General features: G+C 43.6%; 1 protein-coding gene across 1 annotated transcript; it reads left to right on the top strand.

Moving 5' to 3' along the window:
* The first annotated feature begins 20,392 nt into the window (after nucleotides 1-20,392).
* Nucleotides 20,393-81,563, top strand: LOC148517391 (plasma kallikrein-like). The gene is made up of 15 exons (XM_088478816.1): nucleotides 20,393-20,450; nucleotides 21,263-21,422; nucleotides 24,607-24,713; nucleotides 43,668-43,827; nucleotides 44,643-44,752; nucleotides 57,529-57,688; nucleotides 58,416-58,525; nucleotides 58,610-58,769; nucleotides 58,852-58,964; nucleotides 60,445-60,625; nucleotides 73,043-73,218; nucleotides 77,055-77,150; nucleotides 78,574-78,588; nucleotides 79,240-79,367; nucleotides 81,405-81,563. Exons 1-15 carry the CDS (start codon nucleotides 20,393-20,395, stop codon nucleotides 81,561-81,563), a joined length of 1,893 nt encoding a protein of 630 aa, XP_088334942.1.
* The last annotated feature ends 47,797 nt before the right edge of the window (nucleotides 81,564-129,360 follow it).

Here is a 129,360-nt window from a genome sequence, read left to right as displayed (position 1 = left end):
CTCTTGTCTGAAGGAACGGAGGTTATTTTCTGAGAAATTGATGCATCAAGGTTGTCATTAAATAACCCTAACTGCTCATAAAAGGAATACACTGTATTAAATGCAGTGTGGTGGGGATAAAGACTAAGGACCTCATTCAGAGTCGGTCGTAGCGGCCGAACGGTCGTACGCCACCGATGTTCGCTAAACTGTGCATGCGTAAAGTTTGCAATGCGCGTGCGCAAACTAGCTGCTAGCTGCTATGATCAGAAATTTCTCTCTCCTTGAACACAGCCAGGTCGGTAGTTTGAGTGACAGATTGAGGCGTTTGTGGGTGGTAACAGGGGAAGGTGCTTGGAGTGGAGATCCGAACGCAGGCGTGCCTAATTATGTGAACGGCGTTTTATGGGAGTGCATAATTAACAAAGTAGTGTCATGGCACACGTGACATGGGTGGTATTTACACTGACCTGATCGTAGTGCTTAAGAGAGGGTATGGTCAGCCTTAAGCTCTACGACCAGTTCCGATGGTTCCCGATGGTCTCGATTAATCCTTATATGCCCGGACATGACGTGTAATGCGTACGAGTAGGGGGCGTATTTTTTGTCTTACGGCCGCATCCTCCCCTTGGTCGGCCAGCTAACGATCCAATCTTAAGGACGCAACTTGCGAGGGCATCATTTGCATATCCGGCCCCTTTTCCCTTACGTTCGTGCGGCCGCTACGACCGACTCTGAATGAGGTCCTAAATTCCCAAGATTATATAAAGAATATACAGTATAAAGTGGTGATTAGAAGGGAGCACCCAATATTACTGCAGCTAATAAATCACTTTAGCAAACACAAAAAAGATGAACAAACAGTTATATGGAATAATTGCTGGGGCAAAATTACTAATGGGAGAAAAAAAGAACATCCTAAGGCTACATTTTCTAAGTGGCGGTTTTGGTTTTGTGGCAGTTTTGCAAACCAGCTACAGTATTTACTAAGACTGAAAACACCACAAAACCTCTGAGAAACAACAAACAGGACTAAATATTGAAGCATCATTGATGTTTTAGGCTATGCAAAGAATAGAATAGACTGGAATTAACAAGCGGTGGCTTGTAAAACCATAATAAAACTGCTGGTGAACCCGCCCAAAAAATTGACTAGGCTCAGACAGGTGTATTTGCTGAAACAGCAGATATATGAATTGATTTCGACAGGCAAGTTGAATTGATAGAACTATGGAGGATTATGGTGCCAGACATGACCGGACTTTACAGAAATACACAAACAGAAATTTAAAACACCAAAAGATAAAACACAAACATACAATCACACCACACTCACACACACAAGTCACAGGGCTGGATTCAGAGTCACACGCTATGCCAATACTCACACAAATGGCCAATGTATTTTCTTCTGCGTATGCATCAGAGTCACACTACATGTGTCCCAATTTTGCACCTACAGAGTCGGACAACAGATTTGGATGCACAGTAGCAAATGTGTAAGAGGCGTTCCTGTTCGGTGACTGGGAGGTAATAAGGGGGTGGCTAAAAAGACGCATGGACATATAGAGTATTATGGGAGTGTAGCAGACATGTAGCAGGCGTGTCACTGTAAGTGGTTGTGATTGACCTGCAAATTGCGGCATTTTGCCGCTAGGGGGAAGGGCCTAGTTACATGGTGCCCAGTTCCGTCCCCATCTGCTGCCTGCAGCTGCTACAAGATAAGAGAAAGAGAGAGAGCGTGTGTGTTTGTGTGTTGTATGTGTGAAATATGTGAGCGTAATGTATGTGTGACATGTGTGTGTATATATGTATGTATGTATGCATGTGTGTGCATAAAATATATGTGCATTTATGTATACTGTATATACACTATATATATATATACAGTCAGGTGCATAAATATGGGGACATTGACAGAAATTTCATATTTTGGCCTCTAGTCACCACCACAATGGCTTTCAAATTAAACAAACAAGATGTGCTTTAACTGCAGATTTTCCGGTTTAATTTGAGGGTAATTACATCCAAATCAGGTGAACGGTGTAGGAATTACAACGGTTTCTATATGTGGTTCCCACTTTTTAAGGGGCCAAAAGTAATGGGACAAACTAAACAATCCTAAATCTAACTTTCACTTTTTAATACTTTGTTGCAAATCCTTTGCAGGCAATTACAGCCTGAAGCCTGGAACGCATAGACATCACCAGACGCTGGGTGCCACGATTATTAATACATAGGCCCATAGTGCTTTAACTTTATATGTATATAATATAGTTTATTCCACAAAGGGGCACCACAATCTTAATTTGCTTACAAAAAAAAATTAGGCTTGGGCCGGCCCTGTATGTGTATATATATATATATATATATATATATATACTGTGTATGTATATATATATATATATATATATATATATAGTAACACAGAGTATAGAAATTAGAATTCCAGACAGGCAGGTACTTAGTAAAGTGGTGGCGTTTAATAATGGCAGCAAACATGCACCTTAGCATATGTAAGCATAGGCTTTGATACACACAGGGACATAACAGAAAGTGAGCAAATAAACATAAAAGTAAATGTCTCAGCACTCCTTGTGCTTAACAGTCAACAGTTGCAATATCTGTGGACCTTCCAGGTCCTGACACCCTAAATACTAACCACCACCCCTGGCATATCGCCTGGCAAACTTGTCCAGCATCAGGAGCAATGAGCAACAGGTGTGTGAAAGCTTTAAACCCTTCCTGTGCTGCTGACTTCCTGCTGGCTCACCTAAAAAACCCGGAATTCTATATTTCCAGTTTGAGCTGTGCAGCCCAGAAAACCCAGAATTCCAACTTGTATTGCAGCTGCAGAATGTGCCGGTCTTCTTTTCCTCTCCTTGGAGGGAGCTGATTCCACCAGAATGTGGACAATTCAGGTGAGAGATAACCCCTCTTACCACAATATATATAACCCCCCACCCCCACCTTAAAAATCCTGTGCTTGCCCCTGGATAGATGCCAAATTATGTTTACTTTAGACATCAAAACTGCCCTTTAGTAAATGCTAGCAGTTAAGACATTAAAACCACAGTCAATCTGCAGTGGTTTCTGGGGGGGGGTATTAATAACATCAAACCCTCTGCTTAGTAAATTTCACCCCTGATATCTTATTCACATCTGGATCAAATCCACCTTCATGTTTTTTTAGTGTAAAGGTGCCCACACATATACCGATGTGCTCACGATACGATTTTATGGCCAATTTCCTCATGAACTTTCACGGGAGCTCCCTTGCCGTCGTGATCACGATTTTGGAAAAAAGACACCCAATCTGTCTTACGATCTGACGATATATCGGATCGTACGCATCGTGAGATTGGCCATAACAAATCGTGAGTTGAAAAAAAAAATAAAACAGGCTCTTGACTATTGGAGGGAAATTTAAATAGCCATAACAATGGGAGGGTCTAGCTTGGGAGTATAAAAAAAGCAGGCACCCTAAACTCTGTGTACATTCTGCTCTGCTACTAGATGAGGCTAGGTGTATTCCTGCTGAATCCTGTACATTGCTACTGTGCTCTTTGTATTTGGCTTGCCTTATACAAAGTTTATTCTACCTGCAAGTGTGTGCTACCTACCTGCATTCTATCCTGTTCCTGAATTCTGTACTGATGCATCCCTATCGGTATAGAGTGTTGGTCGCTGAAGCCGGGGTCCGGGAGATTAGGAAGAGGGCCCAGCGAAGAAGGACGAGAGCATGCTGGACCAAGGAGTGGCTGCTACAAAGGGTTACCCGCTCTCACATGTCCCTGCTGATAGAGATCAAGCAGAACAACCCGGAGGACTATCGGAACTACCTGCGCATGGATGACGCCAGCTTCCAAGAATTGCTGCATCTGGTGACCCCCCACATCAAGAGACAGGACACAAGGTGGCGGAGGGCAATCCCTGCTGAAGACAGACTGGTGGCTACCCTAAGGTACCTAGCTACAGGAAGGTCACTGGAAGACCTGAAGTTTGGGACACTCATCTCACCTCAGTCCTTGGGCGTCATCATTCCGGAGACCTGCAAAGCCATCGTAAAAGTGCTACAGTACCAGTATTGCAAGGTAAGTTAAAAAAAAACACCACACATTGGTTTCTTGTGTAAAGAATTATTATTTTTTTTTTCTAAAACGAAGAAAAAAATAGCCTTCATTAAGTACAATGTGCACTGACCTGCAGGCAACTGAAAGTGTGCACTAAACTGTGTGCAAAATACTTTTTTTATTACAACTTTACAAAAGAACATTATCGCCAAATTTTATGAATCCCAATAGGTAGCCGGCTGTATGTGATAGGGTGGGTCAGACGCCTGTTTGAACAGGCATACACACATGGCACAAGTACACATTGTGGCCCCGGCTTCCAGCAATGTGTATTTGTGCCATGTGCGTAGTGACCTTGTTCAAATGGCGTCATCACCACCCTATCCCATGCAGCAAGCACCTATTGGAATTCATATAATTTGGTGACATTAAAAGCAAGACAAAAAAACAACCAAATTAAATATCACCAAATTTTATGAATCCCAATAGGTAGCCGGCTGTATGTGATAGGGTGGGTCAGACGCCAGTTTGAACAGGCCAATGCACACATGGCACAAGTACACATTGTGGCCCCGGCTTCCAGCAATGTGTACTTGTGCCATGTGCGTAGTGACCTTGTCCAAATGGCGTCATCACCACCCTATCCCATGCAGCAAGCACCTATTGGAATTCATAAAATTTGGTGATATTACAATCAAGAAAAAATTTACATCTCTGTATATTGGGGCGACTCATCTGCTGCATTCAGCAGAGCATTATACAAGGTGGTGCTGGTGCTTGGGGTGCTTGGTGGGGGAGTAATATCTAACTGGGCAGGGGGGGCAGACATACCTATTTGGGGCAGGGGAAAATAGCATTGGATCTGCAATGTGTCGAAGCTGAATAATTGGCTGAGACAAGTTCAGTTTAAAATTGAATCGCAGCGACACCATCTTGCGACTGGCCGCAAGACGCCATTTTGTGAAATGGCTGCCTAAGCGCCATTTTAGATAAACTCACATTTTAGTACATGTGGCGATAATACCATTAGCATCATATGAATGCATCTGTGACCATTATCATATGTTACGGTGATTCACTTAAAGCCTATTTCATTACTTTACGTATTATAAAGGATATATTCCAGAAATGGCTTTATAGTATTGATAAGCAAGTGGCCAGGTGACAACTGGCTTGTGTAGATAAGTTTCCTGCATAGTGTTGCTCACTATGGGTGGTCTGGCTAGAATGTCTCTTGTAGTTTGCATTTTCACACAAGAGACCGACAGAGGTATTTTCCCTTTGAACACAGGAAAGGTGGGGGGGGGCTGCTGACAGGACATGTAGAACTATCTAACCAAGCATGCCACACTGCTAAAATGTTCACTCAGTTAGAGACAAATGCATTTTCATACACACATTAAATATGTCTTTATACCAAACCCTGAATACCCACACATTTCATATTCATACATAAGGTTCAATAAGCTTTAAAGTGTATGATTCAAGAAGGTTCAGTTAGTTTAAATGCTAAGAAATAAAGATATTTGTTAACTAAGGAATTATACAAGATAAACACGTCATTCTTGGAGTTGTTCTGATGCATACTCTTTCCACAGTTTCCCGGTGCTATCGGTGAGGAGATTGCATTATGCATTCTCGAGTTATGAACCGCAGAACCTACAAGCAACCAAAATGTATATTTTAGATTCAACTGTTAGGATGCTGAAGAAGGCGTGAGGAGGAAGACCCCTAGCTGTTAGAGGCAGGGAAAGTCTGTTTAAACCAGCCTGTTAGATGCACTGTAACAGATGCTTCACCTCTGAGAACCAATGACATCAGCAACAGACATACCTTTTGTCTTGTTTATACTGGGGGGGTATAAGTATGGGTGCACGAACACTATTTGGGAGTCTTTGTGCTGAATGCTGAATGACGAGGGGTCTCTTGCTGAAGCCTATCTCTGGGTCCAGAAGCGCCTGCGTACGTATACTGTACTTGTGGTCTGTATGATTTACTTTTGCGCCTAAATTGTGTCTTGATCAATTGCGTGTAACTGTCTGAACTTTTACCTGAATATCACTTGTGCTTTGGAACCACAGGTTCTATGTCTAAGTGTTTATTTATGGTGTGACTGCGTACGCAAATTAGCGTCATCCTTAGAGGTTTATAGGAAGGATTTTAGAAGGTACAGGCAGGGGTACATAGAGGTTCTGATCCAATATTGTTAAATGGGGGCTCATAGGTTTATCACGTTATCTGATACACTGTAACACTCGGTCAGTTCTTTCTCAGCAAAAGGGTGGAGGCGCATTAGTCTTTCATTACCACAGTGTTGCTGAGAGCGTACTGCCGTTTATTGTGTAGAAGAAGCGCTAATCAGAATCCAGGGACAAGAGAGGAAAAAAAAGTTTTTGTTTCCTCTGTTGATAGAACCTTACGTTTAGAGGGGTGCCGCAGTATTGAGTATGTGGCTCAGATGCATTTTTGCGTACGCAGTTAAAAAAATCATTATACGGTTGTGTGGTAGTCGCATTAATGTGTATGTGGCTGGGCGCACAATAGCGTATACGTACTTCCGGTTGTGCTGCCACGGGTTTGAACAAAGCCATTGAGGTTTACATTTTAATTTTTTTTAGTATTTTTTATTTTCAATATCTGGGTTAACGTGTATTTTTCTGCGCAGGAAAAAGTGTGTAACAGTGAGTATGTGTTGGACAGTTAAGGGTATCGTATGATCCTTAAGGGCTAGGTGCAAGGGTTAGCCTAGCCGCTCGGTAAGCAGCTTACCGTTCAGTACACAGAGCAGGTGTAAGGTTTGTTATTTTTGTTAGGGACCGGCTCTCAGTGTGACTGCAGTGTTCAATAATAGTTGAGCATTGTAGTTGAGCCGCACTAGGTGTGATAGTGAGCTGAGAGATAATAGGTGAGCGGGCGCATCTAGAAATTTCATCCATAGGTGAGCGGGCGCATCTAGAAATTTCGTCCGTAGATGAGCGGGCGCATCTAGAAATTTCGTGCTGCTAATGGAGGCGCCGATCGGATCATCCCGTCGTATCATGCATACTAAGTAAGGTACTTATGCAATAAGGTATTGTGATTTATGGTTTAATATGACGAGGAAGAGTGTTAGACCGTTTCCCAGAATTGGTAGTTTTGACAAAAGTGTGTTAGACAATGTCCGGGATCACATCAGTATGGTGCGAAAAGAAAAGATTAAGTATTTTGAATGTTTAAAACTATGGCAGCATGAAGGGGATGCTTGGCTTAAAAATGTGCAAACGACGCAAACCAGCGTTGCGAGCGTATTGCCAGAAAATACATCTGCGGCGCTGAGTTGCAATACGGGCGAGCCGCAAATTGGCGCGCACGTGCGGCAAGGTAGCGTCGTGGAGAATATTGCCAGCAGTTCACGCGCACCTCCCCCACCCTATGTGGATGGAGATGTAAGTACAGTTACCAAAAATACCCATAAAAATGTAACAAGCAACTTGTACCCTCTCTTAAACAATTATAAAGAAAATGTTCATGATACGGATGATGAGCCTATTGTAATGTCTGCCATTTCCCATGCTGTACAAATGATAGATGCTGCATCACCACAATCACGGGTGGTGCCGCCATCTCCATCGGTAACAGCAAGGGAAGTGTTAACACACTCTGCACCCATAGAGGAAGTTGTTAATACCATACGTAGCAGCAGCGGATTAAACCCCCAGCCAGGTAACCAGATCAGAGGTAGCAACGCTGCCGGTCTGCATCCCATTCGGACAATAACTGTTCCGAATGGAAATGCGGATGCAAACGGTGTAGTGCCCACGAGGGAAGTAGTAATGCATTGTCCATGGACAAGAGCAGAACTAAATTCCATCATAAATGATTTCCCCAATCCCAAAAAGGAACTAGCCAAATGTCAAAGATCTTTGTGAAATTTGGGTAGTTCTCATGAGCCCACTAATAAAGATTGGCGTGTGGTGTTAAGGGCCTGTCTACCACGCAATACCGACGTGACAAAATTTATCACGGACTGTGTATTGGATGGTGACGTTCCCTTAACAGACCAAGTAAACCAAGGTAACATTTCCCGCATTGTAACTCAATTGGGTGTATATTTTCCAGTAGTAGTTAACTGGAACAAAATCTTCACAATCAAACAGAAAGAGAGTGAGACTGCAGAAGATTACTGTGATCGGGCTCTGCAGGCTATCACCCAGTACACTGGGATAGAAGATATTAAAGATAGCACTCACCACAGGGGAATGATAGTCACGGCAGGGCCGAAACTAGGATTTTTGTCACCAGGGGCAAGACAGTAATTTGGCGCCCCCCATGTAATTCCCCCTGCAGTAGTGCCCATATTGTAATGCCCCCATAGTAATGCCCATATGTTAATACCCCCATAGTAATGTAGTAATGCCCCTGTAGTGCCCACCATACAGTAATGCCCCTGTAGTGCCCATGCTCCCATATTAATGCCCCTGTAGTGCCCATGCTTTCATAGTAATGCCCCTGTAGTGCCCATGCTCTCATAGTAATGCCCCTGTATTGCACATGCCCCCATAGTAATATCCCTGTAGTGCCCTTACAGTAATGCCCCTGTAGTGCTCATGCCCCCACAGTAATGCCCCTGTGGTAATGCCCCTGTAGTGCCCATGCCCCAATAGTAATGCCCCGGTAGTGCTCATGCCCCATTATTAATGCCCCTTATTGCCTATGCCCCCATAGTAATGCCCCTGTGGTAATGCCCCTGCCCCCATAATAATGCCCCTGTAGTGCAGCTTATTAAAAAAAAAAAATACTTACCTTGAACCCCGCTCCTGCATCCAGCGTCGCGTCCAGTCCGCCGGCTGCTCCTTGGAACTATGGGGGAGATGTCATGACGTCTCCCCCATAGTGCCCGTGGGGAGAGCCGGAAGCTGGAGTTCGGGAGAGAACTCCAGCCTCCGGCTCCGGCTACACCGCGTCGCTGCAGAGAAGGAGCCGGGCGCCCGCTGGTAATAAATATTACCAGCGGACGTCCGGCTTGGAGCCTCTCTGCAGCGCCGGGCTGGAGGTCACTGGCACTAGGTACAGCGGCTCACCCGGTGCACGTGCACCTCCAGCCCCCCCCTAGTTGCGGCCCTGGTCACGGTACTCATGGACGGTCTGAAAGACGATTTAAAGATTCGGGTTCAGACCTCACAACCTGGCTGGAGGGGACTTACAATAGATAACCTCATAGAGTCTGCCATAGAACATGATAAAAACATCTCCAAAAAGAGAGAAGCCCAGAGCGAGAAACTAATGGCTGTCAGTATACAAGCTCTGGAAGGAATGACAGTAACATCACAGCCAACCGACACACCTGCACCCACACACACACCTGCACCTGAACAGTTACAGGTCCTCACTAATCCTAAACCACAGCAAACACATCCTTACCCCACATATCATACACAACCACAGGTCCCATACTCATATCCCCCACAATATTCTTACCCTCCCTATCCTTACCCATACCCACCACATTTCCCTCTTGCTCAAATCCCACAACAATCTTTTCATCCACCCTGTTCAAAATTATGTTTTAACTGTCACCAAGTGCGACACATAAGTAAGTACTGCAAAGTGAAAAACACCACACAGGAACACGAGTTTCCCATGGGTTCACAGGTAACCCCAGTACATACTTGTCGACAATCAGTTCCCTCCTTCCGGGATGGAGCTGATTGTCAGCTAACAGCGGGGGGCGTGCCCGGCCTTGATGTCACCTTTGGGGGCGGAGCCGGGGGGTGGAGCTGCGTGATCGCATCATCGTAGCCCCGCCCCCTCTTCACAATGCCATTATTTTTGGCATTGTGAACCAGGGGGCGGGGCCACGATGACGCGATTCAACGCGAATCACGTCACCGCCCCCCCCGCTGCGGGGTTTTTTCGTTTATTCTTGGGGGTGGTCGGGAGGGTTGCCGGCTGCCGGGAGGCTTGCCTGTCTTTCCGGGGGGCCGGGAGCGGCACCCGAAAATCAGGAGGCTCCCGGCCAAATCGGGAGGGTAGGCAAGCCTGCCCCAGTATCTTCTCCCAGGCCTTATATGACTGTTTACAATCTTTTCAACCTGCCAATGTATCTGTTCTAATGTAAAATGTGGATGATTTATTGTTGTATTTTAGGTCATGTTTAAATGATATTAAACTGTTGTGCTTTGTCTCCCACTCACAGGACACAAGGTTGCTAAGGATAAATGGCAGCCATGCCAGGCTAAGGTCATCTACTCGGAATATTATCCAACCCAGTGGCACAGGCATTATTTACAGCAGTAGCTATTAATAACAAAATTTAATTGCAGGAACCTGTATACAGATACTATATCCCTAGAATTATTAAATGATAGGGGGACTTATTTTACAGGTGACGTTTTCAAGAACATGCGTAAGATGATAGGTAACAACACTAAGATTATCCCAGACTGTCTTTTCCTCTATTTGCCCCCCTTTGAGATACTGTCCAAACAGGCAGCCTCATGTGAAAAATTGATAATGAGGTTACTGTGCAGGGTCGCACGAAGATGAATGAGAATAACCGAAATTGAGAGTGTTATTAACTAACATGTCTAATGCAACCTGTCATGATGTCAAATCTGGAAGAATTTGTTATGATCCAAAATGTTTTTTTAGCTCAGGTTGTTTGACTGATCGGTGGAAAGGTCCGTATCTGACGATACAGCATCCTCAAAGGGTGGCCGGGGAAGATACGTGGGTCCATTCCACTCACTATAGGGAGGTTAACCAACCGGTGGAGATACAAGGCAGAGACAAGGCCGATAACGTGGACCTGTCGATTGCGAGCTTGTGCCGGAAGGATTAAAAAGGTGACGGTGAGATATCTGAGCTAAAGAAATGTGTAGATCAGTGCTTCCAGCAATGGAGTGGTCTGCTGTGGTCATCCTAGTTCTTTTTCTTTCCAGAGTTTTTGTCATGATGATCTGTTTGGGGATACTCAGTGTCTGTGATGGGGGACCGATAAAGGAGATGTGAGCTGATGGCGGAGCTGATGGAGTGGAGTCAGGAGGAGAAGTGCAATGCCAATCAGGGGAGTTTCTGACCAATTTTAGCATTGTAATTGTTATGTTATTTGGGAAAAATACTTCCAAAAGTTATGACCCTTACACATGTTGAAATGCTGGGTATAAATAAAAACACACCATCACCCTATCTTCACACACAATATGAACACAGAGGCAAGAGAAATATGATACCTGGTGATATGCATAAAGCCGCTCAGTTAATCAGTGAGACAACTGGCTTCCAAGTTTTAGTCACCCTGGATCCCACCAGGATTGCTAAGGGTACATTAAGTTTTAGATATATCCAGGAACTTGTTAAATTAATAGATAATATCACCAAGATGTACGATGACACATTCAGGTACACAGGGAGAGAATTGCAAGCGTACAAGAAAGAACTAGTGCAACACCGGCTAGTGTTGAATTATTTAACTGCTGTTACTGGAGGGTATTGCGTAACGTTAGTCACCCAATTTGGAGTAAAATATTGCACATGTCACCAATGATACCAGCTACCCTAAGGAGGTGATAGACCAGAAGATGGATGAGATTCTGCAGCTAAAGTGGGAATTTCGTAAAAACCATAACGCATCAGTGGCTAAAGCAGGGGAAAAGATAGAAGGATGGGTGTCATGGCTGAACCCAGTGAAATGGTTCTCAAGTCTAGGGGAATGGGTCCAGGAAGTGATCGCCAGCATAGGCAAATTCTTGATCCTTATACTGATTGTCATCATAGTAATTGGCATATGCGTCCGTTGTGTTCCTATTGTGTTGAAGTGTGGAAAATGTAAAAACAGAGTAAAACGAAAGAATGAAACTATGAAGGTGGTGAGAAATTATATGTATACCGAGGGAGATACAGAACTGCATTACAACCCTGAGCTAGGAAGTACCATCATTTAAATGTGTAATATTTAGACATGCATAGAAGATATTGTTGAAATGTTATTTATAGAACACCTCAGACAATGTAAAGTCTCAATTCCCCTTCAAGACTGCTTTTATAAGACTGGTGCATTCCCACACCTTTCACATGATCTTCCAAGATCCGCGGTGTGCGTATAATAGTAGTTTTATGTCCCCACTCAGAGACACATTATTGATGGATTAAGAACCACCTTGTGCCATCCCATAATAACACTAAATAATATGTAAATGTAAGTCTAAATTAAATTTTAATAGCTGATTGTGATCGCATGTTGTTTGCTATCAAAGTGTGGACTGTCGAAGCTGAATAATTGGCTGAGACAAGTTCAGTTTAAAATTGAATCGCAGCGACACCATCTTGCGACTGGCCGCAAGACGCCATTTTGTGAAATGGCTGCCTAAGCGCCATTTTAGATAAACTCACATTTTAGTACATGTGGCGATAATACCATTAGCATCATATGAATGCATCTGTGACCATTATCATATGTTACGGTGATTCACTTAAAGCCTATTTCATTACTTTACGTATTATAAAGGATATATTCCAGAAATGGCTTTATAGTATTGATAAGCAAGTGGCCAGGTGACAACTGGCTTGTGTAGATAAGTTTCCTGCATAGTGTTTGCTCACTACGGGTGGTCTGGCTAGAATGTCTCTTGTATTTTGCATTTTCACACAAGAGACAGACAGAGGTATTTTCCCTTTGAACACAGGAAAGGTGGGGGGGGGGGCTGCTGACAGGACATGTAGAACTATCTAATCCAGCATGCCACACTGCTAAAATGTTCACTCAGTTAGAGACAAATGCATTTTCATACACACATTAAATATGTCTTTATACCAAACCCTGAATACCCACGCATTTCATATTCATACATAAGGTTCAATAAGCTTTAAAGTGTATGATTCAAGAAGGTTCAGTTAGTTTAAATGCTAAGAAATAAAGATATTTGTTAACTAAGGAATTATACAAGATAAACGCGTCATTCTTGGAGTTGTTCTGATGCATACTCTTTCCACGGTTTCCCGGTGCTATCGGTGAGGAGATCGCATTATGCATTCTCGAGTTATGAACCGCAGAACCTACAAGCAACCAAAATGTATATTTAGATTCAACTGTTAGGATGCTGAAGAAGGCGTGAGGAGGAAGACCCCTAGCTGTTAGAGGCAGGGAAAGTCTGTTTAAACCAGCCTGTTAGATGCACTGTAACAGATGCTTCACCTCTGAGAACCAATGACATCAGCAACAGACATACCTTTTGTCTTGTTTATACTGGGGGGGTATAAGTATGGGTGCACGGACACTATTTGGGAGTCTTTGTGCTGAATGCTGAATGACGAGGGGTCTCTTGCTGAAGCCTATCTCTGGGTCCAGAAGCGCCTGCGTACGTATACTGTACTTGTGGTCTGTAAGATTTACTTTTGCGCCTAAATTGTGTCTTGATCAATTGCGTGTAACTGTCTGAACTTTTACCTGAATATCACTTGTGCTTTGGAACCACAGGTTCTATGTCTAAGTCTTTATTTATGGTGTGACTGCGTACGCAAATTAGCGTCATCCTTAGAGGTTTATAGGAAGGATTTTAGAAGGTACAGGCAGTTGTACATGGAGGTTCTGATCCAATATTGTTAGATGTATGTCGAATTTGAGATATTTTTGCTCATACAGCGACTCAAGAGGTCGTAGTTTAACCTTAAAAAATTTCGTTGGATATCTGCATCCAGATTTCTCAATGTGCTGTTCACATGAGCTGTGAAATCATCAATTGCATCTGGGGGTTTCTGCAGCAGCGTTTTGTAAAAAATGGTCCTCTCGTTCTGTAAAATTCTCCTTTCGGCCTTTTTTTTTTCTTTTTTTGGGGTTGTTGAGAAGATGAGGGCCCAGGTGGAACTTGACTTTCCACTTGTGTGCTATTCTCCGGATCACTGTCGCCAGCGAGCAGACTGAGGTCCGGTGTTGATGTTAAATCAGGGTCTTGGGTGGGAGTCTATATAGGAAAAAAAGATATAAAAAATAATATAGTCATGTTTTAACATCTTTTTTACTAATTTTACAGTTTCCTAACAACGTGGAGGAGTGGACCAGCATCGCGAAAGATTTTGAACAACGTTGGAATTTCCCTAACTGCGGAGGAGCCATCGATGGGAAACACATCCGCATCAACCCACCTGCCAACACCGGATCATATTACTACAACTACAAAGGATTCTTCAGCATCGTTCTCATGGCAGTGGTGAATGCCAACTACGAATTTCTGTTTGTGGATGTCGGCAAGAATGGGCGTGCTTCGGATGGTGGGTCCTTCAAAAAGACGGCTTTCTACCAGAGACTCGCCAACAAAACCCTCAACCTGCCCTCACTGGACGAGACAAAGAACGGCCTAAATTACGTTTTCGTTGCAGACGAGGCTTTTGCACTACATGAACATGTGATGAAGCCATTTGCACACAGGGGCCTGACCAGAGAGAAAAGGATATACAACTACCATCTATCCCGGGCACGGCGCATTGTGGAAAATGCATTTGGAATAATGAGCAACCGCTTCCGCATTTTCCACACCACCATCAATCTACATGTGGAGAAGATAGACTGGGTCGTGATGGCGTGCTGTGTGCTGCACAACTTTCTGCAAAGAAAATCTACTTAACGAGGACCAGTCCTGGAGGACATTGAACATTTGACATCTGTGTCTGCACCAACAACTACAACAACATCCAACGCACGTGCCAAAGAAGTGAGGGAGGAGTACATGACCTATTTCAATGGACCAGGTGCTGTACCATGGCAGGAGGACTATCTGTGAACTACTGACTAAATTGGACATTTGGGATTTAACAACAAAAACATTAAGGATTTTGGTTTAAACTGTGTCACTACTTACCAAGACTTCTGCAACCTCCTCATCTCCCTCATGCTCAGACATCAAGATGATTGATTCCCTTTGAGGCTCTTGTTCACTGATGAATGACATCATTTGGTAGTACCACAGCGAAGGAGTATATATTTAATCTGTAGCCGCTCCTGATTTTTTGGAGTCATCCACCGTCTTTTTTTCTTTGATGTATACTGTCCTGAGATTTTGTATCTTTTGCCGTACAGTTTTCAGGTCTGCATCAGATATGTATATTTTTGTATACACCAACAGTTCCTCGAGTGCGGCCAACTTCTGCGACTTATTGTGGTACTTCCGAGAACTGATCTTCCACAGACAGTCTTTCGAGTGCAGGATTTCAATGAATCCTGTAATGAATTCACGTTCTGAATCCATGGACATTATCTATGAATAAGGAAAAAAAGAAAAAAAGGACATTTAAATATTTGTGTATATAGCTTTGTTAAATGTAATGTTGTTATAGTTCACATTTTTAATGTTTTAATATTTTCTTTTTTACGGGTTTTTAAAGATTTGTTATGGTATTCTAATCATGTTTTCTTTTACAGGAATGTTATGTGTTTATTGCTTGGTAATATAATGTTTTTCTTTGTTTGACAGTATGGGTTTTCCACCTTTGGGCCTGTCGTTGTGGTAGAACTACAGATCCCAGGATGCCCTAAAAACAGTTTCAAAGGTGGGTGGCAGGTCATCCTGGGATCTGTAGTTCCACAACAGCTGGAGACCGAAATGTAGAAGACCCCCAGCTTTAAATAATGTGTGTTTTTAAATGTAATGTATGGTGTTTTTTTTGTAAAAAACGTGTTTATTTATTTGAGGTATTACACACATTGGTGGGCAGTGGGAGCTTAATGCATGACCCAGCTACGGCGGGCGGTGGCTGGGTCATGCATTTATTACCTGGGGGCATACATTGGTGGGCAGTGGGGGAGCTTAATGCATGACCCAGCCACCGCCCGCCTCAATACGGTGGGCGGTGGCTGGGTCATGCATTTATTACCTTGGGGCATACATTGGTGGGCAGTGGGGGAGCTTAATGCATGACCCAGCCACCGCCCGCCTCAATACGGCGGGCGGTGGCTGGGTCATGCATTTATTACCTGGGGGCATACATTGGTGTGCAGTGGGGGAGCTTAATGCATGACCCAGCCACCACCTGCCTCAATACGGTGGGCGGTGGCTGGGTCATGCATTTATTACCTGGGGGCATACATTGGTGGGCAGTGGGGGAGCTTAATGCATGACCCAGCCACCGCCCGCCTCAATACAGCGGGCGGTGACTGGGTCATGCATTTATTACCTGGGGGCACACATTGGTGGGCAGTGGGGAGCACATATTGGTGGTCAGTGTGGTTGTATTAAACTGTACCAATACTCACCAAAACTTGTCCAAAACAAAACTTCAGTGTGCAGGCTCCCAAAGTGCGACTGTCTTGCTCCATACACGATGCTGCACAAGATGGCGATGGGGCGTGTCCAGGCTTCTGTCAGTCAAATTCCGCATTGTGTGATGAATCGTACGATTCATCGTGTGGAAAAAAACCCTCACGATCGGCGTCCATCGTGTTCATGGTTGGTTAATCTGCCCTACAGCACGGCTGATCAGAAGATGCGATATACGACTAGCGGGGACGCGCATCGGCATCGTGTACTTTTTTTACCCGATTCGTCGTCACGATTCGTCGAAATCTGCCAAATCGTGTAAAATGTCGCTATGTGTGTGGGCACCTTAAGTGTGTTTACTTGAAAGTTCTTTAATTACTACACCTAGAGGGTGTATCCTTTATACATACAGGATTGAGCTGAGAGAGGCCCCGAACCAAGATCATTACATCTAGACACAAGCTATAGGGTACAATAGGAGTCTCAGTTTCCTTTGTGTAAGCAAAAGACCAAAGTGGTTATCTGTTTCTGTGTTACAGTACATTTAATGAACAATCATATTAAATACAAGGAGTGTCTGTAAAAGGTACTTTTACCAGATGAGAAGATCTTATAATCCACAGAGCAATACATTTTCCCAATAACCACAATTTCACCTAGTGTTAGGTACAAAGGAAGATTTATTATTGTGTAAGATGGAAAAGGAAGGAAGAATGAATAAAGTATTGCATCTCAGTGTTAGTGAACTGTACATTGTTACAGATGTAATCATACTACTGTCATTGTTTTACTGTATCTACCAGTTTCGTCCCAGTAAATCAAATAATTTCAATTATAATAGTATGATGCATTACAATTAACTAAACCACTCCAGATGCTCTGCAAGAAATTATGCTTTAAAGCTGAAATGAATAATGCTATAAGGTGATTTATAAATGCATGCAAGTGATGATTCGTGTTCTATATATGGAGGATATCAGAATACTGTATTATATAATACAACATAGGAAAAGTCTTTAACATCCAGCAACTGAGGTCAGAGCACATGTATGCAGCTATGTGTAAGAGAAAAGGTTGGTAATATATGGCAAAAGATGGTACAGTAAATATATTGTGTCAGTAAGGATGTTTTATTAATCACAAATGTTTACACAATAATACCTATGTGACTGTCACTTGCGTACATTGTAAATGCAACCTGCTTCTTACTTTGGGGTCTACCTCTGCGCTAACAGTGTGGGCAACAGTTTACTGGGCTGTGGCAGAGATGGAAAAAAAAATGGAGAAGGCTGAATGTCACATGAAAGTCCTGCTTATTACTATCTCCTTTTGACTACCTTGGTCCACAGAGCAGGATATCATATTTGGATTGCAGTGCATAAACCACTCATCTTAAATAGCAATGGAAATTTGCAAATTCAGATGTGCAAAGAGGACAGGCAGTGGACTACATGGCTCTGGATGAAGGTGATATGGTCACATGGATCATTAACCATGTTCTCACCAAATGGATGAAAGCAAAATGCATTGAGTGTGGCTGCACAATGGTTTAAAGAGGATGACAGTAATGTTATCCACATGTCAGGTATTCTTTAGTTACTAGATCTGAACCCAACTGAGAATTCATGGGGTATTCTGAAACGACGCCTGTGCCAGCATTTTCTACCTCCATGAAACAGGTGTCAGATGACTGACTTTTTGCTGAAGAATAGTCTTACATCCCTGCTACATAAAGACTGCATGCCAAAACTTATACAGACTGTCTGGCCACACATGGTACCCCAATTCCCTATTAAGAGATGTTATATTAATGCACTCATAGTTTGTCTACTATATACCTTAAATAAGACCTTCACTTCAATGGCCTCTGAGACACCACACAATACTAAAATTTTTGCTATCTGCTGTGGTGCCACCGGAATAAAAAATGGGGTGGATGCCACATGGACACTGGTGAATCTCCCATGGGTGCAATACGTGCTTCAGGGAGCACATGGACCATACACACCCTGCACCCATTATAGATATTCTATTGTTTATACCTCTTCCCTCTGAGTGCTCATCGCCTCTTAACCCACCTATATTCTGATGACACCCAACTTTACATCTCCACCCGTGACCTCTCACCCTCTGTCCTATCCTACATCTTCAACTGTTTGTTGGGTATCTCATCTTGGATATTACAATGGTCCCTGAAACATAACATCTCTAAAACTGAACTCATTTTCTTTCCTCTCTCTAAAGTCCTCTCTCAGCCACCTATGTCCCTCTCCTTTAATAATGTCTCCCTTAATTCGGTCTTCCAAGACTGATGTCTGGGTTTCACCCTTGACTCCACCCTCTTTTCATGTCCTACAGTCAGACTCTCATGCAATCCTGCCTTTTTCACCTCCATAACATTTACCAGATTCAGCCATTTCTCATCCTAACCATGATCACTGTAGCCTCCTGCTCTCTTAACTACCTCTCCCTTGCCTCATTGTTCTTCAATCCATCCTTGACTCTGTTGCCCCCCTCATTTTCGTCACTCTGCAACTTCCCTTTGTCAGTCTCCACATTGGCTGCCTATACTATACCAAATCAATTTCAAACTCCCTCTCACTCACTTACAAATTCCTCAATCACTCTTCCTCAATAAGTCTCAAAACTCATCTCCACTCACACTCTCTGTCACCCACCACTCAGCCAATGACTACATCCTATTCTCCTGCCTGATTGCTTCCTCTCACTCCCTCCTTCAGCATTTCTCTTGTGCTGCTCCAAACCTCTTGGAATGCCCTCCCAGGATAAATCAGATTTTTTACTAACCTCCCAGCCTTTAAACTAGAACCTTTTCTCTGAAGCCTTCTACACCTCCTCCTAACTGTCCAGATTATACACTCCACTGCTCTGCTCCCCACGACCTCTTTGTGGTCTCCCATTTCCCTTAAGAATGTAAGCTCTTGCGAACAGGGCCCTCTCTCCTAAAGTTTTATTACGTAATTTCATATCTATGTTAATTTGTTTCTTGTCTGTATCTGTCTATACTGATCACTATATATTCATGTAATCCTGTCTGTTATTTGACTTTGTATGGTGCAACGTAATATAATAATTATACGTTTGAGTCTCCCATATCCAAAATGCTTGGGACCTGGGGTATTTTGGATATCGGATTTCTCCGTATTTTGGAATATTTACATACCATAATGAGATATTTTGGGAATGGGACCCAAATCTATATACAGAATGCATTTATGTTTCATATATAACGAGCCTGCAGGTAATTTTATACAATATTTTTTAATAATTTTGTGCATCAAAGAAAGTTTGTGTACATGCATGAAATTCATTTGTTTCATATACACCTTATACACACAACTTGAAGGTAATTTTATACAATATTTGTAATAATTTTGTGCCTTAATCAAAGTTTGTGTACATTGAACAAAGGTTTCGCTATCTCAGTCATGCTTAAAAAAAAATCTGTATTTCGGAATATTCCGTATTTCGGAATATTTGGATATGGGACACTCAACCTGTAATAATAAAATCATAGCAGGCATGGTTACTACCTATCATTTCATAGAAATGTCTTGATAAATGCTAGTTAAAAATATGGTTTGTTGCTATGGGCAACTGCTCCACTTGTCCACTTCCCCACTCTTTATAAGGATTGATACATTTCTCCCCCAGAATACCTAATATGTGATCCCCTATCAGCTACACAGTACAGTACAATAGAAATACCCACTGCATTTGAGCTGGTGGTTCTGCTACAAAACCAAACATTGCATTGCAGCATACTCAGTTAAACATTGCTCTCACACAGTGTTGTAATACAATGTAAACATGCCCCTTATTGGTAAAGTAAAAAAAAAAAGTATATGAAAACCTCACAAACTACAGAAAGAGAACTGCTAGTGTCCCGGGACAAAATTCAGCACCAATAATTCAGGTAAGTTAATCTTTATTGCTTTTAAATGAAAAAAAAATGTTTATTATATTATTTAAAAGTGTAGCTGATGACAATCTAAAGTAAACATAACAAGTAGATAATTACATTAAAAAGGATGATGTTTGTGGTTGGTTTACATTGTTGTATGAAGTCTATGAAATATATATATTTTTAGGATGAATTTATATTACACCGTGGTATGTTGCTTCTTGTTCTTTACTATGATTTGTGGAGGTAAGTAACATTTCAGTTTACTTCATATTGGCATGACTTACCTTCCCTCACATATACATACTGATCCAACAGTACATCATTTATAATAAAACTGCTAGACAAACTATGTGGCAAAATTATTAGACATTAATGAGCTAAATTACATTAAATTACATCCACATTTCTCAGCGAGGAGATTTTAGATGTATTTAAGCCTTTTTTTTTTAAAATAAATAAGTACAATTAAATAAATAAAAATTAAAGTACATCAACAAACTGTAATCATATAATTAATTTATTTGTTATTGTCTTATTGATGTTTTTTTCCCCAAATTAAATCGTGTTTTTAATCTCTAGGATGATATCTTGAATGTTTTGCTTGCTTTGTGTATTACTGTAAATGTGTTAGCACTACATAAAACTTGGTATAATAATAGTAATTATAATAACAGGAGCCATATGACATAGCAATCTACTGCGTTCTGAAAAGTGAAGAAATTGTGTGTCCTTGAATTTCTGACAAAAGGCCAAAGGTAAATCTTTGTGTAGCTGTGAGGATAAGCACTGGGGAGATTTAGTCAGAGGAGGTAATATAGATAAGTGATATTTTCCTTCTTCATAAAGGGCTGTAAAAACCTATTGCATTAAGATATAAGAAGAAACTACTTGTGTTTTCATTCTATGTAAAAATACCTTTCCAATAAGATACAAGATACATTTAACTATATATATTTAATGGTCAACATTGTTCTTAAAGCATTCTTTACCCTATATATCTCTAATATGAATAATGCATAATTAATAAATATGCTGGATGTGTTCCCTTTTGTAAGACTGTATTCCCGAAATGGAGCAAGATGTGTACTTGCAAGGAGGAGACCTTGGTTCCGTCTTTGCTCCAGATGTTGAATATTGCCAGCTAGCCTGTACCTTCAGCCCACGATGCTTGATGTTCTCTTACCTAACAGCAAGCTGGCCAAAACAAAATGAAAGGTACTGCAATATCACATGGCACAAAATCAAACCAACACACATACATGCACACACACACATGCACACACACTTACACACACACACATGCACACACACTTACACACACACACACAAATGCACGCACGCAACCAGGGGCAGCGCTATGGGAGACAATGGAGTCGCCTGCCGCCGGGCTCCAGTACTGAAGGGGCACCTCCTCCATTGCCCACAATAAATTCACCCCACTTAGGGCTGTAGTGTTCCGTTACGGCTGCCCAATACATGGCACCTCTACCTGGCAACTGAGAAGCCGCTATACACTAGTGGAGAGCTTCGTGTCAGACCATCAGCTGCTGCCTCCGTCTATCTATAGCCCGTCCCTACTCATTGGTGTTGCTGCTCCTCAGCAGCTTATTTGTCAGTGTGACATGTCTGGCAGCGCCCCCCTCACCCACAACTCTCTGTCTCACTCCTCTATACAGTGTCAGCGGCTGTGAGGAGCACCAAATAAGAACTTGCCTCCGGGCGTCTGGGATGAATTTATGCCACTGCATGCAACAAAGTACTTAGTAATGTGACAAAAAAATAAATAAATATCTATCTACAACACTTTTTCAAATGAATGAGAAGCAAAACACTGAAAATAAGTAATTGTATTTGCAGCGGCGTCGGTGGGTGGTGCGGGATGTAGTCATCCCTGCGCTATATAGTGCCGAGATTATAGGTATTGTAAAGAGGGGGCAAAACTAGGATGATGCAATTAAGTGCAAATTGCATCATCAGCCTTCTTGTGCTTGCATGTTGCGGCTGACTACGGGAGACTTACCAACTCTTCCGGGTGACCAGAAGTGCCACCTGAATTTCAGGAGCCTCCTGGCCATTCCGGGAGAGTAGACAAATATGATTTGTATTCACCCTCTTGCTGTATCCATACTAGAGTTCTTCTGAGGTAAACAGTTTTCTTCACAAGTCACATAAATATTGTAGTTACTTGGCATCCACTTGTGTGCAGGTAACACCAGTCACATATTTGCAGTCAGGGCTTATTTTACCTCTAAGCTGGTTACGTGGCCGAGTAGGGCACCACATAGAGGAGGACACCCTGGCTCAGCTGTGCCAGCAACATACAAATGAGAAAAAACTCAGAGGCCTCATGCAGACTGTTTCACTGTGACACAGCTGACGGTGTAGGCACTGCAGCATTCAGGAGTGCGCCATCACAGCCAGACCAGTCCCCCGCCACCAGTCCTCTGCTACCACTGTTCAGGGGGCTGTGATGCAGGGGGCTGTGATGTAAGGGGCTGTGATGAGGGGCTGTGATGGAGGAGAATGAGAGGGGTTGCGATGAGGGGGACGAGATGGGCTGTGTAGAGGGGAATGAGAGGGGCTGTGATGAGGGGTGCTGGGCTGTGATGAGCGGTGCTGAGCTGTGATGGGGGTGCTGTGATGGGCTGTGATGGAGGGTGCTGGGCTGTGATGAGGTGTGCTGTGAGTTGTTGTGATGAGTGTGCTGTGAGGGGCTATGATGAGGGGCTGGGAGGGGCTGTGATGGGGGTGCTGAGCTGTGATGAGGGGTGCTATGAGGTGTTGTGATGGGGGTGCTGTGATGGAGGGTGCTGGGTTGTGATGGGGGTGCTAGGCTGTGATGAGGGGTGATGGGCTGGTGCTGTGAGGGGCTGTGATGAGAGGTGCTATGAGGTGTTGTGATGGGGGTGCTGTGAGGGGCTATGATGAGAGGGGCTGTGAGGGGCTGTGATGGGGGGTGCTGAGCTGTGATGAGGGGTGCTGTGAGGTGTTGTGATGAGTGTGCTGTGAGGGGCTGTGATGAGGGGGGCTGTGAGGGGCTGTGATGGGGGGTGCTGGGCTGTGATGAGAGGTGCGATGAGGTGTTGTGATGGGGGTGCTGTGATGGGCTGTGATAGAGGGCACTGGGTTGTGATGGGGGTGCTGGGCTGTGATGAGGGGTGATGGGCTGGTGCTGTGAGTGGCTGTGATGAGGGGGGCTGTGATGGGGGTGCTGTGATGGGGGCTCTGGGCTGTGATGAGGGTTGCTATTAGGTGTTGTGATGGGGGTGCTGTGATGGGCTGTGATGGAGGGTGCTGGGTTGTGATGGGGGGTGCTGGGCTGTGATGAGCTGTGCTGTGAGGTATTGTGTTGAGTGTGCTGTGAGGGGCTGTAATGAGGGGTACTGGGCTGTGATGAGCGTGCTGTAAGGGGCTGTGATGAGGGGTGCTTGGCTGTGATGAGGGGTGCTGTGAGGTGTTGGTATGACTGTGCTGTGATGAGGGGTACTGGGCTGTGACGAGCGGGTTTTCCTGGAGATCCACGCATATGCAGTAGATTCTGGCATTAAGCCAGAATCTACTGCGCTCAGGGCCTGATTCAGAGACGGACGCTCTGAAAGAGCGCTCGATCTGAATCAGGGCTTTTTTTTTTTGGTGCGGCCTCCAGGCCGCTCGCATAGCTGTGGGTGACCACCCACAGCTATTGCGAGTGGCCAGGTTGATGGTCGCAATGGTCAAGAACATCGCGACCATCGGGGCTTGCGATGAGACCCTTGTGGTAGGGTCTCGTGGCCGCAAGCCCCAGAGAGCTTCCGGCTCTAATAGAGCTGGAAGCTCTCCCACTGACATCACTGGTGATGTCAGTGGGGCCGCTCACAAACGGCAGGCGTTTGCTTGGCAACGCCTCCATTTGTGAAGCCACCCCCCCACCACGCCTACAAAACGGTGCGAGCTGTTGATCAACATCGACAGCCACCCCTTTTGAAGTGAGCTACAGAGTGAGAGAATTTCTCTTCACTCCAGGGCTTGCGCTCACACAGTGCGGCAGCTGCGTGTGCTCTGCTCGACACGCTTGCAAGCGCTCAAGCGCTTGTGAGCGGGTCTGAATCAGTCCCTCAGTTCGCTGCCAGTGAGGAATGGGCCCAAACGGAGGCTGCACATGGGCCCCCTCCTCTCTTAAATCGCCCCTGACTCAAAGTGAGCATCCTTGCACATTCAGATGCACGGCTATACACCAGGGAAGGGCTTTGTAGCAGCAGTAGTATATAGTCGCAGATGCGACCGCGGCAAAAGATGCAGACACGGGACCTGCTGCATCCATCTCATATTCAACCATTAGTGTGCAGAAAACGTATAGTCCAGTAATATTATTTCTGGTGTTTGCATTTAAGTAATGTTGGTTCTCTCTTTAATACTACAGATTTGCCTGCTTTCTAAAGAACAGTGCTACACTGACACTACCCAAATTGCCATCTCCAGGAGCCATTTCTGGACATTCCCTAAAACACTGCACAAAGAAAATATATAGTAAGAACTTGTTTTATGATTTCCTAAATATAAACAAACACGTTTTGATTTTTGAATATTTTCAGAAATGCTGTGCAAATAAAGTTATAAAGTATTTATTAGTTGAGCTTAATAAGTAATAAGGGCCAAAATAATGAAGAGAAAAAAAAATGTTCATACAAAAATTTCAAAAACTTTTGAATAATTTACTTCCCATTACTATTGTTCATGTTTTTCTATCTTGATCCATCATCATCCAAACACGCTGAAGCATTCTGCATGTACAAGAAATGTTGAATCTGCACCTAGTGGCATATATATCATGGATGAAGGGTGTGCGGTGCACATGGACCCATCAGTCCAGGGGGCCCCCATGTTTCACACAACCTGTATCCAGGACCGGCCATTATGGCCATGCGTGAGTCGCCCCCTCCCTATATGCAAAAAGAGATCTTTTAAGAGCTGGTGGCCCATGTGCAGAGCCCCACTCCCCACTTTGAAACAGTTCCTCCCATACCTGGTCGCGATGCGCCATCTAACCTATGATATCTTAGGAAATATTGCAGATACGTGGAAGATTCTGGCAAGTACCCCTCTTTGCACCCTTTACATGGTAACACAGTTTTTCCAGGTTCAAATTTGACCTCTTTAGCTAGATGAGATGTGTGAATAAAGCTGGGCATACACGGCCAGATAAAATGCCTGTCAGACCGACAGACATTTTATCTGGCAGCCTGCCAGCTGCAGATGTCCACGGTATACACTGTTAGATTTCTCACAGTGTATTCGCCCGACATCTGCGCTCCGCCCCTGGGGGGAGGAGACATTTCCGTGTTCCTTCCATGGGAAGGAACACAGGAAATGTCTGTCTGTTGGCCGCGGCTGGGCAGGCTCGGATTATAGGGGGGGGGGGGGCGACAGGGGCGGTCGTCCCCACACCTAACGGGCCCCCACACAGCAGCAGCAGCAGCTGCACAAGAGCAGGCACCGTTATTAAGCCCCGCCCACCCCGCAGCAAAATGCTGTGATTCGTTGGTCAATCGGCTAGAGGCGGAGCCAGTATGATGCATTTCCATTACAATTGTGTAATTTGGCTCTGCCCCTTTCTGATTGACCCGCGAATCGTGGCCAAAGCCGCGAGGGGGGTGGAGCTTAACAACATGGTGCCTTCCTGCCAGGTCCCCTCCCCATCCACAACATGCAGTGCAGATGGTGTAAGGTAAGTGTATATGTGTGACTTGTGTGTGACTGTGTATGTATGTTTGTGTGTAATGTACAGTATGTGTGACTGGCATGCTGGACAATCCGGCATGGCCGAACGAGCAATATTTAACCCTCGGTCACCCGCACACACGCTACAATTATCAGGGCGATCCGCGGATATCGGGCAGATCGCCCCGATAATTGTAGCGTGTATGGCCAGCTTCAATGAGTCATACAAAGGTCTCATTACCTGCCCTAAGCTTACTAGTTCTGTGTATAACTGCACAAACTCCAATATCTAGTGCAAAATCCATCTCTAAGCAAATGGTAAAGGAGGGATAAGTGTTGTGGTAAGATCATATATCTGCCAGGAGAACCACTTTGTATTACTATTCTGTTGAGAATATGAGAAAATGTAATCATCCTACACAAATTGAATATATCAGCATGCTTTACTTAAAACTTGGTTTCACATGCTTGAATCACTTATTAAGTGTTACAATAAGATGGGAACCACTTATTTTGCCTAAGGAAATTATTTTTTTTCTACTATTTATTATTCAGTACAGTTCGCTGCTGCTTAAACGCGGTTTCCTTAGTCAGCAGCCTCTGTGTACATAAAGGCAAAGTGTTGAGGCTCTGACAGCAAGATGATATATTGCAAAATGTAATACTGTATGCTAAAATGATACATTTTATTTCACATACTGTCTTCAGTAAAACAAAAAAATTGCATTTGGTAATGATTACTTTAATAATTATAATAATAATAATAATAATAATAATTATAATAATAATAATTATTATTATTATTATTATTATTTTATTTATATAGCAATTTTCTCCTAAAGGACTCAGAGTGCTTTACATTTACAGTACAAAATACAAAATAAGCTTAAACAAGGGACATTAGTGAAATGCTTGGGTGAATAGGTGAGTATTGAGTCTATATTTGAAGGATTCTAGAGTGGAGGCCTCTCGAACTGTGTGGGGAAGTGAGTTCCAAAAGGTTGGAGCCACAAAACTGAATGCTCAACCCCTAGACGAATTCTGTGAGATTCTAGGTACTGTTAATAGTCCTTTGTCAATGGATCGCAGTAATCAAGAGGGATGGTAAGGAATCAGAAGCTGCTTCAGGTACCCTGGGCCATGGTCATGTAGGGCTTTGTAAGTTAGTAAGCCAATCTTGAAAACAATTCGCCATCTGACAGGCAGCCAGTGAAGGGAGTAGAGAATGGGTGTTATGTGGCTGGAACATGGCTGGTTGGTTAATAGCCTGGCAGCTGCGTTTTGTACCATCTGCACCTTTGTACCTGGAGCAAAGGACAGGTACAGTTGTGTATCATCTGCATAGCAGTGGTAGACCAGGCCATGACGTCTGATTATTTCACCCAATGGTAGCATGTATACTGCAAAAAGCATGGGAGATAGTATAGAACCCTGTGGGACACCGCATGGAAGTGGCACTGGTGATGAAGAGTTTACTCCAGAAGAAACTCTCTGTGACCTGCCAGTCAGAAATTATTTGAACCAGCTAAGGACTGTGCCATCCAGCCACAGAAATTTTTCATGCGCTCAATTAAAATCCCATGGTCCACAGTATCAAATGCTGCTGAGAGATCCAGAAGGATTAAGATTGAACAATCACCTCTGTCTCTTGCCATCAGAAGATCAATGATTTATTGATCAATGAAGATCAATAAAATTATTACATATTTACAGAATAAAGAACAAACTCATCGTTATTTCATTGATTAATATTGTGCATTTCTTTGATGTTGACTTTATCTCTATCTAGACTCCATTCATTTATTGACTTGTATGTTTATTGTTTACCATACGTTAATGATTATTATTGAGAGCCATTTTCAAAATAATAATGAAATCAATGATTAAAGTTACTATTGAACCAAACTATCACTGAGTTCTGCCGACCATTTAACCGTCACAAGACTAAATTTCAGTTATTATGAGTTTACAAGGCAGAATTGCATCATACATTTTCAGAATAACTTGTGGAAGCTCAGGTAATCTTGAGTCAGTTACAGTAAATACAGTTTTATAGGAAAGAGAATTAGTTGCACTTCAGTGGCAGAATGTAATACGGTGCGAGTTGTAAAAAAGTGAGAGTTTACCGCTAAACTTGCATTTTTTACAACTCGCACATGAAATAGGCTGGATTGAACATGCAAACTCGGATGTTTCTCGCATTTTCAACTCGCATGGTGCAAAGTTGCATCCAGATGTTTTTCCATGGAAACGTACAAATCGCCCAATGTAATAGAGTGCAAGTTTTTAACTCACACAGAATTACTTAAATACAATTTGCAAAATAATTGACCTGATTCAGGCTAGCGAGTTTAGCCTGAGCAGCAGTGTGTATAGCAGAAGCCTTCACAGATCAGTGAGACCCGTTAAAGGTTTCTGTGTGTAAAAATGTAATGTAAGCGTAAAAATAAAGAAAAAAAATGGTGTGGGGTTCACCCCCAACAACACAACCAGCACCAGGGTGTGAGCCGGTCCTGGTTGTGAAAATATGGGGGAAAAAAGATGTAGGGGTCTCTTGTATTTCCATCAACCAGCACCATGGTCTGTGAGCTGGTCCTGGTTGTGGAAATATAGGAGACAAAATGAGTAGGGGTCCCCCATATTATCCACTACCAGCACTGAACTCTAACTGGGGGGGTGTAATGCCACAGCCAGGGGACACGCTTCACGGGGTCCCCCAGCCAAAGCATTATACACCCCACACTAATCAGCCCAGGTTGGGGATCCCTGGGGAGGTGGGGACACCCCCCAATAAAGGGGTTCCCCCTCTGCAGGGTACCCCAGACCATGGCTGATAGCTATTCTCCGCACCCCTAGGTGGTAGGTGCGGAGTTGATTGTGTAAAAATATTTAAAATAATGTTGTCCTTTACAGGAGAACTAAAGGTCCCAGCAAGCCTCTACCGCATGCTGGTACTTGGAGATCCACAAGTGCCAGCATGCTAGACATTAATGGCCTGCTGGTACCTGTAAGTTCACCTGCAAAAGAAATATAAAAAAATTACAAGACACACATTGTATATTTTTATTACACATACATACACTACCTCAATCACTCACTCATTAACTCATCTACACTCACAATACATACTTAACTTGGCCCTAGCGCCAGTCTGTCCCCTTGTCTATTAGAATCCACAATTGGGACCTGTAAAAAAAAAAGCATACTCACCCACTCCTTGGTTCCGGTCCTCTTCATTCCCTGTAGACATCCATGGTCTTCTTAAAACAAAAAAAATTAGCTTGCGTAATCTCTAAGGATGGTACTTCCTGAATGATGCTCCAGGTGCTGCATTTTAGATAAAGTGCATTGGCTGAACATTGGACTCCGCATCTTAGCCAATAAGCAGTTCCCATCATTGATTTCAATGGTGGGAACCGCAAAGTTACTAAAGTGCATTCCCATCATTGAAGTCAATGGTGGGAACCGCTCAGCCAATAAATGTTCAGCCAATGAATTTCTATGTGAAATGCAGCGGCTGTAATGGCATTCTGGAAGTACCCAAGGGCTAAATGTAATAGGGTGCAAGTTCTTTTGCAAGATCAAACTCACACCTACTTGCACAGTTTGTAGATGTAAGTTTGTTGTGCAACTCGCAAATGTAATAGGGTCTGAGTTGGATGGTGTGAGTGTGTGAGGAATGCTAGTGAGTGTGAGTGTTTCTTGGGGAAAACTCACAACTTGTAATGCGAATTTCATTACAAGTTGCGAGTTTCACAGTAGCCAACACTGGTTTCAGCAGAGAACAATGGAAGGTGTTGAAGATCTTAAGGGATTTGGGTAGCTTGAGACGGAAAGCCACTGTATTCACTTGTTTGATGATTTGGAATGGTCCAATGTATCTGGGACCAAACTTCTGTGATGGTTGTCGAAGTTTAATGTTCCGGGCGGACAACCATACTTTGTTGCCCATTTTAGAAAGTACATGGCATGTGAAGTTTATCTGCAAAGACTTTTGAGCGGAATGAAGTCTTGTTGAGAGCAGAATGTACTTTCTTCCAGATAACTTTGAGACGAGAAGTCATGTTTACATTGAAAGTTACTGCACCAGGCATTACTGAGGAAAATTAATTGCTCTAGAATGATATCTGTAGAAGCAAACAAATAGAGACACTTTAGTGGATGAATGACATGCATTGTGTTTTTTAAAAATATTTTATTGGTGAACTGCTTCATATAAAATATATCACAGTAAGACATATGAAAATATATATAAAACATTGCAAATTGAGCATATGCAAACATAGATTTGGATGAATCAGGCAACAGTTGGAGTGGGAAATCCACACTCGCAAAATTAACAATCTAATAACCACATATAGCAATATAAAATAAAAAAATAAAAACAATCAATGGGGGCCCAAAGGGTCACATTTGAGAGAACCAATATTTTCAGAAGGAAGGATGACTTAAGGAGAGCATTTCTAGATTGTACCAGGAAGTCAAAGCAACTGCTTTACGAAGTGAATCTTTCACAGGAGTCATGAGAGTATGTATATATGGCAACCAAACATCAAAAAAGGATTCTACTTTACTTTTTTTTATTAGTCTCCAACCAATCCATATGAAATAGGTGAGAGACCCGAGGCATCAACAAATTCCGAGTCATTGTATCTGACGATATCCATTGTGAAAGAATATAATTTTTTCCTGCTGCTGCAAACTTGGCTAACAGTAAACACACCTCAGAGAAAGGTTTAGATCTTTGTGAGGCCGGATAAATATCCCACATAGCCCATTCGGGGCTGTACCCAACACATTAGTAATGTACGACTGTATAAGCAACCAAAATCTGTTAATTTCTGCACATCCCCACATGCAATGATAGATATCTGCTTCGGGAGGCTGACATTTGAAACAGTGAGAGTCTGGTAAAATTCCCATAAGGAATCTCAACTTGGGTGTTATGTAAGAGCGGTGTAGCAATTTATAATGCATCTCTGCATAAGATGCTGACACAAGACACTTATTCAGATGTAGAAAAGCTTTAAAAATATTCACTAAAGGTGTATTGGGAAAATCCATCCACAATTTAATTAGACCAGAGGTTGTCGTTTCTAGGTTAAGTGTGCGCTTAATATGTGTATAAAGGAAAGACGTTGAACATCCCAACTTCGAAGAGCAACACAGCACACCATCGAGTGCATGTTCTTTATCTTTTTCTGATAACATAGTCAAACTCTTAGTTATATAGCTACGTAATTGATAATAAACAAATAAGAGAATATTTATATCTGGAAAGGACAGTCTTAGTTGATCATAAGATAATATTTATAGCGTCTGTTGGTCTAGTAATTCATAAATCAAATGAACCTCCTGGAGGTTCCAAGAATTTAGCCCCATTGAAGTGAGGTTCCCACAAAATGTCTTATTATGATTTAATGGAAGGAAAACTGTATTATGGGCTGACACACCCATTCTTGAATGGGACAATCTCCAAGCAGTACAAGTAGAGGTTAATAACAAATTCGTAGCAACGTATGAAGGGAATGTGGCTGGTCTCATATATAAATGGCTGGCAAGCAGTATTTCAGGGCAAAAGGCTTTTTCTTAGCAAAAAGCCTTATTAGCAAATTCTTCTGAATCTCTAAGCCAGTCTACTGCAAAACAATAGTTTGACGCTAATACATAGATTCTAATGCATGGAAGACATTCTTAGATTTTTATTTGACCAAATGAATTTACTAATTGCCTTATTCAATACTTTAAGATCAGTGTCCAATATTAATAAGGACAACATTTGAATAGAATATAATATCCTCGGAAAAGAGATAATCTTGACCAACTGACATCTACCTAGATAAGATAATGTTAAGTGTCTCCAGGCTTGAAAATCTGCCAATATGCGGCGTATTAAATTTGGGAAGTTGACCGCAAACAGATCTGATGGGTTGACTGGGACCTTGATACCTAAATATGTCAATGTAGAACAAGCCCACTGGAAGGGGAAGGAACCATTCCAATGCTCCTCAGCGCCCACATGTAAGGCTATTGCCTCAGCTTTGACCCTGTTTATTAAAAATCCAGATATAATCTGAAAATGTTGTAGTGATTGGAGAAAACTAGGGAAAGCATCATGAGGATTTGTGAAATGTAACAGTAAATCCTCAACATATGCAGACACTGTCAACTCAAGGCCATCTATCTTTATTCCCTCCCAATTAGTGTTCAAATAAAAATGACTGATCAAAGGATCTAAAGCAGTGTTAAAAATAAGGGGTGACAGAGGGCAACCTTGTCGTGTACCGCAAAATAATTGGAAGGAGTCAGTATTTAATCCATTAACAGTTAGAAAAGCCATAGGGGACCTATATCACATTTGAATAAAACGGAATAGGCTCCAAAATGCTGAAGATGCAAAACCCTCAATAGATGTGATGAAGATACTCAAATAAATGCCTTATCGGCATCACAGCTGACTAAAAGGGTTGTTCCATTAGTGGTGTGATAGGATTTGGTCAAAACAGCTATCAACTGGCGCATATTGTGTACTGAGGATCTGTCTTTCACAAAGCCAGTCTGTGATGCATGAAGTAATTTGGGAAGCAGAAATTTTGTGAAATTATGGTAGAAAGGATTTTAAGATCCTGGCTTAGTAAAGAGATCAGGCGGTAAGATTGCACTAAAGTGGGATCTTTGCCCAGCTTTGGCAGCACTACTATATGGGCCTGATCTAAAGCTTAAGCGGTTCCGCTACCTTCCAAAATCGAATTATACATGGACAGCAAATGTGGAATTATATTGAGAGACAACAGCTTATAGTATTTGGCACTTAGCCTGTACAGACTTGGTGTTTTACCATTCGCTAATTGCCCTATAGTACACATAATCTCTTGTTCAGAAATCGTGGCAGTTAGGGATTCACGCTCCTCATCAGTTAAAGTCGTGGAGCCAGCCATTCTATGGAATCTCATTCCTAAAACCGGGTCGTCTGAGGGTGCTGCATATAGATCTTTATAATAATCTAAGAAGGAGTTCACTATTTCCGAAGTGCTACTTAAAGAACATTCGGAAGAGACAATCTTAACTATATGAGAAGGGGCTCGTTGACATCTAACTATATTCACCAAAAGCTTGCCCGCTTTGTTGCCCCATCAAAAGTAACAATGTTTTTGATAGTCTAAATTACATTGTGCACATTCTGTACATAGGGTGTCATAAAGTAGTTTAGTGTCTGCATACGTCCGGGCAAGTATCCGGAGTGCAAATTCTAAGCCTTTCCGCATAAGACTTTGATAATGCTACACTTAGCTCTTGAAATTTTTGATTGAAGCGCTTCTGTTTGTCAGCCACATATGCTATGATGTGTCCTCGCAAACTGTCTTTCCAGATACAATTTAAAATCAGGAGAGGTGAACAAATATGTAGGAAACCTCCAATTAAATGTAGAAACTTTGGGAGTGAAAAGGGACAAAGTGAACCAAGTAGGAGCATGATCAGAGAGTACAATATTTTCTACAAGAGAATCTTGGATCCTGGGGATCAACCCAGATGAAAACAGCCAATAATCAAAACTAGTGGAAGTGTGATGTAGGTGAGAAAAAATGTGTATTCCCGTGCCACAGGATGTTTGCATCTCTAAGGATCTATTAACTGAAGAGAGCTCACTAACAACTGCAATGCTGACGGTATGCCGCTCTGCCACCAGCCAGAGTGTCTAGTTTTATGTAATGTTGGATTTATTAGAGCGCCTTCAGCCCAGTCCTGCAATTGGGTATATATATCAGAAAACAACACATTATTGGAGCCCGTGGGAGCATAAAGTGTGGCAATAGTGCAAAGCTCCCTTTCCAGATGCAATTTAATAAAGATATATCCCCCATCCTCATCACACAATCTAAAATATTATACTGGAGAGATTTATGACAAATAACAAGCACTCCCCTCTGCTTTGAGGTAAAAGAGGCCATTGTATATGTACCTATAAAGTTATCTCTAAGAACATTAGGATCTCCTTCCCTCTAGTGGGTCTCTTGTAATACAGCAACATCCGGTTAAAACCTCTTGAGGTGTTGCAAAACTTTTCGACGTTTTATAGGTGTATTCAAGCCCTCTACATTGCATGTAACGAATTTAATATGCCCCTTCATTAACAAGGGAGAGGCTGCAGTAAGTGCAGAGTCAGCCAATTCCCAATCTATAAAACATATGTAGCAACAGAAACAAAAGAACAACCCCCCACGTCCCAGCAAGCAGGAGGGTTGCAGTTAAGTAACAAAAAGAAACTTCTATACGCGTGTGGAATCCCAACTCCAATAGCAATGTACATAACATATGGATCAACAACCAATACCATGCAGTTCTAACATTTTTAATTATTTTAAGAACCCATATCAAAGGCCGAAATGGCCTATTATAAACATTAAAATATCTGATGAGAGTTAAAGGGGGGGAAGGAGAGGGAGAGGGGTCAGAAGACAAGGCAAATATAGGGGTAAGTGTACAATGCGGGGCCCATGAGCCATTTGGTAAACAAAACAAAACATTAGAAAGAAAGGGTAATTAAAATATTTCCAGAACAGGAAAGAAAACCTAATCAGAAGCATGAATGCAGTCTAATTGTGATATAAATCATGGTACTTGCAACCATTCAGTCCACTGAATCCATTAGAGAGGGAGACGACTTCGGAAGAGAGTCCATAAAGGTTGTTACTGTGACCACAGAGTCAAAGAAATAAATACTGTTTTCCTTCATACTGTACATGTACAGTAGCTTTACAGGGTACAGAAGTGCAAAACGCAAACCAGCATCAAATAGTGATTTGCAAATCGGGGAAAGTTCTCTCCTCTTCATGGCCACCTGGTAAGAGAAATCCTGGGAGAGCAACAGCTTGTCACCTTGATAGAATAAACTTTTGGATTTGCGGTATTCTTCCAGTACACAAACTTTATACACATAGTTGAGAGACCGTAGTATAACCGGTTGGGGTCTGTGATTGTTCGCTTGTCTTAACGGTCCAATATGGTATACACGTTCAATCATCATGGACCTAGCAGTGAGTGACTTATGTGCTGTAATTGCTGCCTCAGGCTATGGATGAGTGCAGTGTCCCAGAGAAAAGCAGGCAAAGTAAAGGAATGGGGCAGAGGGAGAGGCCAGCAGTGACTAGCTGTGGCTTAGTAGGTCCAGGGAGCCAGGTAAGTAGCCCAGGGAAGCCACAGGAGGAGAAGGGAGAGATACAGGAGGAGAGGGTGCTCAGCCAGGATCCAAAATGGCGGCTATGAGCAGATGCACACAATGTGTGTGCAGACTTCCACAGTATGCAGTCAATGGGGATTCGGGGAACACTCCATCCTTACCCACCGCTATCTCTGGTGTCCCACGGTGTAGCAGCACTGAGGTGGTGAAAGGAGTCTTCCTCATGACATGCATTGTTATAAACGAACTCTGTCAGTGGTAAATGGTCCACCCAGTCGTTTTGAAGCTTAGAAATGTAACATCTCTGATTGTTCTAATGACTGATTTACTCGTTCTGTCTGTCCATTTGACTGTGGGTGGTATTCAGATGGCAAACTCAATCTAATTCCTAATGCTGAACAAAATGATATCCAAAACCCTGTAACTCTGTCAGACATGATGTCCACCGGCAAGCCATGCAACTTAAAGATATGCTTGATAACAATGAAGCAAGTTCTTTGGCAGAAAGAAGCTTGATCAGTGGGACAAAATGAGCCATCTTGCTGAAGAAGTCCTCCACCACAAAAATCAGAGCCGTACCTAGACAATTTGTGCCCTGTGCCAAGATGAGCATTGGCGCCCCCCTAAACCCTATTTTTAAAATAGGGACATATGACATACTCCCGAAAAAGGAGCGTAGCCTAATTGGGAAGGGCCATGTGTAATCTAATTTGTCCTGTATGATGATGAAGGGTACCGATTCCCTTTGTACCACTGTTATCCAGGTGTCACTGCCAAATACAGAGTGAATCCAATGGCTGTTGTGATGAAACAATAATTATGGAGTATAGCTCACCAGCTCTAGATATAGGAGAGCACTGTAAAAGTTGGTCCTGAAGCAGGAATAGCTCTATGTGTAAGGTGTCTTACTGCGATGTAAGAGGTGAAAAGTTCAAATCTTGGGTATGACAGTGTGCTGAAATGTGTGTGTTAAATAAAATAGCTTGTAACTGAAAGTGCTTTGGAAGGTGGCCAGATAAAGGGAGAGTTGGCCAGGGAGGAGATCAGGGCATCCAGGAGATGCCAGAGATAAAAAAAAAAGAGGATGGCATAAGTTGTCCAGCAGTAAGTGTTCGAGGACTTTTATTTTTGGTGCAAATTTTATACACTTGAACAAATTCTTTGACATCCTGAGTAATGGTGGGCCACCAGACTGAATGGGACAACAACTCTAATGTCCTTGAATTACCAGGATGCCCGGACACCTCATTGTCATGGAATTCTAACAAAATGGCACCCCTCAAACATTCAGGTACTTACAAACATCCTTCTGGAGTTCCTGCTGAAGCTTGTGCTTGCATAGCTTGAAACTGAGTGGAGATCTTGGGTTAAGCCAGCATGAATAGATGTTGCAGGAATAATCAGTATCTTGGACAACACTGTCTCATGTTAACGAATGAAGCTGCATGACAAGGTATCTGCTTTGACAGTTTTAGACCCTATAGGTGATGACAAAATTGAATAGAGTAAAGAATAGAGCCCAATGTGTCTGTCTGGAGCTCAATCTCTTAGCTGATTCAATGTATACAAAAAAAAGGGAGTTTGTGATCCCGCACTAGTAATATAGTATTTTTAATTAATATTATAATATATAATACTGACACAGTAAGAAAGTATTGTTTATAATGGATAATACAATATTATCCGTAATATATCACTGGAATGTTTTATTCCAATGAATCCTTATTACTAATGTGCTACCACAGACTCTATGGATATATATTTAAAATAAAGAAAGAAGAGGACCTGATTCAGACCCGCTCGAAAGCGCAAGCGGATCGATGGCCGGGCAGTGCGCACGCACGAGCACCTGAACGAGCGAGAAATCACTCGCTCTGGTGCTCGCATCCAAAAGGGGTGGCTGTCGATGTTGATCGACAGCTCGCCCCTTTTGGTAGGCGGGCCGGGGCAGTGGCTGGCCAAACTGAGGCATTCCCGAAGGAACGCCTGTCATTTGGGGGCGTCCCCACTAACATCACGAGTGATGTCAGTGGTGAGCTTCCGGCTCTAATAGAGCTGGAAGATCACTGGGGCTTGCGATGGACGAGACCCTACCACAAGGGTCTCGTCGCAAGCCTGATGGTCGCGATGGTCAGGAGGCCGAACAAAAAAAAACATGCGGCCGTCCTGATTCAGAGCGAGCACTCGCTTTTTGCGAGCGGCTCTGAATCAGGCCCAGAGTCTTTTACTACGGTGCGCCATTATGTCAGTCCACATTAATCATTCCTTAATTAAAACATGCTAATCTTTATATTCAATTAAAATGATAACATTCAGGGGTTACCACAACTGGCAAAATATTTTAAAATAAAAATCAAAGTTCAGGAGAAAATAGAAAAATGTGCATGAAAAAAATTAAATATAGTGTATTTAAAACTTATATACACCGCTGGTTGCTTATTACTATATCCTTGTATGATTGGATTGATATTATTCTCTTAATATCACTGATACAATGTATAACTTAATATGAGTTTAATAGTATATGTCCATTGTTATTTCATCTCTGATAATCATATGGATAGGGAATGTTTATATGTAGCAACAATAATGTAACAGTTTACGTTACAAATAGATTCCCAATGTAACAATTCAATAGTAGCAGTCTCAGTTTAGTTAATTTGTGAACAGTTCACATTAGTTTGTTTAGCGGCAGTCTGTTCATACTATAGTAACACCGCTAATATGTCCTGAGCTAGCTAGCTCTTTGTGATTCCCATTCGGCTCATCAGTGGTTAATCCATTGATAATAATGCAGTATCACTGATTGATAGGATTTGTATCTAAATGATCTAATAATTTCTCAACCTGCTGCAGTATTTAAACATCTTAATCACATCAAAACATCTTTGTATTCCTTAAATGCAACCAGCGGTACATGTATAGAAATGTTTTAAATACACTATATTTCATTTTTTCATGCACATTTTTCTATTTTCTCCTAAACTTTGATTTTTATTTTAAAATACTTCACCAGTTGTGGTAACCCCTAAATGTTATAATGACATAATGGTGCACCATAGTAAAAGACTTTACTTTTTTCTTTGTCTTTGAAATACTGATTCAATGTATAGCAGATTCTAGTGGTCAATGATGACTGTCATGGTTTGTTTAGCCCCCTCCAGCCAGTGTCTCCAATCTTCGAGGGCACATTTTAAAGTCAACAGCTCTCGATTGCCTACATCATAATTTATCTCTGCAGAAGAAAATTTTTGGGACAGAAATGCACACAGTTGTAATATATTATCCATAGGATCCTTTTGGGAGAGAATGGCTCCCACACTAACTTCTGAGGCATCTACCTCAACCACGAAAGGTAATTCAGGATTTGGATGGAGAAGAACCAGAGCAGTATCTGCTCCCTTTTTCATCAAAGCAGTGATTGGAGCAGCCAGTACAGAAAAGAACAGATGAACCCCCTATAGTAATTTGCAAAGCCTAGAAACCTTTTGTTGGCTTTCAGATTCATGGGCTGTACCCAGTTGATAATGGAATGAAGTTTACTCGGATCCATAGAAAAGCTCTTTGGGGTGATGACATAACCCAGGAAAGAGACTTCTTTCACTTTAAATTCGCATTTTTGTTTGCCATATAGCTGGTTTTTACAAAGTTTCAACAGACTTGCTTGACATGACTTCTATGTTGCTCTAAATTCTGAGAGTAAGTTAGAAAATCATCCAGATAAACTACCACAAATACTCCCATAAATTCACTTAGAAAAGATTAAGTCCTGAAAAACTGCAGGTGCATTAGAAAGGCCGAAGGGCATGACCAAGTACTCATAATGTCCAGATTGAGTATTAAATGCCGTGTTCCACTCATCACCTTCCTTAATGCGGATGAGATTGTAGGCACCTTGCAGATTAATTTTAGCGAAGATGGTCGCTTCTCTAAGTTGGTTGAGTAACACAGATAGTGGATAAGTGTTCTTGCCTGTGATCTTGTTTAGGCCCCTAAAATAAATGCAGGGTCTTAGACTACCATCCTATTTTTCTACAAAGAAAATCCCTGCACCTACTGGGGATTTAGAGGGTCTAATGAACCCCTTGCTCAGATTCTCCTTTATGTACTCATCCATAGCTTTGGTCTCTGGAATGGACAATGCATACAGTCTTCCTTTCGATAGACAAGTACCTGGCATCAATTCAATAGCACAATCATAATCTCTGTGAGGAGGTAAAATATCTGCTTTGTTTTTTGAGAACACATCTGCAAATTCTTGGTATTGAGGAGGCAGTCCTTCAAACATTTGTTGCTCAACTACAACTGGCCAGGACAGACATTTGTATTCCAATATGCACAGACAGATCCTGCATTACCTGAGACAAAACTTGGATCTGACTGGCTAACACCTGAGCCGGATTGTGTGAGGCAGGATCCATAATAAATCTACACCAGTGGGTAGGCCTTAGATAATTTAAAGAATCTCCCTTGTATTTGCATAAGTCACCTAGAGTCACTCTAGGGAGGGCTTCTGCCTATAGGAACCACCCATTGTTCCCACAGAATATGATGCACTCACCGGTACTTAGGATGCCACCAGGTCTTAAACTTTGGACAGCAGGGGCTTATATAAATAGCAGGAGTTCACAAGGTAAAACTGGAGTAGTAGTACAAAAGTAATATTAACCACGGAGCAGCCTGCAGCCATGGACACAAGCAAGATAGAATGCACACTAATAACAGGTAACATGAAAATCAGCAATTCTAAGTAATGATATTGCAGGGTAATTACCACAGAGCATCGTGCACTGCAGACAATAACAGAATATGATTGCATATAAACACAACTTAAAATAGTGGCAATCACAAACAACAGATATATTGCAAGATGGTATAGCACTAATCTCAGATACACAAGCAGCTGGCAGCATGGAATTGCAGCATAACATATAATGCAGAATGGAAAAGCAATATATTAACCAGTGTGTGCTTTGCAGAGTATAAGAGCAGCAAGAGATATGTGCACAATGACTTACAGGGTGGATTTTCAGCACAATGAATGTTCCAGGTATACTTGCAACAGTTACAGGTAATGCAAGGCAGAACCAGGACAGGGACCAGGAATACCAAAACAGCAGATACAGGACCAGGGACCAGATGGCATGATTTCCACAAGAAACTATCTCCGGCAAGGCAGGAATGGGCTGATTGCCCTATAACAGAAGTCAGAGCCAATCCTGTGTGAGCAAATGACACCAGCCTCTGGTAATTACCACTATGAGCAGCTGAGTGTTGCATGTTCACAGAGGCTTCCCAGATGGGAGCAGTCAGTCTGGACCAAACCTTACTGTGGCTGTCTTTGCCTTTTAACCCTCTCAGCTCTGCCTGGAACCTGCAGCATACAGTATATGAGCTGTCACGATGGCTCATAATAATACGAGGGACCTCTACTCATTTTGTACCCCATATTTCCACAACCAGGACTGGCTCACAGAGACTGGTGCTGGTTGATTAAAATACAAGAGATCTCTATGACTTTTTTCCCCCGTATTTTCACAAGCAGCACTGGCTCACACAGTCCACTTCATTTTTTTTCTTCATTTTTACACTTACATTACATTTTTACACAGAGAAGCCTTCACGGATCTCACTAATCTGTGAAGGCTTCTGCTATAGACACTGCTGCTCAAGCTAAACTCACTAGCCCACTAGAAGTAGGTCTATTATATTGCAAGTTTTGTTAAGTAATTCTGTGCGAGTTAAAAACTTGCACTCTATTACATTGGGCAACTTCTATGTTTTCCATGGGAGTATACCTGGATGCGACTTTGGGCCTGATTCAGAGCCGCTCGTAAGCCGCCGCTCGTTCGCTAAGAGTGATGTTCGCACAACTGCGCATGCGTATGGGTTGTAATACGCATGCACGAACCAGTCATTGCGGTCGGAAATTGTGTGCTCGCAAAATAGCGAATGCCTGCTAATTTAAATGACAGAATGAGGAGTTTGTGGGTGGTAACAGGGGAAGGAGCTTGAAAACGGGGAGTGGAGATCCGAACGCATAGCGAGCGCATGTTTCATTCGCTCGTTCAGACATAGAGGCATCAACAGACCGCAAAGAGCGAGCGCTCTATTTAAATATCCGGCCCCTTTTTCTGAACGAGCGAGCGCAAATAGCGTCCGGCTCTGAATCAGGCCCTTTGTACCATGCGAGTAGTGAAAATGCGAGAAACATGTGAGTTTGCATGTTCTCCCAGCCTATTACGTTCGAAACAAATGCGAGTTTAGCGCTAGACCTACACTTTTTTACAACTCGCATCCTATTACATTCTGCCCCTAGATGGTTATTTACAATAAATGATTACCAAACGATCAAAACAAATTAAAAATGATGCAAAAAAAATCAATTACAATTCTTATAAATGGACATGAAATTACTATTTGCTATTACATGCTAAGCCATTGAGTAACCCGTCAAAAGTCAAGAGTGCTGGAAGGTTCTAGACCAGTGTTTGCTAACCTTGACACTCCAGCTGTTATGGAACTACATAATCCAGCATGCACTGCTACAGTTTTGCTATTAGGGCATGCTAAAACTGTGGCAGGGCATGCTGGGATATATAGTTCCACAACAACTGGAGTGTCAAGGTTAGCCAACACTGTTCTAGACCCATCTCCTGGATCCCTGTTAATCAACTTGTGCATAGGATTGTAGAAAACTCCACCAAAGGCCTTGCTATAAAGCAGGAGCAGATGGGAAGTGTATAGCACTCTGCTAAAGCATTAGGCATGGTAGTGGCCTTGTACAGCAGTCTATGAAAAACAGCTTTGCAAGTATATAGTATATTGGAGGTGTAGAGAACTCGTTTGACCCACTGCACTGGCAGTAAGATGCCATTATTTTAAAACAAGTTGCTAGTTCCAGGGATGAGTGTATGCAGACAATTAGGAGCTGTAGCCTTGTGAACATATATACTGTACATAAGGGAAAGACCAGGACCTCAGCAGGAGTTAATGAAAATGTACGTGAAAAAGAGTAGAATGAGGAGAGATGAGTAACCAAGCACCAGCAAGACCATACAAAAGCTGCCAGAGGCCAATGTCACTTTGTGCCATGAGCACTTGCCTTCAGATTCAGTTGTTCTTGTAAGTAAGGAGTGATAGAAGGCAACTTTGATGACCTATCCAGCTATAATGCTGTGTTTAGACCCTCCACGGGGCTCCATTGGCGAACTGAGAGCTGAGCTGAGGAAAATGAACACAGGGATCCAGAATAGGATCAGAAAACTAGAAATTTTAGAGCCCTACGCGAGAGAGCACCCAACCCCCTGTATGCCATCGCCCCGCCACCCCCAAAAAACCTGGCCTGGGACAAAAATATAGCTTTACTTATAATCCTTCTCTTTGTGATGGGTTGACAAATAAACAAATGATCTGTGCGATAGAAGGGGGGCTGATTACTTTCTTTCTAAGATGAACTTTAAAATGGGGGTGCATACAAGGATAAATACTAAATGAATAATTATATAATAATTAGAAAAAATATAATTTGTGCAGTGCATAGGGGGGCCACTACTATGGGCAATCTATAGGAGGGAATACTACTGGGGGCACTGCATAGGGGGGACTACTACTGGGGGCACTGCATAGAGGGGACAACTAATGGGGGCACTACATAGGGGAACTACTACTGGGGGCACTGCATAGGGTGGACCAATTCTGGGGGCACTGTATAAGGGGCACTACTGGGGGCACTGCATAGGGGGATCACACTTCTTGTCCTGGCATTGATAACCAGGAGCATTGAAAATCAAACATCTTTGAGTCAGTTACAGGTGGATGCTGACTGCACAGGGGTTTGGTATGGGATCCTGGCGGTCGAGATGCCGTTGGTCAGAATACAGGCAGCGGCATCCCGACAGTCAGATTCCCGACACCCATAGGTAAGTATTTCTAACACTAACCTCTACCCCTTCCCCTGACTAACCTCCCCCTAGTGCCTAAACCTAACCTCCCCCTCCCCACACACTAAACCTCCTCCCCCCTTAGTGCCTAACCCTAACCCTCCCCATAGTGCCTAACCCTAACCCCTAACCATAATTCTCGCCTAATCCGCGATACCATAGGGATGCCGGCGGTTGGGATTTCGGCGCTGGTATTTAGACCGTCGGCATCCCACACACCGGGATGCTGACTACATCCCATTGGACATACCTGTGATTCTCTCTTACACAGCAGTGTTTGAATGTAGCTTCTCCCATTTGTCAAGGTAACAACAATAAGCTTTGCAGCACTGTCAGGGCTGGGTTCTATTATTGAATCCCCATAGTTCTAATAGTGGACCAGAGTTACAGTGAGCTTTAAATGACACGCAGGTATGCGCATGTTGTGCTGCTTATTTGTCAGAATTAATCTATTTTTATTCATATTTTGCTAGAGGTTTGACACTCAAGACCAAGGTGTCAGCCCTCACATCTATGTAAGATTAAGGTTTAGTGATAGATATCATGCTCCTTCTGCACTGTACAGCAGCACATGATAAACCCATTCTAGAATATATGTTAACTGTGAAATATGTAATGTAACATTTTCCCCTATTGCTATAGCCTGCAGGGACACGACTTATCCTGAACTCGACCTCATAGGCACAAACTATAATATTTCAAAAGTTACGAATGTGGAAGAATGCAGGGAGCGCTGCACCATCAATGAACACTGCCAGTTCTTCACCTATGTTACGGAGAAATTCCACAGCGCACCAGTCCGGTAAGTATGCTATGGCAAATATAGCCTGCTGTATGTATATGGGGCCTGATTCAGCATGGATCACTATTCTGCTTATACGCACGCACTGCAGTTGCTAATATCAGCGGTGCTATTTAAATGTTTGCATTCACATTGCGATAGCATCCCTAACATAAGGACGCCCACTTCCCCTTACTCACATCCGTATACTAGGGCAACATAGCGAAACCATCGGTAACATCGGACCTATATGCACACTCGCACAAGCCCTGACCTTACTCAGAAATTGCTAAAAGCCATGCACGCTATCATTGCTTTATGGCTGCTTATGGCCACGCAGTGGATAATTTATACACGCCCTGCAACGGCGTTGAAACGCCTAGGCACGCCTGTGTTCGCTCGACACCCCCGTCACCGCCCACAAATGTTGCTTCCTGTCAATCACTCTGCTCTGGGTCTGCGTAGCCTCTGCAAGCACAGTTCCCATCGCAATTACTAGTTCACGCACGCACACTGCAATGCATACGCATGCGCAGTGCTAATTAATTGACCGATTGCGTGCATATTAGCAACTGCGTTCCTTGCTGAATCAGGCCCATGGTGTCTGTCACCTAACCAGATTTAGATTCAACCTAACAATTTGCCTGGAAATAATCCCTTGCAAATTGATGAACTGAATTTTATAAGTAATGATTCAGCACAAAAATCCGTGGCCTCCATTACCGATAGGCAACATGTACAAAGTGATCTTTTTTCTTTTTCCCTTTAAACTAATAGTGAATAGTTTTCTTGAATATTGTAATTAATGATTCCATTGTTTGACATTGTTCCTCTAGAAACATGTGCTACTTCAAATACTCCGGCAAAGGGATGCCCACAAGAATAAGGCAGATGGCCAATGTCATTTCTGGCTTCTCATTAAAGTTTTGCGGAAAATATTCTCTAGGTAAGTATTACCTTTTATGTTGGCAATCCTGAATTTTTATTTTCAAAAAAGTTTTAGTTGAAGCTCTTTTCTGTAGAAAGCAATAAGTAAGATGAGTAACATAAAAAAAAAGTCATTACATATCAAGAAGAGTAAATAGCATAGTATAATCAGTTAGGGATAGGGAAAACCAATCCCTAATGTAGAGCTAAAGTTTTTCCAACTTGTATTTTAAATGGCAGTTACTATGGAGGTGACTGCATTCAGAAACAATAGTAAGCAAGTAGTATATTTATTAATGAATAGGAAGCATGTTGTGTAGATGACAAAGAAATGTTAAGCCATAGTGACATCAAATTACATTACTTTTGATACCGTGTTAAATTCTTTTTGTTCTTGGTTACTTACATACAGTATGAACCTACACCCCTGCTCTAAAATACGACAGGGTGTAATTAATATATTAAGATTAAATATTAGCTTGCGCTCACCTTGTGTAGTTAATGTGACTCAGTTGTGTGTGTGGGAATAATGGTAATGAGTTAGATTAGGTTAAAAGAATATTTTTATTAATATACAGTATTAACAATTATACATGTCGAACTATGGACAAACAGACTCACTTGAGACAATGGGAAAGGGGGGTGGGAGGAGGGGAAGGGAGGGGATAAATAAAACTGCCGGTAATCTGTGTGCCATGCCCCCACTCCACCCACAAACCTGTCCGGTCACACCCCCTATTCTGGCCAGGCTGCTCCGTCCCGGAAGGGGCAGCCAGGATATCGGCAACCCTGGGTAATATAGATCCAGTAATGAAGATGCATATAAAGTCATTTTAGAGCTATATGTCCGATTATGTCAATACTGTAAGAAATTCCTTATGGTCAGGCTTCCAACAAAGGTGCAGCAGGTTGTATGATAATATGATCAACAATATGTGTTACAGTGCTCGATGTGGTGGGGAACCAGACCCGCTATTGGGGGTTGTGGGCAGACTGTCAGCCCTGCAGTGGCTGGCAGTCTCTATCAGGGGCAGTGGGATGGGGAGGTAAGTACTTGGGCTATCGCTTACATAAGGCTGTGGTGCAATGCAGTATGTGTAGCAGTCCCTGTGGCCATGGCTAAGGAGGAGTTTGTTGGTGTACAGGGTACTCATGCGGGAAGTACAGACAGCGGGTTTGCCGCTGACACAGAGCTGACCGTTATGTCCCTGGCACCCACAGCTTGCCTCCATGTAGCACACGCTCTTAGCTTGCGGCTTGATTGTAGATGGTGAACGCCGCTAGTAGGTCCTCCTACTGTCCTCCCTGGTGTAATTAATATATACATCTAGAGATGAGCGGGACCGATTCTCAGCGAACCGGACCCACCCGTACTGAGTCCTGCTCGGGTTTTCCCTCCTGACTAGGATCCCAAAACTAAGCAAAACGGAATTCTCCCGCTGTCGGATTCTCACGGGTTTGGAATCTAGAAAGGTCATCGGCACCATTTTCACTACAGCTGTGAAGAGTGTATTGTAGAGACGTGTCACTGTGCTGTGTTCGTCCATAAAGGGGCTGCGTGTCTTGCAGGGGTGCTCTGCTGTGTCGGTCTAGGGGTGCTCTGGTTGCTGTGTCCATCCATCAAGGGGCTGCTGTGTCTTGCAGGGGTGCTCTGCTGTGTCGGTCTAGGGGTGCTCTGGGTGCTGTCTGTCCATCAAGGGGCTTCTGTGTCTTGCAGGGGTGCTCTGCTGTGTCGTCTAGGACTGCTCTAGGTGCTGTGTCCATCCATCAAGAGGTTGCTGTGTCTTGAAGGGGTGCTCTGTTGGTCTAGGGGTGCTCTGTCCATCCATAAAGGGTCTGCTGTGTCCTTCAGGGGTACTCTGTTGGTCTAGGGGTGCACTGTCCTTCCAAGGGTGCCCAGTGTAAAAATATAATAGTTAATAATATTAATAATATAATACATTTTTTTTTTGTTCTGTACCCTAGTGTACTATGGCCCTCATTCAGAGCCGTACGCTCTGAGCAGAGCGCACGCTCTGCATGAGGGCCGGGCTCCATTTTCATGGAGCGTCCTCCTGGACGCTCGTATAGCTGTGGGTCACCACCCACAGGCTATACGAGCGTGTATTTTGATGGCCGCGATGGTCGTGACCATCGCGACCATCGAAATTGCGAGCCGGAGCCTGCGGTTGAGGTTTTCAACCGCAAGCTCTGGAGTGATTTTGGCTCTATCAGAGCCAAAATCACTCCCACTGACATCACTAGTGATGTCAGTGGGCCGGCTTCTGACGGGAGGCGTTCCCGTGGGAACGCCCCCGTCAGGGAGGCACGCCCCCGGCACGCCCACCAAAGGGGGCGTGCTGTCAATCAACATTGACAGCACGCCCCCTTTGATCGGACACAACGAGCGAAGGAAAGTCCTTCGCTCGTCGTGTCTGGCGCATGCGCACGACGGAGCTCCCTCCGTCGTGCGCATGCTCAGTGCAGACCATCGACCCACTTGCGAGCGGACAGCCGCTCGCGAGTGGGTCTGAATCAGGCCCTATATTATTATTATTTTTTTACTGTGATGCTGCCGGTCAGACCACAGTGTAATATTCATACACGTATTGTGATGCTGTAAGTTGAACCACAGTGTAATATTCCCTTTCATATATGTATCGTGACACTGTAAGTGGTAGCACTTTATAATATTTATAGTATTTCATACACGTATTGTGACACTGCAAGTGGTAGCGCAGTGTATTATTCATAAAAAATATTGTGACACTGTAGTGGTAGCGCAGTGTATTATTCATAAAAAATATTGTGACACTGTAGTGGTAGCACAGTGTATTATTCATAAAAAATATTGTGACACTGTAAGTGGTAGCGCAGTGTATTATTCATAAAAAATATTGTGACACTGGTGGTAGCGCAAAGTATTATTCATAAAAAATATTGTGACACTGTAAGTGGTAGCGCAGTGTATTATTCATAAAAAATATTGTGACACTAGTGGTAGCGCAATGTATTATTCATAAAAAATATTGTGATACTGTAAGTGAAAATGCAATGTAATATTCATAAAAATCTTGTGACACTGTAAGTGGATATGCAGTGTAATATTGAACATGTATTGTGACACTGTAAGTGGTAGCACAGTGTAATATTCATAAAAAAATCTTGTGACGCTGTAAGTCATTGATACCGCAGTGTAATATTTAAAATTGGTACAAATTCATGTGTGTACTGTACCCCACTTTGTATGTGTTTGTCGATATGGAGAACGATCAGTTGAGAGGAGAGCAGTAACCACATACTAGTGCTGGAGCTGCTGCCAGTGCCACCAGTCATGATGATACTAGTCTGTCTACATCATCTACTAAAGCAGATGCCCAAGGGCATACAGGGCTTTAGTCAGGGCATCTAAAATCAAAGAACCAATCTTTTACATTGGTAAAGAAAAAACATCTAAGGGAAAGTTAGCTGGAGAAAGAAATAAAATTGGCAATATGCCTTTCACCACACAAAGTGGCAAGGAAAGGCTAAGGCCTTGGCCTTTATTTATGACTGGTGGTTCTGCCTCTTATGATGATGTAAGCACAAGTGAACATGCTGACATAGAAATTGAGGATGCTTCTGTGGAAGTGCACCAGGATGAGGAGGATATTTGTGTAGCTGATGCTAATAAGGATGTTGATAATGAGGATGTTGTTGATGAGGATGTTGTTTGTGTAAATCAGGCACCAGTGGAAGAAAAAGATGTTGCCCATGATAAGGAAAAGGCCATTATCATGCCTGGGCATAAGACAAAAAAATCCACTTCTTATGTGTGGAATTATTTTTACCCAAATCCGAACAATTGTCAAGCTATCTGTACAATTCATAAAGCCAGAGTAAGTAGTGGTAGGGACCTTAACCATCTAGGAACCTCCTCCCTGTTATGTCATCTGCAGCACATCTACCAAAAAAGTTTTTTAAAAATTCAGAAACTTTGGCTAAAAAGTAACAACAAGCAGTCAGGCGTCAGCTAGCTCTCTTCTCTCTGCTAGATCCAAGCACTTACCATCTTCACCACCAACAACTTCATCAACAATATACTCAATTATGGAGCGATTGGTTTGTTTGGGCCCCCTCAAAACAAGCTACCAATGGGCAGCTGACATTGCTGGCAATGATCTCTATGTGCACCAATTGGCTTTACAGAGGCAAGATATTGTCACCATCATCATCCGATTCCTCACCCTCATCAGTGTCTACATCATCTTCACACAATATTAATTTGTCCCTTCTGGAATCCACCATTACAGATGCCTCTGTAATTTTTGGTTGTAATTAGCGGTGAAGGTCTTCCTCATAGAATTTGTAGTTAATTTTGATGAGCATAATCTTTTCCACATTTTGAGGAAGTAGGCTCCTATGCTAATTGCTGACAAGGTTCCCAGCTGTTTCTGAGTACACACTGGAGGGTGGGAAGCTGAAGTAAAGCAAAGCCAGTTTGTGCAAGGGCCTCCAAATTCTCTTTTTTTTACCAGTAGTCAAACAAACTGTCTGACATGCCTATTTGGATGCTATCATTAAAAAATTTAAAATAGACTGTATCAGATGGAGTAACGGTAGAGGTATCATTATTTGTAGACAATTCTTTTAGACCCAACTAGATGTCAAACTTGGTTGTGTTGATTCATCTGCATCACCAGTGGGTCTTTTGGGAAAGTTTAATTTTTTTATCGGCAGAAGCACTTGCTGGAGAAACTGAAGGAGAAGCCATCGCTGCCAAACATGGCGATGATCAATTTCCTCTTTGCACAATGTGCCCTGTATTTCCTGGGCTTCCTGTTGAGCTTTCTTGCTATGGTGCCTTTGTCCAAGAACAGCACTGACTTCCATTGGAGGTGCCTCCTATTCACCGAGGGCATCTGGCAGAGCAGGAACATCACGCTGGAGAGGGAGTACTTCATGGTGATGTCCGGAGTCCACCGTAGCGGTGGACATTGGAATCCAATGGTTACTAACATTGATGTTTATGTTCTGATGGTAGTGTTGTTACCGTTTAATGGTGGCGGTCCAATGTTTGCCACCATCAAATGGAAATCATTTGATGGTGATTTATTCAATTCCTAATAGCTATGCCACCCCTGCCTCCTTCCTGGCTACTGTATCTGCATCAGTTTAGTTGGAGGCTGCCTCTCACTCTCTGTCTGCCACAGACATGATCCTGCTCAGTCCCTGACTCCCTCCCCTCTCTAGGCTGTTGCTAAGCAACAGGGCACATTGCTATCTCTGATTGGCTCAATTTCAGATGCTCTCTTGCTGTTTCATCACAATGGCCAGCTCCTATACAGACAGCAGCTTGGTGTATATAATGGTGAAAACCCCATTAAAATGTCTGTCCAGTAATTCAGCAGATTAGCCCAAACAAACAGACAGGCCCCTAAAGGGGACTTTATTTTATATATATATATATATATATATATATATACTAGCGACCTGCCCCGGCTTCGCACGTGAGCAATTTCATCTTGCCACAGCCCCCTGCATCTCATAACAACCTACCCCATGTCTTCTCACTACTGCCCCCTGCATTTCACTGCAGCACCCTATATTTCACCACAGCCACTTGCTTCTCACTCCTTTCCTCTAAATCTCACCAGGGTCACCACAACCCCCACTGCTACTGCCCTGCAGCTGGCTGGGGCCCAGCCACAGGAATGTGTTGGGAAGGGCAGGAGGATCATGGATGAGAAATTTGTATTGCAGCTACTGTAAGCATTATCTGCAGCATGTCCCCCGGGCTGGGGCACCTGTGCATATTTCCATGGCCTCCACGCACACCCCCTCCCAGCTGTCAAACATGACAATTTGCAATGTCTTCTTTGCACAATGTACCCTGTCTTTCTTGGGCTTCCTGTTGAGATTCCTTGCTGGGGTCCCCCTATCTGAGAACAATGATTTCTTCTATGGGAAGTTCCTCCTGTGCACTGTGGGAGTGTGGCTGAGCAGAGACATCATGCTGGATAGGGAACACTTCATGGTGCAGGAGTGTTGGCTGGAGTCCGCCTGCAGGTTCAGCATAGGAGTGAACATTAGCATCAGAAGGTAACTAACCACCAATGTTTGTGTTCCGATGGTAGTGTTTTTACCATTTGATGGTGGCTGTCTGATGTTTGCCAGCATTGAATGAAATTTATTCAATGTGTTCTGATGATTGTTTGTTTTTATTAAATTCCTGATAGCTACCTATGCCTTCCCTGGGTCATTCCTGCTGCTGTGACTGCATCAGGGCATCTTCATGGGTTCGTTGGAGGCTGTCTCTCACTCTCTGGCTTCCTCAGACCTGATCCTGCTGAGGCCCATACTTGCTCCCCTCTCTAAGCTGCTGCTAAGCAACAGGACACATTACTAGCTCTGGTTGGCTCTTACTTTGCTGTTTCAACACCATGGACACCTACTCCACTTTAGCTTGGTGTAAGATTAGATTTTTTTCTGTGACTCTTTCAATAGTCACCGCTCAGCTCCCTTTTGTCACAGATTAATAGTTCATACACCTAAACCTTCCTCGACCAATGCAGTATAGAATAATGAAAACCCCATCAAAATCTGTCCAGTGGTTCAAGAGATTAGCCTGAACGAACACACAGTTGTAAATGTAAAAATAATTCTCTCATGACTTCACTAATTTATGCTATTACCTTCTACACTCCATCAGACCCTTACCCTGTAGCATCATATAAATCAATTACAATTTTAAGGAGAGAGAGAGATATGCCAGTTTTTAAACATCTGTATTTATATTATATATTTATGTTATGGCATATATATATATATATGTATATATACAGTGTATATATATATATATATATATATATATATTAGGGTGTTTAGGATGTTGTATAAGTGTGTGTAATCTCCCTGTGTATAACTTCCCTTTCATGTGCCTTGAATAAACAATGAATTATTGAATTCCCCAGTGGACTCTCTATTTAATTTAGGTTAGGTTTTTATCAAGACTTCACAAACAAGGTTGTATAGATGAGAGCTTTAGGTTATTAAGTGTCACCAATCTACCTTGCCTGCATGCCTCTCGAATAGTAATGAAGTGATTGTTCACAAGCCAACATGATGCATCTCTCACGTTCATATAACCAATGCTTTGCTCAAGTCCATACAGTATAACCAACATCTCTACTGAACTTCCTAAACTTCTAAAGACTATTTGATAGAATACTTCTAGTGCTGATCCTCGGGCTGGTATAGGAAAAAAATCCACTGTTTTATCTTTTTAGATATTTGGGATTGTTTTGATAGACTCTGAAATTGTCACAAAAATAGATGAGATAATTTATATTTTGATATTCTTGCATTATAAAAAATAGATTTTTATCCCACAGGGACATATATATATATGATTTTTCTGAACGTCAATGGAATTTGGTCTTTTTCTTCAATTTTTTTTTAAAATAATTGATTATTAAATTTTGCAGAGTAAATTGTATCCAGACCCCAGGATATGCATCACTAAACATTGGCAAGAAGGGATTGTAAAGCACAACAGAATATGTTGGTGCTATATAAGTAATGCTGACCTGGGTACACACTGGCCGACATATCGTCTATTCAAATGAACGGACGATATATATTGTGTAGGCGTTGGCCAGTGTGTACCTGTGATATGTCTGTGAACGATGTCATTCACAGACATATCACGTCGGATGTGCTGCACAGCTGATGCCCAATATATCTGCAATATTAGTTCATCGTGCTATCTGTATGGGCGGTCAGCCGACCACCCATACACTTGCTACAAGGGCTAGCAGTGATTGATAGCTCAACTGGGTGGGCGCATGTAAATGCCCGCCTAATTGTGATGTCAGCACTCGGGATCACAGTGGTTAGAATCTCGATGCTGACATCCTGACAGGGTTAGGATGCTGACACTTGTCGGTCGGTATCCAAACCCTCCCCCTCTACCTACCCTAACCCTCCCTCCCTGGTGCCTGAAACTAACCTCTCCTCCTAGTACCTAAACATAACCACCCCCTCCTAGCACCCTAAACCTAACCCTCCCGCCTTAGTGCCTAACCATTCCCCTAATGCCTAAACCCTAACCCCTATCCCTAATGCTAACCCTCACCCTAACCCCGCTACTTACCTTCGGGATCCAGCGGTTGGGATGCAAGTGCCGGGATTCTGACAGGTGTTGGGATTCTGGCATTCCAAGCGCCGGAATCCCAGCGGTCAGTATTATGATTGAATCCCTTCTGCACAGGTCTGCAGATATAACTGCAGATCAGTTGATCTACAGATATATTGATGGTGTGTACCCACCTTAACTGTTAATAAATAAATAAGTATTGGCAGAGCAGACCACTACCCAATTGGGAATTTTCACATTGTCCAGTACAGGTCGTACAATCACAGAGGTTAATCGTCTTAAATTATTTAAATGTGCACATAGCAAGAAAGTCAATCATTTTGATTGATTCATTAATTTGAACGAATGTATAAGAAAAATGATGACCATTTTGTTTTTTACCGACCACAAGTCTGAGGATCACCATGAGAAATATTTTATCAGTCACTGAGGATCTTAGGAAAATCAATATACTGTATATGAACTTGAGAAAAGCAGAGGAGTCAGCAGTACTCCATCATAAGAAAATGACCTCATTACTGTTCGGGAAGCAGACAAAGGAGGCTGTATGGTGACACTTAACAAATAAGGTTTTATTGACAAGGGTTTTAGTGACAATAAAGTCTGTCTTAAATTAAATAGAGATCTCTCTAGGACATTTAATAATTCACTCAGACAGTTTAATCTTAGCATATTAATGGGAAGTTATATACTAGAAGGAAGAAGGTTCTATGGAGTGTCCCAAGCTCTCACATTTGTAGCACAACCAAAAATAAATACAAATCTTAGGAAACATCTAGGTAGGCACATTATTTCTGAAGTATGCTCTCTAACATCTCACATCTCCAGGTATAATTAAAATTTTTGAAGTTCACCAGATACTGAGATGATGAGATGTATTAAAGCAGAAGCAGCACCCAAACTTGAGAAACATAAGACAATAAAAATTAGTGATATTATTTTCAGTGCTGGGTGGTTGTTGATCTTTTTAGTTAATCGATATTCCTATGTACATGTAAAAATCAAAAAAAAACATTAAATCATATAGTGTAGTACTGTATAGTTTCAGTTTTTCAACACTCTTGCGAACAGGAAGGATGCAGTGAACTTCTGCCTTCCAAAGGCAAAAGGATGTACACATTCACAGTCCCCAATTGTAGTGCCCTTAATTTGGGTGTTAATAAATAAGGCTTCTATAGGTTTTTTGAATTCTGTGATATTCTGGTGAACTTACACTTACACCCCAAGATGATTACTTCACCTTGAGATTCCCTAATTATCGTGCACTTACTTGGAAGCAGCATTCACTGTATGTTTTTTCCCAAAAAACATTTTGCAGATGGATGCTCCCCCATTGGATCACCCAAAAGGAAGAACACTTACATTTTACAAATTTTATTCCATAGCAGTAAAATTATTATTATATATATATTATTATTATTATTATTATTATTATTATATATATTTGTATTATTAACAGTTTCTTATATAGCACAGCGTATTCCGTTGCACTTTACAATTGGAAACAACATTAATAGAACAAAACTGGGTAGTAACAGATATAAAGGTAAGAGGACCCTAGTCGCAAGCTTACAATCTATAGGGAAATGATACACAAGGATAGGTGCTACATGTTTCGAATAGGTCCAGCCAGATTGCAGAGGTTCTTGGTGGGTTGTATGATCCAGTCACACAGGAATGTTGCCTAGGGTTAGGAGGATATGAAAGTGAAGAAAGAGAAAATGTGTGAGGTTATCTGTGGACAGTAAGAAAGGATGTAATTATATAGGGAAGTTATGTAGGTTATGTGGGCTTGTCTGCAATCTGATAAGCTTGTCTGAAGAGATGAGTATTCAGGGAACGCTTGAATGTTTGGAGACTATTATGCATTAGAGGGCATTCCACAGAGTGGGTGTAGCCTGAAAAAAGTCCTGTAACCATGCATGGAAACATAATGTGTATGGATGAGAGACGCAGATCTTGTGCAGAGTGGAGATGTCGGGTTGGGAGATATTTTGAGATAAGTGAAAAGATGTATGTTGGTATGGTTTGGTTAATAGCTTTATGCTTAAGTTAAAGTATTTTATATTGAATACGGTAGAAGACCAGTAACCAATAGAGGGACTGACAGAGCGGGGCAGCAGACAATGAAAATTTGGAGAGGAAGATCAGCCTCAGCTGCATTCAAAATGGATTGTAATGGCAATAGTCTTTTTTGAGAAGACCAGTAAGGAGGCTATTGCAATAGTCAATGCGGGAAATAATGAGTGCATGGATTAGAGCTTTTGCAGTGTCTTGTGTAAGACATAATCAAATTTTGGCTATGTTTTATAGATGTATGTAAAATGATTTTGAGACAGATTGAATGTGGCGAACAAAGGACAGTTCAGAGTCAATGATGACACCTAGGCAGCGAGCTTGTGGGGTGGGGTTGATTGTCAAGTTGTCAACAGTGATAGAGATATCAGGTTGGTAACTACTGTTGGCCGGTGGAAATATAATGAATTTTGTTTTAGATATTTTAAGTTTAAGGTGGTGAGATGCCATCCAAGATGAAATGGCAGAAAAACATTCAGTGACACAGACCAGCACAGATTGTGACAAATCTGGGGAGGAAAGGTAGATTTGGGTATCGTCCGCATACAGATACTGAAAACCAAAACAGCTTATTAGTTTGCCAAGAGAGGCGGATATATGGAGAAAAGCAGAGGACCTAAAACAGAGCTTTGCTGTAATCCGACTGATAGAGGTAGTGAAGATGAGGCAGAATCAGAAAAGCAAACAGTGAAAGAGCGATTAGATAAGTAGGATGAGAACCAAGAAAGGGCTGTGTCCTGAAGACCTAGGGATTGTAGTGTTTGTATGAGAGTGGTCAACAATGTCAAAGGCAGCAGAGAGATCTAGAAGAATAAAAAAGAAGTGAGTAATGGCCCTTAGACTTAGTAGTGACCAGATCAATCACTACCTTAGTCAGAGCTGTCTCTGTGCAGTGTTTGGAATGAAAGCCTGACTGAAGTGGATCAAATAAGTTGTGCAAGTTAAGAAAGTGTGTGAGGCGAGTGTAGGCAAGTCTCTCCAGTAGCTTGGAGGGGCATAGGTGCTGGGAGATAAAAAATTTGCGAGAGATTTAGGGTCAGAATGTAGTTTTTTCAAAATGAGAGTAATTACTGCATGCTTGAACAGTTTTAGTTAAGGGTAGAATCAGCATAGGAGACAGATCTTTACTGATTTGTGAGGGTATAGGGCCAAGAGGAGAGGTAGTAGGAGGATGAGAAGTGTAGATACTTCATCTTTATTTGTGGGGTCAAATGAAGAGAATATGCCAGCGTGTTCAGGTAAGTAATTGAGCAGGTCACTGGCTGGGGAAGAACACTCCATTTAATTTTGGATATTATCAATCTTGTCCTTGAAATAGGAAGCAAGATCTTGTGCACTGATAGTAGAAGGTAGATTGGGTGAGGGAGGGGTAAGAAGTGATTTAAATGTATTAAAAAGTCACTTGAATTTAGAGGCTTGGACAGAAATTAGAGATTGGAAATATGTTTGTTTGGCAGTGTCCAGAGCAGTACGATAAGAGTGGTATTTAGTCTTATATGTGAGGAAGTCACTTGGAGTATGAGATTTATGCCACTGACGTTCTACTTTACGTGAGAGTTTTTGTAGGTGTCTTGTTAATTTAGAATTCCATAGTTGACGTCTAAGTTTCCATGGAGTGTGGGTAGCTGGAGCCACTTCATCGAGGGCCATTTCTAGGGTCTGGTTCAGGTGTGACACAGCTGTCCCCTTGAGAAGTGAATGTAGAAATTGGTAAGAGTAGTTGATGCAGAGAGGTGGCTAGCTGTTGAAAATTAATGCGCAGGTGATATGTGATCTGTGATCTGAGAGAGGGAAAGGAGCATTAGTAAATTAATAGAGCAGGAAGTTCACTACTGACATCACTGGTGATGTCAGTAGGGCCGCCCACAAATGGCAAGCGTTCCTTCAGGAACGCCTCTGTTTATCCAGCCACCCCCCCTGCACACCTACAAAACGAGGCGAGCTGTCAATCACAATCGGCAGCCGCCCCGTCTTGTAGTGAGTCCCGCAGCAAGTGAAAATTCACTCACTATGAGGCTCACGCACACGCAGTGCGCATGCTGCGCATGTGCACTGCTCTGCCATCGACCTGCTTGCGAGCGCTATGCGCTCGCGAGCGGGTCTGAATCAGGCCCTAAGTCTGCGATGTGAATAAGATGCAGAAGAGAAAAATACAGTTAGCTACCCCTCTCTGGGCGCATCAGTCATGTGCCGTATGGCGTATAGACGCTAAGGGGTAAATTTACTAAAGTGAGAGTTTTTAGAAGTGAGATTTAAAAGTGATGTTGCCCATAGCAACCAATCAGATTCTACTTCTAGAAGATAATAGCTATGGGCAACATCACTTTTAAATCTCACTTCTAAAAACTCTCACTTTAGTAAATTTACCCCTAAGTGTATGAGAAGACATCTGTATCTCAGTACTGACAGTAATGTTTTAAAACAAGGAACAGCAAGGGGCAAGTTTCCTCTTGTTCCTCTTGGCTGCCCTCTTAGGATAGAGCATATACATATTTCTGGATGTTAGATAATTGTAAAGGAATCAGCTACCCAAGGAAACAAGTCATAGCATGGATGGAGAGTGAAATTGAACAATTTAATTTTTGCTCCATTGTATTTTCTAGATTGCCGAAGAGATCTCTTTCTGACAAAGGAATTTTCTGGGGATAGTCTGGGAAGCGTTATTGCCCCTGATGCAAACACATGTCAGAAGATTTGCACATTCTATCCAAACTGTTTATTCTTCACCTTTGTAACAAAAGACAGTAAGGAACCATCACTGAGGTTAGTTGCAATAATTAGCCACACAGCCTATTCACTTACAGTGTCACACTTACAGTTGAACCCAAAGGAACAGTAGTAACCTCAATATCAAGTAAAAAACTAGAGATGAGAGAACTCTTCAAAACTTTTCAGTAAAATATATTGCCGGCAATTTCCACAATTCTACCCCAAGCAACCCACACAGAAGGACGAATTAACCACAAGCAACCCACACAGAAGGACGAATTAACCACTGTCTTCCCAAATCTATGGAATGCTGTTCTGTGGAATGGATAAGCTGGTTCAACATGAAGATTCAATGCATTGCTGGAACATTGGACCTCTGTGATACCATTTATTTTACTGGCACAATTTGATTTGTGAAAAATGTTGCCACAATTTTGGTCATCCTTGCATAAGATGCAAAGGCACATCTATGGCAATTTGCATTTGTCTTATATACACAATCGTGTGAACTACTATTAAGCTACTTGTTTGAACAGACTCCCTTTTTGTATGGATAGGCCCAAGTTACCATTTCCATTAGAACTTTCCTTTAAGGGAGTTCCTGTGTCAGTTCCATAATTACCTTTTGACATTCAGCATATATTTTAATTTATAAATTGTGCAGTATATATACCATAGTGATTAGATTTAGTTTAGTGTAGATTCTTGTCGTCTCTATTTCCCTGTACTATACATAAAATGTGATCTTGAGTACAAGTGTTAACTAATTTTGTTCCTGTAGAAATCGGTGCTATATAAAGACATCTAAGAGCGGAATACCGACTGCAGAAAAGTACACAGAAAATGTTATATCAGGAATTACTCTCCTAAACTGTCAAATGGGTTCTTCAGGTAAAAACATTAATACAACTTATTGCTTACAATTTATAAATTATTATTATTATTATTATTATTAATATATGTTTCTCACTGTAGTATGCCCACTGCCGATAACTCCTGATGCAGAGTTTCATGGTACCGATCTGCATGTTGAAGATGTGAGCAGTAACAAGGACTGTCAGCAGAAATGTACAAACAACATTAGATGCCAGTTCTTTGCCTTCAGATCACCTCAACCAGAGTGTCCCCAAAATAAGTAAGAATTTTTAAATAAACATGGACAATACAATTTCTTTGTGCACCAACTTCTTTATATCCATGTATCTATTTTTCTTAAGGTGTGAATGTCACTTAAAGATGTCATCCAACGGGCTTCCAACCGCTATAGTGCATGGAAAAGGATGGATTTCAGGGTTCTCGTTAAGAATGTGTAAAACCCGAACAGTTGGAGGTAAAGTATGTTCCATGAGAAGGTATGAATGAAAGAGGACAGCTTCAGTTATTGCTATGCAAGATAAGCTTTTGTTAATAACGCTTTCTTCAGAAAAATACCATAAAAACTAGACAGTTATTAGAACGGGGATGTAGTTAGGAAGCAGACGGTCGAAATGCCGACCGCTGGCTTCCCGACACTGAAACCCCGGCATGGGACTAATGCTAGGAGTCTAAAGACTGACGCCTATCATTAACCCCTCGCCAAAATCCAGAAGCCAGCATACAGGTCATATGTAAGCCGAAAGTTGGGAGTGGATAGCTGCGGGGGGGGGGTTAGGTTTAGGGTCTCCTGGGGGGGACTTTGGGTCAGGCACCCCCCTGGGAGGGTTAGACTAGGGAAAGGGGGGGTTAGGGTCAGGCACCCCCGGGGGGAGGTAGGGTTAGGCACTAGGGGGGGAGGTTAGGGTTAGGCACTCCTAAGGGAGGGTTAGGGTTAGGGGGGGGGAGAGGGGAGAGTTAGGGTAGTTACTTACCTTTGTCGGGATCTTTATCTGCCGGCCTTGTGGCGTCAGGATTTGATCCGCCGGGCTGAGCTCCGGCAGTCATACATCCCAATTCCATTAGAACGTGGTGGCTTATTTGCAATAAGCCTCTGCTTATAAACGAAATCCTTGGTTCTGAGATTTAGCTGCAGCTGTACAGCCAAACTTTATGCTGATCACACACTCCTGTGCAATCAAACTTCTCTTTGGATCATGCTAGGATAAATAGACAGTGAGGCTCATTGTCAATGATACTGTAGCTTCAGCTTCAGTTGTGCTTCTCTTCTCCAGCATCTGGCAATATTTATCTGCTCCTGTGTTTTTCACCTTTGATTTTGACTTTGCTTGCTTACTTCCTATGGCAAGATTGGTTCCGGCACCAAATCTCTGCTGATCTCTTTTGATATGTGACACTGGCACAGAAGATAGCAAAGAATCTGGCATCAGTGCCAAAGACTTTGCTAGCTTTAATGCAGGTGCTACATTTCCAAAGAATATGGCAGAAATACTGTATGCAAACGGTAAGAAGACTCTGGCATTGCTTGGGTAGTGGGGTATTGCACACAGGCCCCCCATCATAGGGTAACACATGCTTGCTATATGCCCCAGAAAATGAATTGAGTTGCAAAGATTGCTAGTCCATTACCACCCATATGCTCATGAGTATGTTGTTTGTTAATAACACAATTATGTATACTGTTGGGTAAAGTTTGGAAAGTCCTTATGACAAAAGTGTATTCGAAACTGAGGCTGAGCTAGCACTATTATGACCAGAGGGAGCCATATAATGGGAACATGGGAAGAGTGACTCTTCCCATGGCGTGTTCTTGCAGCGAGGGAATGTGGGTGGAGACATGCAAGTGAATGCTTCTACCTTATGAAACAACTACAAGGCCATCATGGACTGACAAATACATTATTCAACCACAAAAGAGGGTTTCCCATCTCTTTCAGGATGTGGACAGCCTGTTGATGCAGGAAGTAGAATTGTAGGTGGCAGCAACAGCTCAATGGGAGAATGGCCTTGGCAAGTGAGCTTGCATCTCAAGTTATCTCCTAGTAGCAATAGGCACGTCTGTGGTGGATCTATTATTAGCAACCAATGGATAGTAACAGCAGCCCACTGTGTTGAACTGTAAGTATGTCTCGCTTAAAGTATATCAGTGCTTGACTACATGTTATTTGCCATGCTGACTATAGTATGATGGTAATGGTATGTACCACTACATGGACTTATGTTGAAAAGAGTGTATCACTACACAGTAGGTCACATGTCACAATGTAAACTACTATTTGGCAGCTTATTAAAGTACAGCATTCATAAAAGCTCTACACTCATCTCATCATCTCACCATAATACCTACACCTGTGTCCCTTATCCATTCCTTCTCCCCCATTGTATGCTCACCTCTAGCTCCCCTCTTCAAGCTCATTTTATCTATTGGCACATTTCCATCATAGTTCACTTCCTACAGTACCTATCAAAATGTTCCTTTCATGTCTTTACCTCTGGCATATCCTTATCGCCTCTCCCGCTATTTTGTTTTTGGTTCTCTGCTTTCATCCATACAGTACACCTCTTTGTTTAGGGATCTAATAAAAAATCTGCATGGACACTGGCAGTGCTGCCCTCTGCTACCTGTTCTTGCAGCTTTTGTTGTTGTTGCTATCTCAAGCTCCATTGCTGTTGTATGGTTTCTTAAATGTTGTTGCCCTGTCTTTATACAAATGCAGTAGGTGCTATTCATCTCTTGGAAAACCGAGCAACAAGTGAACACTGTATGTTTACCTCCCCCAGCCAACACCAACATTAAATCAAGAGTGCGTTAGTTTAAATGCAAGGTCAGACTCCCAATAACCAGTGCCAACAGTAAATTAATAGCATTTATGTTAAAAAAATAGGATTCCTTTACCTTAACAAATACCGACATTAAATAGTATTCATATTTAATAACCAGGGTTGTTTCCACCTAACCAGCCATAACATAAAATCAATAGAATTCATATTTAATAATGTGATGCCAATCACTGAATTCCCAGAATAATCCTCTACAGCCAGATTAGTATTGATCTTCACATTGAGCAACCCTCCTTCCCTTAGAGTTCAATGTGCTCCCTGGTACTCAGTTACCCCATAGGTCTTGTGCATGTAGTAACAAGGGTTTATTCTGGTATAGGAGCTGCTACCAAAATTATTGAGGACAGTAAGAAAATAGTACTGAGGACCAAAAAATGCAGGTGAGGCCAATATAAAAATGACAAATGTAGACATGCTGAAAGAATGGTAAGTCCGGGCAGTAAATCAGGGCAGGCAAAGAATTATCAATACTTTGGCAATGTCAAATATTAGTATCAGAAACAGTCAGCAAGTAGATTACCACGGGATTGGTATGATATACCGCCGGGGGGTGACTAACCCTAACCTCCCCCGTGGATGCCTAACCCCCCCTTCCCCTAGCCTAACCCCAACCCACCCGTGGGGGTGCCTAACCCTAAGTCCCCCCATGAGCCATAAATTCTAACCCCTCCCCCCACGGCTGTCCGTGCCTGGCGCCCGGCTTACCTTCGTTCGGTATGCCGGGCGTCGGTCTCCCGGTGTAGGTCTAATGACAGACGTCGGGATTTCGATGCCAGTCGTTAGTACCTTGCCGGGATTTGACAGTCGGGAAGCCAGCGGTTGGCATTTAGACCGTCGGTTTCCTGACTATATCCCGATTACCACTGTGGAAAAATAACAGCTATCAAGTCACTAAGGTGGTGTAGGAAACCAATAAAATGACTCTCTAAGAGCTGAGCTGCCTGGAGCTGATTTGACTGCACTTTAAACTACCTGCTTAGGCACTTACAAGGGAACATAGTAAGTAGAATGAACATGAAATGGATTATGGAGAGTACAATATGTGGAGATAGTGTAGGGATTTGCAAACTAGTGCAGCACAGTTTTTATGTAGAATTTAGAATGGATTGTAGTGGGATAGATGGCTAAGGAGTCTATTTACTAAGCCTTGGATGGAGATGAAGTCCCAACCAATCAGCTCCTAACTGCTATGTCGCAGGCTGTGTTTGAAAAATGACAGTTAGGAGCTGATTGGTTGGGACTTTATCTCCGTTCACTTTATCTCCATCCAAGGCTTAGTAAAGTCATGGTTAGAGAGTGGTAATAGTCAAAGCTAGAGAGGCAGATATGTGGTGGCAGCACCAGGGGCGCTGAAAGGGGTGGCGGGTACTATTTACCCAGGCCCGGGTTTGCTGGAGGGGCCCAGTGGGGGCTTGAGCCCGGCGTTACTTCACAACAGCTCAGAACACGCTGCTGTGTGCTGGGCTCCAGGGGAGGCTGCTCACGACCGCTGAGCAGCAGCAGCAATCTCCTATACCTGTGGGGGGGAGCGATCACACTAATCGTGCCCCCCCTGGCTGTGAGTTGGGCTGAGGGGCTCACAGCACCCTGGTCCCAGCGTGCAGCGGCGCTACAAAAATGATTGTTTACATGTTTTTTTTAATCCTGAGGGGGTGTGGCCTAGTCTGCTCAATTAAGCCACGCCCCCTTCACCCCGCCCTGGCGTGGCTCTCTGCACCCCTGGGCAGCATGAAAGTTAAGAGGTGATATGGTTAAGAAAACTGATAGCTGACTTGGACAGGCTGAAAAACTAACTTTTCCACGTGTAACAGGCACCTTAGGGATGATGAATAGGCCTGTATGTCTCAGCTATTGAGAAGGGGTGTTGGAGTACAATATAACAACAACTACAGGGTCTTAAACTGTCACTGTGTAGTCTCTCTTTATTGTGATAGCATGCTCTCTTCTAGAATCTCTTGTTAGTCCTATTATGAAGTTACACGTACTTCTGATCCACAATCTGTTATTGATATGTGAAAATAGAGGCATATTCTGCAACAGACTGTGCACTGGGAGTGGCCATTTGTCTTCCTTTCTTTTTACTTTTTAAGGTTATTTTAATGGTGTAGATTTTCCCTTGTGGTTTGTTATTTTTGGCATCTTTGATTTCAGCCTGGAGGTATGAATCTAAAATGTACACTCTATGTTCAGCCCAGTTCTTTATTTTCATATGACATTTTTGACCTGTGAAGAACATTCTTTAAAGAAATTCAATGGAGATAAATTGTATCTGTGGTTTGCCCTGATCCTGAACTTTTTCTACGTAATCTTCAATTGCTCTTATTTAAAACAAACGCTAATGGTCAGTGTCAAACACTAGAGAAATCATTTCAGTACTATATATACACTGGGGCAGTTAAATAACTTGCTAAAATTGAAGTTAAACTAAACGAAAACACATTTGCTGTTGATAAGTAGCAAGTACAACACCACTGTTTACTCAGAAATTAGTTGATCAGTTTTAATTTTCTGCTCAGTAAAAGGGGTCCTGCATCTGCTGTACGTTCCAAGTCACTGGAAGAGTCACATTCAAGTGTGTCAGTATAAGGCACATTCTGTGCATCTAATAAAATGAACACATCCTGCATAGTTATGTTCTGTTTGAGCAGACACTATGTAACACATTTAGCCATTTTATTGTATGATTTGGGAGTTCCTTGGTAACTGACTGCATCAACATTATAGAGGGGAGTGGATATAAAATAAGGGGTAGATCCAGGGCTGCCATCAGAAATTGTGGGTCCCAGGACTGACAAAACAGGTAGGGCCCCCCTCCCCTGGTGTTTCTGCAACTCCAACCGCGCAGCATCTCTCCAGTGCCAGCCAGTCCCCCTTCTGTCCCTGCCAGCCTGCCCCCCCTTTATGTCTCTGCCAGCCAGTCCCCCTTTATGTCTCTGCCAGCCAGCCTCCCCTTATATCTCTGCCTTCCAGCCCCCATTATGTCATTGCCTTCCAGCCCCCATTATGTCTCTGCCAGCCAGCCCCCCTTATATCTCTGCCTTCCAGCCCCCATTATGTCTCTGCCAGCCAGTCCCTCTTTATGTCTCTGCCAGCCAGCCTCCCCTTATGTCTCTGCCTTCCAGCCCTCATTATGTCTCTGCCAGCCAGTCCCCCTTTATGTCTCTGCCAGCCAGCCCCCCCTTATGTCTCTGCCAACCAGCCTCCCCTTATGTCTCTGCCAGACAGCTCCCCCCTTATGTCTCTGCCAGCCTGCCCCTCCTTAGGTCTCTGCCAGCCTGCCCCCCTCTTATGTCTCTGCTAGCCAGCCCCCACAGAACATGACACTTACCTTCTCTTCAGGCTGGAATGGACGCTGCTCGCACGCCGCGTCTTCTCTTCTCCCTGTCAGTGGCATGACACGCGTGCAGCTAGACTTGCTAAAGAAAAAACTATTATTGCACAGCGGCCATGGCAGTACAAGGCAGCGGCCCCCCCTGTCAGTGCAATTGCATGGTGACGGTGGTTCCCATTGCTGGCGAGTGGGTGGTAGGCACGGGAGGAAAGGATGGTGGGCATTCGGAATGGATGGGCCCCCCTTCTCTGACTATAGAGTCCCAGCAGTCCCCCGCTGATGGCGGCCCTGGGTAGATCATAGGCAAACGAAGGGACCAGTGGCTGAAATCATGACCACAATAGCTACTGTATATTGTATAATATGATTTCACTAGAGCTGCGGCCACAACATGCAGTATAAGGAACTGAATGAAACTGAGCACACTATTAGTGCACCAGACAAGACTATAGCTTGTTAAGTGCTCATGCCCCCTCCTTGGGTTGGCCACACTATACAATGAAGCATATGGAAACCCCCCTCTAGAAATCCTGTGTTTGCCCCTGTTGATATATTAAGTCTTGGAGAGAGATAAAGTACCAACCAATCAGCTCCTAACTGTCATTTTTCAAACACAGCCTGTAAAGTGACAATTTTTAGCTGATTGGTTGGTTCTTTATCTCTCTCCACTTTATCTCTCTCCAGGGGGTAAATTTACTAAGATGGGAGTTCTATTTAAGAAGTTATGTTGCCCATAGCAACCAATCAGATTCCAGGTATTATCTTCTAGAAGGTGCTAGATAAATGAGAAGTAGAATCTGATTGGTTGCTATGGGCAACATCACTTCTTAAATAGAACTCCCATCTTAGTAAATTTACCCCCAAGGCTTTGTACATCTGACACCAGAGTTGGAGGAGTTCTTTCACACTCTCTCTTTCTTAATTAGTTGAGATACCAAGTCCTGCCACCTGTTCTAACAATTATCCAAGATTGTTCATTATTTTTTATGTAACAAACATTTTCAAAAGTTGATACATAGTTAAACTACAGTATAGATATGTTTTGTGTAAATAAGAAAAGTAGCAGTATTTTCCTTTATATCATGGAGAAATGATTGTAAAATATTAGATAAATCTGCCTCATTGACAAAGTTTTGGGAAACCCTGAAGATTTATAAGAGGAACTGTCCTGAAAAACACAAGACATCATATGGAGGTCATCTCCAAGCAGAATCTGACCTTGCCTTTGTCTCTGTGTAAACTGGAATAGAAGCCAGCGTACATTTCCTAATGTAAAAGCTACTCCAATAATTATTATACAGAGTAACAGGTACAGTACTTTCCTACAGCATCAGTGATTCATTTCATGCCCTTCGCTGGCCATCTTTTATGGATTAATATAGCAAGTTCTATTTTTATTTTATATATAACTAATTTCCTATGCAGGGTACACACTCAATGATGTGTACCCAGCCGATGTGTTGTGTGGCGGCTCCCGGCAGGAGTGCCAGTATCGGCAAGTGCTTACACACTTGCCAATGCCGGGAGTGATGGTGCAACAGCTGGGGCATGCTGCATTTGGCAGCGTGGCCCCCGTTGACCATATTGCCCGTCGGACCTGTATTCAGGAGGCGATGTTGCTGACAAGGGCCCTCATTCAGAGCCGTACGCTCTGAGCAGAGCGCACGCTCTGAATGAGGGCTGGGCTCCATTTTCATGGAGCGTCCTCCTGGACGCTCGTATAGCTGTGGGTCACCACCCACAGGCTATACGAGCGTGCTTTGTGATGGCCGCAATGGTCGAGACCATCGCGTCCATCGAAATTGCGAGCCAGAGCCTGCGGTTGAGGTTTTCAACCGCAAGCTCCGGAGTGATTTTGGCTCTATCAGAGCCAAAATCACTCCCACTGACATCACTAGTGATGTCAGTGGGCCGGCTTCTGACGGGAGGCGTTCCCGTGGGAACGCCCCCGTCAGGGAGGCACGCCCCCGGCACGCCCACCAAAGGGGGCGTGCTGTCAATCAACATTGACAGCACACCCCCTTTGATCGGACACAACGAGCGAAGGACTTTCCTTCGCTCGTCGCGTCTGGCGCATGCGCACGACGGAGCTCCCTCCGTCGTGCGCATGCTCAGTGCATAACATCGACCCACTTGCGAGCGGACAGCCGCTCGCGAGTGGGTCTGAATCAGGCCCAATGCGCGGGAGTACACATCGTCAGCGACATAGCGCGTACACACTGGCTGATGTGGACGATATGTCATACAATCTGCTGGATCAGATGACATATCATCTAGTGTGTATCCGGCTTTAGAAATTGAGCACATTGGTTTGGACAGATTGGAATTCCGACAGCGGCATCCCGGCAGAGAGGAAAATCCTGATCGTCCCCAGGTAAGAATAAACTAACCTATTTCTACCCCCTAACCCTAACCCTCCCTTACGGATGCCTAACCCTAACCTTTCCTCCCAGTGCCTAACCCTAATCCCCCCTCTAAGTGCCTAAACCTAACCCCCCCTTCCCTGCTGCGTAAACCTAAGTCCCCCGGGTGGGGGTGACTAACCCTAAGTCCCCACGGAGGTGCCTAACGCTAATCCACCCTTCCCATAGCCTAAACCTAACACCTCCTGGGGGGGTGCCTAACCCTAAGTCTCCCCTGGGAACACTAAATCTAACTCACCCCCCTGCGGCTATCCGCGCTTGGTGCCCGGAGTCCCTTCGATCGGGATGCCGGGCATCGGGCTCCCGGCATAAGTCTAATGACGGGCGTCGGTATATTGACGCCTGTCTTGAGACCCTTGCCGGGATATGACAGTCGGGAAGCTGGCTGTCAGGATTTGGCCGCCGGCTTCCCGACTGCATACCACACAAAATATACCCTGAAAAAGGAAGCATTTTGCATAGGATGCAGAGCTGGCTGTACGAGCATAAAGTGTCCAGCTCTGGAAGGGCAATAAATGCACTTGCTTTACTCCTTAAATGAACAGTATTACATGAGCCTGGTTTACACCAGGAGGTGTGGCGCCACAGTGATAGGAGTAACTGTTTTTTATACAGTACACAATTTATACACAATATAATATATTACTGGACGGTGTTATTAATAACTAAAAAATCTACAACAGATAAAATTAAATTATAACAAGATGCAAAAACAAAATGAAAGTATTTATTAAGTTCAAATCAATCTGCACATCAGTGACCTTCCTCTTTACCATGCTTGTGGTAGGGGGTGGGGTACCGCAGTGGGGGTCTATGGACACTGGCAGAGCCAGCCATAACAATTTGGTGGCTTAGGCAAGATATTGGCTAGTGTCCCCTAGCAGATACCACCACACTACATTCTACAGACACTCTCACCCACCTCTTTAAACATGATACCCAGTTTTCTTGCTTTAGGTGTTCCTCCCTTTTCTTTCTTCCTCTTCTTTCTTCCTTTAGGAGTCTGGCAGAGGAAACGAAATTGTGATTCATTTGCCAGAGCCATAACTAGACATTTTGGTGTTCCTGTGCCTGACAGAGCATTGGCGCCCCCCCCCATATTTTAATTAGGGACAGTTCGCGCAGGAAGGGCATGTTCTCGCAGGGAAGGGGTTTGGACAAATAATAGTACCCCAATTCAAATTATGCCACACAGTATTGCCCCTTACACATTATGCCACACACTAATGCCTCTAGGCACCTAGAGACTCTAGGTACCACTGACAATTATAATGATTCCTGTATTAGGAATAAATATGAATTTTACTATAAATCACTAGTCCTGCTGCTAGATCAGGTTTAGGCAATCTGTTGTCACTGAGCAAATAATGCCTAAAGCTGGGCATCCACTATACAATTTTCTGTCAGATATCTGTCCAATCTGGCTGGTTGAAATGAAAACCTGGTAATGTATGGGAGCAAATTACAATCGTCCATTTGCTCACAAACACTGGAAAATAGCCAAAAATGGTTGTTCAGACAAATTGGTTAAAACACAATAATTTAACCATACTGTACTGTAAACCAAAATGGAAATTAATGTTATTGAGGTTAATAACACTCTAGGAAGAAAAACAAGCCCAATTTATGTGATTTTAGCTTTTTTGTAAACTTGTGTAAAAAATCCAAATCCAAATCCAAATCCAAAGCCAGTCACAGCAATTTTGGCAAATCCAAATCCTAAGCTGCACAACGAATTAGAACCAAATCCAGCAAAAATGGTCAGGCGCACATCCCTAATTTATTCATACTTTTGTAAACAAATGTAATTGTGCCACATGCTGTTTGTAAATCCTTAAACTTCATTGTAGAAAGATTTTGGGCCAATTTGCTGTTTTTGCTTTGTGTCAGCTATGAAATTCCACATATATATGTGAATTCACAAAAGGTATTACATCTATACATAATTATCATATATCATTGCAGCTTAGCACCTGCTGTGCAAAGTACCAGCTGTGGTTATGTGGCACCCCAGTATAGCTGAAAGGGGTGACTGGAAAATTTTATTTCAAGACTGAATAATCCCCCTGCTATATATAAAAAATTCATGTATTTATATAGGAAAATATATGTATGGTAAATCATATGTTAATTCATATATTTACACAATGTTAAATAGTTAAAAAATAGTATTTTATATATTTAAGTATAAATGCATACGTTGTGGATGCTTAATGGAACGTATGTCACCACATCTCTGTGCCATTATATTGCTTAGTACTACTCCCCCCTCCCCCCCCCTCTAATAAGAACTAGTGTACTCCTCCGGCAGCCTGGACTGTGAGGTGCTGTGGGAAGAGCACAAGCCAGAGGCTCTCCCATTAAAATGAAAGGGGGGGGGATCCCTGCTGTTATGAGGACTGGGGGAAGGTTATATAAGGTCGGGCAACGGACCGTTGAAGGAGGTGCGCCTGAGGCGGTCAAACTGTGAGGAGCCCTGCGCTGAATGTCTCCTACCTCAGAGTCAGAGGAGACTTGTTGGCGGCAATGCATGGCTGTGGATAGTCTGTGGGGACCGAAGTTCCAGAGTGACAGGACTTCAGGAGTGAAGTGCTGTCTAGCTGCATCCCCTCAGGGAACAGTGCTGACTGAGAGGCAGAGAGTGGGAGGCGGATCCGGGCAGAGCTGCATCGGAGACCGGCCTTCTCCCTTCAGTGACCAGCCAGGTGTAATAGTGTACGGAGGCTCGGCTCCCTCAGTCGGTGTTTGAGGTGGAGGAAGACAAGGGTGGTGCAGTGAGTAGTAAAAACAGCCTCCTCTAACATAGTCACCATTTAGGCACAGCTCCCAGGGTCAGACAGGGGACTACAGATGGGTGAGAACATTGCTAAAATTCACTAAGCCTGTTAATTACCACTCAGTTTAGGAAAAGCATCTTCAAACATCATCCCGGGCACTGGTTTGCAAACACTATTTAACAATAAACCATCACTTGCATGCAGTGATAACTCTCAGGTTTAATGTGAAAGTTAGGAGCGTTGCCTCTCAGCTGTTTTATTTAAAACTAAATATATAACTTAATGTGTTATTACTGACCTTCTTGTTCACATTGGTGATAGTGTGCCCTTATTCTATTGTATTGGTGTATATTTTGCATTGCATTATGGTTGATATATGTGTTATTAACCCATTTCTAAACAGTAGTACAGAGGACTGCAGCAGAACCTACCGATCTGGGACCCAGATAAATAAATTCTATCCGTGTACCGAAGTGTAATTTACTGACTGCACAATGTAAATTGTATAGTGTCATGTAATGTGAAAATTGTGTTTTTGTTCAGTTGTGTGAACTGCTATCTTATAAATTCATACTGTGGTTTGAAAAACATTCTTACCTGAACTTAGCTCTTTGTCTCACTAAAGTAATAAGAGAACCAAGAAATAATACAGCCTGGTAAGGAATCATGCACTACATCTGGGACTGACATTTAAGTGGGGTGCTACAGTTAGATATTAGATGGAGTATTCAGTGTATGCTATGCTTTATTTATTTGAGTCATCACAGAGAATGTACTGCTCCATAGCTATGTAATGCCGGTGGACCAGTGATTTAGAACATCACCTGGGATTGGATAACAGTATTTGGCAGCAGGTGATTAGTATACTCCTCCCTTACAGGTTCCACAAACCCACTGATCCCCCTGCCAGTGACATCACTATGGATGGTGACATCCAGTGCAGCGCTGAGAGACTCCTTGCGAGCACCATAGACGCGTGCATGAAAGGGGAGAGTGGCCTCATGCACAGCAAGGCCACACCCCTAATGGGTGGTGTTTTGAGGGCATGGATGTCCCCGTTCTCGTCATGCTGGGAGTTTGCTCAGCACTCCGGTAGTAGCCTCCAATCTCTCCAGACACAGTACGGATGACACACGCATGTTATTTTGGTGTCAATCCCTTGGATAGTGTCACCCCCCTAGTGACGCCACTGCCCATAACTTTGTACCACCAGAGTCTAAATCCATGCAGGACTATCAACAGATTTTCTATGAGGCGGTGATCCACTCTGCTTCCTTAGTGACTGCAGATGCTGACAACAAATTTTAATTTCCTGTCTCTGTCTTTAATTGTCTTGCCTTTCCAACTTTACTATACAGAAGTCGCCCTTGGATGCTTTAATATTTTTTTCCAAAAATCTTCTGCTTCTCAGTAACCACACACAATTTGGTCCTGATGCAGACTTGAACGTACAGCTGCTGACGTAGAGTATACTATGTATTTTCTCAGTGCGCATGCTCAGGAACTGTGTGCACGCAAATACAGGCAATGCAGAGGCGAGAGACGCAAATGGGTTGTAGTAGGCAGTGATTTCAGTCAGGGCATGATGACTCCACTGCGGCCAATGCAAGATGTCAGTGTAAATACTGATGATGTTGATGATGATGACTAATATCAAACCAAATGTACAAATATAGGGCAGATGCACTGAAATATGCATATGGCAAATATACAGTACACATTTTTTCCTATACACACAATACAGGAGCACATACCCTTAACTTATTTATTTATTTATCATTCTGTCCAACATTTGTTAAACTCCTCATCAGGTCCTTTCTCCACAAACAGATACAAGAGTTATCTCCCTACCTTACAGTATGTATCAAGTATTCTCCAGACCTATTAGGTTGATAGTACGTGTGCAAGTCCATCTGTAACTTAGATCATAAAAACATAGAATTTGATGGCAGCCAAACACCATTTGACCCATCTGGTCTGCCCCCCCCCCTCACTTTTTTTTTACTTTATTGGTAATCTCAACCTTATTTAATCCTTAGTTCTTTGTAAGGATATTCGTATGCCTATCCCAGGCATGTTTAAAGTGCTCTACTGTCTTAGCCTCTTCCACCTCTGATCGGAGGCTATTTCTCTATCCATTACCATAACTTTGGTTTCATGTGACTGTATGTATATTGTTTTCATCATGATTCTCTCAATATACAGCGTGCTATATACAGTGCAATATATTGGCCCTTTATAAATATAGGAGACGGGTATAAAAAATATTTGAAGGCAGCACCCAATATGACTTGTATGTAAAACTAATGCTAGATAAAAGCACAAAGCACACTTGGGATCTCAGTGAGGGACTCTTGTTATATAGGAGTTTATTCATCATCCCCTATTTAATATTTTCACCTACTTTTGTAAAATTAAGGATTGGGGCCATTCACTATAAAGGTAATGAAGGAAATATCATAGCTTTCTTCTGCTTACCTTTCACTTCTGATATGTCCCGCTGTCCCCATATTGTATGTGGACAAAATTCATCAAGCTCCCAACATACTAAACTTTCAGAGCTTGACAGCGGGAACATTTGCCATCTTCAGATGGCCCTGATTCCTGATCCTAGCTCAGATCCCTCCGCCTCTGTTCAGCTCTCTCTGCCGGACATCGGGGCTTCCTGCACATGCGTTTACCCAAGTTCACACACGCGCACTAGCACCACCGAGTCAGACATAAGGATCCCGGAGACAGCTGATCTTCATCTGTCTCCACAACGGAGCAATGTTGAATTGTTCCGGTGATTTTGTATCCACTGCTGCGAGTTGGATACTTAATTATCGGGGGGTCACCTTGCCGCCGATAATTAACATGTTGAATAGGACCTATGCTTTGTAGGGCATAAAGCTGCATTTTATTACAGGGAGGCTTTGTATTTGTAACATCAGTTTTCAGCAAATATTATAAATTAGCACAGACTGTTAAAATATAAATTTCCCAAACTGTGCTGTGAGAAAAAGAAACATTTAAAATTTTAGAGCGAAAATATATAACTATTTAAAAACAGAAGAAGCTATAGGAACATTGGAATCACTCTGCTGGTTAGGTTATACAATAATATAACATTTCATACTGTATATAAATAAAAACGTTACTATACTTTGTACTTTTTGCATAGATGGCGCCTACCTAAATTATGGAATGTTTATGGTGGCATCACAAAGCTGTCGGACATAACTCCAAATACAACAGGTTTTGAAGTTGAACAAATTATAATTCATCCCGAGTATATTGGAGCAGAAAATGGGAGTGACATTGCGCTACTAAAACTAAAATCACCCATCAAGTACAATGGTAAGTGTTTTTAAAGATGGAACTTGTAAGGATTTACAGAAGTGTCCTCAAACACCTATACTTTTTACTCCATATGGCGTTAGATGCATGCGCAACTTAGTTGCAATGTTTGTGGTGAGCCGAAAGGGTATATTTGGCATGTGGATAGGTATATAAGTGCACAGATCTGTAGGGACCACACCAAAGCCACTGTTTGTTACCTGTTTTGGATTTTACCTGCATTTCACAGATAGCTGATTAGGATTAATTGAAAGCAGTAAGTGCAAAAAGTGTACTTATTTGCTTCACTTATTAAAATACAGATTACAGTGAAATTTAAACAAGGTTTTTTTTATTTTACTAAAATTTGTTTTGATCTAGGGTTTATCCAGTATTGTTTTCTTTTCTCCATTAATTTCTATAATTTAATTATTTCAATTGAGTTGTGAGCTATGTGTAAGAAGTTCCATTTCAATAAATGGACAATAGAAAAGAATGGGCAATAGACATCAATGCAACGCAGAGCAATTATATTATTTTCCTCGCATCAAGCTAAACTGAATCAATTTTTACTAATGGATGATGAAAGAATGGACTTCCCTTCACCACGAGCCAATTGCATCTTTGCTAATGTTGGAGACTGTTTGTGATTGGCTAAAATTGAATTAGCTAGAAACTTGTTTCACTATCATTTTATGGCACAACTCCAGGAGGAGCAAATTGTGTCATCTGTCATGAGTTTATCCTGTTTATTTTAGTGATTTAAAAGAATAATATATTATTGTGCATTATCCTGCGGACTAAAATAAGATCTGGTTTGGCTTTTCATTTTGGATTATAAATTAAGGATTTTTACATTTTAATAGAAAAAATATTTGGCTTAGCATTCCCTTACCAATATATAGTATTTTACAGTGAACTTATTTACAGCAGGCCACAATTTTGCAGCAAACATATTTTATGGCCACTAATATGGTTCTAACGTCACTGCAAATACCATGTTTCCCATATAATAAGACAGTCTTATTTTTTTTTAGTTGTTAAAAAAACAGCATAGGGCTTATTTTCGGGGTAGGTCTTATTTTAATTAACATTGACAGCAGTGCCCCTTATGCAGGCCCTCTTGTAGAAGTGCCGCTTTGTAGCCCCCCCTGTAGCAGTGTCCCTTATGCAGCCTCCCTTATTGCAGTGCAAGCCCCCCCTGTAATTGATCCCCCACCCACCAGTACAGTACGGTACTTACCTGACTCGCCGCCGTCCGGGATGTCCCTCTCACTTGCGCGCTGACTGGATCTAACATGATCCAGCAGACGCGGCCAAACAGGATCCTCAGCGCGCGGGTGACGTCATGACGTCACCCGCACACTGCATGACTGGGAACGCTGGCCTCTGAAGCGTTCCCAGCTCAAAATGGGATTTTGGTAGGTCTTATTTTCGGGGTAGGGCTTAATTTGGACGGGGTTACAAAAGTAAGGGTAGGGCTTATATTCAGGGTAGATCTTATTATCGGGGAAACACGGTATGTGTCATCATTAAGAGGCTATTTTTAAGTTATTAACAAATTCACCTAGAAGATACAATTTTGCAGGGCTGAGAGTGGATTTAAAATATGCGGGCAGATTTAAAGTTGACATGGGGCCATGAACCAGCTCAACTATACATTGCAGTACTCAAATACAGCTGCCCATTATTTGCATATTTCCCTGCATGCAAAGTTATTGCTTTGTATCTTATAGCTGGATTTGATCCTAACCCTAAATGAGTCCATGGGTGTATCTTGATGTTACTGAGTAAAGATTTGGAAGTAACAGTATCATCATCAAAAGTAAAATAAAGTAACCAATGGGTGTCACGCCCCTAATTATGTAAGTAGAATTTCTATAGCATGGTTACCTGAGGTACCTTGCCACATTGTAACCAGCAGTCCCTTCTGTAAAAAATTATACTAGCCAAAGTCTCTGCTGGTTTCTCGGGAAATAATGCCACCAAAAATGTACAGCGCCCCCCTTGTCTTCTCACTCACCTGGCCGTGGATGCTTGGGTCTTGTTTAAAGTGATAAAATCTGGCATAGCCTGGATTGGATACTGATTTTGCATGGGAAACAACATTCACTGTCACCAGCTTTATTGATAACCAGCCCAGCCTATAGCTTTGGTGCTGGGATATATTTGGGGTGAAGGATCAATTGTTGTTCTTTTTAAATGTATTTACTGTATATATTTTTTTTAACTAAAATATGATCATAAAAATTAGAAACAATAACCGTGATGAACACACAGTAAAGTAATAAAAAATAATATATAAAACAATGTGATAAATATAATTGGTTTGCTACAAATACCAGCAGCTGTCTGAAAAATAAATATCTGTGGTTTATCAGCAGTCAAACGTGTATAAAAGTGTAGAGACAGCGCTCAGAATAAGCAGCTCTCAGATGGTTCCAATAGTTCAAAATGGTTGATAACCTTTAATACATTACACACATAAATAATTTCACCAAAAGACACAGTAAAAATAAGAAATATTTCCCAAATGAATTAAAACACAATTGCATAAATGGCAGCGATATGTTGCCACAGTATAATCGTTATTAAAGGATCTCTTAAGTCACAGAATCAATATTCCATATGGTAAACTCGATGTGAAATTTATGGTTCACTCTTATCCCTCTGATCCTTAAATCACAGTAGAAGAGAGGTTTACATCGTTCATATTGATGCAAATATTTTTTTTCGTTTCTTAATAAAGTGGCAGTGGTAGCTACCCTTCTGATAAAAGCTTGAGCAAGTCTTTGAAATCTGTTCCAAGATAGTTAATTTCATCCAAACATCATATATATCAAATGTTCCAGACAAATGCACCTGTTGGTAACCAATAAAGTCTTTGCAGATAAGCACTTCTTATAATTAAATTGCAGAGCTGACCATAAATGTATAAAAACCACAAGAGGAGAATAGCTGGGCAGGCTAAAAACTCCCTATTATTAGTAGCAAGATGTGAACTTATCGGGAGCCTCTTTGTAAACTGGCCATACACCAGACCCATTGGCGTCCCTACCTGTCTGTGCACCCAGTGCGGCATGCTTGTCCGCGCGCCGATAAATTAGGGGTCGTGGCCTCACGGGTGGGTGGGTATGGCCACGTGGGTGGGGGTGTGGCCTTGCGGCCTGGCCCGAACACCTGTTTTTTTTTCACACTGGGGGTGCTGAAGGTGCAGGCTGGCCTCGGGGACCAGCATGTGTGAAGTGCCGGCTTCCTCACTGTGCTGGGAGCCAAGTGCTGCAAGTAATGCAGCACCCGGCTCCTGTCACTGAGGGGGTGCCAGCACTTTGGTGTCACCCCTCTGCTGGTGACACCCGGTTGCAGCCCGCACCCCCAGCACCCCCCTTGTGACGCCAGAGACCAGACCAACTTTCCTCCAACCATCCAACTAGTTGGTTGGTTGGAATGAAAACTCGGTAATGCATGGGAGCAAATGACAATCAGCCATTTGCTCCCAAACACCGGAAAACGGATGAAAGCTGCTGTTCAGACAAGTTGTTTAAATCAAACAGATCTAACTTACTTGCCTGAACAACCATTTTCGTGTTTTCTGGTTCCTCGGTCGCATTTGTATATGTGCCTGCATGCAGCTTTGCAATTCCGTCCACTGCTGAATCACCCCCTATGTTTGCCAAAACTTACAGCTGTGGAATCTTTACATTATTGTGCATTAATGTATCTGTACCTACTGAGCTTCTGATTTTCTGCCCATGCTCTAACCATCACATGGCTGCAATAGTTTCACCTATACTCTTCATTGTGACAAATACATTTTTATAGGCTTAAAATAAATTAATTTTTTTAAATTATTTTAGATTATCAACAAGCCATCTGCCTTCCACCACGTCATGACTCATTTGTAACTCCTAACAAGTGTTGGATAACAGGATGGGGATACACAGATCAATCCGGTATTTATATATAGAAAACACTGTTTGTGTCCTCTCTCATTACAAAATGTAACCAGTAAATTACTAGGGAGGCAGAACATTCACACTTCACATGTTTGAAACATCTTACTTATCTGACTCGTTGAGAGTAATGCTCCTGTGCGGAGACAGTTGATCCGAAAATAAGTTGTCTCCGCGATCCAGTGAAAGTTGATACTGACTCAGCAGTGCTAATGCACCTACATGAACTGAGCTTCAAGCAGGCTCGCAAAACCACGGCGTCCGGCGGAAGGAGCTGGACATGGACATGGGTGCGGGACCAAATACCATCTGAAGATGCGAATGCTCCCACAGTCAAGCTTTGAAAATATTATAATTTCAGCGCTAGTATATGGGGACAGCAGGACAGATCAGGGTAAGCTGGTAAGATATCAGTGATATCTTCGGCATTACCTTTATATTGAATAGCCCTGATCCTTAATTTCACCTTCTTTTGTAGAAATTAAGTGATAATAAATGGACCCCTTAGTGTATTATGAATTTGAGTAACTTTTTTCTAGGTGCAGTTTGACAACAAATAACTCTGTGTCTATGGAACACCTCCCCCTAAACTGTAGACTAGGAATAATTTTTATCTGCTTTATCCGTTGCATGAACTTGGACTCAAGTATGGAAACTACAACTTTAAATTGTGGTGACTGCTCCAGCAATGTATTGTACATTACTCCAAATAACTTATTTTGTTTTTGGTGGAAATTTTCTTTAATCAGTTATGAAAAGCATGCACCCCCTTGAATTTCTCATTATTAGTACCATTCTGTAATATTAGGGAGTATGAAGGGATGGATTGGGTCTGTAGAACAGCCTCGGCATCCCTCTGTGGAAAAAGGGCTTGCTCACACCTACTGGTGACTGGGTCACGCCAACTGGGGGTGTGCTGCGAGTCACAAGAGCTTAGCCGCACAGCACAACCCTATCTCTCTGCATACAATACCCACCAAGCAGAGCGCCGGGAGGTGGTTAGTTTAAATTTTAGCAATGAGCATAGATACATGAAAAACTAATATATTGTGAAAGAATATGTAATTTTTGCAACCTATAATGGTCACATACAGTATAATAACATACATGAAATCACCATTGCATTTTCCCTATCACAGCCTCTCGTCCACCCCACTTAAATTTGTTACGGTATGTATCCCAGCAATAAAGTGCAATTGTTATCTACACATAAATAAATATTAAATGGACATCTGAATACATACCTTACACACATAAGTACTTGCTGGTTGCAGTCTGCACTTACATACTTTTTAGCATGGTGCAGTTAAAAGAAGGACTCCTTAAAAAAAGAGGATTGAAAAAAGTGCATGGCCTTGTGGAACCCATTTTCATCTCTCTGGGGGTGTGCCTATCACTCTGGAAGATGCAGGACTGCTCCCAGGCTCTTCCCCCACCAGTGTCCAGACCTGCAAGAGGCAGGGAGGACCACAAATCTCTAAGACTGTTTGTGTGAAGTTTTGGCAGCCAAGCCAGGAGGCCAGTGTCCATATCTGTAAGAGGCAATGAGGACCACAAGAGAGACTTTGTGTGAAGGCCAGGAGGCGGTGTCTATACCTGACAGGATTGAGACTTTTGAGAGACTGTACATTACATTTGCAGACTAGCTGCCCATTATAGTCAGTGTTCAAGGATGAGGTAATGCACTGAATGTGGGGCTAGGTTGTTTGTTCCTGAATGATGACAGTAAAGCTCCATTTATTTTTATTTAAACCTGAAAAAGCTGCTTGTGGACCCTTTTTATGACCCTTTTTTTAGACACTGCTCCACCTACCTCTCACTTACCCCAACCCAAGTTATCACAATTTATTACTAAATTTCACAAAAATGGGGTATTCTGCAGATGAATTAGGTGCTATGGATCTTTTGATTTATGCATAGTCTCTGAGAAGAGCAGAGGCGAAGACAGTCAATTTATTCCACTGCGTGGTGTGGTAGTGGTAGGCTGTACTTAGGGAAGATTTTTCATAGTTGCATTAGAGGTAGATGAAGTATATCCAACAATAACTTGTAAACTTTCTTTCCAACAACCTAGCAAGCAGTACTGCAGATGTACTCCAGAAAGCAGAAGTACCTCCAGAGTCAAGTAAAGAATGTGAAAAAAGCTACAGAAAGGAAAAGCTTAGCAATAAAGTTCTGTGTGCGGGATACAAGCAAGGCCAGATTGACTCATGCAAGGTAAATTAGTGATGTGCATCCAACATAACTGGGGAAAATGAATATTGCTGCAGTCACAAGTGATGAAGGATGAGACACTATATGGATCTCACCTTTAGGGAAAATAATAGATAATAATAATAATAATAATAATAATAAGGCACCCATACATTTATTGTGAAACCTTAACAGCATCTTACTTCTAAGTTAACCTCAAAATAAAGACACAGACAACCATAGCTTTGGTTCAAAGTAAATATGTCTTTTAATTGCGATCCCTTATCTTATTTCGCTAAAAAGGGGTGGCAAAGAAGGCACTTCCATGACCCAGCTCTAGTCAAATAACGCTTAACATAAAATGGATGCGACTAAAACACCTACCCCTTTCAATATGCGTAACCTGTACTACCAAGGATTCACTGCCCCTTACTAGGGCACATTCCGGGCACCTCCACAAAGAAAAGCGCCCAATTGTCCAACCCGCATAGGTAGGACACACTCGCCGTCCTTCAAAGGGGCAAGTGCTCCACAATGACTACTTACACCCCTTGTGGCTGCTGTCCAGTAGCGCCTTCCCGCCCACACAACTTAAATGATTAGTGAAATACAAACATAACACAAACACACATATATATTGGTAAGGGAGGCCGGGGCTTTCAAATGGCAAAGAGGCTGGGCGCCTTTCAAATCCAGCTTTAAATATTTACCTAGTTATGTACGCCCCTTTAGGCCTCTGACTGGTCCCTATCACAGCCTCTGGCTGGCCAAACCCCCCGCAACAGGGAAGGCTACCTAGCAACAGATGACATGATCCAGACCAATCACAAACATTTAGGACTCTTATATAGCTTCATGCTTATGCAGCCCTCAGCTAGTCTGATATTATTATTATTATTATTATTATTATTATTATTATTATTATTATTATTATCATCATCATCATAGGTATGTCAGATCTCACACCTTATCTTAAATCTTAAAATGTTTGTACACACATATTGCTGGCAACCATGCTGCCTGATGTCACTCACACAAATACTTTGAAGGTGAGAAAACTTTTTAGAAAGTCAAGGTTTACCTGACAATGACACTGTTGACAGTTATGATGCCGACATTGTTAAAATGTTGACAGGTCATGTGTCCAAATTCTCAGAATGTTGACAGGTGAAATGTTGATATTGTCAGAAACTCTACGTCAGGGTTATGCTGTGGGTAGGAGGACTAGGCTGCAGGGGGGTTAGGGTTAGCACTAGACGGAGGGGTATGGATTAGGGATAGGGGAGAAATATGACAGAGGATCGGAGGTCTGGCCCAGAAGATGCAGCTGAAGATGTTGCAGCCATTGGGAGCAGGTAAGTTACCACTGGGCCAGCAGGGACGATATGTCGACATTATAACATGTCAACATTTTATAACTATCTACATGATGAATGTTGACATTGTTACTGTCGACATATCACATCCAACCCTTTAGAGTCATGGAAATGCAATACTATACTGTATTCTATGCAAATGGATAATGGGAAAATGTATATACAGTAATAACAATTGGGTTTCCAGACTTTATTTTCTCTCCTAAATATTTATATACAGATATAGGAGGAGTTGTATCAATCCTTGGAGAGACATAAAATGGAGAGAAATAAAGTACCAACCAATCAGTTCCTAACTGCCATTTTATAGGTTGAAAAATGACAGTTATAAGCTGATTTATTGGTACTTCGGGCCAAATGTAATAAAATGAGAGTTTAGAATATGTGAGAGTTTAGCAGTGACCTCTTACACTAGTCGAGTTTTATCTTCAAAATGGGAAAACATCTGGATGAGAGTTTAAATTTTGAGTTTTTTTGAGTCTAAAAATATGCGACTTTGCCCTGTTGCGTGTTCTCGGAATCTATTACATTAGGCGAGTTTAAAAAGTGTGAGAAAACTAAAATTTTCTAAGCTTTCACCATATTACTTACATTTGGCTCTTTATCTCTATTCACTTTATCTCTCCAAGGTTTGATACATCTCCCCCATAGTTTTAATACTTATTCTATTTTAATCTATTTACAGGGGGATTCCGGAGGCCCATTGGCCTGTGAAGTTGACAAGACATGGTATTTAATTGGTATTACAAGTTGGGGAGAAGGTTGTGCCCAGCCAGACAAGCCTGGGGTCTACACAAAAGTTACAGAATTTACAGAATGGATTATACAACATACAAAACTGTAAGATGTACATACTTCTCAAATAACTATTATATTGCTCTTTTCAAGTAACATGTTTGCTAGCCAAACTATCTACATTACTGACTTCATTAAAATTAATTTGACTGTCCCTTTTTTTTAATTCCATGTCACCCTGCTTTATAAAAATATATTACAATGTTAATTGATCAACCCTCTTGAGATATTTTCTTCAACAGTCTTTACCTTCCGCACATATACTTGCTTTGCCTATTATCTCCTCCTATCATATTACGCTACAGTCTTCTTCCTCTTCCTCATTTTCCATTGTATATTGTAGGTGATTTGAATTATTTTCCCCCCATCTTCCATAGCTATTATTATTTTACTCTCCCTTACCTCCTTTCATTTTCCCTTTTATATCTATCACAGAGCTATCACAGTTAAGTAAAAAAAATTTCTAAAATCTCTGGTGTCAAAGTTAGAGATGTGCGCATGTTTTGGTTTTGGTAAAAGCTCCCTCAAGTGTTTTCGGTTTTGGTTTTGGTTTTCTTTAAAAATTGATAAAAACAGCAAAAATCATATAACTTAGGCATTTTTGTTCCTATAGTATTATTAACATTAATAACATTCATTTCCAGTCATTTCCAGTCGATTTTGCCCACCTCACAACACCTGAGCTACAAGGGAATGAATCCTAAAACATGGAAGATAATTTTTTTTGGTACAGATGTGCGCGGACCGTGTTTTGGTTTTGGCAAAACTACCCTCAAATGTTATGGTTTTGGCAAAACCACTCTAAAGTGTTTTGATTCGGTTTGGATTTCTATTTGATAAAAACAGCTAAAATCATGAAATTTGGACCTGTGTACATGCAATCCAAAGCCCGAAATACGAGTTTTATAGCCAAGACCTGAACTTACGGGTAGACCCGAGCCAAGACTGTTTTACTCTGGACCCATAAAGTGATCCGAGCCAGGACTTGCTTTGACTCAGAACCCCAAAGTTTAGGTGTGTTCGGTTTTCAGCAAAACAGTACAGCTCAACTCTAGTCAAAATGTGCACAACCAAATGTATAAGAACTGTAATCCACACCAATAAAAAAAGAGAATGAAATATATCTTTTAACAATAATAATTACAATTGGTTCAAAAGTTAATACATAAATATATGTATGTATATATATGTATGTATGTATAATATCCCTACTGAGTGTCATACTGTTGTGATAGTTATGAACTAAACCAGTATATATAATTCTATAATTCATCAGGAGCAAATCCCAGCACCAAGCTTCACTTCTCTAATCTTTATATATACAGTGCCGTTCCTACATAGCCCCCATTATATACAATCATTGATTTTTCTGCACTCTTCGTGTAACTAAATAGAGAGAAAACAAATGTATGGCTTTCTCCAGCTAAAATCCTGTAGAAAAGCCATATTTTTGTTTATTAAATAGACCCCTTAGTATTACACACTACCTGGGATACCTGGCATTGCCCGGATTAAGAATGGACCTTTAAGTACATTTGCAGCCTTTTTTTACAATGTAGACAAACATTGAAGACCATGGCATATGAAAATATGCTGGGAGGAAATTAGTAACTGTCAGGGCAGGTGCAGTGTGCCAGTTGTCCTCCAAATTACTGCTCTTCCGTTGGAGCTCTGCCTGCCCCCCGCTGGTACATATCAGCCTGTGCCTTCAGAACAGTATAGATTTAGGCATTGGAAGACATCCTTAGCAAACTTGCATAAACCAATATTTAAAATCAGAGACTCCACACCCTAGGTGGTGGGCACCATGTAGACCTCCATTGCCCTGACAAACTTCAAAAAGCTGACAAAGTGAAATGCGCATTGGCGTTTGCCGTGTGCTGGTCTATTAATGGAATACATTTAATACATATATATGTTGTGGTGTAAAGACTGAGAAAATGCCATCCGTTAGACGTCACTAAAATACAAACAGGATCTATTGTAGTAGCAAACAATATGTGAAACGTGTGAGTCCACAGGGATATCAGAGAAAGTGCAGGAGGCACTTCAGTAATGGCGATCCCGGCATCAAAGGTGCTCTGCACGGAGACTGTTTGACACTAATATATTAGATATATGTGGCCTTGCATCAGAGATATAGGCATATTATCATTACTTGTACTCCAGCATATGTTAGTTTAAGCACAATACAAGATAAGTACTGCTGCATTTTAAAGCAGACTATACGCAGGGTCTAATTAACGCTGCTATACTAATCATTCTTTCCACCCTGAGATAGTATAAAATGCTGTATGAATGGGAATTTTTTTTATCTGCAAATGGCTATACACAGAACCATAATATTTAGTACATAATATGAAGATTGAGAGTGAGCTAGAATTATCACTTTAAATAATTTATAATATGGTAATAAACCCAGGAAATAGATCCTTAAATACATAGCAGCTTTAAGCTGCTGCACAAACAGATTAGATCTCTGGGCCTGATTCAGAGCCGCTCGTAAGCGGCTGCTCGTTCGCTCCGAGCAATGTTCGCACAACTGCGCATGCGGATGGGTCGTAATATGCATGCGCGAACCAGTCATTGCGGTCGGAAATTGTGTGCTCGCAAAATAGCGAATGCCAGCTAATTTGAGTGACAGAATGAGGCGTTTGTGGGTGGTAACAGGGGAGGGTGCTTGAAAACGGGGAGTGGAGAACCGAACACAGGCGTGCCAAACGGTCAAAACGGGCATTTTAAGGGTGTGCATAATTAACAAAGCAGCGTCATCGACCACGTCACTTGGTTGTCTTTTAGCCTGAACTGCTCGCATGATTGCGGTAGGAAAATCCAACCACAAGCACTGCGAGCAGTTCATACGCCTTTCGAAGTACTCGATTAATCTAATAAATAGCGGAGATGATGTAGGATGCGAGCGGCCAGGGGGCGTTTTATAAAAAATAGCGAGCGCATGTTTCGTTCGCTCGTTCTTTTTCTGAACGAGCGAGCGCAAATAGCGTCCGGCTCTGAATCAGGCCCTCTGTTCCTGAGCTAAGAATAACTAGCTTTCATTTTGGCAACATTTGTAACCTTGTCTAACCAATTAATGATACAATAGATATTTTGTATAGTAATATGTTACATTTGATGAAGAGATACAATTTATATCAGTAAGCAGTTAAAACACATTTAGGCTCTCTGTAAGGAATAGATTCAGTGAATAACATCTATAATTGTTGGTTTGAGTAACTATTACGTGGAATTATTTAGTTTGCATGAACAACAACACACACACTTTAAAATAACATTTTATATTCACAAATAAAGAAAGCACACAACCTTGTTTTTAAATACACTTTGTTTTTTCCACAAAATTCTTTGTTTTCTTATCACTTTATATCTCTGTATTAAATAAAAAATATTTTATATTTCGCTTTATGAGGCCCTATTTTAGGGCACTTTGGGAACAATGTGTGAATATAGAATATAAATGAGCAATAATTAGCACAGATATAGTGCAGTGATGTACAGGTAAAATAAGTAATAAATAGCATTTCTATTGTAACTTGACTAGCCTGATTAATAATTCTAAAGTATATCTAATAAAGTTTAAAGTATTTTATTTATTAGGAGGGATTGAGTGCACCCATATTTAAATTGATTCCTTTCTCTCTTATATATATATATATATATATATATATATATATATATAGTGACACAGTCAGGTTAGGGGGTCCCTCTCCTGGGTAGAAGGACACCTTTCTTACACACACCCACAGCAGCAGGGAAGCAGCACACCAGTCTGGATGCAAGTACAAGCTGGTCGGCGCCAGTCTTTATTGTACAATGTCAGAAATAACATAAAGAAAACATAAACATAAATCCTAGCCCTGTCGGGGCACTAACTTCACAGGTAGTTCCCTCACTACCAGAACCTGGCAGGGCCTAATGCCCTCACCAGCAACCAAGGCACAGCACAACACTCACAGTTAGGTTTTCAAGTGTCTCTGAGCAAACTCCCTGTCTGCTCTCCCAGGTGAGACAATCAGCCCTCAACACACTAGGCTTATATTGGCCACTCTCAGGTGGAAACCCTAACAAGCCTGTTACCATGCTAAGAGAACCAAAACCTGGAGTGGCCGTGGGTGGAGCCCTCCCTCTCCTCTCACCCACAACCCCCAGGTCCCAAACCGGCTTTTCAAAAAGCCGAGACTCAAGCCTGCTACACTGCAGACTTTCTCCTGGAGGTTTAAAACACATAAGACAGGAATCTGGGACAAATGTACCTGCCACAGACCACTTTACCAATGATCCTATCACATATCCCCCCCTTTGTTTCAACCTGTGGGGCGGAACAACTGAAGCCCCCAAACAATGAACGCGTGACAACGCGTCAGCATTGGCCAGCTGGCTTCCTGGCCTGTGTTCCACTGAAAATGTAAAAGTTTGTAACGCCAAGAACCATCTCGTAATTCTCGCATTACTGTCTTTATTTTCGGACATCCACTTCAAAGGGGCATGGTCAGTGATCAATTTGAACTTTCTTCCAACCAACTAGTACCTGAGAGCCTCTAACGCCCACTTTATGGCCAACGCCTCCTTCTCCACTGTGGCATAGTTTCTCTCATGTACATTCAACTTTCTGCTTAGATAGAAAATAGGGCGTTCCTCACCCTCCTTGTTCTGGGACAGGACCGCTCCTATACCTACTATGAATTCCCTGTCAAAATTAGGAGTCATCAGGACTGGCTGGGAACACAACGCTACTTTCAACTCCTGAAAAGCTTTCTCCGCCTCAGGACTCCATTCTACCATGACTTTTTGTTTGCCTTTGGTCAGGTCAGTCAGTGGGACTGCCATGGTGGCAAAGTTGGGTATAAACCTCCTGTAGTACCCCGTAATTCCCATGAAGGCTCTCACCTGCTTCTTATTCAGAGGCCGTGGCCAGTTTTGTATGGCATCAACTTTATTGAGCTGAGGCTTTATCAGGCCTCTGCCAATGGTGTATCCCAGATATTTTACTTCCTCCATGCCTAGACAACACTTTTTTGGGTTGGCTGTCAAACCTGCCTTATAGATGGAGTCCAAAACTGCTTGTACCCTGGGTAAGTGAGACTGCCATTCAGGACTATGAATGACCATGTCATCCAGATAAGCAGCCGCATACCGTCTATGGGGCCTTAGAATCCTGTCCATCATTCTTTGGAAGGTAGCAGGTGCCCCATGTAGCCCGAAGGGCAACATCTTGTACTGAAACAAGCCCTCTGGCGCTGAAAAAGCTGTCTTTTGTTTGGCGCTCTCGGTTAACGGTACTTGCCAATACCCTTTGGTTAGGTCAAGAGTGGTTAAATACCTTTACCATCCTTAGTCTCTCAATCAATTCATCCACTCTTGGCATCGGGTAGGCATCGAATTTTGAAACACTGTTCAACTTTCGGAAGTCATTGCAGAAACGCACACTCCCGTCGGGCTTTGGAATCAACACAATGGGACTTGACCATTCACTATGTGATTCTTCAATAACCCCTAACTCTAGCATATTTTTAATTTCTTTCGACACCGATTCTCTTTGTGCTTCTGGCAACCTATAGGGCTTTAGATTAACTTTAACCCCTGGGTCAGTGATTATGTCATGTTTAATGACCGAGGTTTTCCCAGGTACGTCAGAGAACAGCACCCTATTTCTGATCAGAAACTCCTTGACCTCTTGTTGTTGAATTGCCGACAGGGTTTTTGCCACTGTCACTTCGGGAACTAAGGGCCCTGGATTTACAGGAGGGGCTCGGACAGCCGACAGTGCCGTTCTATCTTTCCAGGGCTTTAACAGATTTATATGGTATATCTGTTCCGGCTTTCTTTTCCCCAGCTGGTAAACTTTGTAATTGACCTGCCCCACTCTTTCTAAGATTTCAAAGGGCCCTTGCCATTTAGCCAAAAGTTTATTTTCCACAGTGGGAACCAATACTAACACTCTGTCCCCAGGAGCAAAGCTGCGTAACCGAGCATTGCGGTTGTATACCCTCTGCTGTGCCTGTTGAGCGTGTTCCAGGTGCTCTCTCACTATCGGCACTAACGCAGCAATTCTCTCCTGCATTTGAGAAACATACTCAATCACGGTTTTGTAAGGACTAGACTGCCCCACCCATGTCTCTTTGGCAATGTCTAGTAACCCCCTTGGGTGTCTCCCATACAACAAGTCGAAGGGTGAAAACCCGGTGGAGGACTGGGGAACTTCTCTTATGGCCAACAATAAATACGGCAATAAGTAATCCCAATCCCTACCATCCTTGTCGACCACTTTCCTAAGCATGTGTTTTAACGTCTTGTTAAACCTCTCGACCAGCCCATCGGTTTGGGGGTGATAAACCGAAGTTCTTAACTGTTCAATTTTGAACAGGCGACATAACTCTTTCATGACTTTTGACATAAACGGTGTACCCTGGTCAGTTAGTATCTCCTTGGGTATACCCAGCCTGCTAAAGACATGAACTAGCTCTCTGGCAATGGTCTTGGTTGATGTATTGTGCAACGGGATCGCTTCCGGGTACCTGGTAGCGTAATCCATTATGACCAGAATATACTGGTGTCCCCTGGCAGACTTCATTAAAGGTCCAACCAAATCCATCACTATTCTTTCAAATGGCACCTCTATAATAGGCAATGGAACTAGTGGACCCTTAAAATGTGGCCTGGGAGCATGATACTGACACTCAGGGCAGGATGCGCAAAAGTCAGACACCTCTTTATGAAGCCCGGGCCAGAAAAACCTCTGCATTATTCGCTCAGTGGTTTTCTCTACCCCTAGATGGCCTGCCGTTATATGACCGTGGGCCAGATCCAACACTGTTCTTCTGTAGGCTTTGGGAACTATTAGTTGTTCCACAATATCTTCCCCCTTCTTAGTCACCTGATATAACAAATCCTGACACATTGCCATGTGGGGATAGGACAAAGGACTATCAGGGTCTACGGGTTTACCATCAACTACTTTTACATTCTCCCTGGCTTTTACCAAAGTAGGGTCATTCAACTGCTCCACGGCAAAGACCTCTCTTCTGACCTCTAAATCAGGCAGACAATCACCTGGCCCAACAACACTTCCCACCTCAATGGGAGGCACATCAGTTGGCGGGCCACCGTCACGTTCCGCATTCTCTAGTTCGCCAACCATAGTAGAAAAAGGGAATAACTCTGACTCCCAAGAAACTCCCTCCTCCACTACATCGACTACCTTCTCAAATGGATCGGGGTTGTTCACCTCTGGAACAAAACGGCTTTCCCACAACTTCCAGAAGTGAGCAAAGTCTCTCCCCAATATTGCATCGTACACCAGACCATGCACCAAACCCACAGAAACTATAGCAGAGCCACATGGGGTCTCGATGTTCACCTCGGCCATAACATAATATCGAGTATCCCCATGTATGCAGGTCACACCAACAGTTTTCCCTGTATGCCTCAAGGGGTTCACCAGCTCAGCTTTTATAAGTGTCACCAAGCTACCAGAGTCTAACAGTGCCTCTACTCGGTTGCCACCTACAGTGAGTACACACATGTGCTTATCTGTCTCAGCCTGCCGGTCAGCCGTACAGGCTGTCTGTGCAAAGAAAGACCCCCTGCGGTAGACATGAGCAGTATCACATTGCATAGGTTCAGTTGTAAGTGAACAATTAGCGGCAATATGGCCGAAGCCACCACATTGGAAACACTGAGTCATATTAATGTCTAGTCGTTTACGGGGCAAGAACCTTCCTGGCCTGGCAGGCCTGTCTCCAGGTTCTACACCCTCAGTCTTAGGTACATTCCACCGCCCAGCACCCTTCTCCCCGGGAACAGTCTTACCAGTGTCTGTGGGAGTTCACCGGTGCACCATCGGGGCTCGGTGGGGCATACTCATCAGCTCCTCAGCCGCCACGTACCTCTCCACCAGCTCGACCAACTGGTCCGCGGACTTAGGGTCTGTATGGCTCACCCACTTGCGCAGAGTCACAGGTAATGATCGCAGGTACCGGTCCATCACGACTCTTTCCACGATCTGTGGTCCCATCAGCGTCTCGGGCTGTAGCCATTTTGAGGACAGATGGACGAGGTCATGCATCTGTGAACGTGGAGGCTTGTCCCTATGGAACTCCCAGCGGTGGACCCGTTGGGCACGAACAAAGGTGGTGACTCCCAAGCGAGTTAGGATCTCCTGTTTTAGTATTTTATAGTCCTTGCCATCAGCAAGGCATAAGTCGAAATATGCTTTTTGTGGCTCCCCAGACAAAAAAGGTGCCACCAGACTTGCCCACTGTTCCTGGGGCCAACTCTCCCTTTCGGCCGTTCTTTCAAATGCGGCGAGATAGGTCTCCACATCATCGCCCGATGTCATCTTTTGGAGGAAGTGACTGGCTCGTACGGAGTGAGTGGTGGTGGGAGTACCAGTATTAACATATCTGGGCCGAGCGACCAGGTGCTGTACCACCTCTCTTATGGCCTGGCTGTTTTCCGCTAAGGCCTGGTGGGTTTCCTCAATGGCGACCTGTTGTTGCCTGGCGGATTCCTGCTGAAGTTTGTTAGTCTCCTGCTGAGCCCTGGTAGCTTCCTGCTGAGCTGCTGTAGCTTGGAGCAAGGCCTTAATAAATTCCTTCATTTTGTCCTGGAGTGTAGATTGGAAGCTGAACCTTGCCTCTCTGTGCATTGGCTGATGCCTCCTCTATGGGACTCCAAGGACACAGTGTTATTTCCACACTCACAAATTGGGTGTCTGTCCCTTTAATTTTTAAATGGAAAGTTTTCCTCTTGCTGCAAGTTCAGTGTGTGTGGGTGCCCGCATTCTCCACCATATTGTGACACAGTCAGGTTAGGGGGTCCCTCTCCTGGGTAGAAGGACACCTTTCTTACACACACCCACAGCAGCAGGGAAGCAGCACACCAGTCTGGATGCAAGTACAAGCTGGTCGGCACCAGACTTTATTGTACAATGTCAGAAATAACATAAAGAAAACATAAACATAAATCCTAGCCCTGTCGGGGCACTAACTTCACAGGTAGTTCCCTCACTACCAGAACCTGGCAGGGCCTTATGCCCTCACCAGCAACCAAGGCACAGCACAACACTCACAGTTAGGTTTTCAAGTGTCTCTGAGCAAACTCCCTGTCTGCTCTCCCAGGTGAGACAATCAGCCCTCAACACACTAGGCTTATATTGGCCACTCTCAGGTGGAAACCCTAACAAGCCTGTTACCAGGCTAAGAGAACCAAAACCTGGAGTGGCCGTGGGTGGAGCCCTCCCTCTCCTCTCACCCACAACCCCCAGGTCCCAAACCAGCTTTTCAAAAAGCCGAGACTCAAGCCTGCTACACTGCAGACTTTCTCCTGGAGGTTTAAAACACATAAGACAGGAATCTGGGACAAATGTACCTGCCACAGACCACTTTACCAATGATCCTACCACAATATATATATATATATACTTCAAACTATGCTAAAAACCTAGGGCCTGATTCAGCAAGGAACGCAGTCGTTAATATGTATGTGATCGGCTGATTAATTTGCACTGCACATGCGTATGAATCGCAGCATGCATGCATGAGCCAGACACTGTGGTCAGAACTGCATACGCAGAGGCTACGCAGACGCACGATGCACAACATTTGTGAGTGGTGATGGGGGCTTGCCGTGCAAACGCAGTCATGCCAGTGCATTTTAACACCGTTGCATGGGCTTGCAAAAATTAGCCACTGCGATACCAGATGCCGTCTGATGCCTCATAGCATGCGCTGAAGTAAGCAATTCCTGAGTGAGGTCTGATCTGCCTTAATTGTGCGTTTGGGTCCAATGTTACTCGATGTTACCGATTGTTTCAGTACAGACAAGATGGCCACTGCAAATGCTCTGTAGGGATAATGGAGGCCATCTTGGGACAGGGCATGAAGCCTCCCTGGAGAAGAGCGAAACTGCTCAGTAGTACACTCGTCTTTCACACCCGCTTTGCTACTGTTGAAAGAGGACTGTACTGCTGTGCAGACTTCAATTCTCTGTCACTTCAGGAGGACTTCATGCCCTTTTCCAAGATGGCCATCAAGCTCACTACAGAGCATGTGCAGGGCCATCTTGTCTTTACTGTGTAGGTTGACATGATGGGAGACAGAAGTCTCCTACTTAGCTCCTATGAGAGACCCAGTTAATTACCTACATAAAAATCTGTTCCATATCCCTGAAACACTACCTGTTTGTAGCATACACTCACTGGCTGGTGACCTATATAGAACCCTGCTCTGCTCAAGCACCGCTCCAATACCAGTGTACATGTAACAGTGAGTATGGCTGTACCTGCAATCTATCAATAAACCAACGCCACTGGTTAAGTAATTGGGCTGATCATAGTATAAGTCATCCACTGGTGTGCACCTACATAACTCTACAATATCAACAACGGCATACACATCATTTCCAACAGGTTATGGGCCCAGGCACACAGGTGTAAAGTACCAGACACACAGACCCAGATATATAGGAGCTATTAAAGATACCCAGAGCAACATACAGATGCCATCTGAAGCACATGCGTAGTGCAGACTGCTTAGGATGACAGCAGTTGGTTTTTCTAGTGCAGTATGGTGGCAGTGAAGCAGTGGCAGTGTATTAGGTCTCATGAGGAGGAAAAATTTAAATGATTACAAAATTATGTCTGGTCTTACAAAATACAAGTCTAAACTAGGGGTGAGCGGGTTCGGATTTCTGAAATCCGAAACCCCCGAGCCCCCCCGATCTGAGGCCGATCCGAGTCAGGCTCGACTTTTCCCGCCTGACTCGGATCTGAAATCGAGGCAAAACATCATCATCCCGCCTTCCGGGTCTCGCGGGTTTAGGATCCTATATAAGGTACCCGCGTCGGCGCCATTTTCTCACTCGGCTGTGGACAGTGAAGAGGGAGGGTGGGAGTTAGGGCTGGCTGGGCCGTGTAGTGTAGTGTAGTGCAGTGTAGTGTTGTGCTGTGCTGTGCTGCGCTGTGCTGCTGTTGTCCATAGGGGCTGTGTCCACTCCAAAGTCCTGTGCAGTGTCCCAGTCCTAAAGGGGTGCTGTAGTGTTGTCCAGGGGGTGCTCTGTCCATCAGGGGTGCTCCCCCCAAGTGCAAAAAAATAATATTTTTTCTGTGTTTGTGAATTGTGTGCACAGTAGCCGCATGTGCATCAACAAAGTAGTGCCAAGCGTGCGCCTGTGTCCCATAAGTAAAGGTCCAGCTGGCTTGACCGTTAAAGGGTGCTGTAACCCCCAAAGTGCACTCCAAACAAAATAAAAAATATTTTCTGTGTTTGTGAATTGTGTGCACTGTGGCTGCATGTGCATCAACAAAGGAGCAGCGCCAAGCATGGGCCTGTGTCCCATAAGTAAAGGGCCAGCTGGCTTGTCCGCTAAAGGGTGCTGTAACCCCCAAAGGGCACTCCAAACAAAATAAAACAATATTTTCTGTGTTTGTGAATTGTGTGCACTGTGTCTGCACGTGCATCAACAAAGGAGCAGCGCCAAGCGTGCGCCTGTGTCCCATTAGTAAAGGGCCAGCTGGCCTGTCCGTTAAAGGGTTCTGTAACCCCCAAAGTACACTCCAAACAAAATAAAAAAATATTTTCTGTGTTTGTGAATTGTGTGCACTGTGGCTGCACATGCATCAACAAAGGAGCAGCGCCAAGCATGCGCCTGTGTCCCATAAGTAAAGGGCCAGCTGGCTTGTCCATTAAAGGGTGCTGTAACCCCCAAAGTACACTCCAAACGAAAAAAATATATATTTTCTGTTTGTGAATTGTGTGCACTGTGGCTGCACGTGCATCAACAAAGGAGCAGCGCCAAGCATGCGCCTGTGTCCCATAAGTAAAGGGCCAGCTAGCTTGTCCATTAAAGGGTGCTGTAACCCCCAAAGTACACTCCAAACAAAGAAAATATATATATTCTGTGTTTGTGAATTGTGTGCACTGTGGCTGCACGTGCATCAACAAAGGAGCAGCGCCAAGCGTGCGCCTGTGTCCCATAAGTAAAGGGCCGGCTGGCTTGTCCATTAAAGGGTGCTGTAACCCCCAAAGGGCACTCCAAACAAAATAAAAAAATATATTTTTTTGTGTTTGTGAATTGTGTGAGCAGTAGCAGCACGTGCATCAACAAAGTAGTGCCAAGCGTGCGCCTGTGTCATAAGTAAAGGGCCGGCTGGCTTGTCCGTTAAAGGGTGCTGTAACCCCCAAAGGGCACTCCAAACAAAATAAAAAAATATTTTCTGTGTTTGTGAATTGTGTGCACTGTGTCTGCACGTGCATCAACAAAGGAGCAGCGCCAAGCGTGCGCATGTGTCCCATAAGTAAAGGGCCGGCTGGCTCATTTCTTAAAGGGTGGTGTAACCCACAAAGTGCAATAGTGTCCAACAAAAATAAAAAAATATTTTCTGTGTTTGTGTGCGCCTTATCCGCACGTATATATCAATACAACATAAATGGAGGACCAAACTTTCTCCGATAAAAATAAAATAGGGAAAGATCATGAACCACTTCCTCCTAGTGCTGTTGCTGCTGCTTGGAGTTGTTCATCATCCCAGAGAGGAAGTAGGAACACCACTACTTTTACTAAACAATTGACCCTTCAACAGTCCCTAGCGAGGAGGATGACGTACGACAGTAGTCATCCTGAAGCAAAACGTGTAACTGAGGCCTTGACTGCTATGTTGGTGTTAGACGTGCGTCCGGTATCCGCCATTAGTGCATTGGGATTTAGACAATTGATGGAGGTAGTGTGTCCCTGGTTCCAAATCCCATCTAGATTCCACCTGCATCCTCAAAGCAGCAGCGACAAGCGTGCGTCTGTCTGTTAAAAGGTGGTGTAACCCTCAAAGTGCGCTCCACAAACAATAAAAAAATTATTCTTTTTTTTTCTGTCTTTGTGAATTGTGTGGGCTGTAGCTGCACCTGCATCCTCAAAGCAGCAGCGACAAGCGTGCGTCTGTCTGTTAAAGGATTAAATCGGTGACAGTATCCAAGTAGGCATGTCAGACAGTCCGTACATGTACTGGCAGGAAAAAGAGGCAATTTGGAGGCCCCTGTACAAACTGGCTCTATTTTACCTGAGTTGCCCCCCCTCTAGTGTGTACTCTGAAAGAGTGTTTAGTGCAGCCGGGAACCTTGTCAGCAAAAGGCATAGGAGGTTGCTTCCAGAAAATGTGGAGAAGATGAGGTTCATAAAAATGAATTATCAACTCTTCCAGGGAGACCAGCCTCCAGAACGTACAGAGTGACCTGTGGTGGTGGATTCCAGCGGGGACGAGTTAATAGTCTGTGAGGATGAGGATGTACACAACACTGAAGAGGGTGAGGAATCGGTGGATGAGGAGGATTAGGACGACATCTTGCCTCTGTAAAGCCAGTTTGTGCAGGGACAGATTAATTGCCAGCTTGTTTTGTGGGGGCCCAAACGAACCAATCATTTCAGCCACAGTCGTGTGGCAGACCCTGGCGCTGAAATGATTGGTTTGTTAAAGTGTGCATGTCCTGTTTATACAACATAAGGGTGGGTGGGAGGGCCCAAGGACAATTCCATCTTGCACCTCTTTTTTTTCTTTGCATTATGTACTGTTTGGGGCCTAGTTTTTCAAACTGCCATCCTGTCTGCCACTGCAGTGCCACTCCTAGATGGGCAACGTGTTTGTGCCGCCCACTCGTGTCGCTTGGCATAGCCTTTTGGACATAAAAACATTATTGTGAAGTGTTCAGTGTTCAGAACAGACTGGAAATGAGTGGAAATTAAGGTTATTGAGGTTAATAATAGCATAGGAGCAGAAAATCCAACAAATTCTGTGATTTTAGCTCTTTTTATGCTTTTTAAAAAAAAAATACAGATCCAAAACACAAAACCCAGAACCCAAAACACGGAAGGGTGGTTTTGGCAAAACCAATCCAGATCCAAAACACGAAGAAAGATCCAGATCCAAAACCAAAACATAAAACACGAAAAGTGGCCGGTGCACACCCCTAGTCTAAACTGTATACTCTTCATGAGACCTCCATCTTGATATGCTGTCTGCAGTGCTATCCACATCTTTTTACTTACTCTTTCCCATGTATTATAGAGTACACATGTTGTTCTACACTTAAGTCTATGGTCCCCATGGCTCTCTATAGAATCTGTGCTTGAATCTGCATCTGGTTCTACAGTGAGCTTCAACAACCTTTCACGCTTCAATTGCATTCCATAGCAAACTTCAAGGTTATATAGTTTTCTGAACCTTTTAGCTTGATAAACTCCATTATGGGTATAGCTTCTGTATTTCGGTTTCTTACAGACATGACTTTGCAGCTTCTGTACTTTAATCAGCTTCACTACTGCTATACTGCGCTGGAAACACTCTGTGCTGTCTTCACTATGTACTCCTATGCAGTCTGCATAACACATGTACTTAAGATGGCATCTGTATGCTGCTCTGGATATCTCTAATAGCTTTTACATCTGAGCCTGGATGTCTGGGTGCATGTTTACTTTACATCTGTGTGCATGAGCCCATAACCTGTGGGAGATTATATATGTGCAGGTGTTGATATTACAGAGTTGTGTAAGCACACACCAGCGGATGACTCAAACTATAAACAGCCCAGTTACTTAACCAGTGTTTTTTGTTTATTGATAGATAGCAGGTACAGGCGTACTGTTACATGCACACTGATGATGGAGCGTAGTGGTGTTTCATATAGCTCACCAGCTGGTGAGTGTATACTGTTTGTGGGTAGCAGTGAAGGATGCTGGAACAGCTTTATGGCAGGTTATAACCAGGTTCTCTATAGGAGCTATGAAGATGTCTACTGTCTCCCAACATGTCACTCTACACAGTACAGACAAGATGGCCCCTACTCATTCTTAGTAGTGATCATGACAGCCATCTTGGGACAGGGCTTGAAGCCTCCAAGGAGAAGAGGAAGACTGGAGTCTGTGCAGTACCACACTCCTCTTTTAACATACTTATCTTTTGGGATTTTTATATATTTTCATTCATAGCAGCCATGATTTTTAATAGAACTGGGAATATGACACCTACATGTATTAGCTTGCTGTACCCATCATTTAATTGTTATTAAAATAACAAAGTTTTATTTTTTGGTAAACTTTAAACTCCTTATACTTTCACACAATTTTCTCTTTCGTGCCATGGTGCTGCACTGACTACAATAAACAATGTTTTGTCTGTATACATTTTCTTGAATTGAAAATCTTGCACATTCTAATGCCTGTTACTGATTTTTCTCTTCCAGAGTCATTTGAAGAAACAGATTGGCCTACATATGACCATTTCCCTTTTTTCCTATGAGTTGACAAATAACCTCGGTTCAGTTTAGTACCATCCCTTTTTCAATAAAAATGTAGAGAATATGAGGTCTGCTTTTATTACCAATGGCAAATTTGTTTGTATTAAACTTTTTATTACATTGCTTGGAGTATGTCTGGACTGGAGATGTACTTCTCAACCAAAGTGCACCATGAAGGAACAAAATAGATTCCATTAAATGTATTGACTGATCACCGAAGACTACCAACTCAGACCTGCTCTACAAAGTGTCTTCATGCCATTATATAATGGGATGAAGAATAATCTCATTCCACAAGAGAAAGTCTCATTTCCACACTGCTCTGTAAATCTAGATGCATTGCTGTGTTTACTCTGTAGTTTGCTGGAAATGTCCTCATTCCTCCAAACTTTTCCCTCTCATCATGTGCAAACTTCTATTTTTCTGGAAAGCTGACAACTTGCTCTGCAAAACTCTGTGCCTCGTGGATATCTAGATGCACAAATCAAGGTGCTAGGTGGGTCTAAATCCAATTTTGTACTGCAAAGTGTGTGTGGGCAGTTGAAAGGTTCTGCTCAGAGTCCCTCTGGCCCGATGCGTCACTAGGGTTGGTGTCACCTGGTGCTGTAACTCATGGTGACACCCCCCATCACAAAAAAATAAAAAAATCAGGACCAAGGTGCGCAGCTCCACGCTCTCTCCCCCCATTACCAGTCACGCAGTCCAGTACACACACTGCAGTGCTCCTCCCAGAATGCCGTCGGGCATGAGCAAAGAGTGAGAGGGACTCACGAGATGATGATATCATCTTACGGGACCTGTAGCTCCACGTCGGCGAGATACAGTGGGCACTAACTATGATGGCCGCATAACACAACAGTATCAGTCCAGACCGGACATTGGACTGGCCCGGAGAGCATACCCCTGCTTGCAGCCACAGTCGCAGGGCCGTTTCTAGGGGCTTGAGCTCCCAGTGCAAACATCCAAAATATGCCCCACCCCCACAAAAAAAGCTTAAGATAGTAAATGTGGTCTCACGATAAGGGGCGTAGTCTCAAATGAAAAGACTACCTTATGAATAAATAACGTTAACATAACCATAGGATTAGGGACAGCAAGACCTGTTAAAATTTCCAAGGTACACCATCAGTCATTCCCCACACAGGGAAAAAAACACATTGCTCCCCAATAGAAAAAAATAGCATTGCTCCACACAGAGATAAATAACATTGCTCCCCCACAGAGATAAATAACATTGCTCCCCCACAGAGATAAATAACATTGCTCCCCCACAGAGATAAATAACCTTGCTCCACACAGAGATAAATTACATTGCTCCCCACAGAAAATAGCATGTCCCCAGCCAACCAGCCTCACCTTTTGTGTCCCCAGCCAGCCTGCTCCCCCCTTCTGTGTCCCCAGGCAGCCTGTACCCCCTTCTGTGTCCCCAGACAGCCTGCCCCTCCTGTGTCCCCAGATAGACTGCCCCTCCTGTGTCCCCAGATAGACTGCCCTCATTCTGTGTTCCCAGACAGCCTGCCCCTCCTGTGTCCCCAGATAGACTGCCCCCCTTCTGGGTCCCCAGACAGCCAGCCCCCCTTCTGTGCCCCAGACAGCCTGCCTCTCCTGTGTCCCCAGATAGACTGCCCCCCCTCTGTGTTCCCAGACAGCCTGCCATTGTATTGTGTTCCTAGACAGCCTGCCCTCCTTTTGTGTTTTCACAGAGGCTGCCTCCCATTTTGTGTCTTCAGACAGCCTACCTCCTTTTGTGATCCCAGACAGCCTGGTCCTCCTTCTCTATCGCCAGACAGTCTGCCCCCCTTCTGTGTCCCCAGGCAGCCTGCCTCCATTTTGTGTCCACAGCCAGACAGCCCTCTGTTCTGTGTTCCCAGACTGCCAACCACCCCCACTTTTGTGTCCCTAGCCAGCCAGCCCCCACTTTTGTCCCAGCACCCCCAGTTCTGTCCCCAGCCAGCCATCCCCACTTCTGTCCTCAGCCAGCCACCCCCAGTTCTGTCCCCAACCAGCCACCCCCTCTACTGTCCCCAGCCAGCCACCCCCTCTTCTGTCCCCAACCAGCCACCCCCTTTTCTGTCCCCAGCCAGCAACCCCCACTTCTATCCTTAGCCAGCTAGCCACCCCCAGTTCTGTCCCCAGCCTGCCACCCCCTCTTCTGTCCCCAGCCAACCAGCCACCTCACTTCAGTCCCCAGCCAGCCACCCCCTCTTCTGTCCCCAGCCAGCCAGCCACCCCCACTTCTGTCCCCAGCCAGCCACCCCCACTTCTGTCCCAAGCCAGCCAGCAACCCCCACTTCTATCCTTAGCCAGCTAGCCACCCCCAGTTCTGTCCCCAGCCAGCCACCCCCTCTTCTGTCCCCACCCAACCAGCCACCTCACTTCAGTCCCCAGCCAGCCACCCCCTCTTTTGTCCCCAGCCAGCCACCCCAACTTCTGCTCCCAGCCAGCCACCCCCACTTCTGTCCCCATCCACCCGCCCGGGACCTTGCAGCGGCTACTAGTGTGCTCCGCCCACCTCTCAGCAGTCCTGCGGGCAGCACAGTTGTGTGACAGTGGGGGAGTGTGCGGTTTTTGGTGTCACCACCTTGGAGGGTGACACGGTACGGCCCGCACCCCCCTTGTGACATCACTGCCTCTGGCCTCTAGATATAACATTACACTACTCCCTGCACTTAGCAGATGCCTTTTAAAGCTTTAATGCTATGGTGGCTTTTGCACTTGATTCAATGATGTGGCCACAGGACCATAGAGAGCAATGGCAGGTCTAGGTGATGGGGAGGCTTGACTAAATCATGGGAGTATGACCAAAAATTAATAAGTGGGGGGGAATGCAGATGCACACTCTAAGCACTAAGAGTACTGAATATCAAAATATATATAGTAAACTAAACTTGAAGGTCAGACCCCCTTCTCCTGAGCTGGCATTCCTCCTACCTTCCCCAGGTTATTTTAATTAGTATGGATCCTGTGCATTGAAGTACACACATGTAATGGGCATTATTAAAGGTAAGTCCTATATAAATTTATATAATCTATCAGTATTAGGGATGTTACGGGCCCACCTGATAAGGTTCACCTTGACGTGGTAGGTGGGCAAAACATCTTTGGCCTAACATACTAAAAACCTTAATAGAAAACCAAGTTAATTGATAGTTTATTATATGTATTTTGATATTCTGCATTCCCCCCTTTTTTCTGCTGTAGAACTACAGGTCTCAGCAAGGTAGTACCTCTTATTGTGTCTAAATTAAGATGTGCAGCCCAGCCCCCCCTTTTTCCAAAAATTATTAAATCAGGCCCCTCAGACAAGCCAGGGTAATTAGAAGTACCCTGCCCTCCTCTCTGCGCACATGACAAGGCATGCTGTCAGTATATCTCTGGGGAACAAGCTCATAATGATTACAGCTCAGATGACAGTACATCTCGCTGGTGCCTCACTAATAGTGAAGCTATAGGAAATGAAATGAGCAGAAAACTAACTACAGTTTTTTAGTTTGTAAATGACCTGTTTTGAATATTCAAAGGCTGAGTGAGGGAAATGTGGCCTCCCATGTGACAATAATATATAATAAAAATAATTGTTTAGTATTTGGACACCTGACTTATTTCTTTTTTCTCTGGATGAAAACTGCTTTTACCACATGTTTGAAAACCTCTATTAGATGAGAAAGGTGAATGGATTACAGGGCAGATGTCTATGCAGCATATGTGGGGATTTTATGACTTATACATTCTAATATAACAGTTACATACCTACCAGTAGCTTTCCCAGACAGTGGTTTGACTTCCATATGTCTAATCTAGGAAAATGATCTACTGGTTGCTGTGCATTAAAAGTGTAAACTAATTTGCTTATTACTGCTAAAAATACATATTGCAATCACTGAAAATTGTTTTTGCTTCACTGGGGTGTGAACGTCAGTTGTATTTGACTCTTACTGTAGGTCAGATATTTGTATGTAGCCACTTTTGATATTAGAGGAGAGTCAATAAGAGAATTAAAATGTTCACTTATATGATGAGTCTCTGCTGCATACACATGACGTCATCCTTGTAATCTGCACAGTCACTCAGCACTGCGAAATATCTGACAACCTCAGTTTTATTAACTTCACCTTCGCTCTGCGAATCATTACCTATAGTTTCATCTTACAGAGCCCATACATCTTTTCTGTACATTTAATTTTGGGTGCTCGCTCCTTGTATGTACAGTATGCTTGCTGCAGGTACCTGGGATTTCAGAAAGACCTATAGACTGTTCTCGGTGTATAATTGCACTCAGGTATATTGGCGTCATCTTTTGCTGCGGTAAGCTCAAGTTCATAGCAATTACAATGTATGTGCAGATACTAAAACAATGTTTCTCTTGTAAATAATACAAAGTAGAAATTTGTTTCATTTCAGAATTTCTCTATCTGATTTGTAGTAGATGCACTTTATGTATTGTGCAGCTATAAACGGGATGTAGGTCATATCCCGGCTATATGGATGCTGGCACTCAGAATGCCGGTCCCGGAATCCCCACACCAGTCAGATTCCCGGTGCTGGCATCCTGACTGCCGGGCTCCCAATGGTAAGTATTGGGGTTAGGGGGAGGGTTAGGATTAGGCTACATGAGGGGAGGGTTAGGTTTAGGCTCGGGGGGAAGGTATGCTATGTTTAGGCTGTGGGGGGGGGTTAAGATTAGGCCGCATGGAGGGAGAGTTAGGTTTAGGGGTAGGGTTATGACACTTACCTGCGGGTGTCAATATCCTAACCCTGTTGGGATGCCGGTGTCGGGATTCTGACCACCGGGATCCTGAGCGCCAGCATGCCCTACGCAACCCCTATAAATGTATTTTTAGCGAGCCTCTAAACAATTGCAAAATACTTGGCAAAGGGGGGAATGTGCCCAGATTTTTTTTTTATTTTAAAAACTGTGATTTTCCAGGGATTTCAGGTGAATTAAAAATTGCCAAAAAATGATCATCTCCAAGCGCCAGCAATAAGCCGGGTTGGGCCGCCAGTTTGAAAGGGGTCTCACCATGATTTATTTATTTATTAACAGTTTCTTATATAGTGCAGCAAATTCCATTGCGCTTTACAATTTGAATCAACATTAACATTTTACTGGGTTGTAAAAGACATACATACATACATACATAAAAGACACATGTAAAAGACATACATACATACATACATAAAAGACACATGTAAAAGACATACATACATACATACATACATGAAAGACACATGTAAAAGACATACATACATACATACATAAAAGACACATGTAAAAGACATACATAAAGGTAAGAGGGCCCTGCTCGCAAGCTTACAATCTATATGACCCTGTGCACAAAATCCCGGTTGCTACCTGAGAATGCAGTGTGAAAGGGGTATATTAATGGCAGGTTTGGTGTCATTTAGAACCCGCTGAAAACCATTGTCAATTGACGGCAGTTCTCATGTCAAAATGCTCGCATTTACTAAAGGTCGGTTTTGATGCCTACACATTATCCACCATCGATCCCCATCAGATAAGAAATGACTGCGGCATGTTCTATATGGTTGTGGTTTCCATTAAAACCACTGTGGAATAGAAGCTATTCTATTCATATTCAGGTTTCACAATTGCCAGGATTTAAAACAATTTGAAGATGTGTAAAAAAATAATAGTTAAAGGAGAATAATTATTACTTGCAGCTGCCTGCACACCAGAAATCTTATCATGCAAAACATTACATGTGGGTACAAAATGAGAAACATGAGTCTGTATAGTCTCTATCAGAACATGCAAACTTTTACACCCCATAGATGCCACTATTTTGGCATGCAAGCTGTATATACTTCCTGGGCATATATGGGTGCATCTGACACATAACATCACAAACTTAATTTGAACTGCAGGTTTATACTGTTCTTGAATAACCCTTACTGCAGGGGCATTTCTAGAGAGGAGGGGGCCCGTGTGCAGGCTCCGACACGGGCCCCCTCCTCTCTGCCAGGCGGCCGGCAGCGCACTGAGCTGTACGCGGCCAGCGCCGGAGTTATAGACTCTGGGCACTAGAGTGTGCCCAGAGTCTATAGTGTATGAACAGATCACCGGGACCCAGGGTGGACCCAGGCGCCCGTGTTCCCCACACACCCTGCACCCATTATAGGTACGCCCCTGCCTTACTGAATATTTTTATTAATAGTTTATTTTACCACTCACACGCATTATACAGCACTTTGCAGAGAATGTTGCAGTCATTCACAACAGTCCCTGCACCAGTGGAGCTCACAACATTGTGACACAGTCAGATTAGGGGTTCCTCTCCTGGGTAGAGGACTCCTTCCTTACACACACAGCAGCTGGGAAACAGTACGCCAGACTGGATTCAAGTACAAGCTGGTCGGCGCCAGTCTTTATTGTGCAAAACAGAAATAACTTTAGCTACTAGTCAGGTTTTCCACCTTAGCCTGTTAGCCTGATCGTTATGAGCTTCATCTAACCCAAACACTCCCCCCTCCTATGACTCATTCCCTCCTGTTGCTGTGGACCAATAGAGGGAGTTAACACTTGGACCTATTGACAAGGGTATTGCATCTGCAACACACAGCACCTGCTCTCCCATTGGTCACAACGCAGGTTAAAGATCACCTGTGTATCACAGTCCACATGCATCTGACTGAGGAAGCGACAGTGAAACGCGCGTCTCAGACCCGCGAATCCGGCTGTGGACAGGCGGGATTCGTCATGGCAGCATACTGACAGGCTCTTCTAGTGGCAGATTTTCTATACTACACACCGGCTCCCTGGAGGTGAGCGCTCAGGTACTTTTCATACTACACTTTCTTTAGCGCACTGAGTGGCTTTATTTAACAGAGACAAGTTTGTGACCCTGCAATACCTTTAGGGCAACAGAGCTCCACTTGTCCTGTACTAGCCATAGTGCAGCTACACTCATACTCTTTCTTCCTATCACTGCATATGCGATCTGGGTTTCCCACCACTCACCACTACCTTTGGTATATGACTGGCAGCAGCACAGATCGCAAACCTATGCTGTGTTATTTCATTACGATAACTATTGTCTCTATGAGTACTCTCATTGGGGTGCGCCTATTAGAGGTTCCTGCAATGTTTACACCAGGACCTTCTTTTTAACGCAGTCCAACAGCAGATACTCATTGTACTTATTCCCTACCCTGGGAGTACCTTTATAGTACACTCACATGCCATTCAATGGTTATACAATGGCATGCAGCAGCTGCTATTTTGTAAACTCCACATAAAGGAGTAGCTTTACTTTTTCCTATAACCTTACTGTCTACAAGTACCTGGGTGGCATCACAGGCGACCTACGTGTGATCTGCCTCTCATTACAACCTGTGATTTACTTAAATTCATTTTGATATTTGCAGGGTCAGCTATTATTTCATCTGACCCCCTTATCATTGTATTTCTCTGATTACTGTTCAGTGTTATTGTGCTGTGATATCTCACGTAACCTATATTGAATATTGTATGGTTATTATCACATTCTTTTCTAGAAGATTTCCTTGTATGCTTCTGCCGTAATTCTGATTAGCCATTGTGCTATGACGACATTATGAGGTCATTGAACTAGTATATGTTTTATATAGGTCTCAATATTGTATGAGACAGAGAATTATAGACCTATTTGTAATATTTCACTTAGCTTCACATAATTGTGATAAGTATTGTATTATATGTTGTCTTATGTTCTATGTATGTTCGTGTTCTGCTTGTGATAATTTATAGCTGTTATTCCAACAGTAATGCCAATAAGTAACAGGCTCAGACTTGTTTTTGGTATTTTAAAATATATCTAATAAAAGTTATTTTTTATATATTATTCTTATTATAACCTTTACATTCGAGTGCCCCCAACAAGAGAGTTTTCTTCTTCTCCCCCATACTACGTTTATCTATACTCTCATGGGGAGCACCTCCACACTTTACAATACTTTTGCTTGACATCTATACTAGGGTTTGATATTTATAATTGTGGATTTTCATTATTCTTTTGACTAATTATATCCAATATATTATATCCTGTGCTCAAACTATATCCCCCTATTCACCCCTTCCCTGGTCATTTATGTTATATTGGCCACTCTCAGGTGGGAACCCTAACAAGCCTGTTACCAGGCTGCGAGAACCAAAACCTGGAGTGGCCGTGGGTGGAGCCCTCCCTCTCCTCTCACCCACAACCCCCAGGTCCCAAACCGGCTTTTCAAAAAGCCGAAACTCAAGCCTGCTACACTGCAGACTTTCTCCTGGGGGTTTAAAACACATAAGACAGGAATCTGGGACAAATGTGACTGCCACAGACCATTTTACCAGTGATCCTATCACATATCCCCCCCCTTTGTTTCGACCTGTGGGGCGGAACAACTGAAGCCCCCAAACAAGAACGCGTGACAATGCGTCAGCATTGGCCAGCTGGCTTCCTGGCCTGTGTTCCACTGAAAATTTAAAAGTTTGTAACGCCAAGAACCATCTTGTAATTCTCGCATTACTGTCCTTATTTTCGGACATCCACTTCAGAGGGGCATGGTCAGTGATCAATTTAAACTTTCTTCTGACCAGCTAGTACCTGAGAGCCTCTAACGCCCACTTTATGGCCAATGCCTCCTTCTCCACTGTGGCATAGTTTCTCTCATGTACATTCAACTTTCTGCTTAGATAGAAAATAGGGTGTTCCTCACCCTCCTTGTTCTGGGACAGGACTGCTCCTATACCTACTTCTGATGCATCGGTTTGTACTATGAATTCCCTGTCAAAATTAGGAGTCATCAGGACTGGTTGGGAACACAACGCTACTTTCAACTCCTGAAAAGCTTTTTCTGCCTCAGGACTCCATTCTACCATGACTTTTTGTTTGCCTTTGGTCAGATCAGTCAGTGGGACTGCCATGGTGGCAAAGTTGGGTATAAACCTCCTGTAATACCCCGTAATTCCCAAGAAGGCTCTCACCTGCTTCTTATTCAGAGGCTGTGGCCAGTTTTGTATGGCATCAACCTTTTTGAGCTGAGGTTTTATCAGGCCTCTGCCAATGGTGTACCCCAGATATTTTACTTCCTCCATGCCTAGACAACACTTTTTTGGGTTGGCTGTCAAACCTGCCTTATAGATGGAGTCCAACACTGCTTGTACCCTGGGTAAGTGAGACTGCCAATCAGGACTATGAATGACCACGTCATCCAGATAAGCAGCCGCATACCGTCTATGGGGCCTTAGAATCCTGTCCATCATTCTTTGGAAGGTAGCAGGTGCCCCATGTAGCCCGAAGGGCAACATCTTGTACTGAAACAAGCCCTCTGGCGCTGAAAAAGCTGTCTTTTGTTTGGTGCTCTCGGTTAACGGTACTTGCCAATACCCTTTGGTTAGGTCAAGAGTGGTTAAATACCTTGCCGTCCCTAGTCTCTCAATCAGCTCAGCCACTCTTGGCATCGGGTAGGCATCGAATTTTGAAACACTGTTCAACTTTCGGAAGTAATTGCAGAAACGCACACTCCAGTCGGGCTTTGGAATCAACACAATGGGACTTGACCATTCACTATGTGATTCTTCAATAAACCCTAACTCTAGCATATTTTTAATTTCTTTCGACACCGATTCTCTTTGTGCTTCTGGTAACCTATAGGGCTTTAGATTAACTTTAACCCCTGGGTCAGTGATGATGTCATGTTTAATGACCGAGGTTTTCCCAGGTACGTCAGAGAACAGCACCCTATTTCTAATCAGAAACTCCTTGACCTCTTGTTGTTGAATTGCCGACAGGGTTTTTGCCACTGTCACTTCGGGAACTAAGGGCCCTGGATTTACTGGAGGGGCTCGGTCGGCCGACAGTACCGTTCTATCTTTCCAGGGCTTTAACAGATTTATATGGTATATCTGTTCCGGCTTTCTTTTCCCCGGCTGGTAAACTTTGTAATTGACCTGCCCCACTCTTTCTAAGATTTCAAAGGGCCCTTGCCATTTAGCCAAAAGTTTATTTTCCACAGTGGGAACCAATACTAACACTCTGTCCCCAGGAGCAAAGCTGCGTAACCGAGCATTGCGGTTGTATACCCTCTGCTGTGCCTGTTGAGCCTGTTCCAGGTGCTCTCTCACTATCGGCACTACCGCAGCAATTCTCTCCTGCATTTGAGAAACATACTCAATCACCGTTTTGAAAGGACTAGACTGCCCCTCCCTTGTCTCTTTGGCAATGTCTAGTAACCCCCTTGGGTGTCTCCCATACAACAAGTCGAAGGGTGAAAACCCGGTGGAGGACTGGGGAACTTCTCTTATGGCCAACAATAAATACGGCAATAAGTAATCCCAATCCCTACCATCCTTGTCGACCACTTTCCTAAGCATGTTTTAACGTCTTGTTAAACCTCTCGACCAGCCCATCGGTTTGGGGGTGATAAACCAAAGTTCTTAACTGTTCAATTTTGAACAGGCGACATAACTCTTTCATGACTTTTGACATAAACGGGGTACCCTGGTCAGTTAGTATCTCCTTAGGTATACCCAGCCTGCTAAAGACATGAACTAGCTCTCTGGCAATGGTCTTGGTTGACGTATTGCGCAACGGGATCACTTCCGGGTATCTGGTAGCGTAATCCATTATGACCAGAATATACTGGTGTCCCCTGGCAGACTTCATTAAGGGTCCAACCAAATCCATCGCTATTCTTTCAAACGGCACCTCTATAATAGGCAATGGAACTAGTGGACCCTTAAAATGTGGCCTGGGAGCATGATACTGACACTCAGGGCAGGATGCGCAAAAGTCAGACACCTCTTTATGAAGCCCGGGCCAGAAAAACCTCTGCATTATTCGCTCAGTGGTTTTCTCTACCCCTAGATGGCCTGCCGTTATATGACCATGGGCCAGATCCAACACTGTTCTTCTGTAGGCTTTGGGAACTATTAGTTGTTCCACAATATCTTCCCCCTTCTTAGTCACCTGATATAACAAATCCTGACACATTGCCATGTGGGGATAGGACAAAGGACTATCAGGGTCTACGGGTTTACCATCAACTACTTTTACATTCTCCCTGGCTTTTACCAAAGTAGGGTCATTCAACTGCTCCACGGCAAAGACCTCTCTTCTGACCTCTAAATCAGGCAGACGGTCACCTGGCCCAACAACACTTCCCACCTCAATGGGAGGCACATCAGTTGGCGGGCCACCGTCACGCTCCGCATTCTCTAGTTCGCCAATCATAGTAGAAAAAGGGAATAACTCTGACTCAGAAGAAACTCCCTCCTCCACTACATCGACAACCTTCTCAAATGGATCGGGGTTGTTCACCTCTGGAACAAAACGGCTTTCCCACAACTTCCAGAAGTGAGCAAAGTCTCTCCCCAATATTGCATTGTACATCAGACCATGCACCAAACCCACAGAAACTATAGCAGAACCACATGGTGTCTCGATGTTCACCTCGGCAGTAACATAATATCGAGTATCCCCATGTATGCAGGTCACACCAAGTTTTCCCCTCACGCCGCAAGGGGTTCACCAGCTCAGCTTTTATAAGTGTCACCAAGCTACCAGAGTCTAACAGTGCCTCTACTCGGTTGCCATCTACAGTGAGTACACACATGTGCTTATCAGTCTCAGCCTGCCGGTCAGCCGTACAGGCTATCTGTGCAAAGAAAGACCCCCTGCGGTAGACATGAGCAGTATCACATTGCATAGGTTCAGTTGTAAGTGAACAATTAGCGGCAATATGGCCGAAGCCACCACATTGGAAACACTGAGTCATATTAATGTCTAGTCGTTTACGGGGCAAGAACCTTCCTGGCCTGGCAGGCCTGTCTCCAGGTTCTACACCCTCAGTCTTAGGTACATTCCACCGCTCAGCACCCTACTCCCCTGGAACAGTCTTACCAGTGTCTGTGGGAGTTCGCCGGTGCACCATGGGGGCTCGGTGAGGCATACTCATCAGCTCCTCAGCCGCCACGTACCTCTCCACCAGCTCGACCAACTGGTCCGCGGACTTAGGGTCTGCATGGCTCACCCACTTGCGCAGAATCACAGGTAATGATCGCAGGTACCGGTCCATCGCGACCCTATCCATGATCTGTGGTCCCGTCAGCGTCTCGGGCTGTAGCCATTTTGAGGACAGATGGACGAGGTCATGCATCTGTGAACGTGGAGGCTTGTCCTTATGGAACTCCCAGCGGTGGACCTGTTAGGCACGAACAAAGGTGGTGACTCCCAAGCGAGTTAGGATCTCATGTTTTAGTTTTTTATAGTCCTTGGCATCAGCCAGGCACAAGTCGAAATAGGCCTCTTGTGGCTCCCCAGACAAAAAAGGTGCCACCAGACTTGCCCACTGCTCCTTGGGCCAACTCTCCCTTTCAGCCGTTCTTTCAAATGCGGTGAGATAGGCCTCCATATCATCGCCCGAAGTCATCTTTTGGAGGAAGTGACTGGCTCGTACGGAGTGAGTGGTGGTGGGAGGACCAGTATTAACATCTCTGGGCCGGGCGACCAGGTGCTGTACCACCTCTTTTATGGCCTGGCTGTTTTCCGCTAAGGCTTGGCTGTTTTCCGCTAAGGCCTGGCGGGTTTCCTCGATGGCGACCTGTTGTTGCCTCTGGGCTGTCTCCAAGGCCAACAGTTGCACCCTGGTGGATTCCTGCTGAGCCCAGGTAGATTCCTGCTGAAGTTTGTTCATCTCCTGCTGAGCTCTGGTAGATTCCTGCTGAGCTGCTGTTGCTTGGAGCAAGACCTTAATAATGTCCTCCATTTTGTCCTGGGGTGTAGGTTGGAAGTTGAACCTTGCCTCTCTGAGCATTGGCTGACGCCTCCTCTATGGGACTCCAAGGACACAGCGTTATTTCCACACTCACAAATTGGCTGTCTGTCCCTTTAATTTTTAAACGGAAAGTTTTCCTCTTGTTGCAACTTCAGTGTGTGTGGGTGCACGCATTCTCCACCATATTGTGACACAGTCAGATTAGGGGTTCCTCTCCTGGGTAGAGGACTCCTTCCTTACACACAGCAGCAGCTGGGAAACAGTACGCCAGACTGGATTCAAGTACAAGCTGGTCGGCGCCAGTCTTTATTGTGCAAAACAGAAATAACATAAAGAAATCATAAACATAAATCCTAGCCCTGGCTGGGCTCTAACTTTACAGGTAGTTCCCTCACTACAAGAACCTGGCAGGGCCTAATGCCCTCACCAGCAACAAGGCACAGCACAGTACTCACAAATAGGTTTTCCAAGTGTCTCTGAGCAAACTCCCTGCCTGCTCTCCCAGGTGAGACACTCAGCCCTAAACATACTAGGCTTATATTGGCCACTCTCAGGTGGGAACCCTAACAAGCCTGTTACCAGGCTGTGAGAACCAAAACCTGGAGTGGCCGTGGGTGGAGCCCTCCCTCTCCTCTCACCCACAACCCCCAGGTCCCAAACCGGCTTTTTAAAAAGCCGAAACTCAAGCCTGCTACACTGCAGACTTTCTCCTGGGGATTTAAAACACATAAGATAGGAATCTGGGACAAATGTACCTGCCACAGACCACTTTACCAGTGATCCTATCACAATATGTATTCCTCGCCTTTATTATTATTATTATTATTATTATTATTATTATCATTTATTTATATGGCGCCAGTGTTCCGCAGCGCCTTACAAAGTACATAAACAAATTGTTGACAAGCGACTTACAGAACAATACAATAGAGGACGAGTACATGGATAATATATATTGTCTACATTAGCGACCATAACACCCACATAAGCAACAGAGCATAAGCAACCAAGGCCCTGATTCAGACCCACTCGCGAGCGGCTTTCCGCTCGCAAGTGGGTCGATGTTCTGCACTGAGCATGCGCACGACGGAGGGAGCTCCGTGGAGCGCATGCGCCAGATGCGACGAGCGAAGAAAAGTCCTTCGCTCGTTGTGTCTGATCAAAGGGGGCGTGCTGTCGATGTTGATTGACAGCACGCCCGCTTTGGTGGGCGTGCCGGGGGCATGCCTCCCTGACGGGGGCATTCCCACGGGAACGCCTCCCGTCAGAAGCCGGCCCACTGACATCACTAGTGATGTCAGTGGGAGTGATTTTGGCTCTGATAGAGCCAAAATCACTCCTGGGCTTGCGGTTGAAAACCTCAACCGCAGGCTCCGGTTTGCAGTTTCGATGGTCGCGATGGTCACGACCATCGCGGCCATCAAACTGCACGCTCGTATAGGCTGTGGGTGGTGACCCACAGCTATACGAGCGTCCAGGAGGACGCTCCATTTTTATGGAGGGCGGCCCTCATTCAGAGCGTGCGCTCTACTCAGAGCGTACGGCTCTGAATGAGGGCCCAAGTGTTAGATGTCCTAGTGGTGAGTAAGAAGTAGATGAAACTAAAGTAGGGAGAAGCACAAGAGGGTAGAGGGCCCTGCTCGTAAGAGCTTACATTCTAAAAGACACATATACAGTGTATATTATACACTATGGTTCAGTATTTTGTCAATATCAATATATTTTTCAAGAGTGGGACAAAACTGACACAAAAGCAGGGATAACATACAAACTCAGGAAAAATAGTGCCTTTTCCGAGTAAATCTTTATTTTTAAAAAATAAAATGTTCTACTTTTCTACTTTTGTTTATTGAAATCAACTCTGTCTTATTTTTTGATCAGCATATTTAGCTCATGATGCTATTTGGTGAATTCTGTGACCTTACTGTAGACCAGTAACTGGGCTTGATTCAAGTGCAAGTGCACTGCTGAACGTAGATTCCCGATTATCGCAGGACCCATTCCATGAGTGTGCAGAATGGGTCCTGCTCAATCGCACACAAGCCCTTAAAAGCCTCTGCCACTGATTGAGAGGCAGAGGCATTTAAGGGACAGTCCGGGGGCGAGGGCGGCCGGCGTTCCCAGAAACGGGGCGTGTCTGCCCATTTTATGGGAATGACCAGCCCAGAGACTGCGTGGATGTACGCAGTCTTCTGGGCTTGCAAGCCGGCCAGCCTGAGTAAGCTGAGGCTTACTCAGCTGTCCGGCCACCCGGCGCTGTCCACCATCGTGACCATTGACCACCGATGGACGCGATGGTTGCAATGATGATCTCAGCCTGCGACCTACGTCACAGTACTGGGATCGCAAACGCAGCAGGGGGTGTCATACACCTCCTGCTGCATTTACATTATTGCACGATCGTGCAGCTTTGCAATAGCGATCCTTGCTGAACCAGGTCCATTGTGCCTTGGGATACACACTGTACAATTATCTGTCAAATTATCTGAGAATTTTATGGTCTGACAGAGGACTGTATAATATTACAATCTCCATTTATATCTCAGATAAATCGGTCTGATCAGCACTTTAAATCTGGTCATGATATCGCAAACATTATGCAATGTGTACATGATGACGACTGATCTGCTGACAGATTCTATTTTGAGTAGGCGGCCACTATACAGATATTCTGCGTAATGTGTATGAGGGCCACAATCTTTCCTTCCAGTCACTAGGACAGATAAATAGGAGGATTGGAAGAAACAATTGTGGTGCTCTAAGTCCAAGCGTTAGCATACTTTACACTCAGACGTGGGTACCTACAAGGAACAGGTTCAAAGATATCAGAGAGGCAAGCTTAATAGTAAGTGTTCCCCTTTTTGCAGACTAGTGTTCCCCTTTTTGCGGAGCAGAAGATACACAAAGCTGAGGGAGTTCTTGGCTCTTGCTTCAACAATGCTTGAATGGAACAGGGATCCTTCTTTGTGCTACACTTACACATTGAAAGAAGGTTCATTGAAGGCTATTTTATTATGGACTTACTGTAAAAGTTAACAGTACTAGCTTTAAGAAAAAACAGATAATCAATGTAGTTATAAGAAAACAGTCTTTGCAATAAATAGCTTTAAGCAGAAAGTTCAATACATGCAGGCTATTGTTGTACTTGTAGTGCACCTGGGTAGCTACAAGAAAACAGTCTTTGTAATGTAAAACAGCTTTTAAGCAGAAAGTTCATTACATGCAGGTGATTGTAGTACTTGTAGTGCACCAAGATATCTCGATAATTCAGTCTTTGCAATGTAAAACAGAAAATCTGGTCAGGGCCTTCTCCAGGTCCTTTGCCAGTACCTGCGGCTGTCCTCTCCTCCTGCAGGAGTCCTCCTAGGTCCTTCTGCACTTCTTGCCATCCTTTGTCTAGGAGCCCTCCAAAGTCTGTTCCTTATCGCAACTCTCCCAGAATGTCACCACCACTGTCCTCCGTGCTTGCTGGGCATTTTCTTCCATGGACTGGGGGCACTCATTTCTACTTTGGCAGGTGAGTACTTTTTTCACAGCCCGGTAACATTCTCTTTCATAGACAGCAGCATCCTCTCCCAGGGTCTTTGGCACTCGCTGGTCCGTGGTCTGTCCGTCCCTGCATACACAACATGTACGGGCCATCTCACCAGGCAGCTCACTGCGGGGTCCAGATGGCATCTTCCTCACCATGATCGCAGGTACAGGTCCAACAGCCACTGATTCACTGGTTACTGGCAGGGGTTCAGTGATGGGTTTAGCTCTGGCTCCTCAGTGTTCCACTTCCCCTGCCAGGTCACAGGTACTCCTGGCGCTAAATGCCAAAACTGATCCAATGGCATGCTCCCATCTGTGACAAACCAGAATGAATAATAATCGGCTAGCGGAAAGAAGAGCGACCAACACAAATTGAAACCTAGAGTTTCACCTGAAATACTCCAAAATATATTCCAAAAACAGTGGTGATCTCAATTCATATAGGTGCTCAGGGAAAAAAATATGAATAAATAAATACGTCCTTTTTATGGGTTCATGATTTTCCAGTCATGTTCCTCAGTCCAACAATGTTGATATATGTGGGTAAGGCAAACTCTATTCATCCATATTCTTAAGAAATGCTATTAAGAATCTCCAATTTCTACTCCTCCTCAGGAAGTATAACTCCCAACATGCAAAGGATTAGCTATTGGAAACTATACTGCTTACAGTGAAACTGTGCTGCTTACAGTACTAGCCAAGAAGTAATACAGAATGTCCTATGTAATACCAGAATCAGAATAATATAACATGCAGGGGCACACTTATACCCCTTTTACACCGGAGCTAAAACCCGGGTTTTTGAAGGGTTAACCCGGGCAGCTCCCTGGTGTAAAAGGGCAGAGGGTTGGATCGCCGGGTCGAGTGACCCGGCAATCCAACCCAGGTAACTAGCAGGCTTATTCAACTGGCTCTTGGCCCGGCGCCGTCCACCATCGTGACCATTGACCACTGATGGTCATGTTGTTGATCCCAGCTTGCCACCTTGGTCGCAGTGCTGGAATCGCAAATGCAGCAGGGGGTGTCATACACCTCCTGCTGCATTTGCATATTAGCAAGGTTGGAATTGCAAAGCTGAGTGCTTGCAGCTTTGCAATTCCGATCAATGCTGAATCTCCCTCAATGTGCACATCTCAGCTACCCTTGTGTTTGTAATTCTGTACTTCCCCATTAGTGTATATCTCCTTTATCTTCTCAGCCCATCTGTACCCTAGGCTCACACTTCTCCAATTGCCCAGAACTGCACATCAATAATGACATCCCGATATTAGTAACTGTGAAGGCGCATATTATATTTATTATAAAAATGAACACATTATAAATACTTTATTAATTTAAAACAATATCAAATGTAATGATATTAATCTGTTAGTAATATCCTGAGATGTTGATAATATAATTGGTAATACTGGGATTTCCCATGTAAGCTTTTAGGAAACCTCTGCGATTGCTCCTGACATGACCAGATAAAGACAATATTAGGCAGATTTTGTTGATTATTAAAACGGAAAAAACATTTCCAAACATAACCTAGAGTCAGACCTGTCAATTTCTTGTAGTGAACTATAAATTAGGGGTGAGCGGGTTCGGATTTCTGAAATCCGAACCCCCCCGAGCCCCCCCGATCCGAGGCCAATCCGAGTCAGGCTCGACTTTTCCCGCCTGACTCGGATCTGAAATCGAGGCAAAACGTCATCATCCCGCCTTCCGGGTCTCGCGGGTTTTGGATCCTATATAAGGTACCTGCGTCGGCGCCATTTTCTCACTTGGCTGTGGACAGTGAAGAGGGAGGGTGGGAGTTAGGGCTGGCTGGGCTATGTAGTGTAGTGTAGTGCAGAGTAGTGTTGTGCTGTGCTGTGCTGCGCTGCTGTTGTCCATAGGGGCTGTGTCCACTACTTCAAAGTCCATAGGGGCTGGCTGTGTTGTGCTGCTGTTGTTAATAGGGGCTGTGTCCACTACTTCAAAGTCCATAGGGGCTGGCTGGACTGTGTTGTGCAGTCAGTTGTCCATAGGGGCTGTGTCCACTCCAAAGTCCTGTGCAGTGTCTCAGTCCTAAAGGGGTGCTGTAGTGTTGTCCAGGGGGTGCTCTGTCCATCAGGGGTGCTCCCCCCAAGTGCTAAAAAAAATAATATTTTTTCTGTGTTTGTGGATTGTGTGCGCAGTAGCCGCACGTGCATCAACAAAGTAGTGCCAAGCGTGCGCCTGTGTCATAAGTAAAGGGCCGGCTGGCTTGACCGTTAAAGGGAGCTGTAACCCCCAAAGTACACTCCAAACCAAATAAAAAAATATTTTCTGTGTTTGTGAATTGTGTGCGCAGTAGCCGCACGTGCATCAACAAAGTAGTGCCAAGCGTGCGCCTGTGTCATAAGTAAAGGGCCGGCTGGCTTGACCGTTAAAGGGTGCTGTAACCCCCAAAGTACACTCCAAACCAAATAAAAAAATATTTTCTGTGTTTGTGAATTGTGTGCGCAGTAGCCGCACATGCATCAACAAAGTAGTGCCAAGCGTGCGCCTGTGTCATAAGTAAAGGGCCAGCTGGCTTGACCGTTAAAGGGTGCTGTAACCCCCAAAGTACACTCCAAACCAAATAAAAAAATATTTTCTGTGTTTGTGAATTGTGTGCGCAGTAGCCGCACGTGCATCAACAAAGTAGTGCCAAGCGTGCGCCTGTGTCATAAGTAAAGGGCCGGCTGGCTTGACCGTTAAAGGGTGCTGTAACCCCCAAAGTACACTCCAAACTAAATAAAAAAATATTTTCTGTGTTTGTGAAATGTGTGCGCAGTAGCCGCACGTGCATCAACAAAGTAGTGCCAAGCGTGCGCCTGTGTCATAAGTAAAGGGCCGGCTGGCTTGACCGTTAAAGGGTGCTGTAACCCCCAAAGTACACTCCAAACCAAATAAAAAAATATTTTCTGTGTTTGTGAATTGTGTGCGCAGTAGCCACACGTGCATCAACAAAGTAGTGCCAAGCGTGCGCCTGTGTCATAAGTAAAGGGCCGGCTGGCTTGACCGTTAAAGGGTGCTGTAACCCCCAAAGTACACTCCAAACCAAATAAAAAAATATTTTCTGTGTTTGTGAATTGTGTGCGCAGTAGCCGCACGTGCATCAACAAAGTAGTGCCAAGCGTGCGCCTGTGTCCCATAAATAAAGGGCCAGCTGGATTGACCGCTAAAGGGTGCTGTAACCCCCAAAGGGCACTCCAAACAAAATAAAAAAAAAATTTCTGTGTTTGTGAATTGTGTGCACTGTGGCTGCACATGCATCAACAAAGGAGCAGCGCCAAGCGTGTGCCTGTGTGCCATAAGTAAAGGGCCGGCTGGCTCATTTCTTAAAGGGTGGTGTAACCCACAAAGTGCACTAGTCTCCAACAAAAATAAAAAATTATTTTCTGTGTTTGTGTGCGCCTTAGCCGCACGTATATATCAATATAACATAAATGGAGGACCAAACTTTCTCCGATAAAAATAAAATAGGGAAAGATCAAGAACCACTTCCTCCTAGTGCTGAAGCTGCTGCCACTAGTCATGACATAGACGATAACATGCCATCAACGTCATCTGCCAAGGCCGATGCCCAATGTCATAGTAGAGGGCACATACAATCCCAAATGACAAAGTTCAGGAAAATGACCTTAAAAAAACATTTAAATCATCTGAAGAGAAACGTAAACTTGCCAATATGCCATTTATGACACGGAGTGGCAAAGAACGGCTAAGGTCTTTCCCTATGTTCATGACTAGTGGTTCAGCTTCACATGACGATGGAAGCCCTCCTCCCGCTAAAAAAATCAAATGAGTTAAGCTGGCAAAAGCACAGCAAAGAACTGTGCTTTCTAAGAAGATATCACAAATTCCCAAGGAGAGTCCAAGTGTGGTGGCGGTTGCGATGCCTGACCTTCCCAGCACTGGACGGGAAGAGGTGGCTCTTTCCACCATTTGCACGCCCCCCTGCAAGTGCTGAAAGGAGCACCCACAGTCCACTTGCTGATATGCAAATTGAAGATGTCACTGTTGAAGTACAACAGGATGATGATACTGGTGTAGCTGGCGCTGAGGAGGAAGTTGGTGAGGAGGATTCTGATGGTGATGTGGTTTGTTTAAATCAGGCTTCCGGGGGGGACAGTTGTTGTCCGTGGGATGAAAAAGCCCATCACGGTAATGCCTGGGCAGAAGACCAAACATTCCACCTCTTTGGTCTGGCAATATTTCTATCCAAATCCGGACAACAACTGTCTTGCCATATGTACCATATGTAAAGGTGAAATAAGTAGGGGTAGGGACGTTAACTACCTATGAACATCCTCCCTTATACGGCACCTGCAGCGCGTTCATTAAAAGTTACTGTCAAGTTCAGAAACTTTGGCTAAGACCGTAAGCAGTCCAGGGACACCTAAATCCCTTTTTCCTGTTTTATCCAAGGAATCGGTGGATGAGGAGGATGAGGACGACATCTTGCCTCCGTAGAGCCAGTTTGTGAAGGGACACATTAATTGCCAGCTTGTTTTGTGGGGGCCCAAACGAACCAATCATTTCAGCCACAGTCATGTGGCAGACCCTGGCGCTGAAATGGTTGGTTTGTTAAAGTGTGCATGTCCTATTTATACAACCATAAGGGTGGGAGGGAGGGCCCAAGGACAATTCCATCTTGCACCTCTTTTTTTTCTTTGCAGTATGTACTGTTTGGGGCCTAGTTTTTCAAACTGCCATCCTGTCTGCCACTGCAGTGTCACTCCTAGATGGGCCACGTGTTTGTGCCGCCCACTCGTGTCGCTTAGCATAGTCATGCAGCTACCTCGGTGCAACCTTTTGGCCATAAAAACAATATTGTAAGGTGTGAGGTGTTCAGAATAGACTGGAAATGAGTGGAAATGAAGGTTATTGAGGTTAATAATTGAATAGGAGCATAAAAACCCACAAATTCTGTGATTTTAGCTGTATTTATGCTTTTTAAAAAAAAAAATACAGATCCAAAACACAAAACCCAGAACCCAAAACACAGAAGGGTGGTTTTGGCAAAACCAATCCAGATCCAAAACACGAAGAAAGATCCAGATAAAAAACCAAAACACAAAACACGAAAAGTGGCCAGTGCACACCCCTACTATAAATCATACAGTATGCAGGCTTAACATACCAATGTACCAAAACTATGAAAGAGCAATAAATCAGTGTATTGAAAACAATGAAGAGCTACAGGGAATCCAAAGCTTTTCTTCATAGGTTTGATCGCAGGGGATTGGCATGTTTGATGGATGCGTGGAACTACTAAGGTGTTGTTGACAATTAGTGTAAGACAGTTGAAGCTGCAGTACCTTGTTGGAACCCACTCTAAAACATATGGGGACATACTGTAGCAGTGTGAAATATAGATTACACACTTTTTAAAGGAACTAAAGCAATTAATGGCTCTGTTATAAAGTTCAGAAGATAAATGTAAATTACATGTTGTCATGTACGTTCTTATAGAAGGAACTTTCTCTGCCAGAAGGAAAATGGAATCAAATCATGCTGCCCCCTTCGGGACTGGCTGGCATAGCGGGGGCATGGCACGGCATAGGGAACGTGGACTGGTATATTACAAAATATTAGGGGAGGAGCAGGGGAATGACCACGCAATTACATCATTTTGGCTTCATGATGACACAGACCCTGGCCTCGTCCCTCCCAGAGAACGGGGGCAACATGCCCGCATTCCCGGGAACAGTCACCAGACTCGCCCCTGCTCCACATTGGGGGGGGGGTCTGCAAGAGAGATTGCAGTTCACTTTCTGCACATGCGCAGAACAGGTCCTGTGCAGGTGCAGACCCCTCAGCATCAGAGATGTACGTTAATCTTTGGATTAACGTCCATCTCTGAATCAGGCCCAGAGAGTCATACAGTCTCCAACAAACCCATGAATATGCCCTGTTGCACAGAAAACCAGGAAGGAGCCAGGGGAGACATAGATATCAGGAATAAAAATAAAAACATCGGAACCAGGGGCGTTTCTAGAGAGGACGGGGCCTGTGTGCAGTCTCCAACATGGGCCCCCTCCTCTCTGTCCGGCGGCCAGCAGTGCGTGAGTTGTGCGTGGCCAGCGCCAGAGTTATAGACTCTGGACACTAGCGTGCACTCAGAGTCTTTAGAGTATGCATAGGTCACCGGGAAAATGGCCACAGCGGCCATTTTCCCTGTACTGCGCATGCGCATACGATCGGAAAATGGCCATGGCGGCTATTTTCCAGTCGTTTTTACAGCGCCGGACCACCATGCCGATGTGGGACTACAGAGAGGTAAGTAATACTATGGGTGTTGGGTGTGCATTGCGGGGCCCCCCTGGACCCAGGGGCCTGTGTTCCCCGCACACCCTGCACTCATTATAGATACGCCCCTGATTGGAACACCGTCGAATGATTTCCATTTGATGTTGGCAAACATTGTAGTGTTCCCAGTAGAAAGCAGGCAATACGCCCCCCAATTTGTCACACTTGGGGGTGTGCCCAGCACTTACAGAGGTGCTGGGCATCCCCCAAGCTCACCCCGCACGGTGAATACCCACCCGCCGGACACTGTGGCCCGCGGTTGGGGAAGACTCAGGGCAGGCTGTTTTAGCAGGGTGCCACTAAAAGGGCAGGGTGCAGTTTGACCTTATAAAATTGTGCATCATGTGGAGCCCTGCTAAAACAGCTTAGTGGGAACACTATATTGGACCACCACCATCAAATGGTAAAAACACTACCATCTCCCTACGCTGAACCTGCAGGCAGACTCCGGCCACTAATCCCCCTCCGTGAAGTGCTCCCTCTCCAGCATGATGTCCCCGCTTAGCCATACACCCTCGGTGATCAGGAGGCACCTCCCACGGAAGTCAGCACTGTTCTCGGACAGGGGAACCTCGGTAAGGAAGCTCAACAGGAAGCCCAGGACATACAGAGTACATTGTGGAGGACATTGGTCACTGCCATGTTCAGCAGCTGGGGAGGAGTGTACATGGAGGCTGTGGAAATATGCACAGGTGCCCCAGCCCTGGGGACATGGTACTGATAATGCTTATGGTAGCTGCAATACAAATCTCTCATCCATGATCCTCCTGCCCTTCCCAGCACATTACAGTCACCGGGCCACAGCCAACTGCAGGGCAGCAGCAGTGGGGGGTTGTGGTGACACTGGTGAGATACAGGGACAGGAGTGCGAGCAGGAGGTTGTGGTGTGATGTGGGGGACTGTGGTGATATGGTGTAGGTTGTTATGTGATACAGGGGGCTGTGGCAAGATGACATTGCTCCTGAGAGATTCTGAGGCGGGTCACTAGTCTTGTAGAAATCACTCTACACATGCCCAGAAAGCGAACGTGGATGCATTCCCGCTGGCATCATATGACTCCCTAAGACTGGAGAAGTGGAAGAGGGGTGTTCTCACCTAGGCCAAGTACAGGAAGGGAAATTTCATGCAATGATGGATCGTGCAAAACAGTAAATTTAGTTACACATCTTATTAGAAGTATATTTTACACCAGCTACATGGAGGTGTAATTCCAGGATGATGATATTGTGGTAACATTGCTTCTCATCAGATGAGTGCAGATTCGGGTTCAAATCCTGACGCTGGAAGCCCGAACGCTGAAGATCCAAACAGGGGAGATAAGTACCCTAACCCTCCCCCTCTTCCCCCCCTAACCCTAACCCTCCTTTAGTGGTGCTTAACCCTAACCTCCCCCCCGGTGGTGCCTAACCCTTACCCCACCTTGGCGCACCCAAAAGCTAATTCTCCTGGTCGGTTGCCTAACCCTAACCTCACCCCGGGGGTTCCTAACCTTTACCCCCCTTCCCTGTAGCCTAACCCTAATCACCCCACGGTGGTGCCTAAACCTAACCCTCCCGTCCCCGGGGAAACTGTGTCACTTACCAGCATCCGCACGTTTAGGATTCCAGCATTCAGTATACAAACAACAGTATCCTGATCTCATTCGGGATAGCGGCATCGCCATTTTGCTGGCGGTCGGGATCCTGGCGTCGGTACATCGTCAGCCAACATCCTGCCATCCTAGCACCTTAGAAGATACTGGCTAGAATCTAATTGGTTGCTATGGGCAACATCTCACTTTAGTAATTTTAACCCCTAGAATTAAATTGCGAACTTCCGATGCTGGTGGGATTTATGCCAGTCTCCCCATTTTATTAAAGTGACCATCATTTTAAAGGCTAAACCAACTTGGCCATTTTAAAAATACAGGGAGAATCGCATAAATCCCCGCAGTGTCGAAAGTTTGCAAGATATTACATTTAGTTCTTAAACTGTTCAGTAACACTTAAGCCACACATCCACTAATAGATAGCGGAAAGCGATTACGACATCGCAATTGTACCGTCATTCCCCATCCCCTGCAGCGCCTACACTGAACGTAGGCACCCTCCATCATCCCTGAACATGACCAATCTGTCGTTATCGGCAGATTGACCATCATGTTCAGCCGATGATTCATGTCGGAAACAACCCGCCACGAGCGCACATCACTGGTCGTTTCCGACATTATTGTGCACGATTTGTGCTTGATTAATGGACTACTGAATGATAATGATGACGTTATCGTTCAGTCTCCATTAATATCTGCTAGTGGATGTGCGCCTTTAGACCAATACATATCTAATGATACTAACAAATATGAATATAAACGTTTATGAACTCTTTAATGAACCAGTATTTCAAATTCTAACATGGTAGCGTTATTTTACCTTTAGTTTTTTGAAGGTTTTGTTTTCAATAATTTATAAACTACAGTAATTATGTTATTGTGTTTGTGCAAATATTATATATTTTTATTAGCAAATAATATTTTTCCTAAGATGATGTCCATATTTGTAACAAGTACAGTTTTTATATACATCAAATGTAGAGAATATGTTGTGCTTATTAAAAAAAACAAAAAAACATCAGAACATCGACATTATTATTATTTATATCAGTTACATATACTGTATATGCTACATGCAAATATGACTGTCAGGTGTTGAGAAAATATTGTGCTGTGTATAAGAATAGGATAGAAACAAACATTACACCATGCAGCATATTTTTTTTTTTACTTTTAACCTATTGTAAGAACATACAGTATTCATGGCTGTAATGCCATCCCTAATTAGGAATCATTTGATTGGTTGCTATGGGCAACATCTCCACTTATAAAAACTCTCACTTTAGTAAATTTATCCCCTAGACTTATTATAGTTTCTATATTAGATCAGACGGAGTATTGCCAGTGAACTCCTGGCATGGCTCAGCAGGGGGACCTTTGTCAGCAGCAAGTCGCCCCATCCTGTGGACTGTCTGAATGTGAATGCAGAGAAATGTAATCCGCTATAGAGGTGACAGATGCCCAGAATTTATACACCCACCACTGTTCCACATGGCATGACAGTGGTGCTCCCGGGACTTGTCTTTTAGATGCCTCTTGAAGTCCTGTCACCTGTGAATGAACAAAAGACATGGTCTGTTTTAAGTGAAATAAAGTGGCGGACAGAGCGAGAGAAAGAGCCCCCGAGGTTTCCAGGAGCACTACTAACCTTTTAAAATGACCAAGATCTGGAATGCAAAGTCACCTTTTTTGAGTAAATTGTTTTTGTCAAGTAAGTTACATTTATTTTGCTGTCCAGTTTGCATCAAGGGCCTGATTCAGAGCCGTACGCAAGTGGCTGATCGCTCGTTCGAAAATGTAAATTCAAGCGCTCGCTCGTAAGTTCGCTGGTAGCTAATCTTCCGCCCCAAAGTCTCCCAACCCCTCCTATAGCTAACGAACGAGCAAAATTGCGACCGTCCATCTCCAAATTTGGTTGCAGGGACCGCTCGCACAAGTCCAAACCGGAAGTGGGCCTGTCAGATTTCGATTACCTGCTCGTTCATTCTGCATACATACTTTAATCGTATCATGCCAATCAATATATTAATTAGCTTAATTGCTCTTCACATGTTTGCAATCCGTTTTTTTTTCATTTTCAATAAACTTTATTCTTGTCCGTGTGTGTCATTTTTCCCGCAGAATACGTACGGTTTCACCAATGGTTTACTTTATCAAAAATACATGTTGTAACCAATTATCCTATTGCTTTCCTGTGTTTATGATAGGCCTATTTTCCTATTTTAATTTCTTTATTTAAATTAGCTTACGCATGTCACTGCATGAAGCCTATCATAACTCACATTATATTTTGGAGCCTGTAGGACACATGACTCATACAATAACCAATACAATGGTTCCTGTTAATTTACAAAGTACATTAGCCAATCAAAAGTTTTCTCTGGCCTTTATTAAAACTGTTTGTTGTGAAAAAAATCATTGCCATCATGAGAGCCTCCTCATTTACCACACGGGAGCTGTTGGTCCTCACCGAGGTCATGGACCGGAGGATCACAAGCCAGCCTCCCCCCATCACCAACCGGGCCAAGCGATCGGCCTATGCGGAGGTTCGCCACCACCTGCGCTCCTTCGGCTCACGCCGTAATATCGGGAAATTAGAGCGCAGGTGGTCAGATCTGCGGTGCCGCACCCCCCGCTTGCTGGCATGTTTTCGGCTAAGGATCGCTGCAAGTAAGTGCTTTTTGTTTTACTTTTTTTTGGATTATTTTTTGGCCCTATCTGCGTGTGCTTGTTTCCAGTATAGCCCTGTTTGTTTCTTGCGGCCCTATCTGCGTGTGCATGTTTGTTTCCAGTATAGCCCTGTTTGTTTCTTGCGGCCCTATCTGCGTGTGCATGTTTGTTTCCAGTATAGCCCTGTTTGTTGTTTTTTGACATGCCTGCGTGTGCATGTTTTCAGTATAGCCCTGTTTGTTGTTGTTTGACATGCCTGCGTGTGCATGTTTTCAGTATAGCCTTGTTTGTTGTTTGTTGTTTTTTGCATGTGCATGTTGTTTTTTGCGTGTGCATGTTTTCAGTATAGCCCTGTTTTCCTTTTTTGGAATGTTTTTATTTTTTTCAAGTTGTAAATTTGTGTTCCACCCCCCCCCTCCAAAAAAAAATCATTTTTCAATAATCATTTAGGGGCTGAATGCAGAAGCCGGACTCGCCGCAGACTTCATCGCCGGGCTCGGCCCCTGACACCGACGACAAGTCCCAGCCCATCTCCCCAACCTTCCTCCAATTCCCCCTCCACCCCTGCCCGGCCAATAGCTGAGTCCCCTCCCTCTCCCAATTTGCACCACCCCCAAAATTCCCCCTCCCCTCCACCGCCCCGTCTCTTTTCTTCATCCTCCCCTCCACCAACCCCTCTCTTTTCTTCACCCTCCCCTCCACCACCCCCTCGATTTTCCGCCTCGTCACCCGTTTCCGCCATCTCCCCTCCCTCAACCCACCAGCACTGGCCCACCTCCGAGGAGGAGGAGGATGGAGGGCCTCCAAGACTATCAAGCCCAATGACCGGTATGTTTCCCTTTCTTTTGTTTAAATAATACATTTTTAAAAGGATATACAATGTCTTGGATATTTTCCACTGATACATATCACACATGTCAAAACACTCATTCTTGTGTATTTTTGGTTTACCCTAACAAGGGTACTTCGTCCTTTTTGGCTCGCCTTTTTGTGTGTTCATTTATAATTTAGTTTTGATACCATTTTAGCATTTGCCAGTACTCGGTTTTTTGCTGCAAAACTGGATCTTGTTTGCAACTAGATTTATTTGTTTAGTTTGTTTATTAAACTTATAATGTAAGGTGTCATTTCATTAAGGATCCCTTTTTTTATACCAACAGAGGACCAGAGGCGGATGCATGGTATGCAGGAGGGCTTGGCCGCCTTGCGTGGCCACGTCATTGCCATGCTAGTGGTCCTGGACCACATGGCGGCGCTCCTTCGGAGATGATTTTTTAGTTTTGTGTTATTCAGTTTTGTATGATTTCAAAAATAAAATAACGTTGTATGTTATTGAGTCTCATTTCTTGACTGAAAATATTACATTGTTTAACCTTCCATAAGTCCAAAATTTGGTCATGTTCTTTAAAGTAAGGTAAATTAGATTGTACAAAGCGCTAGAAAGTATGTAAGCTGCCACATTAAACACCTCACCATACCAATAGGTTTGTTGAAAAACCAACAGTTTGTTGTTTTTGTTGTGGTGGGTAATGTAAATAGAAACTGAAACCTGCTTATGCCTATTTTTAACAAACTACTGATTCACCCAAATACCTTTGTTGTTTTTTCTAAGACACAAAGCATGTTCAAAGACTTAACCATTTCACACATTACAGGATTCGGCATTATGAAAGGTGGCATTTTTTGAGCCAGGTTACACGTGCTTGTAATGTGTAAATAAACAGTCTTTTTAACGGAAAACAAAACTTTAATACACAGCAAACACAAACAGAAAGTGAATTGTGACAAGCAATTCACACAGTGAAAACACACTACAAAAAACAACATGAATCCAGAAATGAGGCGATGAAATTATTTTTCCCCAAGTTAGTTCCAATGTGGCCACATGTAGACAATTTAGTGGATCAGGTAGTAGGCATCGTTTTTACATGGTTTGGAAAGGAAGACAAGAAAAAAAACAGAAAAACAAGATTAAAAAGGCACATTACAATCGTACATGTAGACATTGGGACAATTAAGTAAATGTTTGTCAATAATTACCTGAAAAATATGGCCACCACATCATCGCGTATGGCCCCCCCCACATAATGACCTCCGACCAACCTCGGGGGGGGGCATCCTCAGGTAAGGCATCCTCTGGCTGCATTGGGACACCACTCCTTATGGCGATGTTGTGAAATATCCCACACAGGACCACAATTTTTGAAACCATAGCTGGCAAATACATGAGTTCGCCACCACTTTTAAAAGGCCGATACAGCGCTCCACCACCTGCCTGGTGGCTGTAAGTGCAGAATTATACTCACTTTGTGGCCCTGGTGTGGGAGCCAAATAAGGAGTGAGCAGCCAGGGCGTGCAAGGGTAGCCATTGTCTCCTGTGAAAAAACAAATACAACAATCAGGATCACTGTGTATCAAGCTTTGCATTGGTTTCAACTAAAGGTCTCCACTTACCCAGAAGCCACGCATCACCAGCTTGTAGGTTGTCTAATTTATGCCAAATCCCTGATTGCCGGATGACGAATGAGTCATGTGCACTCCCGGGTAATTTGGCATTCAGGGACAGGATCTGGAGGGAGGCATAACATACGACCATTACATTCAGTGAGTGATAGTGCTTGCGGTTCCTAAAATTGCCTCCAGCCATGCTGGAGGCTGAAGTGGTATGTGAGTACCATCCACAACCCCTATGATGTGTGGGAAGCCAGCTATTTGGTAAAAATTGTCCTTCGCCACACTAAGGGAACCCATATCCAATGGCATTTTAATAAAATTATGGAGGTGCTTGAAAAGGGCCTCCATCACTGCCCTCAGGATCCTTGAAAAGGAGGATTGGGAGATTCCGGCCACTATTCCCACCATGGTTTGAAAGGATCCTGAGGCACAGAAATGTAATACCGCCATTAATTGCGTAAGTGGTGGTATTGCTGTAGGACTGACAATTTGCCGCTCAAGATCACTCTCTATTAATGAGAGAGTGTCTATGATGCTTTGTGGAGGAAGACGGTATCGTCTTAAAACCTCATCATTGGGCATTCCAAAAAGGGTGACACATGTTCTATATATCTGGGGCCTTGCACGCCTACGATGCCTATGCCTGGGACGAGGTTGAGGTTGGTCGGGTTCCGGAAGCATGGCCAAAATAATATGGCCAACATCAACCTGAAATGGTAAGCCAGGTAGTTAATGTTTGCTGAAAATGTTAAATCAAAAATATACTTATCTTTGCCGCAAAATCCAAAGATGCTTACATGCCGGGGTATTGTCATGAGTGCAACAACCTACATTTCAAAATTAGAAATTCGTGTTAGAATTTTTGGGGGACAGATTGGAATCTGAAAAATTTGGCAAATGCGTTAAAAGATAGGGGGAGCACACATTATTTGGAAAATGCACCCTACATTGAGTGGACAAACAAGAATGCCCAAATTTATACTCAAAAACACATTAGTGCACTAAATAGTTCGCATTTTTACATGGGGAATAAGGACACATTAGTGCGCTAAATAGTTCATATTTTTAAATGGGGAATAAGGACACATTAGTGCGCTAAATAGTTCGCATTTTTACATGGGGAATAAGGACACATTAGTGCGCTAAATAGTTCGCATTTTTACATGGGGAATAAGGACACATTAGTGCGCTAAATAGTTAGCATTTTTACATGGGGAATAAGGAAACATTAGTGCGCTAAATAGTTCGCATTTTTACATGGGGAATAAGGAAACATTAGTGCGCTAAATAGTTCGCTTTTGTACATGGGGAATAAGGAAACATTAGTGCGCTAAATAGTTCGGTTTTTTTATGGAAAAACAAAGGAAATATATTTGGCTAAACATTACGCTATATTTAGTGTTAATACATGATTGATAAAATTAAAAATAAAACATTACTGGCCAAAACATATGCAAAGACCAACACATCAAAATTGGAAAATCATGAAAAAAGAAAAACTTACCGAAATTCGACAAATAAGTCACAGTCCAAAAACTTCAATGGGGCCCAGCCAAAATAACAGTAAAAAAATTTAAAAAAAAAAGAACATTTGGTTTGTAGATCCCTTATTTTTTCAAGGAGTTGTAAAAAATACTTACTCAAAAAATAACCAACAAAGAAAATAACCTCCAAAAAAAAAAGCTAACGGAAAATCCCCCCCCAAAAAACAAGAACCAACTCCAACCAACTCCAACAATCCGCCTCAATCCACTAATCCCGCCAACAATCCACTCCTACAAACGAAACCTCCAGCAATCATCACCCGCCACCTTGACTCGAGTCGCAAAAAGCCATGAATAGTCTTTATTTTCCCGCTCAAATTAAGGACGGATCATAGGAGCGCACAATCAATGATGCGGACGAATAATAAGGAAGCATGTATAAATACAGCACGGAAATTCACAAATGGTCTGCTGTAGTTCAAGTTGTTGTGCTTAAAATGGCTACAGACCAGCAAAACAATGGCCAAGAGGCGCCCGGTAAGTATTTGTCTCTTTTGAATTAAAGGATTATTTAGAACCCATATTTAGAGAAAGTTTGACATCTAAATTTAAACAATGTTTTTGAAAAAAGGTGTTGAGGATGCCATGGAAGAGGCTGCTGGGCCGAGTAGGCCAACAAAAGAAACCACAAAAAAAAGGCAGCCACAATTCACAAGAAAGGAGATGGAGGTTTTGGTACAAACTAGGGGTGAGCGGGTTCGGATTTCTGAAATCCAAACCCCCCCGAACCCCCCTGATCCGAGGCCGATCCGAGTCAGGCTCGACTTTTCCCGCCTGACTCGGATCTGAAATCGAGGCAAAACGTCATCATCCTGCCTTCCGAGTCTCGCTGGTTTTGGATCCTATATAAGGTACCTGCGTCTGCGCCATTTTCTCACTCGGCTGTGGACAGTGAAGAGGGAGGGTGGGAGTTAGGGCTGGCTGGGCTGTGTAGTGTAGTGTAGTGTAGTGCAGAGTAGTGTTGTGCTGTGCTGTGCTGTGCTGCGCTGTGTTGCTGTTGTCCACTACTTCAAAGTCCATAGGGGCTGGCTGTGTTGTGCTGTGCTGCTGTTGTTAATAGGGGCTGTGTCCACTACTTCAAAGTCCATTGGGGCTGGCTGGACTGTGTTGTGCAGTCAGTTCTCCATAGGGGCTGTGTCCACTCCAAAGTCCTGTGCAGTGTCCCAGTCCTAAAGGGGTGCTGTAGTGTTGTCCAGGGGGTGCTCTGTCCATCAGGGGTGCTCCCCCCAAGTGCTAAAAAAATAATATATTTTGTGTGTTTGTGAATTGTGTGCGCAGTAGCCGTGCACGTGCATCAACAAAGTAGTGCCAAGCGTGCGCCTGTGTCATAAGTAAAGGGCAAGCTGGCTTGACCGTTAAAGGGTGCTGTAACCCCCAAAGTACACTCCAGTCCAAACCAAAAAAAAAATTATTTTCTGTGTTTGTGAATTGTGTGCGCAGTAGCCGCACGTGCATCAACAAAGTAGTGCCAAGCGTGCGCCTGTGTCGTAAGTAAAGGGCCGGCTGGCTTGACTGTTAAAGGGTGCTGTAACCCCCAAAGTACACTCCAGACCAAACAAAAAAAAAAATTATTTTCTGTGTTTGTGAATTGTGTGCGCAGTAGCCGCACGTGCATCAACAAAGTAGTGCCAAGCGTGCGCCTGTGTCATAAGTAAAGGGCCGGCTGGCTTGACCGTTAAAGGGTGCTGTAACCCCCAAAGT

Source organism: Taudactylus pleione, unplaced genomic scaffold (assembly GCF_031769625.1).
Source record: "Taudactylus pleione unplaced genomic scaffold, aTauple2 ptg000218l, whole genome shotgun sequence".
NCBI lineage: Eukaryota > Metazoa > Chordata > Amphibia > Anura > Myobatrachidae > Taudactylus > Taudactylus pleione.
This window is presented reverse-complemented; position numbering and strand designations above follow the sequence as displayed.

Coding starts and splice junctions, on each gene's coding strand:
- LOC148517391 (XM_088478816.1), top strand. CDS start 20,393: ATGAATTTATATTACACCGTGGTATGTTGCTTCTTGTTCTTTACTATG. Junction 44,753..57,528: donor TTGCGGAAAATATTCTCTAG/GTAAGTATTACC, acceptor TGTATTTTCTAG/ATTGCCGAAGAGATCTCTTT. Junction 73,219..77,054: donor ATCACCCATCAAGTACAATG/GTAAGTGTTTTT, acceptor AAATTATTTTAG/ATTATCAACAAGCCATCTGC.